The sequence below is a fragment of the Diospyros lotus genome, chromosome 8, assembly GCF_014633365.1.
Source record: "Diospyros lotus cultivar Yz01 chromosome 8, ASM1463336v1, whole genome shotgun sequence".
Taxonomy (NCBI): Eukaryota; Viridiplantae; Streptophyta; class Magnoliopsida; order Ericales; family Ebenaceae; genus Diospyros; species Diospyros lotus.
Window position 1 is genome coordinate 15,361,413 of NC_068345.1, and position 144,179 is coordinate 15,505,591.

The 144,179-nt window shown below is 38.8% G+C and overlaps 1 protein-coding gene across 1 annotated transcript; it reads right to left on the minus strand.

Moving 5' to 3' along the window:
• Positions 1-36,124: 36,124 nt before the first annotated feature.
• On the minus strand, positions 36,125-99,841 carry LOC127808204 (DEAD-box ATP-dependent RNA helicase FANCM). Its single transcript, XM_052346628.1, is given in 24 exon segments — positions 36,125-37,013; positions 42,256-42,405; positions 42,493-42,544; positions 42,709-42,949; positions 42,952-43,187; positions 43,308-43,967; positions 45,541-45,607; positions 45,688-46,023; positions 46,119-46,246; positions 46,418-46,583; positions 46,669-46,718; positions 47,075-47,145; positions 47,716-47,776; positions 72,163-72,293; positions 73,117-73,310; positions 83,139-83,252; positions 83,334-83,455; positions 83,542-83,596; positions 83,737-83,828; positions 97,882-97,996; positions 98,114-98,196; positions 98,713-98,856; positions 99,309-99,606; positions 99,706-99,841. Coding segments are annotated over 24 exon segments (4,203 nt in total). The 5' UTR covers positions 99,790-99,841; the 3' UTR covers positions 36,125-36,460.
• Between the last annotated feature and the right edge of the window lie 44,338 nt (positions 99,842-144,179).

Here is a 144,179-nt window from a genome sequence, read left to right on the forward strand (position 1 = left end):
CCCCAGTCCTCGGACAATGTAAGATCTTCGGGTATTTTGGAACACTTGATCGAGTTTAGGTGTTAGACCTAACTCCTTGGCTGATATTCTACTCTTTAATTTTGTCTAAAGAAAAAATAGTAGATGCATTCTCTGTCTATCTCCCAAAGAAGAAGAGTGTAATATATCTACTGAGTTTACAGTAAAAGTCAGATGAATCCCTAAAGCAATACATCGAGCGGTTTAGAGCCGCGACGCAAGAAGTAAGGGATCTCTCAGTCGGATTGGCAGCATCGGCCCTGCTAAACAGAACTACATACGCCCCTCTTAGAAGATCCTTAGCCTTTTCCGAGCTAAATTTTGTGACTAAGTTGTTCGATCAAGCAGAATAGCATTGTGGCCAGCAAGAGCTGGCCGCAAGGGACGTTGGCTGTGAGGACCAGCTGCCTTACTGTTAGTGTAGGTGCTCTAGACCCAATCAGATTGGGCATGTTGTACACTAACAATTGTAATCATGTTATTATTGTAATAATCGAATGAAACTAGATAGAAGTCCATATGATGTATACTGTTAATAATCTATAAAGATGTGAGATGATGCATCACAGTTTCTAGACATCATTAAACGTCCCAAGTCGTAGCAATGTCAAGAATGGACATTGACAATTGCGGTAAGACTTGTATGTGCTATGTTTTTGCTATGTGATAGCAATGGGGGTCTCACACCCATAGGCATGGGGATGCCTAGACAAGTACATAGGTGACCAATGTTGGAGAACGTGTCACTGGACATGACTCGTCGTGAGAATCCATTTTGGTTATATGTTGATGGTATTCTCATACAAGATGGGTGTAACTAATCCTTGGACCTGAGGTTGTCACGGTCATCTCATAAGAAGACCGATATGCTTTGACATCGTTTCGATGGGCCTAGACAAAGGCTGCACGTGGGCGATCGTTGGGCATATCGTGAGGCTTATGGAGATGGGTGTATAACCAAGATGGGACTCGTCTATCCCTTGATAGAGGATGATGTATCTAAGGCGCTTCCGGTGGATATTCACTCTAAATCCATGGCCATGGTAAAAGAGATCAATAAGGAGTTATTGATTTACTTTCTATTAAGTGAAGATATCCAGAAGACCAAAGAAAACTCATGTGATCGTTATCAAGCAACACATCACCATACTTGAGATCACATAAGATACATTGACGAGAGGATCGAATTACACAGTAACCATGCTCGTGAAAGGTTATTTGCGGATTATGAATCCTTCTGAATAATTGGGTAGGCATGATGCCTTGCTAGAGGCCAATCTTATCTTATGTGTTTGTACCGACACATTGCCAACATATTCGGAAGCCTAATGAGTCATACGCAATAGGCACGGTCCCTGGCTTAAACCAGGAGAGTGGATGTATGATTAAGTGGGACACTTCAGCAAGAAGTTGTGCCGTCGTAGGTTCTCACGAAAAAGGAACTAATAGACATAATGACATCGATATGGCGAGGGATCGTCATAATGGAAAGAGTTTCCTAAAATGGCAATTGATTAAATTAGGAAGGAGTTTCTAATTTAATAATTTTCTATTTGTTGGAATGGCAAATAGGAAATAAAATGTTTTTGGGCTTAAGTTAATATTTGGACTAAATTAGATTTGGACCAAATATTAAATTGAATATTATATTTGGACTAAATTGCATTTGGCCCAAATATTAAAATAAATATTATATTTAGACTAAATTAGATTTGGGCAAAATATTAAATATTATATTTGGACCAAATTAGATTTGGGCCAAATATTAAATATTATATTTGGGCTTGAATTAGATTTGAGCCAAAATATTTTATTTAAACCTATAAAAGAATTTGGGCCATTTAATTATATTTCTAATTGGACTAGAATAAGCCCACTTAATATTCTAATTAAATTAGAATTATTGGGCTAAGCCCAATCCATTAAGGTTTTTGAAACCCTAGGATATTTCACTATAAAAATCCCTTTATGAGTTGCCCAAAATTTTAGTGTTTTTGGTATCATTTTTCAAGAGTTGAAAAACGTATTGCCGTTCACTCTTCCCGTTTCTTTTGGCATCGATTTGAAACGTGGGTGTTCTTTTACCGTCCATACACAAGCCGTGCAAAGGAGAAAGAGCTAGCACTCCTATTCCGCTCTCCTTGCCAACGGACGCGTGCCACGTATCACGAGTTAGAGGCCGGACGCTTGGACGGCTCGAATCCACGAACGACTCAATAATCTAAAGGTTAGATTTATTTATTTGTTTGTGAATGATTTAATTTCGACGTTGATCCAATCGCCGGGATCGGGGTAAGTTCAAAATTTTGAACTACGCTGTTTACCCCGTAGCGATCTTGCTTTACTTTCAGTGGTATCAGAGCCATCGTCGAAATATTTCAATTCCTTACGTGCGGATTCGGTTATGGCGCGCACAAGTTCGACTCGCGAGCAGCGCGCGGCCCGCGGATGCGACCCGCGACCCGCACGCGGGCGTGGCCGACCCGCGCTCCCTTGCGCGGCCCCTGTCGCCCGCACGGGCCGCGGTCGCGTGCGCCAGGCGCACCCCATGCGTGCCCAGCGTGCGCCAGGTGCGGCCCAGCCGCGCCCCATGCGGCCCTTGGCCTTTTTGGGCTATCAGCTGCCTCCCGGCCCCTCCTCCATTGGGCTTTTGTTTGACCTTTCCCCTGGGTCCACGTGAAGCACTCGGGCCAACCCTTCGATGGCCCAATGTGTTTCGTTCCCTCGGGTGAGGCCCGACCAAATTGTTTGGCTATTTTTTATTATTTTTATCCGATCCATGAGTGTATGACACTTATGGGCCATGATTAAAATTGGGCCAGGGCTGTTAATTAGATTATTTATTAATTATTGGGCTGCTAGTGTATGTTTGACATGCATTGGTTGATTCAAGACTTGTTGAGCCTTGTTAGTTAGACTAATGGATGGAGCCCAAGCCCAATACAATTAAAACAAGTTTGTTTTTCCAAAATTATACAAATTTTCAATTTATTGAAAGCGTTTCATTAAGATTGAAATAGATGCAACAATTAATTAACATAATCTAAATGAATCAATGTGATTGATTGCATGGGTTTATGGTATGGATCGAGTCGACCATTTATTTTATGTTAGGAATGAATGCTTGTAAATTTGGTTTTTGAAATAGGGCCTGCGTGTCCTACCTCTCTTATACTCTGATGTACATTCTCTTCTCATCTCACTCCCCCCGAATGTAACTCGGGGTTTCTGATTCTATGTAATGTATGTAGAATAGAATAAAGTAGTTATAGTTGTAGTTTGTATGAAGAGTAAGAGATGGAGCTAAATTGAAGACAAGATTCGAAGACAGACGAAGGCTTGGAGAATGTGCTTGAGAAGCAAGATGTGATTCTTCACCTAGGTTTGACTCGCTAGCTTCCCTTCTATGGCTTGAGGGGGCTAGCCATAGTTATCCATACCATACACTGGTTTGAGTCGTTTATTATGCATTATTAATTTGATTAATTGCATGTGATGAGACTTAAATAAATAAATAATAAATCCCTCATTAATATTAAGTCAACTTGCCTTCCATCATTATGAAGCATTAGGTTTCTAGCTGGCACTTGATTTGTTGAGTCACTCAAGGTCATATGTCACCTATGATTCTTATGATTCATGGGCCATGAGATGTCCCTGAATGATGGGTTCGACTTAACTAGAAAGGTGGGGTTTGTTGAGTCACTCAAGGCTTTACTGAGTATAGAGGCAAAGATTGGGAGTCACATATGATGTGCTTGACAAGGAGTTGTCAACCCAATGAATCTAGGAGTTGTATGGAGATGCAATTGGTAGCAAGTACCTACCTAATCAATCCTAGCACAATTTGTTGAGTCACTCAAGGTTGTGCGAGGGGAGATGGGATCCTAGCCTGTTAAGAAATCTTCCAACGGGATTTCCCGAGTTATGTCTTGAGGGTGGCAAACTAGTAGAAAATAGTGGGAGCAATCATAAAATGTTACTTCTTGCAATTTATGATTTCGTAATTTAATATGATTATAATAATATCTCTATTCAGTTGTTGATCCAGAATGTTTGGAAACATGTCGATAAGATCGATACTCGAGGGCAATAATACCTTCAATGAGACTAATTTCTATAATTGGGAGATCATCTTGAGGATAGTCCTCACATATGATAAGATTCTCTATGCGATAGAGAGCTATCTTCTTACGAAGCCACCAGTTAAGGAAATAGTAGCACATAAAGCCTGGACGATGCACGAGGGTGATATGATCATCGCTTGATATATCGTCTTGGCTACCATTACCCCAAAACATAGGTTGCAACATAAGAGTTATGATGCTTATGAGATCATGGCTAGGCTCAAGGATCATATATTGAGAAGCATGTCATGGAGATGATACGTTTTATCAATAGGTTGCTAGAGCTCAACTTGGGTATGGATGCCGAAACTTACCCTACATTTGGTGCTACAGTCCCTCCCTAACGACTATGGAAAAGACTCTTGGAGAGTGGTTGTCCATACTTAGGGAGACCAAGCCTAAAATTGATTATAAGCCAAGGGAAGTGTTCTCTTAGTTGAAGGGCCCAAGGCGCACAGGGGCAAGCCCAAGAGTGAGAAAGCCAAAAGGAAGAAAAGTTCTTCCATAGCCCAATTTGGAAGAGTCTAGAAGACAAAAACCCGAAAGGGCAAGGAGGATGCGATCTATCTCCACTGTGATAAACCGGGAAGTGTAGAGTAAGAAGAGTTCTACTCAGGACACTTCAGGTATTTATGTTATTGGAATTAATCTATTTACTTTTGATCAGTCCACATGAGTATTAGATACTGGATCTAATGCTCATATTTACACTTTCGTGTATGGGCTCAGGAGTACGAGGAGATTTATAATGGGAGAAGTGTACCTACACATGAGAAATGGATCAAGAGTTGTTCCATTAGTTGTAGGGACCTATTTATTGACATTATCCATAGGGCTTGTATTAGATTTACATAACTGTTACTACAATCCTAGTTTGACTAGGAATATAATTTCTAATTCTTGTTTGACAAGGATGGATATTCATTTTTATTTAAGAACAATAGTTGTTCATTTTATAAAAATGAGTTGTTTTATGGTAAAACAACAGTACGTAACAGTTTGTATGTCCTTCATGTTGATACTCCTATCAATAACATAAATATTAAGCGACTTAAATCAGGTGATTTAAATAGCACTTATTTATGGCATTGTCGCCTTAAGCCATATAAATGAGACTCGCACATCCAACTTGTATAGAGCTGGATATCTTAGCACATTTGATTATGAATCATATGGTGCTTGCGAATCTTGTTTACTTGGCAAAATAACTAAGTCTCTTTTTAAAGTAAAGGGAGGCTACATAAGTGCTAGGGTTTGTGCACATTGATGTGTGTGAACCCACGTCCACCCAAACTAGAGGTGGATATGTCTACTTCATAACCTTTACTGATGATAGATGGTCGGGCTGTCGAACACCAATAGATTAGATGAATAATGATTCGGATTTGCAGCAAGGGCGCAACCCAAAGTCGTCTCCCAACGAACCTCAAATGGATCTGTCAAAATAAGACTAAACGAGGGGGGGTTTTGGTGAAAAGACAGAAAACAAAATAAACACGAAGACAGTAAACCGAGATGCAACCGGTTGCAACCTTTCCTGCCTACCCGGGTATCATCATCCACCATATAAAGAACCTATTTATCTTTAATCCCCAGATCAAACAAAAATGCTTGACAATCACCGAAGACTAAATCGAAACTAATATAAAAACCACAAAAGATCTTCTTGATCAATATACAAGTTTCAATTTCTTTTAGCACACGGATCTGAAACTGACATGAACAATCGCCCACTAAGTTTATTTTATTTCTTGCAGCCAATACCCCAATCGAGCCTATTAGTCAAATCTGCCCAAGCATCATGCATGCATTCATACAATCGCATAAAATACATACACACTTGAGAAGAAGCAAAGAAACAAAACCATAAGATTAAAGATGAAAACAGATATACAAAAAAGTCCAAAGATTCAAACCAGGTAAGGAGTATGGCATGCAACCAATTACAAAATCCTTAGCCTTACATCTTGAAAAGAACAATGGAGAAAAAGGAAAATCGGCTACTGTTCACGTCCGAAAAGAATTGATCCCTAATGGCCTCTTAATGTGCTTAAATAGAGCTTAGGGAGGAAACCCTAGGTTACTGAAACTCCACGGCTGATTTCGAATAGGATAACGTGCGTTCTGGGCTTCAGCCCCTTTTTAATCACTTGATTTGGATATCAGACGCCCAAGTTATGGCTTTTTAAAGAATCAATGTCTGTGCAGCTTTCCTAATTTAACCCAGCTATCTGGTCCCGACTTTGAAGCGATGTTTGGAGGCTCAAATGAAGTCGGATTTGGACAAGCCATATCATTCCAGAAAGCCCAAGAAATCCTCTGTAATATCTCTGAAGACATCATTCATGTTCTGGGATTATAACTTGGCCAAAAATTTGAAAGAAGCACAGAAGGTCAAATCTATCAGCACATTGTCTCCAATCTCCTTGTTTCTCTTCTGCCAAAAATAAAATAAAATAGTGTGAAGCCCAATTCCTATAAAATGAAATAAAAAAAATTAAGATAAATAAAATGACGCAACTAATGTGAAAAAAGACTAAATATGAGGGATAAATAATATGAAAATATGCGCTCTATCAATAAATCATGTTTTGGTTATGTGTATCTTATGAGACACAGATCTGAGGCTTTTGAAAAGTTCAAATAATTCAGATTTGAAGTAGAGGAACAAACTGGGAAAAGTATCAAAGTACTTCGATCAGATCGAGGTGGTGAATACTTGAACAGTGAGTTTCTAGATCATCTGAAGCAGAATGTGATTCTCTCACAATGGACTCCATCTGGAACATCAAAGATGAATGGTGTGTCTAAAGAAGGAATAGGACCTTGTTGGACATGGTCTGGTCCATGATGAGTCACGCTGAACTCCCTATTTCATTTTGGGGATACGCACTCCTCACCGCGATCTTTGTTTTGAACAGGGTTCCAAGTAAATCAGTTACTCAGACTCCATATAAGATATGGAAAGGAAATAAGCCAAATTTGTCTTTCCTTAAGATTTGGGGTTGTCAAATTTATGTTAAACGTGTTGACAGTAATAAGCTACAACCCAAATCGACAAGATATCTGTTTGTGGGATATCCAAATGGATATTACTTTTACCACCCATGTGAACAAAAGGTGTTTTGTTGCCAAGCATGTGGTATTCCTTGAGAAGGAATTCTTAGATACTGTGGCTAGTGGGAGGAATGTTAAGCTCGAATAAGATTCGAGGCGAACCATAAACAAATACTCCCCTTCAGGAACCCGAGAAAGGTCAGACATAAGAAGTTGTGTCAACTCCCCAACCTTATACACAAGAACCTCATAGGTCGATGAGGGTTCGTCGCAAGCAAGAGAGATATGGATTTCTCATCTCGGCAAATGGAGATGTGCTTCTGGTTATGAACGATGAGCCTACTACCTATGATGAGGCAATGTTTGACATTGACTCTGGGTTATGACAGATGGATGACAAAATAGCTTTCCTTATAGGAAACCTGGTCGAGGATGTGTATATGACACAACCTGATGGTTTTGTTACTCATAAACATGCAAATAAGATTTACAACTTGCAAAGGTCCATTTATGGACTAAGGCAAGCATCCTGGAGTTAGAATCAATGTTTTGATGAAAAGATAAAAAAAATTGATTTTTCACAAAAGAGAAGTTGATCCTTGTGTTTACAAGAAGGTTAGTGGGAGCGTGGTGGTCCTTTTAGTCCTATATGTGGACAATATATTGCTCATAGGGAATGGTGTTCCCATGATGTAATTAGTTAAAATATGGCTTTCAAAATATTTTCTCCATGAAGAATTTGGGAGAAGCAGCCTATATTCTGGGAATACGGATCTATAGAGATAGATCCAGGAGGTTGCTAGCACTCTCCCATAGCGCGTACATTGACAAGGTGTTAAAGAGGTTTAGCATGGAAGATTCTAGGAGAAGAAGTCTTCCCATGTCACATGGAATACATCTCTCCAAGGCTATGTGTTTGAAGACACAAGATGAGAGAGATAGGATGAGTTGAGCACAATATGCCTTAGCTATTGGCTCGATCATGTATGTCATGTTATGTACGAGGCCTGATATCGCATATACTTTGAGCATATGTAGTAGATATCAAGCTGATCCAGGTTAGAAACACTGGATTGCTGTGAAACCATTCTTAAGTACTTGTGAAGCACTAAAGAGATGTTTTTTTCCATATGGAGAATGAGAGCATACCATGAAGGGGTTCACGGATGCCAGTTTCCAATTTGACCATGATGATTTTAAATCATGTACAGTCGAAATTCATATTCTGCCTATATGGCTGGGCCATGAGTTGGAAGAGTTCCAACAAGAGATAATGGCAGATTCAACAACTGAAGTCAAATACATAACAACTTTCGAAGCAACTAAGGAGGTTGTATGGATCCGTAAGTTCTCTGATGAACTTAAAGTGGTGTCCAGCATTGTTGATCCAATAACAGTTATTGGGACAACAATGGAGCCATCGCGTAAGCGAAGGAACCACAGTCTCATCAACGGACCAAATTTGTATTGCGACATCACCATATGATAATGGAGGTTATCAGCTGAGGTGACATATATAGAGAAAGTGTCAATGGATGACAACGTCATAGATCCCTTGACTAAAGCTCTATCCCAGGAGAAACATGAAAGTCATGTTCGATCATCAGGTATAAGATACATGAGTGATTGGCTCTAGTGCAAGTGGGAGAATGTTAGTGTAGGTGCTCTAGACCCAATTAGATTGGGCATGTTGTACACTGACAATTGTAATCAATTTTATTATTTGAATAAGGAGTTATTCAAATTCACAAAAAGTCATTCTATTAGTTTCTTGTTATTATTGTAATAACCGAATGAAACTAGATAGAAGTCCATATGGTGTATACTGTGATTAATCTATAAAGATGTGAGATGATGCATCACAGTTTCTAGACATCATTAAACGTCCCAAGTCGTAGCAATGTCAAGAATGAACATTGACAATTGCGGTAAGACTTGTATGTGCTATGTTTTTGCTATGTGATAGCAATGGGGGTCTCACACCCATAGGCATGGGGATGCCTAGACAAGTGCATAGGTGACCAATGTTGGAGAACGTGTCACTGGACATGACTCGCCATGAGAATCCATTTTGGTTATATGTTGATGGTATTCTCATACGAGATGGGTGTAACTAATCCTTGGACCTGAGGTTGTCACAGTCATCTCATAAGAAGACCGATATGCTTTGACATCGTTTCGATGGGCTTAGACAAAGGCTGCACGTGGGCGATCGTTGGATATATCATGAGGCTTATGGAGATGGGTGTATAACTAAGATGGGACTCGTTTATCCCTTGATAGAGGATGATGTATCTAAGGCGCCTTCGGTGGATATTCACTTTAAATCCATGGCCATGGTGAAGGAGATCAATAAGGAGTTATTGATTTACTTTCTAATTAAGTGAAGATATCCGGAAGACCGAAGAAAACTCATGTGATCGTTATCAAGCAACACATCGCCATACTTGAGATCACATAAGATACATTGATGAGAGGATCGAATTACACGGTAACCATGCTTGTGAAAGGTTATTTGCAGATTATGAATCCTTCTGAATAATTGGGTAGGCATGATGCCTTGCTAGAGGCCAATCTTGTCTTATGTGTTCGTACCAACACATTGCCAACATATTCGGAAGCCTAATGAGTCATACGCAATAGGCACGGTCCCTGGCTTAAACCAGGAGAGTGGACGTATGGTTAAGTGGGACACTTCGGCAAGAAGTTATGCCGTCGTAGGTTCTCACGGAAAAAGAACAAATAGACGTAATGACGTCGATATGGCGAGGGGTCATCATAATGGAAAGAGTTTCCTAAAATGGCAATTGATTAAATTAGGAAGAAATTTCTAATTTAATAATTTTCTATTTGTTGGAGTGGCAAATAGGAAATAAAATATATTTGGACTTAAGTTAATATTTGGACTAAATTGGATTTGGGCCAAATATTAAATTAAATATTATATTTGGACTAAATTGGATTTGGGCCAAATATTAAATTAAATATTATATTTGGACTAAATTGGATTTGGGCCAAATATTAAAATAAATATTATATTTTGACTAAATTAGATTTGGGCCAAATATTAAATATTATATTTGGACCAAATTAGATTTGGGCCAAATATTAAATAAAATATATTTGGGCTTGAATTAGTTTGGGCCATAATATTTTATTTAACCTATAAAAGGATTGGGTCATTTAATTATATTTCTAGTTGGACTAGAATAAGCCCACTTAAGATTCTAATTAAATTAGAATTAATGGGCTAGCCTAATCCATTAGGGTTTTAGAAACCCTAGGATATTTCCTTATAAATATCTCTTTATGGGTTGCCCAAAAGAAAGGGGGTTTTGGTGTCGTTTTTCAATAGTTGAAAAACACATTACCGTTCATTCTTCTCCGTTTCTTTTTGCATCGATTTGAAACGTGGGTGTTCTTTTACCGTCCATACACAAGTCGCGCAAAGGAGAAGGAGCTAGCACTCCTATTCCGCTCTCTTTGCCAACGGACGCGTGCCGCGTATCACGAGTTAGAGGCTGGACGCTTGGATGGCTTGAATCCGCGAACGACTCGATAATCTAAAGGTTAAATTTATTTATTTGTTTGTGAATGATTTAATTTCAACGTTGATCCAATCGCCGGGATCGAGGTAAGTTCAAAATTTTGAACTACGTTGTTTACCCCGTAGCGATCTTGCTTGACTTTCAGATGTATCTAAGGCGCCTTCGATGGATATTCACTTTAAATCCATGGCCATGGTAAAAGAGATCAATAAGGAGTTATTGATTTACTTTCTATTAAGTGAAGATATCCAGAAGACCGAAGAAAACTCAAGTGATCGTTATGAAGCAACACATCGCCATACTTGAGATCACATAAGATACATTGACGAGAGGATCGAATTACACAGTAACCATGCTCGTGAAAGGTTATTTGCGGATTATGAATCCTTCTAAATAATTGGGTAGCCATGATGCCTTGCTAGAGGCCAATCTTGTCTTATGTGTTTGTACCGACACATTGCCAACATATTCGGAAGCCTAATGAGTCATACGCAATAGGCACGGTCCTTGGCTTAAACCAGGAGAGTGGACGTATGGTTAAGTGGGACACTTCGGCAAGAAGTTGTGCCGTCGTAGGTTCTCACGGAAAAGGAACAAATAGACGTAATGACGTCGATATGGCGAGGGATCATCATAATGGAAAGAGTTTCTTAAAATGGCAATTGATTAAATTAGGAAGGAGTTTCTAGTTTGATAATTTTCTATTTGTTGGAGTGGAAAATGGGAAATAAAATATTTTTGGGCTTAAGTTAATATTTGGACTAAATTAGATTTGGACCAAATATTAAATTGAATATTATATTTGGACTAAATTGGATTTGGGCCAAATATTAAAATAAATATTATATTTTGACTAAATTAGATTTGGGCCAAATATTAAATATTATATTTGGATCAAATTAGATTTGGGTCAAATATTAAATATCATATTTGGTCCAAAATATTTTATTTAAACCTATAAAAGGATTTGGGCCATTTAATTATATTTTAGTTGGACTAGAATAAGCCCACTTAATATTCTAATTAAATTAGAATTATTGGGCTAAGCCCAATTCATTAGGGTTTTAGAAACCCTAGGATATTTCACTATAAATATCTCTTTATGGGTTGCCCAAAATTGTAGTGTTTTTGGTGTCGTTTTTCAAGAGTTGAGAAACATATTGCCGTTCACTCTTCCTATTTCTTTTTGGCATCGATTTGAAACGTGGGTGTTCTTTTACCGTCCATACACAAGCCGCGCGAAGGAGAAGGAGCTAGCACTCTTATTCCGCTCTCCTTGCCAATGGACGCGTGTCGTGTATCACGAGTTAGAGGCCAGACGCTTGGACGGCTCGAATCCGCAAATGACTCGATAATCTAAAGGTTAGATTTATTTATTTGTTTGTGAATGATTTAATTTCGACGTTGATCCAATCGCCGGGATCGGGGTAAGTTCAAAATTTTGAACTATGCTGTTTACCCCGTAGCGATCTTTCTTTACTTTCACTTACGACATGATTTGCAGCAGCTAGCCGATGGAGGCTCCTCTGCGGCCTTGCGGCAGGCAGCCGCAAGTGGCCTCGCGGCAGCTTCATAGCAACCTCTCTCTTTTTTTAGCTTTGATCCATTCAGTAGTCGACACGTGTCAGCACTTGCCATCCTTGAGAATCGTTCCCTATAAATACCCAACTACAGGACATTGATGGGGACTTCTAATTTTTTTGGTAAAATCTAGACACTTTAAATGCACCTTTACTGTTTTCGTGAATAGTCATTGGGATTCGAGATTGACTTTGGCATCGGAGGGTCTTCGTGGGGGAGGATTCCTGTGAGCCTTCTAACCCATTTTCTGAGCATCAATAGGGTAAAATCCTTGCGATGAGCCTAGCGGCGAAGGCAAATCCTTGTGGCAAACCTAGCAGTGAAGGAAGACCCTTGCGGTGAGACCTCGTGGCGAAGGCAAAAGCTTACGGTGAGACCTAGCAGTGAAGGAAAAACCTTGTGGCGAGATCTCGTGGCGAAGGCAAAAGCTTGCGGCTAGACCTAGCGGCGAAGGCCAAACCTTATGGCGAAACCTTGTGGCAAGAGGTAGTGGCGAGAGCTAGTGGCAAAACCTTGTGGCAAGAGCTAATGGCAAGAGCTAATGACATGAGCTAGTGGCGAGAGCTAGTGGCAAAACCTTATAGCAAGAGCTTGTGACATGAGCTAGTGGCGAGAGCTAGTGGCAAAACCTTATGGCAAGAGCTTGTGGCGAGAGCTAGTGGCGAGAGCTAGTGGCGAATCCTTGCAGCGAGCATCCTAGCGGAAAACTCCCTTAAGGCTACATCTCTTACGGCAACCTAACTTCATTTGACCCCGACCTCGAGTAGACCCCACATCACAAATTTTAATTGTTGTATTTTGGCAACAACAATACGGGTATTACATTCCACCCACCTTAAAAGAATTTCGTCCTCAAAATTCACTTTACCTTACTCGTCTGCTCAAGACAACCAGTTTCTCAGGCTATTTCCCAAATTCTCATATTCGAAAATCTCATAACTTAGCCATTGCTCACCTTTCCCTCGGGCTATCCCCACCTTGAGGTTCCGCCTTGGCTTTTAGTCCTCTGACTCTTAAGGACATTCATCAACCGATACCTCTATGGCCTGCTGCCAAATCGCACTACTGATCGTTGGTCACATCTACTGCAACGATGTCCAACACTTGATGGATTTCAACTGCCTCGAAGCATCACTTTGCAATTACTTCCCATTTCCACACCGAACCCAAACCAAACACAATAATGCCAATCAAATTCGACAACACTGCATCACAAATCAGTCCACAACGATTTTTACGCCGATTACACACGGCAACGTTTCCCTTGCCAATCACGCATGGCCACGATTTTACGCTGATCCAACACAGCAACGTCTTAGCACTGACCAACTGCAGCAGGGTCACTTCTAATGCCCATCAAGTATGTTGATGCCCTTTCCATAATGGAATTTTGTCAACAATCACTTACATCTCTAGCTTGAGTCAATCTTCACGGCTGAAAGTAAAGCAATATCGTTACGGGGCAAGCAGCGTAGTTTAAATATTTTTGAACCTTACCCCAATCCCAATAATTGTATCAACGTTGAAATCAAATCATTCACATACAAATAAAATAAATCTAACCTTTAGATTTTTTAGTTGTCCGCAGATTCGAGCCGTCCAAGCGTTCGGCCTCTAACTCGTGATGCGTGTAATACCCGGTATTACATGGTGTTGAAAATAAATAAATTTCGGTTAAATTGAAAGGACCTCAGGTGGTCCGGGAAGTCCATGGGTCAATCTCGAGAAATTAATTAATAAAAATTGTCGAATTGGCGGCAGGGAGTGCCTCGGGACTTGGATGTCCAGGGAAGAGGGCAAGAGATTGATGAGCGTCTCGAGATGAGATTAATGACGCTGGAAGCGGTCCGACCGGGAATAATTTTTGGAATAAATTATGTATAAGCCCGAGTGGGTGCCAATACCGAATAGTCAGAGGGGACCTCCTGGAAGCTGAGGGGACCCTAAGGGTGGTTCGGTTTTCAGAGTAAGGCAACCCTTAAGTGTTTTCGGGTCAAATAAAGGTCCCGTGCAGGCGCAGGGACGAAGTCAAAATTCCCGAGTAGCGGTCGACTATTAATTTTTGATAAATCGAGATGTGGTGTGGCTTGATGATAATTTAATTAAGCCTTGGAGGGTCAAAGTGTTATTATTAAAAGTCTCAAGTGTAATTTTATATTCCTTAAAGAGGAATTATGATAAAATAGGGGGATTAAAAGCTTTATATAAGTAATTATATATATAGGCATGGGTATATATATATATATATGCAGAATCGCGGGCTGCTGCCATTTCAAAAAAATTTGAAATCCAAATCAGAGAGCTTGGCAGAGAGAGAGATCGAGCGATTGAGGGAGAGATGATGAGTGAGAGCTTGCGAGAGAGAGGTGCTGGCCGAATTTGCTAACCAAAGGCAGCAACCATGGCTGCAGTTTGATGGCCGAAACAGAGAGAGTAGAGGAGAGTAAGAGCTCGTGGCCAAGGGGGAGAGCATGGCAGAGAGAGTGAGAGCATGAGAAAGAGAGAGATAGCGATCGAGAGATGGTCGGTTTGAGGCTGCGTGATGCAGCAGTGGCCATGGAAGCAGCGTCGGCTTGATGAAGCCGCGGCCATGGCCGCGGGTGCAGGAGCTCGGGGCGACGAGGGAACCAGCGAGGGCACGATGAAACTCGTGAGGGGCTGAAGTGGCCGCCTTGGTGCGTCGATGGCCGATCGAGACCCGTGGTGATGGCTGTAGCGGTGCGAGCAAGCTGCTCGAGAGAGGCAGCCATGGCTGCTCGCGATGGGAGCAACCAAGGTGGGGGATGCCGATTCGGGTGGCCACTGTGCGACGAAGCTGGCAGTGTGGGTCGGCGATGGCAGTAGGGTCGAGGACCGTGGCTGCTAGCGCGCAGCCGTGTGCAGTTGAAGAAGAAGAAGCAAGTGAGGAAGAAGATGAACAGTGTGCGTGCAGGGGAGGCGCGGGAAGAAGAGAAAAAAGGAGGAAAAAAAAAAGAAAAGAAAAAGAAATATGGAAAATCTGAAAATTTGAGGAAAAATAGGAGAAAACCCCGAAAAATTTCAGAAAAAGTGGGAAAAGTTCTGGAAATTAAATTGGGGCTTGTGGAGAGTGTCGGAAGCTCGAAAATGAGATTTTGGGCGCAAATGGCAGCTCGGGAGGCAATGCCAATGTGGATGATTAATCGATTTTCTCTTCCAGATAAATCGAGGTAAATTAATATTTCTTCCCCAAATTATTTGCATTAAACGAGTTAATGTAAAATAATTATTTGTTGGATTAAACCCTATGTCGGGGTTGTTTGTTAAATTGTTAATGGATGGTTCTGGTAGTGTGTGTGTGGCGAAGTTGAGAGCATTGGTTTAATGCCGGATGTTAATAGAGTTGGGGTTTCATGTGTTTGCCTCTAGGTTCGATCGGGAAGGCCGTGATCTTAGAGGAACTTGAGATTCAGGCTGGAATTTCGTTCCGAGGCAGAGATAAGGCTGCGAGCCAGGTAAGGGATGGCCCCATGTGGAGGTGGCCTTGCAAGTTAGTAAATATGTCTGATAATGTTTTTATGTTGCATTGGCATGTAGTGGTTATACCTTGTGTGATGCAAGACCTAGTGGACCTATGGCCATATGGAGGACTAGTGTGGTAGGGGATGATAGGTTGATGCCTCAAACCTTAGTGGGTTGTGAGGATATGTGAGCCTAGCCTCATTTGCATGCATTGGCATACATAAACATGATTATACTCATATTTACATGCATTGCACCCTTACTGAGTCTTTATGACTCATGAGGTTTTACCTCATGTGTAGATGATGCAAGTCCGGATGCAAGCAGGGATGGCGCCGGGAGGCCGTTGTGGCAACTAGCTATGTTGCCCGGTTATGTATTTTTAATATTGCTTGTATGTAGCCAGGGGGCGTGGTGTATGTATACCCTTGTGAGTAAATGTCTGTGTTTTTGAGCTTAAATGTATTCAATTGTGTAATCATCATAGTGTGATAGGTGATTGTGAGATTGCTTGTTGAATGTGGCATGGTTGGTATAGCCAAGTTTCGGACCGAGTCAAGATCAGCAAGGTATGTTCTCATAAATCCCTAATACTCAGCGAAGTGTTTGTAGGCTAGCTTTGTGCCTGGGTCACCTCTGGCTTGCTATGGGGTGAGCTGAAGAGAGGTGAAGCTCACTCAGGTTTCGGGTCTTGGTCCGCTGGATTTTTCTTAATTGAGTTGGGACCGATTCCTGAGTGGAGCGAAGGGAAGGACGAAGCCTAGTTCCCACCTAGGGCGTTTCCTGTTGAAACATAGTCCAACCCTTCAGTTGTGGTTGTCGGGTGAGTAATCTGGTCGATTATTTACCGGTGGCGCCCGTAAGTGGGAGCGGGTCGTTACAGTTGGTATCAGAGCATGACTAGCTATAAGAGTGGGGAAGGCTAGCGTGTTGGAATGCTAAGTGTGGTCGATTAAATGAGTCGATGATGTCTAGCATGATTTGAATGTAAGTCGAAATGTCTTAACTGCTGAGTTGGGGTCGAGAACAATTGATTTGAAATTTTGAGATTTCAATGTAAGGTTGGTCTGGTAACCTTGAATGTTGGACAGGTGGACTGAGGACCCTAAGGGATTGGGTCAAGTCATTGAGGCCTGCAATGGCATGTTTGGATATTCCTGTTCTTGGGATGAGAAGATACCCTAGATTGAGATGATATACCTGTGAGAGGTATACGGGTTGAGCAATGAGGAACCAAAAACCCAAGTGTGGGTGTTGGTATCAAGAAAACTCGAATGTGGCATTTCGAGGGTATGAAGTGTTTTAAGAATGGGAACTCCTTGAGATTGAAGTGTTGAGGCTCGTGTGGGGACACGAAGCCGAAGCATGACTAGTCCGGGAGGGGATTAGTGGAGCATCCCTATGTCAGGGATTCGTCGAGCTGGTTCTAGGGAATAAAGTTGTCCCTGGGAAGTGGTGCAATAAGGCTTGAGCGCTTGAGATAAAGTGAGCTATAGTGGGAGTTAGCTCGAGACTCAAGGAAATAAGTCGTCAACTGGTTATGTGACGAGCTCCTAGGAGTAAGGTTGCCTGTAGTGAGGCTCTATGGGGAGTGTGCATGTAATGCATTTGTATGTCATGGCCAGTGAAGGCATAACGTAAGTAGAATCAGGAAGGACCCCGAGGGGAGTCGGGTGTGAGTTATGCACAAGAGATGCATACGGTGCCATGTGGTTGTATCGCTATGGCGATCCCAGAGGGGATGTGCCTAGGGTATGACTGGACCCTAGTTGGCTTCTTGATGAGACGAGGTCTATCCTTGGGAATGATAGGCATGTGGCCAGTGGACCCTAGCGGGTGTTTGCACGAGATAGAAGTCCCAAGTGGGTCGAACTGGAATCCAGGGGAATCCAGATTTGGGATTAAGGAGTTGGGCATGCGTTGATGTGCGCGTGAGAGCCATTGGGTTAGAAGTCCTAGTTGTGAAGGGCCAAAAGACCGTTCAAGTGATTGATGGATGAGGGGCCAATCAAAACTCTCATTATGACGCTTGGGGTCTAGTGGGACGCCTAAGGTCAGGAGATGAGAGGTGAATAGACCCTCATTATGATGCCTGGGGTCGTGATGACGCCTAAGGTCTCGAGACCCTTGATGGGAGACGCGGAGGTCACCCAATGAAGGGTATGAGCGGTATGTGGCCTGAGGGTGATGAGTGTGTGGCAACAGGACATCCATAGGCTATGCACGCAATGGAAATGCCAACTTCGGATGCTAGTGGGCAGGGGCATGGTGAGCAATGTGGAGACCCCGAATTTTAAATTCCAAGTCATGGGAGCCTGAGTAAGGCGTGCTGGAAGGCCAAGCCGGGCATCGTGACTGAATGCACTATGGGTGTACAAGGAGAGACGAGAGGTCTCAATTTACCTGGAGGGTGATGGTAGGTGCTCGATGGTTAAGAGTACCGGAGCTTGAGATAGGCTCAGCATGTTGGTTGTTGTTTGAGAGTCTCTTAAGCGATAAGAGATGTAGAGTCTTGAGAAGCGAGACTCATGGTATGAGCTTGAGGTTATTAAGGCAAGGATAACCAAGTGAGATGGCTTGGGTAAGATGGTGACGGAACCATCGTAGCTCGGGAAGGCTATAAGTAGCCTAGATGCTAAGGGTGCAAGGCTCGATGTGACGGATCTGATACTATGGACCGTGTGGCAGAGGACTAATGAGTTGGCTCGCGTTGAGGGCAAGTGGCCCATGGGCTTGAGCAATTTAGTGAACTACAAGTGACGGTCAAATGCCAAAGATTTGGAGCAGCACCCTAGGAAATGTGGTCAGGTGAGACTGAGAATCTCCTGCTAGGGATAGGACATCTAGAGTAGTCCTAAGGAGAAAACGTGGAACGCGGTAATGATCTGATAGATTGTTGTCGAGCAGGACGCCTGGTAAGAATAGTGGCTGCAGGCGTGGCAAGGTAGTCATGTAAAGTTCGATATTAGAGGTGTGACAGAAAGGCTGAAAGTCACACTACGGGGTGCAAAACAGATCAGAGTGGGACCTGAGCCATGCTGTTGGAAACTGTTGTTGGGCCAGTGTATGGGAGCAACACGGTAATAATGATTAGGTGTTGACTCTCTGAAGCACAGGGTAACATGATAGGGAACCAGTGTTGGGCCAGTGTATGGGAGTGACACGATGATGGTGACCAGGTGTTGGCTCGCCTAAAGCACAGGGCAACACAGTGAATATGCAGATGGTCAGGGGCTAAAGATTTGTGAAATGCGGTAGGGTGACGAAAGTTGTGGCCAGTTCCACAACTCAACTGCTAGTAATTAGAGTTGTTAGGGTGTTGCACCCAAGTGGGGTTTAAGCCCTTTATCTCGTTAAAGTAGTGTCAAAGCGATTTAGCGAAGTGGTTTGGCTAATGTTTGGGTGTTGTAGCGCTTCGAGATGTTTGAGAAAGAAACCCGGGGAAAAGAAACGGGTCTAGCGTGGGAATAACGTTACAGTTGATACCTACGGTTGACGGGTCTAATGCTAAGGACCACTGGATATAGACGGTTAGTTCACGGGAGGGACTGCAGCCCTCTATGTGGAGTAACCTGTCTGTAGTGGAGACTATTAGACGCCGAAGACCTGGGGTATGCTGTAGGCTATGCCTGAGCCAGACCTAAAATTCCGTAAGGGTTGAAGTATGAAGGTAGTGCTTTAGTGTCAAGGCAGCAAGAAGGTTTGTGAATCGAGGGGGTGATGTCTCGTGGTGTGATAACAAGAGGTGTGGCAATGCTCCTTGCTAAAGGATGCTATCGCAGTTGTGGTTAATTTGATCGAAGTTGATCGGGTAAATTTGAGATGATGGACCTTGTGTGACCTTGCGGTAATGCAAGAATATGGGTCGATTGGAGGAGTCAGTAAATGACTCGAGAATGTTATGTAAGTGCCGTGGAGGGTGAGATTTACGAGTTAGAAGCCAACCATGAGATGAGAATATTGAGGCGTGCGAAAGTCTCAAGTATGGGGATCTCTAATCCTGTGATGTGAGTTGTGGTAGGCTGAACGTGTGTCTGAGGCACGGTTTGAAATTTGTGAAGGCTTGCAATTGCATGGTCTAGTATTAGTCCTGATGTGTCGATGCGAAAATGAGGAAGTATCTTCATGTGGCACTGGATGGGTTTCTAGTTGTTGACACAGGATTAGTTGTCAGGTGGTAGCACCTGATGGCAATGGTGAGAGCGTGAGGCTCGAGGACTGTTAAGTAAAGCCTTGTTGGGTGCCGTGCATGCCTTTAGTATAAAGGTTCAGCGGGTCCTGGTGTTTAGACCAGGCGAATTTTGAGAAAGAGATCCAAGGAGATAAAAGATGGTTGGTCAAGGCAAAGTTGTGCCGCTTGAAGGAGTGCTACTCCGTAACGAGAGTTGAAATGTGTCCTGGGTAGAACGTGAGAGGTTCTCCCGAGAAAGGTCGAGCATAGGGCAACAACATTAAATGGACCTCCTAAGGCACTACCACTCTAACAGGATGCATCACCCGGGGAAAGCCAGCGTGATGGCAAGTGCTTGAGTAGGAATGTGAGTCTTACGACATCTAGTGGAAGTGTGAGTTCCACAGGAGTAGTAGGGGTGATGTCCAGTGGGTGGAGTTAAATCAAAAATCATAGTCGATGAGTGCAAGTGTAGTGTCTGGAGGAAGGTTGTGTTGGTTGAGCCGGGCGATCCGACTAAAGCTAATCGAGTTGATTAGATGGAAGGTGAAGGCGAATTTAAGATGTCGTTGATGGGTAAAGAGAGCTCGAAGGAAGAGCTTATGAGACGAGATTGGTCCCTAGGAATGGTGTTTAGGTGATGAAATCACCTGATAGCTGTGAGTGCTATACAGCTAGAGGGATGCCTTGGAGTTTGGGCAATTAATGAGATTTAATCTCGTGGCTAAAGGTTAACGATTGTGAAAGGAGATCAGCTAGTGGAGCCGATTGGTGACTAGCTGAGGGTAACTGATGGTGACCAAAGGCGCCAATTGGTGATAGCAGCAGCGGCGAGCGGTGGCTAGCCATGGTCGTGTTGCGTCGTAAGGGTAGTTGGTCAGTAGCGTTAGTGGATCTGGAGTCGCGGTTGCGGCTGGATGTGGCGCTAAGCGATGGCAAGAGATCGTCTTAGCTGACGATGATGGCGTTAAGGCTAATGTGGATGCTCACTGAGTGATGTGAGCTGGTTGTAGCAAAAGTTATAAGAAACCTGGGAGAAGCCAAAGTTTCTCAGGGAATAAGCTAGCTGCTATAAGTATAGCAAAAGTGATTTGTGGAAAATGGCCTAAGGGTGGGGTCGTGTTTGTTGTGTTGACCAGTAAGATTCAAGGAGCAGTGAGTCTTTTGAGATGACGTGGTGGTGTCATCGTCGCTGTAAGAGAATTCATTGTTGTCATGGTGCTGTCCCTGCCGAGTAGGACAAAGGGAACCATTATGCATGGTTTAAATCAGGTGTTTATCGCAAATTGAGAAAGAACCTGATTTTGGGATTGCCTAAAAGTTCCATGCTTCAAGAGTAAGAGGCTTTGTTGAGAAATGTGAGATTTAAAAAGTCCTAACGAAATTGAAGCTGGGCGAGTAAATTTGGCTAGAAGACCGCTACAAGAGTAGGGGTGTAACCATAATAGCTTGTTGTGGTGCGGACCAAAGGCACGAGTCATCCTACAGGTGCGATGCATTAAGTGATTGTGCAGACGGTAATAAGCCATTCACTTGTGCCACGCACCGTGGGTGATGGCGAGGGCCGATCAATGGTTCTGCGACCTTAAGCGCAATGGTAGGATCCTTGACTCATGGTAGGGTTTAATAGCCAAGGTAAGGCCTAGCATGAGGCATGATTGTGAAGGTCGAAATGAGGTAGAAGATTGAAGAAGAGTTGCTCAGTGAAGAGTTCCCTAGTACGGGTATGAAACCCCAACTAGCATGTAATATCGGCCAGAAAGGAAGGCCAGAGTATGCTGTGTGCTTATGTGAGAAACTCCTGGTTGGGAGAAGGTTGTGGCCCGAGCATGGTTAAGCTCGAGGTGAGATGGTAATGGTGCGTGTATCGTCAAGCTCAAGTTGGACTCGGGTAATGCACGTATGGTTGAAATGTGTAATTACATGCCATGGTGTTAGGTATATCGATTTTGCGTAATCGTATCGATAAATGAGGGTCGGCTGGTCAAGGTAGTAAACCATGTATGAAATGGTCGAAGTTGGCAGGGTGGGCCCAATGGGTGCCTCCCATGTAGTGCTAGCGTGATAAGTTGATCGGTAATGAGAGATTGCCATGAGGATCAACTCAAACTCTGCATGCTTGTAATAAATGGCGGTGTGCCATGATAAACGGGTGCCTGAGTGTCTTGTGGGCACTAAAGGAAACATTGCAGCTGATGATCAGTGCTAAAACGTTGCTGGTTGGACCAGCGTAAAATCGTGGCCATGTGTGATTGGCAGTTGGAAACGTTGCCGCGTGTGATCGGCGTAAAATCGTGGTAGACTGATCAGTAATGCAATGTTAGTGAGAGTTGTTTCGGTTGATGCGAAAAAAGGGAAATGGGAAATAAACCTACAAAGCGATGCTTCGAGGCAGAGAAAGTTCATCTGGAGATGAATGTCGTTGCAGTAAACATGATCAGCGACCAGTGGTGCGGTTTAGCGAGAGGCCAAAGCGGTGTTTGGTTGATAATGTCCTCGAGAAGTGGAGGATCAAATGCTTAAGTGAAGCCTTGAGGTGGGAATAACCTGAGGTAAAAGCTGAGAAGTGGTTCGGCTACGAGATTCTCGAGCAGGGGATTCGGAGAGTAGCCGGAAAATGTGATTATCTTGGGTAAGAGATTTAGGCAAAGTGAATTTCGAGGACGAAATTCTTTAAGGAGGGTGGAATGTAATACCCGGTATTACATGGTGTTGAAAATAAATAAATTTCGGTTAAATTGAAAGGATCTCGGGTGGTCCGGGAAGTCCATGGGTCAATCTCGAGAAATTAATTAATAAAAATTGTCGAATTGGCGGCAGGGAGTGCCTCGGGACTTGGATGTCCAGGGAAGAGGGCAAGAGATTGATGAGCGTCTCGAGATGAGAATAATGACGCTGGAAGCGGTCCGACCGGAAATAATTTTTGGAATAAATTATGTATAAGCCCGAGTGGGTGCCAATACCGAATAGTCAGAGGAGACCTCCTGGAAGCTGAGGGGACCCTAGGGGTGGTTCGGTTTTCAGAGTAAGGCAACCCTTAAGTGTTTTCGGGTCAAATAAAGGTCCCGTGCAGGCGCAGGGACGAAGTCGAAATTCCCGAGTAGCGGTCGGCTATTAATTTTTGATAAATCGAGATGTGGTGTGGCTTGATGATAATTTAATTAAGCCTTGGAGGGTCAAAGTGTTATTATTAAAAGTCTCAAGTGTAATTTTATATTCCTTAAAGAGGAATTATGATAAAATAGGGGGATTAAAAGCTTTATATAAGTAATTATATATATAGGCATGGGTATATATATATATATATGCAGAATCGCGGGCTGCTGCCATTTCAAAAAAATTTGAAATCCAAATCAGAGAGCTCGGCAGAGAGAGAGATCGAGCGATTGAGGGAGAGATGATGAGTGAGAGCTTGCGAGAGAGAGGTGCTGGCCGAATTTGCTAACCAAAGGCAGCAACCATGGCTGCCGTTTGATGGCCGAAACAGAGAGAGTAGAGGAGAGTAAGAGCTCGTGGCCAAGGGGGAGAGCATGGCAGAGAGAGTGAGAGCATGAGAAAGAGACAGATAGCGATCGAGAGATGGCTGGTTAGAGGCTGCGTGATGCAGCAGTGGCCATGGAAGCAGCGTCGGCTTGATGAAGCCGCGGCCATGGCCGCGAGTGCAGGAGCTCGGGGCGACGAGGGAACCAGCGAGGGCGCGATGAAACTCGTGAGGGGCTGAAGTGGCCCCCTTGGTGCGTCGATGGCCGGTCGAGACCCGTGGTGATGGCTGTAGCGGTGCGAGCAAGCTGCTCGAGAGAGGCAGCCATGGCTGCTCGCGATGGCAGCAACCAAGGTGGGGGATGCCGATTCGGGTGGCCACTGTGCGACAAAGCTGGCAGTGTGGGTCGGCGATGGCAGTAGGGCCGAGGACCGTGGCTGCTAGCGCGCAGCCGTGTGCAGTTGAAGAAGAAGAAGCAAGTGAGGAAGAAGAATGAACAGTGTGCGTGCAGGGGAGGCGCGGGAAGAAGAGAAAAAAGGAGGAAAAAAAAAAGAAAAGAAAAAGAAATATGAAAATATGAAAATTTGAGGAAAAATAGGAGAAAACCCCGAAAAATTCCAGAAAAAGTGGGAAAAGTTCTGGAAATTAAATTGGGGCTTGTGGAGAGTGTCGGAAGCTCGAAAATGAGATTTTGGGCGCAAATGGCAGCTCGGGAGGCAATGCCAATGTGGATGATTAATCGATTTTCTCTTCCAGATAAATCGAGGTAAATTAATATTTCTTCCCCAAATTATTTGCATTAAACGAGTTAATGTAAAATAATTATTTGTTGGATTAAACCCTATGTCGGGGTTGTTTGTTAAATTGTTGATGGATGGTTCTGGTAGTGTGTGTGGCGAAGTTGAGAGCATTGGTTTAATGCCGGATGTTAATAGAGTTGGGGTTTCATGTGTTTGCCTCTAGGTTCGATCGGGAAGGCCGTGATCTTAGAGGAACTTGAGATTCAGGCTGGAATTTCGTTCCGAGGTAGAGATAAGGCTGCGAGCCAGGTAAGGGATGGCCCCATGTGGAGGTGGCCTTGCAAGTTAGTAAATATGTCTGATAATGTTTTTATGTTGCATTGGCATGTAGTGGTTATACCTTGTGTGATGCAAGACCTAGTGGACCTATGGCCATATGGAGGACTAGTGTGGTAGGGGCTGATAGGTTGATGCCTCAAACCTTAGTGGGTTGTGAGGATATGTGAGCCTAGCCTCATTTGCATGCATTGGCATACATAAACATGATTATACTCATATTTGCATGCATTGCACCCTTACTGAGTCTTTATGACTCATGAGGTTTTACCTCATGTGTAGATGATGCAAGTCCGGATGTAAGCAGGGATGACGCCGGGAGGCCGTTGTGGCAACTAGCTGTGTTGCCCGGTTATGTATTTTTAATATTGCTTATATGTAGCCAGGGGGCGTGGTGTATGTATACCTTTGTGAGTAAATGTCTGTGTTTTTTAGCTTAAATGTATTCAATTGTGTAATCATCATAGTGTGATAGGTGATTGTGAGATTGCTTGTTGAATGTGGCATGGTTGGTAAAGCCAAGTTTCAGACCGAGTCAAGATCAGCAAGGTATGTTCTCATAAATCCCTAATACTCAGCGAAGTGTTTGTAGGCTAGCTTTGTGCCTGGGTCACCTCTGGCTTGCTATGGGGTGAACTGAAGAGAGGTGAAGCTCACTCAGGTTTCGGGTCTTGGTCCGCTGGATTTTTCTTAATTGAGTTGGGACCGATTCCTGAGTGGAGCGAAGGGAAGGACGAAACCTAGTTCCCACCTAGGGCGTTTCCTGTTGAAACATAGTCCAACCCTTCAGTTGTGGTTGTCGGGTGAGTAATCTGGTCGATTATTTACCGGTGGCGCCCGTAAACCATACGTCCGCTCTCTTGCTTTAAGCCAAGGACCGTGCCTATTGCACATGACTCATTAGGCTTCCGAATATGTTGACAATGTGTCGGTACAAACACATAAGACAAGATTGGCCTCTAGCAAGGTGTTATGCCTACCCAATTATTCATAAGGATTTATAATCCACAAATAACCTTTCACGAGCATGATTACCGTGTAATTCGATCCTCTTGTCAATGTATCTTATGTGATCTCAAGTATAGCGATGTGTTGCTTGATTACGATCACATGAGTCTTTTTCGGTCATTCGGATATCTTCACTTAATAGAAAGTGAATCAATAACTCACTACAAAAAAATTGATTTTTAGCGGTGGTTTTTATGTGGCGATTTTTAAAACCGCCGCAAAAAATGGAATTTTGCAACGGTTTGTTAACTGCCGCAAAATACTATTTTAGAGGCAGTTTTTTTAATATTTTGCGGTGGTTTTCAAGAAACCGTCGCAAATTTTAGAAAATAATTAAAAAATAAAATTGAATTTAGCAGCGGTTTTTGAGAAATCGCCGCTAAATTAAAAAATAATTAAATAAATCAAAATTAAAATTAAAATACATTTTGCAGGCAGTTTTGAAAAACCGTCGCAAAATTCATGAAAGATTTAATTTAGCGGCGGTTTTCAAAAACCGCAGCTAAATTAAAAAAAAATTAAATAATTTATAATTAAATTTAAATTAACATTTGCGGCGGTTTTTAGAAACCGCCGCAAAATTCATTAAAAAATTTAATTTAGCGGCGGTTTTTCAAAATCGCCGCTAAATTAAACAAATAATTAAATAATTTATAATTAAATTTAAATTAACATTTGCGACAGTTTTTAGAAATCGCCACAAAATTCATTAAAAATTTTAATTTAGCGGCGGTTATTAACCGCCGCTAAATTTAAAAATAATTAAATAATTGAAAATTAAAATTAAATTGAATTAAATTAATAAAAAGAAATATAAAATCTTAAAAAGAAATTGAAAATTTAATTTAAATTAATTGCAAAATCTTTATATATATAAAAGTAGGATACTCTTGAAAAAACAAATTTCCTCCAAAAACTTGCATTAATTAATGATTTGCAATTAACATTTATTGTATTAATAATTTATATTTTGTAATTTGCATTAATAATTTAAAATTTTCAATTGCTTTGAAATAATAAGTAGCAATAAAATTTTCCCCCAAAACTTGCACTAATGATTTTCATTTAGTATTTATTGCATTAATAATTTACATTTTGTAATTTACATATTTATATATATAAAAATATGATAGTTTTGAAGAAAGAAATTTCCACCCAAAACTTGCATTAATGATTTGTAATTAATACTTATTGTATTAATAATTTACATTTTGTAATTCGCATTAATAATTTAAAATTTTCAATTGCTTTGAAATAATAAGTAGTATTAAAATTTTCCTCTAAAACTTGCATTTAGTATTTATTGCATTAATAATTTACATTTTGTAATTTGCATATTTATATATATAAAAGTATGATAGTTTTGAAAAAAGAAATTTCCACCCAAAACTTGCATTAATGATTTGTAATTAATACTTATTGTATTAATAATTTATATTTTGTAATTCGCATTAATAATTTAAAATTTTCAATTGCTTTGAAATAATAAATAGTAATAAATTTTTCCCCCAAAACTTGCATTAATGATTTGCATTCAGTACTTATTGCATTAATAATTTATATTTTATAATTTGCATCTTTATATATATAAAAAATGATAGTCTTGAAAAAATAAATTTTTCTCCAAATCTTGCATTAATGATTTATAATTAATACTTATTGCATTAATAATTTGCATTTTGTAATTTGCATTAATAATTTAAAATTTTCAATTGCTTTGAAATAATAAGTAGTAATAAATTTTCCCCCCAAAACTTGCATTAATGATTTGCATTTAGTATTTATTGCATTAATAATTTACATTTTGTAATTTGTATCTTATATATATAAAAGTAAAATAGTCTTGAAAAAGAAATTTTCCTCCAAAACTTGCATTAATGATTTACAATTAATACTTATTGCATTAATAATTTGCACTAAATATACGAGTTTTTCAATGCTAATTGTTTTGTATTAAATTTGCATGAGTTTTATGAGAAATATTAATAGACAACTTAAACTATTAATTAAGTCATAGAAAATTATCCATTTATTTAAAATATTATTTTTATATCTTTATTCTATATATATTTATATAATATTAAAATATGATAGTCAAATAAAGTATTTTGCCAAGTGTCAATCAATGGTGAATTTTTTCCCTCAAAAACTTGCATTAAATCAAAGATAGTGATTAATTAATTATTAATTACTTTAATAATTATATTATAGTCTTGAAAATGTGATGTCTTAACAAATTCATAAAAAAGTATTTAAGGTTGTCAAACGCTAGGGTTTTTCAATGCTAATTAATATTTAAGATATCACATTTTTAAGATTATGGAAGAAATCAAAATTAATTTTTTTAAAAATTTTGTTATTATTGAAAAAACTTATTCTTACTCATATTTAAGAGTTTAAATTTATATTTATAATTATAATATAATAAATAGAAAATAACGAACATTTTTAAGTCAAAATATTTATTTATAAATAAATATAATATAATAAAAAAAATTATAAGTATTTTCTCGAGTGACCTATTTAATATGTTAATTATTCTTTAATACATTAATTGAATGACAGTATATTGAATTAAAAGTGTTCTCCATTAGTATATTGAATAGTGAATAATTAAGTAAACTTAATTTTTTTAACATGATTAAAGATTAAAAAAAAATTATAATTATCAATTCTGTTAAAATTATTTAAAATAATAAATTTATTTTTTTATTTTTAAATTAAACTCTCCCATATATCACATGGGTTCACCACTAGTTAATTAAAAAATTAATTTAAAAAATTAAAATAAAAATAAATTTAACAAAATTTTAATAATTTTAAAAATATATAATTTTTTATTTTTAATCAATTAATTTAGTTAATTTAATTCAATTAATTTATTTTTAATTTATTCCTTTACTCTTTTAAAAAATAATAAATTAATTAATATTTTTTAATTTATATTAAAAAATATAAAATATAATTATGGAAAGTAGTGGCTGTTTTGATATATAATTTATATATGCGGTTATATAACAAAGGGGTTTGGCAGATTAGACGGTCGCGCGCACACACGTGCACAGTGGAGGTTGCAGGATCGAAACTCTAGGGGAGGGGAGGCTGGAAATTTAATTTCCAGCCTCGCCACATGGCGCGCGGACAAGCGGGTGGTCCAAACGGGCGGGTGGGCGCAAGCAAGTGGAAGAAATTAAAATTTTTAATTTTTGCGGCAGTTTCAGAAACCGCCGCTAAAATTAAAATTTTTATTTTTTTTATTTTTACGGCTGTTGAAAAACCGCTGCTAAAATTAAAAATTTTAATTTTTTTATAATTTTCACGACGGTTGAAAAACTGCCGCTATGTATTTTATAAACCGCCGCTAAATCACTAATTTTGCGACGGTTTTAAAATCGCCGCAAAAAAATGTGATTAGCGGCGGTTATTCCAGCGGTTGGTCAAAACTGTCGCTAAATGCCAATGTTTTTGTAGTGACTTCTTATTGATCTCTTTCACCATGGCCATGGATTTAAAGTGAATATCCACCGAAAATGTCTTAGATACATCATCCTCTATCAAGGGATAGACGAGTCCCATCTTAGCTATGCACCCATCTCCATAAGTCTCGCGATATGCCCAACGATCGCCCACATGCAGCCTTTATCTAGGCTCATCGAAACGATATCAAAGCATATCAATCTTCTTATGAGATGACCGTGACAACCTTAGGTCTAAGGATTAGTTACACCCATCTTGTATGAGAATACCATCAACATATAATCAAAATGGATTCTCATAGTAAGTCATGTCCAGTGACACGTTCTCCAACATTAGTCACTAATGTACTTGTCTAGGCATCCCCATGCCTATGGGTGTGAGACCCCCATTACTATCACATAGCACTTACAAGTCTTATCGTGATTGTCAATGTTCATTCTTGACATTACTATGACTTGGGACGTTTAATGATGTCTAGAAATTGTGATGCGTCATCTCACATCTTTATAGATTAATCACAGTATACATCATATGGACTTCTATCTAGTTTCATTCGGTTATTACAATAATAACAAGAAACTAATAGAATGACTTCTTGTGAATTTGAACAACTCTTTATTCAAATAATAAACATGATTACAATTGTCAGTGTACAACATGCCCAATCTGTTTAGGTCTAGAGCACCTACACTAACAACAACAACATCTCATTACTGATCGACTATAACCATGCTCGCACTATATGGGAAGCAACCATTTGGCTCCTCTTGTTGCACACGGCCATTCATCACATGGTCTGCTACCTTGACCAGCCAACCTCCACTTATCGTCGATTATGCTTAGCCCACATACCCATACCTCATCGTGGGTAGCTTCATGCTTCAGCCAAAAACATGCACTACCCGAGTCCACACCTCGAGCTTAATGATGCACGCACCATACACTCTCCCGACTAGGGATTCTTTCCACATTTAACAAAAACACTGAGGTCTTTCTTATTAGCCGATACCAGTCACCAACTGGGGTCACATACCTCAATTTTCGGCCATCATGACCCATACTAGGCCTTACTCCGGCTGTCAAACCCTATAACGAGTAAGTGATCCTACCATTTTACTTTAAGGTTGTGGAACTTTTGACCACCGCCCTTGCCAACCCCTACTGTGCATGCTATAGATCTTCGGCCCCTGCCCACCCGCATAATCACCGTGTTGTCCTATGCATTAGGCGAGCCAACACCCAGTCCTCACGACCATATTACTCCCATGCAGGCACATCAAGGCCCAACACCAATTTCCAACAGCATGGCCTAGACCTGTCATTGATTACATTGCACCCATAGTATGACTCTGAGCCTTCGAGTCTCAGCTCCATTACCTTAATCCATCATGGTTACACCACCACCCCTGTAACGGTTTTCTAGCCAAGTTTACTAGCCTATTTTCAATTCCATTCGAACATTTCTATATTCCACAATTCCTCGACATAGCCTCACCCTCACAGGGCACGAGATTACATGTCCATCCCCTAACAACTTATTTCTCAATTCGCAACTGACACCTGACCTTGAGACTCTACCATGTACAATGGTACTCTGTCTTCCTCGACAATGTCATCACCACGTCCACAACGAGATTTTTCCCAAGGTCATTACATCTTAAATTTCATAGGTCACCTCAACCACTACGACCTCAATCTTGGATTAGCCTTTTCCTCATTACCTTGCCCTTCTTGAATAGCTTACTAATCCACGAGAAACTCCGGCTTCTCCCAAATTTCGCTTGTACCTTTCACTTCTAGCGAGCTCACACCATTTGGTTAGCAGCCACATTGGATCTAATGTCACCATCATCAGCCAAGACGACCTCCTACCATTGCTTGGCGCCACATCCAATCGCAACCACAACTCCAGAGCCACGTACGCCACTGACTGACTACTCTCACGACGCCGCACGACCATGGCTAGCCACTACTCTCCATTGCTGCTATCATCGGTCGGCGCCTGCAGTCGCCACCGGCTACCCCCAGACGGTCACCAATCGGCTCCACTAACTACTTTTTTTCACACCCATTAACCTTTAACCACGAGGTTAAATTTCGTCAATTGCCCACACACCAAAGCATCCCCCTAACTGTATCACTCACAACTATCAAATGATCTCATTAGCACCGAAACCTCATTTATGAGAACTAATCCCATTCATAAACTACTCATTTGAGCTCTTTTTACCCATTGACGAACTCTCCAATTCACCCTCAACATCCATCTAATCCACTCCATTAGATTTTTCTAAGTTGCGAGGCTCGTGACTAACACACTATTCCTCTAGGCACTACTCTAGCTACAGAAACCCTCTCGAGCTTAGCAGCTCAACCATTAGCTCTGCAACTCGGCCTCCCAACAGCTCAGTAACTCAACCCTCCACCAGCTCTGCGGCTCGGCCCTCCCCTAGCTCGGCAACTTGGCCCCCTACCAGCTTGGCAGCTTGGCCTTCTGCCAGCTCGATAACTCAGCCTCCACAAGCTCGCCAACTCGGCCCTCTAGCAGCTCGACAACTTGGCCTCCACCAGCTCAGAAGCTCGGCCTTCTGCCAGCTCGACAACTTGGCCCTCGGTAGCTCGACATCGAGCCCCATGCTCCCATCATTACCATTGCAGGTGCCATCACCTGACAATCTATCATGTGTCATCAATTGGAAACCCATCTAGTGCTACATGAGGATGTCTCCTCAGTATCACATCGACACATTCAGGATTAACACTCGATTGTGCAACTACAACCCTTCACAGATTCCGCCACCATGCCATAGCCACATGTTTAGCCTATCTCAAGCCCATATCACTGGTTTAGAGATCCATGTACCTGGAACCCCAACACATTTTCGTGTTTCCATCTCATCGTTGGATTTCATCTCGTAAGTCTTGCCCTCCACGACACTTACTTCACATAACCTCCTGGGTCACTTGCCAACTCTTCCGGTCAACCCTATACTCCCACATCGCATAGGGTCACATTGGGTCCATCACCCTAATTTTACTAGATCAAACACGATCAACCCCAGGCGTAATGCGCTAAGATCCTTTAACAGGGAGCTTCATCACGAGACTTGCCACGATTCCACAAATCCTCACACAACATGGAACTTAGGCTTAGCCCGAACATAACCTACAATTTGCTCCAAGTTTTTGGCGTCTAATTGTCTCCACTATAGACTGGTTACTTTCCACAGAGGGTCGCGGTCTCTCGTCATGAGCTAACCCAATGGCCACCTGCCATCTACATCTGCATCAGTGGTCCCTAACATTAGACCCATCACTGGTAGGCATTAGCATTATTCCATGCTAAAGCCATTCCTCATTCCTTGGATTCCACTCTCTTTAGACATCTCAAGACACCACATGGTCTTAACATGCGGTGAACCATTTCATCACTACTTCACTGCCACAAAGGACTTAACCCCCACTTGGGCCTTTGTACGCTTCGCTCAACTTAACCCCCTTGCACTTACACAACTCGCAATTCTTAGCTACTCAGCTAAGCTCACCTTCGACACTAAGCGACTAATCACTACGACACACGAGACACGATTACTAATCAAGCTACCCTAGCTCCTCGGTCACCATGACCTTCACGGAAGATTTCTGGTCCTACAAAACTTAGACCCTTACTTGACAAAATTCTTATGATGCTGCTCCAACTCCTCGGCATCTGATCGTCACCTGCAGTCCACTATATTGCTCCGGCCAATGGGCCACCTGCCCTTACCACGAGCCAACTTGTTAGTCTGCTGCCACATGGTCCATAACATCATATTTGTCACTATGAGCCTTGCACCCGTTGCATTAACCCCACGTTGAAGCCTCCGCAAGGTGCGATGGATCCACCTCCATCTAACGGAAGCAACCTCATTAGGTTGTCTTTCCCTTGATAACCTCAGGCTCATCCCATGAGCCTTATTCCTCAAGACTCCATATCTCGTATAACTTAAAAGCATCACAATAATCCAACTCTTACAGCCTCACAGTCTTACCCCATAAGATCATACCTCACGACTTTTCAACCAAGATCTGAAAGACCTATATTTCCATACCAATGGATCCTGATCCATCACAAACCACTTTGTCACCAAGCTCATCCTAAAGCTTGACTACCTTAGGTTCCGACACCCATTGTTTGGAGCACATATTGTCACCCTCCAAGTGAGTCGAGACCTTGCGTCTCCCTTACATACCCTCATATGCATTAAGTCACTATGCCTAGTTCGGCCTTCCTACACGCCTTACTCAGGCTCCCATGACCTTGGAATTACAACCTGGGGCCTCTACATCACTTGCTACACCCCCACGCCACTCGAGCATTTGTAGTTGGCATTTCCTTTGAGCGCATAGCCTATGGATGTCCTGTTGCCACAACCTGGCCTATCACTGCCCTTAGACCACACAACCTGTTCACACCCCTCATCAGGTAACCTCCTCGTCACCCCAACAAGGATCTCATGACCTTAGGCGTCATTCTCAACCCCCAAGCATCACGATGAGGGTCTATACATCTCTCATCTTGCGACCTTAGGCGTCCCACCGACCCCAAGCGTCACCATGAGAGTTTGATTGGCCCTTCATCCATCAATCACATGAACGGTCTCTAGGCCCTTCACAACATGGACTTCTAATCCCATGGCTTTCACACGCATATCAACACATGCCCAACTTATTCATCCCAATCTGGATTCCCTTGAATCCCAGCTTGATCCGCTAGGGATTTTTCCATCTTCCACACACCTAACCTTCCTTAGGATAGTCATCGATTCATCCCGAAACTAGCTAGCGTCCACTCATGCCTTAGGTACATCCCCTCCGGGATCATCATAACGATATGAGCACATCGTACCATATATATCTAGCATGCATTCATCACGCACGACTCCCCTCAGAGTCCTTTCGAATGCTACTTACGTCATGCCTACCCTGCCTATGACATGCATATGCACTACATGCACGCTCCACATAGAGCCTTACTGCAAGCAACCTTACCCCCTTCTTGGAGCTCATCACTTGGCCTATTGACGACTCCCTTCTTGATCCTCGAGCTAACTCCCACCTTAGTTCACTCTATCTCAAACACCATAGCCTTATCACACCTCTTCTAAGGGAACAACTTTATTCCCTCGAACATGCTTGGCCAATCCCGACATAGGTGTAACACCCTAGACTTTGAAAGATAATTAATTAATGGGTTTATGGTGGTTTGTGTATGATTATTGATTAATTGTGAGGTTGCAATAAATTGTTTGTGATTTATTAAAGAATTAAAGTTATGGGGATATTTCAGGAAAAAGTGGGAAAAAAAGAATAAACCAAATTAATGAGTTTTGGAAATTTTTTTGGGTGTAGGTGAAATAAGGAAAATTAGGTGTCAGGGTGTGCATGTGAATTCTGGAAGTTTGAGGGGCTAAGTGTGACTTTCGGAAATGGCATTGGATTACTTTAAAATTAATGGGGGAAGTTTAATGGTTGAAGGAGCAGCCAACCCAGCTAGTTGCACGCGCGAGGGGTCCGCTGGGCGACTAAGGATCGAGTGTGAGGGGTAGCGCGCAGGAGAAAGAAAAGGGTGGAATTTTTTCCACCCATTTGGGGCGCCAAACGGAGGTATGAATGAAAACTGACCTTAAAATATGAAAATATATTTTATTATATTTACAAGAATTACATCATTAGTCACATAATTACAATTGCTAGATACCATCTAAATCTAACATTAGGGCCCTAACACTAACAACTCTGTGGTAGTTTGAAGACATTATTCAGCAGTGCTTGTCTTTACTTCTGACGAGGTCAGAACCTTCTAGTGGGGTGGTTTGTAACATCTGACACGCTCATAGGTGTCCATACTGCACCTATGAGATGTGTTGGTACGAGGGTGGCGTGTCAAGTCAAGATGTGAGTGGCTAACGGACTCAAGTGTTGGAAGGCACAGGGTTGTCATGCCAAGGTGGCAACAAGCATGCAAGAGAATGTGGGAGAACGCAAGAGAATGGGCTTCGCGAGCTGGTGCACCCACAAGTAAGTCAATGTGTGACATAGTTTTGGCGCATGGATGCGACTAGGCACGGTCACGTGTGAGCGGATAACCAAGGAATGCAGATGCCACGAGGTAGGCTGCATAGGCCGAAAAGTGCGAGACATGGAGACAAGCTAAGTAGGCCGAGATGTGCAGGACATGGGGGTAATCTGCGTGGCCTTGACAAAGTCAAGGATTGATGTCAGGAGGGATTGATGTCAGGAGGCAGTCAACAGTAGGCAGGAACAATTGCAACACCCAAGTGGGCGCGGCTTGCACACTCCCTCAAAATGTGGAGCACGTCCCCACGATATGCTCCTACAAAGGCCTTTATGCACGCACGACTGAGGTGGTTTGGACAAGTGGCAGCTTGGCAAGCCATGCAACCCATAAAGATGGTTTTTCACATGATGCATACGGCCCTATTGAGTCTGATGTGACAATTAAGTGTGATAGCAGCTTGTAAACTTGTAGCCTATATATATGTGACTAGATGGGTGATTTTGGTAGCTTAGAGAGAACATAACCCAAGCCATTTTCTTTGTGTGCGCTTCCTTTTATGTTGTGCTTAACCCCGTTGCATACTAGGTTGACCTAAATAGACGGAGTTAGGGCGATCACAAGTTCGCCAGCAAAATTCTTGAAGGCTAATCTTGTAATGTATATATTATATAACGGTGGAATGGGAGAAAGTAAGCCACTGTTGCACATGATGACCTGTTATTATAATATATATATATATATATATATGTTGGTGGAAGAAGCAAAGTCCGCCTCACATGCCTTCCGCCTTAATTTATATGTTAATATATGTATATATATATATATGTGTGTGTGTGTGTGTGGGGGGGGGGGGGGGGGGGGGGGGGGAGAAGCATAGGCCTCCGCCTTGCTACTGATGGGGCGGGGAGACTCCCGCCCGCATGGCTGCTGCCAAGAGGGGGCGGGCGAGAGACCTCTCCTGCCGTTGGGTCTTGCCCGTTTTCTTTAATGACAAGAGAAAAATGATGTAATATATTCTATTTAGAAAATACTAGTCAATATGATTTCATTTCTAAATAAAAATTCCGACAGTAACACTGAATACTTTTCGCAAGTAAGGTGCACTCTTGGCTTTTAGTTTATCAAATTCATACGATGGATGCCTGTCCTATACATGAACAAAAAAAGAGAACTGATTGCCCTGTACTAAATATACATCATCCTTAATGTACACAACTTTGCAAGTGCACAGAGCATGCTTTTACATCATCAAAACTAACTTTCTTCTGAAGGCAAGTTACCTTCAACTTAATGAGCTTTGTTGTTGTGCATGGCATGTTGCAAATCTTGACGAATCTCTTAACTGAATATTTTAAGGATAATCCTTAAAAATAAGTTATATTCCAAGATCAAATGATGGAGAACCCAGAACATCAAGCTGTGGTGTCCTAGGATCTGGGATCATCACTCTTTTGGGCGCTGAAACTTGTGAGTTATACCCAAGTAATTTTGCAGCTTGTTCCTCCACAGCATCAAGATCAAGCCCTTCGTAGAACTGATCGTCATCAAATGCATCTCCACTGGCTTCGACTTGTTGCCCTTGATCCTGCTGGCGAAATTCCTGATCTAAGCCGATTGCAGGGACAGACCTAACTTGGGGAAAACTCAATTTTCTTTTCCGACTGCAAATGTTCTCATTTTCTATAGCATTACCATTTTTTGTGGATGGCATGGCTTGATAAGAGATCCTCTCAGGTTCCAACTGAATGAATGGTGAGCTCCTCCCAGAGAACTCCAAGCCAGTTTGATGCGAACTGAAATAATCGTTTACGGTCCCTGCCAAGCTCCCTGATTCACCAGTCCTGGTTCGGGGACCAACAGAGTCGGGACTAAACTCTTGGGAGCAGTAAGACAGTCTCTTTATTGGTGATTGACTTAGTAAAGAGCGCCTGTCAATAGAAAAAGACAAATCAGTTTCCACTAAATATAGCAAAATGCAGCACGGACAAAGGCAAGGCTGCCTAGAGATGAGCCCGCCCAACTCTTGAAAGCGGGGAGCATCATGCACTAGGGATGCCCTTTTTTAATTGCAAAATGCAGCGCTGTCAATCATATAAAATATAGCATGTGAAAACTACTTAGTTTAGCACAGGAGTTAATAACAACCAGTAAGGGGTAGTAGAAGGACAAATTGTGTTCTTCGGGGTGGGCTCATACGAAAAAAGGAAAGAAAAGAAAGGGGATAAGCTAGCAAGCATTCTGGCTGATGCGTCCACACTTGCTGAAATGAGAGCTTGTGATTTGTCAGCTAAAAGAGTACGTAATGTATATGGCTGTCTCCACTTGAATGAGAAAATTCCAATATGTAAGAAGGGAAAACAATATGCATATAGCTGATTGCCATGCTGGCCAGTGAAAGGAGAAATAGGAATATATGCACATGAACCTAGCTGAAGGGGTGCATGGCATTGAGAGAATATATATATAGGCAAAGGCTAAGTTGCCTGCATATAAGGGATTAGTTGTGGCTGCTACAGCCTGAGGAAGGTTGGGAAGTGTTGAGAAAGAGGATATGCAACCCAAATGTATATCCTGGAAACCTGGGGCAGCCAATGGGATGCTCCACTCTTCACCTGCCTTCTCACACTTCTGGCCTATATAAAGTTGCTTGAGCTGGAAGGAGTGTGAGATGAGATATGGTCTTGTTACATTGGCATTGCTTAAGCGGGTATGTGATCTTACTAGTCTTTAATACCTCATTCTTGCATATTTTATCATTTTTACAGATGGCTCAACTGCTAAAGACCAAGCGTGAGTAGGTAGAGGCTCACACTGGCTTTGTTTTGTGATGAGACTGTCGAATTATTTTGATATTAACATCATGGTTATCGATGGGGAGGGAGGGAACTAAAGAATCAGACTTGTTTATGTTCTGTGGTTAATGTATTTAACGCCTATAATGCAGGGCTCAATTTTGTGTCATGTATTATGATCCCGGTGTGAGGATGTATGGCTCTATTTTGTGATGGCCAATGACTGGATTTGGGGGGGGGAGGTGTAGTGATGTGACAAGGATATTGAAAGAGAGGTGGTAATATGGACAAGTGCAAGTAACAAGGAGTAAAGCCTAAGTCAAGAGAAAAAAAACATGTATAAGAGGCCAAGAGATGAATATGGGAAGTGAGATTAACCTAGAGACTAAATTAGATCAGTAGTGGAAAGAGGACAGTTGAGGGTTATAACTGGCCGTCATGTGCAAGAATTGACTGTGAGATTGTTGATTGTGGACTTTGGGAAGTGATTAAGTGTCTAAGGGTTATGGGAATATCATGTGTACAGGTGACCGTGCTACTGAGAGGTCACTGGTGGGTCAACTGAAGCAGAACATAGAAGGTGAAAGTGGTATTAAAATGAGGAGTAATGATGGGGTAAAGCCTTCTAAGATCTGATCCAACTCATTGAGTTAAAAGCAATAATCCCAAACCCTCTGACTGAGTAAGATGATCACCAGTCTGTTCTTGTCCTGAGTACACACAAATGGTCAAACGGAGACTGGAGGTCCCCAACTACATTTTTTGTTGTGCCATCAGCCATGGAGGGTGATATCCAGCTAACACATTAGTGTCTGAACAAAGGTCATAGGGAGGATAATGGGTATCCAAGTACTGACCAGGAAATAACTTAAAGAAAAGATTTTTACCCTGTGGATTAATTAAGATGAATTAAGTTGGGAAAAATAAAGTTGATGCATTAATGAAAGATGTTTGCCATCTGACTCATGCCAATGATATGGATCATAGTACTGCTAGAGTTGCTACGGTGCTACCACCATTGTTTTATGTATATACATATTATCCTTTTTCTATAAATCCTCCAAGGGATCTGTGCTGGCCATTGCCCCCGAAGCTGGGTCCGTGACATTAATAATCTGTATATAAGCAAGTCAGACATTTTTTTTTTTCTTCTACAACCCTCAAAAGACCATACATATTAACAAAAACTGCATATCTAAAACGTGGTCACACCAGGCACATAAACATCATGAGCTGACAATTATTTACTTGTGGGAACATATATTATTAAGAACATGTGAAAAATTAGGAATTCCAGGTATCATGAAAAGACAAGAACAGACCTTGACATTCTAGAATACCATCTGTTGGCCTCAGCCTATCTTTACAATCTGACATCCGGCTAGTCAACAGGTGTAAATTATTTTCACAAGAGTAAATTACACTAACCACCCCTGAGGTTTGGCATTAAGTACAGAGACCACCCCTCTAGTTTGAGAAGTTACAGATACTTCCCTTAAGATTTAAAACTTGTTCCAGCAAATACCCCTACCATTAAAAATGACAGTTAATTTTTCTAAAATGTCAATATACCCTCCTATTTAAATATCTCTCCCTCTCCTCCACCCTCTCTCCATCTCTCTCTTTCCCTGGTGGCCAAGTGGCGGAGGCAGCTCTCTTTGTGAATTGAACCCCAGACAAATTGGGGTTTGAACCCAAGTCATCTGGGGTTCATGATCAGCCACCAGAAGTGTTTCTTTTAAAAAAATATATATTCAATTTCACAGAGGAGAAAAAATTTAGAGAGACGAGAGAGATAATTATAGGGATAAATAATCATTTTACATCAATTTTTAACGGTAGGGGAGGTCTCTGTAATTTCTCAAACTAGTGGGGTGGTCTTTATAATTACATATCCAACCTTTATCCCATTATATGGGGTTGACTACATGAATTCTAGACTTCTATGTATTTCTGTCTTTTGTCATATCTTCATTTAGATCCATACACTTCATATCAAATTTTAGTGTCTCTCCTAAAATCTTACGGAGTCTGCCTCTACCTCTTTTTTTGACTAATTGTTCCATTTCATCAACTCTCTTCACAGGAACGTCTCTTGGTCTCCTTCTCACATGACCAAACTATCTTAGTCTAATCTCTCTCATCTTCCCCTCGATTGACACTACTCCTACCTTATTACGAATAACCTCATTTCTAATTTTATCTTGTATAGCCGCACATCTATCTTAGCATTCTCATCTCCGCTACGCTCGTCTTTTACTCATACTGATATTTGACTGCCCAACATTCTGAGCCATATAACAAGACTGGTCTTATAGCTATCCTATAGAATTTTTCTTTCAATTTTAATGGGATTTTACCATCACATAACACTCCCGATGCATTTCTCCATTTTAGCCAACCTGCATTAATTCTATGCGTGACATCCTCGTGAATTTCTTTATCTTTTTGAATCAATGATCCCAAATATCGAAAATGATTTTTTCTTTGTAAGATTTGGTCTTCCAATTTTATTACAATATCTTCCACTCTTGCATTCTTACTAAATTTACATTCCATATATTATATTTTCCTTCTACTTAATTTAAATCCCTTAGATTCTAAATTGTTTCTCCACAACTCAAGCTTAGTGTTCACTCCCTCTTTTGTTTCATCCACCAACACTATGTCATCTGCAAATAGCATACACCATGGCACCTCTGTCTAAATGTGTTTAGTGAGTTCATCAATTACTAAAGCAAATAAGTATGGACTTAGTACAGAACCTTGGTGCAGTCCCATTATAATTTTAAACGGTTTAGTATCCCCTCCGCATGTTCTGACCCTTGTCTCTACACTGTGATACATGTCCTTAAGGGCTTGTATATAGTCTATTCAAACTCATTTCTTCTCTAAAACCCTCCATAATACTTCTCTAAGGACTTTATCATAGGCATTTTCTAGATCTATAAACACCATATGCAGGTCCTTCTGCTGATTCCAATACCTTTCCATTGGGCGTCTCAGTAGGTATATAGCTTCCATTGTTGACCTATCAAGCATGAAACCAAACTAATTTTTCGAGACATCTGTTTCTTTTCTAAGCCTCTACTCTATTACTCTCCCCCAAAGTTTCATGGTATGTCCCATTAACTTAATTCCTCTATAATTTTCACAGTTTTGAACATCTCCTTTGTTCTTGTATATAGGAACCAAAGTACTATTCCTCCACTCATCTGGCATCTTTTTTGATTTAAGGATTGCGTTATATAATTTTCTTAGCCAAGAGATGCCCTCTTCTCCCATGCATTTCCATGCTTCTATTGGTATATTATCCGGTTCCACCGTCTTATGATTTTTCATCTTTTTTAATGCTTGTCTTATTTCATTTGGACTTATGCGTCGATAAAATGTATAGCTCACGTTCCCTTCGGAGTTACTAAGATGTCCCCACCTAACTCTTGTGTCCTCACCATCATTGAATAATTTTGTGAAATACTCCTTCCATCTCTCCTTAATTGCTCTCTCATTCACTAATACATTTTGGTTTTCATCTTTTATGCATTTCACTTGGTTTAGATCCCTTGTTTTTCTTTCTCTTGCTTTAGTTAATTTATATATATCCCTTTCTCCATCTTTTGAATCAAGTCGTTTATATAGATTCTCATATGCTTTTGACCTTACTTCACTAACAGCTCTTTTTGCTGCCTTTTTTGTTTCTTTATAATTTTTTAGGTTTTCTTCATTGTTACACTGATATACAGCCTTATAGCAAGTTTTCTTATTTCTAATTTTCAATTGTATCTTTTCATTCCACCACCAAGACTCCTTAAAGTTTGGAGCTTTACCATTTGTCTCTCAAAGGACTACCTTTGTCGTGCTTCTCAGGGCAGTAGCCATTTCCCTCCACATTTAGTTTGATTGTCCTTCTCTATTCCATTCCCTTCTACCTCTTAATTTTTCTTTGAAAATTAATTGTTTCTCCCCTTTTAAATCCCACCACCTAATTCTTGGATTTTGTTTTATGTGATTTTTTCTCTTCCAATTTCTTACTTGGACGTCAAGTACTAAAAGTCTATGTTGAGTAGTCAAACACTCCCCCGGTATCACCTTACAATTCCTACAACATAACCGATCCTCTTGTCTCATGAGGAAATAATCTATTTGAGTGCTTGATGTGACATTTTTATATGTGATTAAGTGTTCGTCCTTCTTTTTGAACCTAGTATTAGTTATGATGAGCCCATATGCCATGCAAAAATCTAGAATAGACTTACCCTCATTATTAATTTCCCCGAATCCATACCCTCCATGTACCTCTCTATAGCCGCTTCCGTCTCTACTCACGTGACCATGGATAAAAATGGAAGAAGAAAGAGGTAAAAACTGAAAAAAAAACCTGTAAATTGCCATCATGTCACTTCTACTGTTTTCTGCTTGAGTATTTGCTGCAGTGGGATTTATCCTGTCATCAATAAAGCTATTATCACAAGAGTAATTATCCTGCTCCTCTTCCTCGTCATCCGATACCTCAACCTCTGAAGATACCCTGTGTATAAAAAAATCAAGAAATCAGGACTTTTTACACTGAACTAACTCTAAATTTTGATGGCTAGCAGTTTAAGCAAAGACTTACTCAGCCTCCTCCTCGATGAAAGCTCTGGCGTCATTTACTGGCTTCCTCTTTCCTAAATGTAACAACAGATTGTGATTAAACAATGAATAAGTGGACGGAGCAGAGATACTATATCCAACAGAGATTTTTTTTTGGATGGTGGTGGTGGTGTGGGGGTGTTCAAGGAACCAGATTATGGACATTTACAGTGTGCATCATGCATAAGTTCCATTTTACCTCTGTCATTCTTAACATAGACAGGATCTGGCCTTGGATGAGCACTGGCTGACTTTGTCTTTCGGTATATATTTCCTTCTGTGCCTTCTGGAGGCCTTGATTTGCTGTGATCTCCATACTTACGCAACCTTTTATACTTCTTTTCCTGTTGAACAGTTGCTGACTTACCTCCAGAATTCAAGCACCAGTCTTCACTGCAACTGTTGTTTTTGGAATTTACCAAAGGGGTTTGGGCTTCCTCAATTACTGGAAAGCAGAGACCATCTCTTTTACGGCACTATATTTGGCATTGAGGACGGGAGTCTGAGTTTCTACAACAACAGAAGCTGAAACATCTCTTCCACATGCACCACCGTTCATAATTGGCTTCTCTTTCTTCTCAGGAATTGGAGACTCCAGGAACACTTGGGTATTTGATTTAGCAGGTGAATCAAGGATTGGGACTGTTAACTTGCCTTCACTTTTACCTTTTGGTATCCCTGTAAAAGTTGAGATGTTTTGGCATTTCAATTTCTACAGCATAATGCAGATGTAATCAACTTTTAGGTTTTTGACTGTCAACATGCACAAAGCATCACATTTTAGGGAGAAATACCAACCAGCACAATCAATAGGAGACTCTGGAACAACACCACTGTTGATAAAATTAGTTAGTCGAGGACTAAGCTCAGCATCTCTTAATTCATTGTTTGAATTATCAGCTAGCAGTTCAACTGTGCGGTTTTCATTAGGTGCCTCAATGTTGTTTTCTCCTTCATTGGACAAACTCATCTTGGAAACACGGGTCTGAAGAGATGTCTCAACTCCATCCAGTTTGTTCTCTTGCTGGGTAACTGAGTTGCATGAACCAGATGTCCACATGTTCTCGTTTTCTTCTTTGCATCTTGTCTGCAAAGCTGTTTGGTTGGACGTTTCTTTTACCCTTGAACTCATTTCTTTATATCCTCCTTGGGAAGCCTTTGAATCGGAACAATCTTGCTCTGAACAGTTTAGCAAGATTGCATTTCTCCCACTCATACATTTAGAATGCAAATGATCTGTTAAAGGAAGTAGAGGTATAGATAAAACCAGGACATTTCCAGAAGAGTCAACAGATACAAAATTTGAGCCAAATAGGTAGGAGTGCACGGGATTATTTTGGACACGAGAATCTGGGAGATAATACTTCTCTGTTGCCATGGTCTCCATGAGCAATGGATCAGAATCTGTTACTTTCCTGTGTAAATGCTCTCCAGGGGAACCATGAGAATGCTGTACATCTGAAATATGCTTCAGCAAGGTAATATACTAGAAGAAACTGAAAATCCATGGCATAACATAGCTTTGGATGTATAATATTGCAACCCTAACTTTGGTATGTTACATGGTGACACTCCAGATTATCATAACAGATCAGTGCTTCACTAAATATATACTAAACAATCAATGTATGATACAAAATAAAAAAATTTAGACACAATAACTTAAGCATGTAATCTAAACATATAACGATAAAGTATATATTAACAAGTTCTAAGTGCTTTAAAAACACTTATAAGGATGTAAATATCATAAATAAATAATGCTAATGCTTACATTTACACCTACCATAATGTTTCCCAAAATACTTGCTTTTATGCACTTCATCAAAATGGTTACAACTCCATTCATTTTGAGCCTTCAGAAGAGATAATGGTTTCCAATAATACAGTGCAATCCTGATGGTGCCAACTCCAAATACTTGGGATAGTGAATAGGTTGTTTTCTTCTTAAGTGAGGGTCAAATTGGTGAACATGTGTACATGCTCAAAATGGATTAGAAGGCCAACTTTAGCTGCCTAGATACCTGATTATAAAATTTTCAGGAAAATAAAAATTTATTTTGCTTAAATAAAATTAGAAATGAGGTTATTCGTAATAAGGTAGGAGTAGTGCCAATCAAGGAGAAGATGAGATACTAGACTAAGATGGTTTGGTCATGTGAGAAGAAGACCAAAACATGCTCCTGTGAACAGAGTTGATGAAATAGAACAATTAGTCAAAAAAAGAGGTAAAGGTAGACCTAAGAAGATTTTGGGAGAAACATTAAAGTTTGATATGAAGTGTATGGGCCTAAATGAAGATATGACAAAATACAAAAATACATAGAAGTCTAGAATTTATGTAGTCGACCCCACATAGTGGGATAAAGGCTGGATATGTTGTTGTTGTTGTAAAACTTCATTTTGCTTCTTCTTTCTTTATTCTATTCTAGATCAAGACAGTCATACAGAAAGACATCAAAAACTGATTGAATAAAAAAATATAAGTTCACTAAAGATTATCCTAAATCTTGGAAATATAATCTTATATAATATTTTAAAAACTAATTAGGAAATAAATGAACCAAATATTCTAAAACAAATAATAAAACATATTAATAATATCTTCTAAAATACTTCATATCTTGTCCTCCATCATTTTTGAACAATTACAAATAGAAATGATCATATTCCAAAAACCAAGAACTTCTATAAGAACATATATATCACTCATGATACCAAATACTCATTCAAAACAAAATGAACAAGGAACCTAAAATATTCCAAAGCTCCCGTGAAATCTATCAGCATGACAAAGGAAACTACTGGTGGAGGAGATGGGAGCAAGAGAATAGAACAACTCTACTAACTTACCTAGGAGGAAAAGAAACAGCTCTGCCAGTCAAATATTTCACGGCACAAAAATGTTTCTACTTTCATAGTGGCAGAAGGCAAAAGAGAAATCAAAAACCCACACTGAAGGACTGCACAAAACTTTAAGAACAAGAATCTTTTGTCTGCAAGCTTTTTGATCTGTGGATGATGGAATTACCTTTCATGCCTTTCTCAAACTGATCAACAATTTCAACTCCTAAGCCCACATTTGATAGGGATTCATCCTGAACATTGGCATATGCCATATTAGTAAAAAAAATATATAACAGAATAAGCCAAATCCAACACAGAATAAGGAGTCAACCTCAGCAAATAAGGTTTTGCTGTCTCTAGTATATGATAAGCCTTGCAAGCATTGCATAGCATCAATTAACATCGATGTTCTGAATGAGTGCATTACTTTTTGCACTCTGGAGGGAAATGCCTGGAAATGAGGAAAGGCAAGGAGTGATGGTCTCCAAGTACATTTTTTGGCAGGATGGAAGTACTTAGCAAGTAAATCAGTCTCAGCATCAGTAAGTCTAGCCTTGAAAATATTGCTCTCAATAGGATGATCATCTTTCACTTTTCTTCCACGGGGAATGAATTGCTCAATTGATAGCTCGACAAATTGAACCTCTGGTTTGAAAATATGGGGAATCTACAAATAAAACAAAATGTGAAATAAGAGTTTAAGAAGGTGATAACTGAAAAATCAAAGGGAGACACTAAGTAACCTCAATTGGAAAGATTTACCATCCTTGGGCTAGAATGAAAATTGAAGCTATTCATTCCCCCATTTCGCATGTGTTTCTTGACAGTATTGCTGCTTGCTTGCTTTCGCATATAACCCTTCAACTCTGACCCTTCACAAGCTAAAACAAGTAAAGGTTGTTAAGGAGCTTTTGTGAAACAAATCTAAAGATTTCCAGGCTAATATCTATTTTAATAAATTCAAAACCAGAGAAACATCACATATGAAATTTAGTACTATGAAATTGAATACAGTATTCAGGAAATCAACACAATGAAGTAGCTAGACAGAAAAAGGATATCCACTCGTCCATCATGCTTCCTTCCAGTCCTTCCCATGCGCTGAATCATCCGCAAAGGAGAGATATTAGCATCAAAACAAATGACAAGGTCAACCTCCATTATATCTAGACCTTCTTCGCCAATTGATGTTGCAACAATTACATTGTATCCACCAGACCTGAATTTCTGTAAGGAAATGAAGTAAGCCAAAGAAAAGAGTGCAGAAGAAACTACTTAGAAATAAAAAAAACACAATAACCAAAAGATTTACCTCCAGAACTGACTGTTGAACTTTTTGTGATTGCCCCTTTAATGATTTTCCTGTATAATACAATTATATAGAAGCACTTCATGTACTAAGACCATTAGTTAATTTTATACTAATTGTGACGACCTGTTGAGTAATCGTTGAATTTTATTTTTATTTTCATTTATCTCAACTCACTGTGAATGTTGAATTTTTTTTTTTTTTTTTTTATTACCAAACGGCACCCGCACGGGCATTTGGGTTGACCGAACCCGATTTTTCCTTGGATCCCATGGTCCTCCAGGTTAGGGTTTGGGGCCATTGCCCTTCGTAAATAAAAGAAAAAGTTGTAATACTCTGAAAAAAAAGAAATAAAATTCAACAGGATTACAGCCTAACAAAGAAAAAGAAAAGGTGTCAACATGCATACCTGAGCTTTGCCCAACAAACTGGGTAGCCTTAACCAACTCTGAGATGTTTGCTAATGCATCCATTATGTCCCTGAAGTAGATGTGATATTTTGAGACGAAATAGAGAAGGGAAAATTATCAATCTACCTTTGAAATTGCTTAAAAATCAATGTTGTCCTCCAACTTTCAATTATTCTATTTATGCCCTCAAGCTCTAGAAATAAGTCATCATGGTCCAATCATTAACAATGTCTCTAGGGGAGATCTTTGAATGGGAAAAGCAAACCAATTGACTGTTGTAAGTAAAGTTCAATTTCAGTTTGTGATGGAGCGTGTGCAAGACAATTGGTTGATTTGTTCATATAACTCTCCTTAATTTAAGATATCTTAAGTGTAAAGGCTGCTTGATTAATATTTCTGAATTTCTGCTTGATTAAAATGGATTAATTTCTTCATTTTAGAATTTTCTTATTACTTAACAAGTAGGAACACGTAGATGATTTTATAAAATTCAAGAGCTCAAATAGCAAAACAGAAGTTTGAGGATGACAATACATAATGAAGCAAAATTTGAGGGACAAAATGATATTTTACTTTTAAAAAGCAAAACCCAAAGCAATAACAAAAGAACTCCAATGCAGTGTGATGAAATCATCTTCACCTGACACTTCCTCTGAAGTTTGAGAATATGATAACTCTCGAGTTTTTTGGATCCTTCATTTCTGCACCACCATATTAATGTCAGACTCCATAAACAATGAGCGAGCTTTCTTTTTGCTATGGTCTACATACAAAAATTGGACTAAGGATTTAAAACAACACATTCTATTTAGTTATAAATCTCCAATTTATATATATACATATATATATAAATAAACTTTGAATTCACAAAATGACGAAAAGGGGGCAAACCCTATATAAAAGACACCAAAAGACTTGTAACAACTTAAAAATGAAACCTCATCCAAGACATTAAAAGAAAAGAAAAAAAAAAAAAGACAAGAATGGTTTCCTTAACATTATCTTTCTCAACATACCCTCAAAAGCTCTACAATTATGTTGCATTCAAGTGAAGCATAAAATACAAACTAGAAGAATGGTAATATAGGCGTGCCTACCTCATGCACAAAGTAGACTGAAAAATCAAAGAGGGCATCACCCACTAGAATGTAGAATCCAGAAAAAGAAGAGAGAGAGAGAGACAAATATCCTAAGATCTTGTACAATGCAAGAAGAGATAAACAATGCAAGACAAGATAATCAAGAAGAGATAAACAATGAATATAGCATGCATATACCTGTATTCAGATAGTGTTCTAAAACGCACTAGGCACTAGTCGGGCGCCAAACGAGGGCCTAGCGCCTAAGGCGCCTAGGAAAAATGTTTTTTTTTTTTAATTTAAACCTTTTTTATGTAATTTGATGTTATTTTCAGATAAATCAAAGTTGCAAAGACAAGTAAAATAATTAAATTAAACCTGAGAAAACAAACTGTTAGATTAGTTCTAGGTTCAAGAAGGCAGAATTAGCAATAATACAACATAAATCATATTCGAAGAATCTAACTATCTAATTGGACTTCTTCCTCTCCATATTCATCTAACACACGATCTTCATCGGACTCAAAATCAAATTCATTGATTTCTTGCTCAGCTTTTTCTTCTTCTGATTGAAAATCATCTTCATGAAACTCTCTCACCCTAAACTTCTTCGAGGTTGAAGCATCTCGTCTGCTTCAAATGCTTCACCAACCACTTCCCAAGTGAGCCCCGTACTAGGCTCAACTTCTTCATCAACGATCCATCATTGTGCATTACTAGCATCACTAGCAAGTAGCACATCAACATTCCTTTCCTTCTCCCTTTTGTGCTTGTTCATCAATTTTGCATTAAATTGGACATAGACTAGATTGTTCAATCGATTCACGTCCAGTTTATTTCTTTCTTCGTATGTATCTACACAAATAAGATAATTCATAGAGATAATGAAATTAAAATATTAAAAACGTTTTAAAATATACACTAATCCCTTCAAAAGTGCTCCAATTTCGTTATAAGTTTGGAGTTTGATTTTCATAAATCATCCACCATGTAACTACATAGGTCAAACAAGTATAAAGTAAACAAATTTATACACTAATATACAATAGAAAGGATTAAAGGAATTTTATACTTGGATTATAACTGTCATCATTTTTCGCACACTCTTGAGCTGCCTACGATTTTCCAAAACTCCCTCTTTACTAGTATACTTTGGCAACTCAACATTTATAACATGGCCTTGCAATTCACCATCATAAAACATCTCCACACAGTTAAAAAACCCATCCATCACTTCATTATCAAGTTGTATATCCATATCCTTGAAAGGTAGTAGGGATTCAAAAAATAAGCTGCAAAATACAGTGGACTATTTAGCCTATCTTTCACCCTTGCTTCAATAATCTCCATAACGGTATGATAATTCTTCTCAAGATTATTTAGGGCCTCCTTAATATCTTCCTTTGCCTGCTTAATCTCTCCACATAAAAAACCCATAAAAGGCTTTCTATCTGCATCAATAATTTGAAGCACCTTCACCAAAGGTGCAAAAACCTTAAGGCATATAGTCACGCCATTCCAAAAGGCAATGCTTATCACAGTAGCATAGGCTGCTTTTCCTTTAACAGTCTTTGACCATTTGTACTCCTCCCATTCGGAGCTAGTAAACATTATCCTAATTTGAGCCTTTTCTTTCCATCAAACTTTGCAAAGTAAGGAAAGAAGAAGCGAATCTAGTGACTTCCGGTCTCACTATATCCCTCTTCTTCATAAATGACCTTATTAAGAACAAGGTCTTATGGTGTGCATAAATGAAGATTGCCAAACTCTTGGCCTAATCAATGACTTTCTTATACCTCGACAATTTTTCAATACTTTCAAGCATCAAATGAATGGTGTGAGTAGCACATGAGGTCCAAAAGATATTTGGCCTCTTCACCTTCAACAATTTTGCCGATCTTATGTTGGCAGCATTGTCGGTTACTACTTGAATGACATTTTGTGGCCCAACTTGCTCAATGCACTTGTCCACATACTCAAAGATGAGTTCACTTGTATGTGTTTCATCTAAAGACTCTCTAGAAGAAAGAAAAGCAGTACCCGCATTAGAATTAACACACAGGTTCATGATGCTCCTCCTTTTTCTATTTGTCCACGCATCTGTCATAATGGAGCTCCTTCTTTATGTCATTCCCACACTCAAACAAGTTTCAGGGCTGATGGAGCTCGCAAACTTATCCATAGGGCCAAGAGTACAGGGCGTTTTTCTGCTCGCTAACTCTTGTAATTCATCTTCATCATCCCCTTCCCCCCTTTCAAAGATATTAATAGAGGATCTCATCAAATCTTCCTCCTACTTATTCTTCTTTTTACTCTTTGTCTCGACAATAACATTCTTGCATTTGGCTTGATCATCTGGAGTAGATTTTGGACATGCAAAAACATTTCCAAAAATATGGCCAATATGTTCTTTTACTCTGTAAACACCTCTAGACATAATTTTACCACAACTTGCATTTAACTTTATCCATATTCTTCGAATCAATTAACATTCTATACTTCCATCCAACATCATTTAACTTCCTTTTAAGAACTGAGGAGACCTCAGACGATGTTCCCGTATTCCCAATCCCATCCAACATCATTTGACATTTTTTTTTCTTTTTTTTTTCCTGAGTATTGAGTAATTGACATTGAATTAAAATAGACAAGTAAGAAAGATGAACAAGCAACAACAACAATAATTTGTGAAATTACACTAGTATATAACTTTATAAGTTATAACAGTGTAACTTGCAACTTGCTACTTGTAGCAAGCAACGAGGAAGATGGCTTGCTTCTAGCAAGGAGCAAGGACGAAGATGATGCAGCAAGCAACAAGGAGCAAGGACGAAGATGGTCATACGTACAGGAGGAAGAAGAGTGATAGCAGGGAGAGAATAGCCCGATCGACGGGAAGAAAGAGAGAGAGTGAACAGGAAAGCGAGAGAGAATGAGAAAGCAGTGAGAGAGAGAAAGGGAAAGATAATCGGCCTAGGCCACGTGCGACCCAGGTGGCTCTACACCGCCTGGGCCATCTAGGCAGCGATCGGACCCAATTAATCGGCCTCAGCGCCTAGGGGTGTCGATTTGGCCTTAATCGTGACGGCCAAGGGCTACCTAGCACCTAGGAGTTGCCTAGGCCACGTTTTAGAACACTGTATTAAGATAACATTGAATCTAGTCAAGCGTATATTACACGTATTTAGTTGCCAATGAATCTAGTAAGTAGTGTTTTGGACATCTTAATTATATGTACTAGTATAGACATGAATGGTTGTTAAATAATTAGTAACCACTCAAGTGACTATTCAAATAATTAACTAACTTGGTCACTATTCATGAAAGGATTACAAATATTCATGCAAGGTTTAATTATATTGGTTGACTATATTCTAATAGTCGAGCCTTTTCATTAAAAGATATGAGGGTTGGCAATTAACTACTCAAGGTAGTTATGATTGTGGCTATTTAGGAAAGTCATAACATTTTAGAAAAGGTACGAACAACTCTATAAATAGAGTTTTCATTTGGCTTGAAAAACCTTATGGGTGAATAATTTTTGTGTATTTATTATTGATACTTCTGAGTCAACTATATACAAAAAGTAACCATGCAGTATGAGTGTACTAATGTAATACAAGTATAGAGTACAATATATACATACACTATTCTAACACTCCCCCTCAAGCTAGGGCATATAGGTCATATGCACCAAACTTGTTACAAATGAAAACCAATGCGAGGAACCTCTTCGGCAAGTTGGTCACCTGAGTTGACAAAACTGATAGCAATACATCCAGACAAAATTTTCTCCATATAAAGTGACAATTGATTTCAATGTGTTGGTCCTCTCATGAAAGACTGGATTAGAGGCGATATGCAACGCTGCTTGATTTTCACAAATTAACTTCATTTGAACCACCTCTCCAAACTATAATTCTTGAAGTAATTGCCTTAACCATATAAGTTCACACGTTGCCAGAGCCATAGCACGATATTCAACTTCTGCACTTGACCTGATAACATCATCTCGCTTCTTACTTTACCAGAATACTAGATTGCCACCAATGAGAATACAGTACCCTGAAGTAAAGCATCTATCTAAAGGAGACCCTACCCAGTTTGCATCAGAATAACCAATCACCTGAGTATGCCCCTTATCCTTATACAACAATCCTTGGCCTAGTGCTTTTTTGATATATTTAAGGATGCAAATCATAGCATCCCAATGACTATCACACAAAGATTGTTAACTTTACTTACAACAAAAGAAATGTCTAGCCGAGTGATAGTGAGATAGTTTAGCTTTCCAACAAGTCTTCAATATCTTTCAGGATCTACTAAGGGCTCCCCCTGTCCATGTAAGAGTTTTAACATTCAGGTCCATAGGCGTATCAATAGGTCTGCAATCTAACATGCTAGTTTCTTCAAGAATATCTAAGGCATATTTTCTCTACAAGATGACAACACCATTATTAGATTGAGCTACCTCAATACCAAAAAAATACTTAATGCCCAAATCTTTAGTCAATAAATGATTAAAGAGATGCTACTTTAATTGCAGAATTCCATCCTAATCACTTCTAGCAATGACAATATCATCTACAAACACAACAAGATAGATGCATTTGCCAAGTGATGAATGACGAAGGAAAACAGAATGGTCTGCCTCACTACAAGTCATGCCAAACTCCTGATCAACAACACTAAATTGCCCAAACCAAACTCGTGGAGATTGTTTTAGCCCATAAAGTAAGCGGCCGAGCCAACATACCAAACTTGACTCCCCATGAACAACAAAGCCTGGCGGTTGCTCCATAAAGACCTCATCTTAAAGATCGCTATAAAGAAAACCATTTTTAATGTCCAACTGATAGAGAGGCCAATGACACATAGCATCCATAGAAAGAAACAATCGAACAGAAGTAATCTTGGCCACAATCCAATCCATAAATCTAAATATAGCCCTTTGCAACTAAACGAGCTTTAAGGCGATCAATTTATCCGTCAGGACCAACTTTCACAGTATAAATTCAACAACAACCAACAATAGACTTGCTAAGAGGTAAGGGAACCAATTCCTAACTGCCACTAGAATGTAAAGCAGTCATTTCAACAACCATTGCTTGGCACTATTCAGGATCTGAAAGTGTTTCACAAGTTGTTTTAGGAATAGACACAGAGGATAAAGAAGACACAAATGCATAAAAGGGTGAAACCAAACGATGATAACTAAGGAAAGTGTAAATGGGATGAGGATTATGTGTAGAACAATTACCTTTCCGAACAGAATCAAGCTGAGGGTTATGTAGTGGCAGGGCCGTGGTAGGTGAAGATGTTGGAGCAAGATGTGAGTCATCGAGAACATCCACAATACCTGCATGAGGGTTAGGATGCGGACGACGATGATAGACCTATTAGGGATGACCAAGATAAGAGATAGGGAGAACCCAAAAAATGGTAGTTCCCTCAGTAATAGGGAAGGCAAAGAAGAGAGAAGACTCGAAGAATGTAACGTCAGCGGAGATGAAGTAACGCCGATTGTCGGGAGAATAACACCTCTACCCTTTCTGAAGGCAAGAGCAACCTAAGAAGATGCACTTAATGGGCTTGGTGGAAAGCTTGTCTCGCCTAGGAGTGAAATCATGAACGAAACAAGTGCAACCAAAGACATGAAGGGGAAGAAGATAGGTGTTTTGAGCAGGGAATAAAAGGGAATGTGGAGCTTTGTGCTCCAAGATAGATGAAGGCATACAGTTAATCAAATAACAAGCAATAAGAACTAGCCCAAAAACGAGAAGGGACATTATTATGGAGCAAAAGAGTGTGGGAGGTTTCAATGAGATTGCGATTTTTACGCTCTGCAACTCCATTTTGTTGAGGTGTGTGAGTGCAAGAAGACTGATGAAGAATACCCTGAGAAGACATAAATGTAGTGAAAGGAGCAGAAAAATATTCACGGGCATTATCACTGCACAACACACGTATAGAAGCTTTAAATTGGGTCTAAACTTCAGCACAAAAAGATTGAAAAATAGAGAATAACTCAGAACGATTTTTCATTAAAAATAACCAAGTGTATCAAGAATAGTCATCAATGAAGGTTACAAAATATTGAAATCCGAAAATAGAAAGGAAATGACTAAGACCCCAAACATCGGTATGAACCAATTCAAAGAGGGACGCAGCTCGATTATTAACTCACTCGGGAAACAAAGTACGACAATGTTTACCAAGCTGACATATGCACAATCTAAAGAAAGCAAACTAGAAAGACCTGGAACCATCTTTTATAGTTTGGAAAGGGTCTTTTATAGTTTGGAAAGGCTATGATACCCCAAGCGATTGTGGATAAGGGATGGAGACCTAATAAAAGTGCATGCAACTGATGATGGAGGCATGGAAAGATGGTAAAGTCCCTTTAACTCAAGCACTCTATACCAATCATCCGTCCCATACCCCAGTCTTGCACAAGAATAGAATTATCAACAAAGGTAACAGAATCATTAAGAGCACAGGTTAGTTCACTAATAGAGACAAGGTTAAAAGGACATCTAGGAACATAAAGAATAGAATCCAAAGTTAATGAAGGAAGGGGTTGAGCTTGACCAATGCTCTTGGCAACTACTTTAGAGCCATTGGCAAGAGTGACACAAGGAAGACATGTGGAATGATTGAGATGGGAGAAAAGACATTGATTACAAGAGATATGGTCAAATGCACTAGAATCGAGAACCCAAGGGCCAAGTGAGGAAGACTGAGCGAGGCAAGCAACAAAATTACTAGTATGAGTTACCAAAGCAACAAAAGAAGTGGACTGCTTAGTGGCTTGATACCGAAGGTATTCTTCATAACCAGCTCCAGTCAGGAGAAGAGACGACGATAATTTAACCCTCTAACACGTCAAACTGAGGGTCAGGATTAACAACCTAAACCACATTAGCAGCATAAGGAGGTTGACCGTGTAATTTATGGCAATTCTCTCTGGTGTGACCCCACTGGTGAAAATAATTACATTGGGGAAAGTTTCCTCTATTTGAATTACCAGTCAGTCCTCCTCCTTGCCCTCCACTAGCACTAATATGAGAAGCCAAAACTGAAGAGTCTACGAAAGGGCTCTCGGGCACTGTGATTGAAGAAGAGATGCAAAGCAATCGAGCAAAAACATTCTCTAGAGAGGGAACGATGGGACTGGCTAGGATCTAATCTCGAACTGGAGAGAGTTCAAGTCTAAGGCTAATCAACACCAATATCATAAAAAACTTGTCTCTCTATTGCAGTTGTTCCTCAACATTAACCTCCTCCTTAGTCCCAATAGGCATGAGAGAATTAAACTCAGACATGTTGAGATCGTGCTGCTTCAAGTGAACCATGTTAAAAACAACTGTTAGGATTTGCATTAGTTAGCATTCAAATCATCGAGAGAGGGTTTTAAATGTAGTTAGAAATAATTTTGTCTTTTATATTTTATGAGTTAAAAATGTAACAGAACTAACTCTTTTAAAGTTAGTTCCAGTAGTCCCTATTACTTCTTTAATTGCATTTTAAGTCCCTATTGTAACTGCCTCTATCTCTTATAAATAGAGACGGATAGGTTCTCTGTTAGACATTCAGCATTCATTTCTTTCTATTTAATCTTGCACGAGCTCTAGAGAGAATTGAGAGAGAGCTTCGCTCGGTCCTTGTATTCTCGAGAGGGAAGGCTATTGTTCATAGCCAAGTGTGTGCGAGAGAAAGTACTATATTCGATCACTTTCTAGTGGATTTTGTCAAGGTCATCAGTAGTCTAGATGTAGGGCAATTTATGCCTGAACCAAGATAAGTTTCTTGCCTCTTTTACTTTCTATTAATGTTTTGATTTCCTCTAATATATGTTAGTCTATTTCGGTTTCTAGTGATTGTGAATTGGCTGTGAGAAGTGAGGTTTTTGGTCTGATAAATCGGTCCAATAGTCAACAACAACATTATAAAACCGTTGGATATCATTAGTGTAAAGAGTCTTAGCCTTGGTCCATAACTAATAACAAGTCCTATAAGCTTTATAAATAACATAAAGTTTAGGGTCAATAGGTTGCCATAGTAAATTGCAAAGGAGAGCATCAACTTTCCTCCAAGTAGCTCATTTAGCTGTAGGAATATCATGTACCTTTTTCGTGAAATGGTCCTCATATCCTCGACCCCAAAACCACAATTCAACAAATGCAGCCCAAGACATATAGTTAGCACTACTAATCAACTTTTCAAAGGTAATGACTGGAGAAGGAGTGATAATTGGAGAGAAAATACCATATTTGGAGCCCAAATCAATAGAGGAACTGGTGCTGGACATGATTTGGATGGAAGGAAACTCTAAGAATTCTAGAGCAGCAAAGGACTTTAAAGCAATGATCGTAGCAACGTCACTGATGAATAGTCGCCAGAGCAACCTCTCAATCTGGATCAGCGACGCCAGAAAGGGGAGGTCAAAAATCGACGGAAGAGGGCTGCTAATGCCAGATCTAGAGAAGGTTGCGACAGATGAGGGATGACGACGCTGGATCTGATGAATGCGTCAGATCTGGGGCTAGTGGTGTGGTCAGTGTCCTGACAAGACCATCGAAAAGCAAGATTGGAGTTCAGTGTGCTAGATTCGGGGTTGGATGATGCGACGCCAGCAACAGAGGCGGCGGCGTGTGGTGGTGATTCCGACGACAAGCTTCCAAGGTTAGGTCAATCAGACCTTGTTGACTAGATTGGCGTGGTTGGATTTCTCAAACGACACCGAGTACTAGGTGAACGAGCTTGAACAAGTGCGGGAAGAGAGAGAAAATCGAGTATGGACACCGCTGGAGAGAGAAACACAGCAAGACTAGGGTTTTGGCTCTGATACCATGAAAAACCTTATGGGTGAATGATTTTTGTATATCTATTATTGATACTTGTTGGTGGAAGAAGATAAAGCTAAGGCTAGCTCGTGCTAAGGAATAAATCCGAGAGATACCAGATAATCTCATCCATATCTTCTTATCTCTTGTTGATAATAATCTGTTTCAATTTGTAGTTAATTATCTGTTTATGTTTGATTATTTAATTTGCTTATGTTGTAATCTAGAGCTGTAAATTAGGAGATATTTTAGGAGTTAGAGTTGAAGTTGAATTAGTAATGAGCTAAGTTGTGTATTTATACTCAAGCAATAATCTGAAATCGATGAGGTAGAATTCATTCAATCTACCTAATTTTATCATGGTATCAAAGCCTTGCTCGTGGAATATCTGATTAACAAGAGTTCTTCTTGTAAGGGAACTCTGATACAATGGCGGAAAAACCTCAAACCAGCGAGGTCTCCGCATCAAGTCCTCCTCCGGCACCCAGTAGCTGAGTTCCAGCAGCAAGGAATATTCAAGCTCCAACGGCAATGACAGGCTTTGATGGATCCTCCTTACAAATTACTCTTCATAAGTTGAATGGAACCAACTTTCGCGAGTGGTTCCAATCGGTTATGCTTGTGATAAAAGGCAAAGGCAAGGTTGGATATTTGACTGGTGAAACAATGCGGCCCAGTACAGAATCTGCAGAGTATGGATTATGGGAAGCTGAGAATGCCATTGTCATGGCACGGCTTGTGAATTCTATGGAACCAAAGGTTGGACGAACATATCACTTTTATAAGACTGCTAGTGAAATTTGGAGTGTTGTCCAAGAGATCTATTCAGATCTTGCAAATATTGCTCAGTGTTTCCAAGTTAGATCCACTATTCAATCCACCAAGCAAGGTAACAATTTTGTAACTGAGTATTACAATATCTTGATTGAGTTATGGCAAGAGATGGATCTCTTCCATGAGATCACATGGGAATGCTCAATTGATGGGAGAAATTATGATAAAATGGTAGAGAAAGAACGAATATTTGACTTCCTACATGGTCTAAATCCGAATTTAGACAAGGTAAGAGGAAGATTGCTTGGAACCAAGCCTTTTCCCTCTATGAGAGAGGTATTTGCTGAGGTTAGAAGAGAGGAGAGTAGAAAGAAAGTAATGTTGTCCAATCATTCAACCAGTGAAGGATTATTACAGAATTCTGCCTTGAATACAACTCGAGGAATGATGTCTACTCCAACTAAAGGCGACAACCAACGAGAAAAACAATGGTGTGACTATTGTAACAAGCCATACCATACAAAAGAGACTTGCTGGAAGCTGCATGGAAAACCTCTTAATTGGAAACCTAAGAATCAAAGGAAAAGTGGACAATCAACTGCCTACATGATGGAATCTGACAAGGGAACTCCAGCACCGGTTTCTTTAACTCAAGAACAACTGGAAGTCCTTCACCAGTTGTTGACTCAAACCAAGATACAAAAGCCAGTCGAAAGTTCAAACAGCAATAACAATTCTGTGGTATCTTTGGCCAAGCAAGGTAAAATTAGTCATTCTCTATTCTCCAAAAGATTGTCAACTGTTGTTTGGATCATAGATACTGGAGCTTCAGACTGTTAGAAATTGGGAACACTGGCAGCCTTTAAATCACCCAAGAAACCACTCAAATACCTCATAACACACTCACAGCTCACCCGGCCAACATACCACAACACAACCATATACTAAAGAACAGAAATTTAAAGCAAGAACAGAACAAGAAATGAAAACATCAAACCACACAAGGAGACAAAGATTATCCTGGTTCAGGCCGACTTGAATCAGCCCTACATCCAGCCTTCAAACTCGAGCACAGCCTCTTTATTTGATAGATGATCAGTACAGCAACTCCACTCTTTCTCTCTCACGATACAAGCCTCTCCCCAAGAATGTACAAAGACTACTTACACACACATATAGCCTTCCACTCTCAAAGCTCTCATGAAAAACAAAAAGAGAACATGCGGCTCTTAACCCCTAGCCCTCACTGCCTTATTTATAGACAACAGTGAAATTTCCTAGGCACATAATTGATATTTACAATTTGACCCCCAAACTTTGAACTAATTACACTTGAAGCCCAACGCCTATCAACTAACCATTTAACCGCATATAAACAACTGCACAAAATCCTATCACTAACTCGAGACAATCTTCAACACATACCATATGACAGGTGATATTGATACATTATTAGATTATAAGCCATGTAATCAAAATATTACAGTTTTTATGGCTGATGGTACTAGGACTTTTGTTCAAGGAACAGGGACAGCACATGTTGCAGGATTAAGCCTAAAATCAGTCCTTTATGTACCTAATTTAAGATGTAATCTTCTGTCAGTAAGTAGGATTATAGAAGAAAAAAACTGTTCAGTAATATTTTCTCTCATTGTGTTTTTCAGGGCATACCTTTGGGGAGGAGGATTGGCAAAGCCGAAGAAAAGGATGGTCTATATCAAATATCAAGGCTTGATCACCAAGAAGAATTTAGGTCCCTAGTTCACTCCTCTCTGATTACTCTTTATGGAAATAACTTGATGCTATGCCATCAAAGACTAGGACACCCCAGTTTAGATTATCTTCGAGTCTTATACCCTTCAATTTCTATCAATAAAATTCAAGGCTTCTCTTGTGAACATTGCATTATGGCAAAACAAACTAGAAGTACTCACTCCAAACATACCTATAAACCTTCACAGTCATTTCACTTGGTGCATAGTGATATCTGGGGTCTAGCTAGAATTCCTAACCTAATCAATACTCGGTGGTTCATAACCTTCATTGATGATCACACAAGAGTATGTTGGGTATTCCTATTGAAGGAAAAATCTGAAACTTATTTGATATTCAAGAAGTTTCATCAAATGGTCAAGAATGTCTTCCAATCTTGTATTCATATCTTAAGAACCGACAATGGCTGAGAATACTTCTCAAACCAATTTGATGATTATCTAAATGAGCATGGTATTGTCCACCAAAGTTCTTGTCCATATAACCCCCAACAGAATGGTATAGCCGAGAGAAAGAACCGGCACCTACTTGAGACAACTCGAGCACTTATGTTCACTCAATCAATTCCAAATTCATATTGGGGAGAGGCGGTACTTACAGCAGCTTATCTAATCAATGGCCTTCCCTCAAAGCCCCTTCAATTCAAAACACCTTTGAGTGTATTTCTAGAGTCTTTTCCTCATTATACCAGAGCCTTAAATCCACTTCCTCCTAAAGTATTTGGGTGTGCCTCTTTTGTACATCACAACCTACTAAACCAGTCCAAACTTGATCCAAAGGCACTTAAGTGTGTATTTGTTGGCTATTCCCCAACTCAACAAGGATATAAATGTTATTGTAGAAGAAATCAATCTAATTCTTCATATATAAAATTGATACAAGGGCTTTCTTATAGACATACACTCTTGGACCCTAAAGACTTCTACTTCAATACTACTCCCTAATATCTCTCCTAATTTGTAGGAAGAGATCAAATTACAAAAAATAATAAAATAGAAAATAAGAAACTAATAATACATATGGATAAATACTAAGAAAAGATAGAGATAAAAGCCTCCCTTTGATAGGACTCTCAAGAACCTGCTATCGCCAACACTCCCCCTCAAGCTGGGGAATGTATATCACTCATCCCTAGCTTGGATACTAGGTCTTCAAACTATGCGGTAGGCAATCCTTTTGTTAGAATATCAGCCACTTGACACCTTGATGGCACATATGAGATATTGAGGAGACTTGAATCAAGCTTTTCTTTGAGGAAATGACGATCAATCTCAATATGTTTTGTCTGATCATGTTGGACCGGATTATGAACTATACTGATCGCTGACTGGTTATCACATAGCAACTCAATGGGTCTCTGTACTGGAATTTTTAGATCTTCTAGTACTATTTGCAACCATAGAAGTTCGCATACTCCTAGAACCATAGCTCGAAACTTAGCTTCTGCACTTGATCTTGCTATAACTCCTTGCTTCTTGCTTCTCCAAGATACCAGATTACCCCCTAAGAACACACAATACCCAGTTGTGGATCTCCTATCGACTAGAGACCCCACATAGTTAGCATCCACATATCCTTGAATCTTTAAAACATCCCTTAGGGTAAATAAGATTCCCTTACCTGGTGTAGCTTTAAGATAATTCAAAATCCTCCTTACTGCTTGCATATGTTCCGAGGAGGGATTATGCATAAATTGACTTACAAGGCTCACTGCAAATGCTATATCAGGTCTAGTATGTGAGAGATAAATCAGCCCACTGTTGTTAGAATCGTGCGATTCGCGATGCGAATCACACGATTCGGCTCGATTCAATGAGAAATCGAGTCGAATCTATAGGGTGAATCGATATTCCCCTAGAATCGACCATGAATCGGAAGAATCGGAAAAGAATCGAACGAATCGGAAGAATCGAGTGAATCGGACGAATCACAAGACTGTTTGTAATGACCTAACTATCCAAACTAAATTCATTATACAAACCTTCCGACTATATGGCTTCCTTGATTGCATAACAAAGATAAGCTGTGAAACATTAAAACCTGAAACGTCGGGAGCTGAAAACCAAACAGAGAAGGATAAAACGTTGTTGCTGCATATGAGCATGATGCCATTAGCTGAAACGTCAGAAGAAGCAAAGACAAGAGCAACGACTGCGAGACTTCAAGCTCTGTAACTTTTGTTCAAGCCTTAAGGTGTGTTCACTGCGTTGCTTTCTTCTTCTGCTGCTTCTTCTTCTTCTTTCTTCTTCTTCTTCTTTGCTTTATCCGAGATCACACGACTATACGAGTCTTACTTAAACAGAAGATTGCGTTGCTTAAAAGTTAAAACCAGCTGAGACTCAAGTGTAGGCGTTGCTTAGCAGCTTTTGTTGACTTTGGGTTGTCACTGCCACTAGTTAAAAATAAAAGCAAGCTCACTACCAAGCTACCAGCTGGCAGTTGCTTTTGTTGACTGTAGAGACCAGAAGCAAGCTTACTACTTGCCAGCTGCTTTTGTTTTGTTGACTAATCTTTGTCAATCTATTGTATTTTTTATTATTTTTTTTTTTTCCTTTGCTCTACAGTGATTGCTACTGCTACGTCTCTTATCTTATTTCCTTTGATTTTTTTGGGTCTGTTTTTAACTTTCTAACTTTCTATTATGTTTTGTTTTGATTTCCTAATCCAATTTCTCTTCAAATTTTTTCTGTTTCTTTTAATTTTCAACTAATTTATATTATTTTCAATGTTATTTCTTTTTATATAGTGAAACTTTTAATTTTCAACTAGTTTATAACTTTATATTATTTTTATTTTTTTTATAGTATTCTACTATTTTCTATTTCAAAAGTTTGACCTTATGTTGTTTTTCAATGTTAGAAGAAGAATATTACTTTCTTTCTCATGGCGTCAAGATCAAAAAAGGGATCTACAACAACAAAGAATAATGATTCTATTTGGGAATATTGCTCTCAGATTAATGGAAATAGAATGAACTTAAAGTGCAATTATTGTGGAATTGAAAGATGGGGAGGGATAAATCGAATGAAACACCATTTTGCGGCTCATGATAATGTGGCTCCTTGTACACAATGTCCGGATAATGTGAGGGAACTTTGTATTCAGATCTTAGGAGAATTAGAAAGACAAAAAATGAATGAAAAAGAATGTTTCCAAGAAGAAGAGAAAGAAGTTCAAATGGTAGGAGGAAAAAGAAAAATAGCAAACTTTAAATGCAATGGTTAAGAAAAGGGAGCCCGTTGTTCATAGCATTTGTAGATTTTTGTATGGACATGCATTGCCTTTTATTTTGGTCAAAAGTCCCCTTTTTGCTTCAATGATGGAAGCCGTTGGTGAATATGGCAAGGGTTTAAAACTTCCTAGTTATCATGAGGCTAGAGTTACATTTTTGAATAAGGAAGTTGACAATGTAAACTCAATGCTAGAGAAGTATAAAAAGGAGTGGAAAAGGACCGGTTGTACTTTGATGTCGGATGGGTGGACGGATAGGAAAAGTAGGTCTCTTACAAACTTTTTGGTGAACAGTCCAAGTGGAACAGTTTTTCTTAAATCTATTGACACTTCAGATGTTATAAAATATGCACAAAAGTTATTTAAGTTGCTTGATTCATTGGTGGAGGAAATTGGAGAGGAAAATGTTGTTCAAGTGGTGACTGATAGTGCTTCGACCTACGTAGCTGCGGGTGACTTGTTGATGGAGAAAAGAAAAAAATTATTTTGGTCTCTTTGTGCAGCACATTGCATTGATTTGATCTTGCATGATATAGGTGGGTTGCCTATTTTCACAGATACAATAAAGAAGGTTAAAGAAGTTTGTGTATATCTGCCACTGCCCTTGTCAGTTCCTCTGATACTGACAATTGGTATCAGAGCCGACAATCAAACCCTGGCAAGCATGGCAGAAGGCACCCGCATGAAGCAACTAGAATCTTGATTGGAGGTTATAGAAGTCGAGTTGAGAAAGAGCCATGAACAAGTTGACGAAAGGTTGGAAATGGTCGAAGTGGGGGTCAAAAACACTCAGGAAGATGTAAGCCGTATCCAAGCAAACGTGTTGGAGGTGGAAAGAAACTTGAGGGAGGATTTCTCACATCTACACGAGGAATTCTCAGGCCTGAGCTACCAGTTGAGTGCTGCGTTGGCCATATTTTCTAGGCAGCCCAATGCTAGCTTGCCAATGGATTTTCCACCACGAGCAGTTGCAACTCCGATCATCCCTAGAGCTAAGGGAAGACCAGAGAGGGAAGAACGAACGGAAATGGAAGCAAAAGCCACACTAAGAGGAACTAATACACCCATCCCTAAGCTAGAGATACCTGTGTTCAAAGGGGAGAAGCCCAGGTGGTGGATCAGAAGATGCGAACGCTTCTTCTATCACTACCGGGTGGCAGGGGAGAATAAGGTTAATATGGCGATTGCATACTTGAATGATTTAGCAGACTCCTAGTTCCAGAATTGGAGTGGATAAAGGAATGAATGGAGGTGGTCAGAATTCGTAAAGGAGTTTTGTGCTCGTTTTGGTGAAAGTAGTTTAATGGATGTAGTGGAGCAATTCAATAAGCTAAAATAGGAAGGAATGGCGGAGGAATATCAAGCTCAATTTGAGGAGCTGAAGTCCATACTCAGTCATGCCCATCCAACACTGGATGAACACTACTTTGTATCTAGCTTCCTCAGCAGATTGAATGACAAACTCAGACCGATGGTGAAAATGTTGCAACCAACTACGGTGAGGCAGGCAACAGAGAAGGCCCGCTTACACGAGCTTTCCCTTAAAGCCTTTGTGAGGAAGCATAAGATCTCCTCAAAAGGATCAGGAGAGGGGTAGCAAAGCTCAATGGGAGGGGGCTATAAGGGTAGCACCTCCCAGATGAATAGGGGAAGCTACTCACCTCGTGCACCAATCCAGGCTGCCCCATTGAGATCTCTTACACTGGACTAGAAAAGGCAGATGAGATTGTGCTTCAAGTGTGGAGAGAAGTATGCTCATGAACATCAATGCCAGAAGCAATTGATGCAGATGGAAGGACAAGAAGACGAGGACGAAGAAGAAACGGAGGTAGAAGCAAAGGAGATCAAAGTAGGAGGTAATGCTGAAGAAAGAGAGAGGGGTGGACAGATTTCCCTCCATGCCTTGGAAGGCCACCCTCGAAGAAGGTGATCAAAATTAAAGGGGTTGTAGGGAAGAAGAAGTTGATAAGCACACATAGTTTCTTGGATGAGAATACAGCCAAGGAACTCTTATGCGTGCTACAAAGCACTATTCCCTTTTTAGTAACCGTTGCCAACGGCCACAAGATGATCAATCGGTATAAATGTCAAGGGTTTACGTGGAGAATGTAAGGATATGAGTTCTCAATAGACTTAAGGATCCTACAACTATGGGGATGTCAAATTGTGCTCGGAGTTGATTGGATAAGGACAGTGAGTCCCCTGATATTCGATTTCAACACCCTAAAGGTAACTTTTGAGAAGGGAGGAAGAAGGTTGACATTAACAGGGTGTGGGGAAGGAAAGGAATGTAGGGCTATATTAGGGAGACATTACTCAACTACATTCGGTGTACACCATTGAAGTAGAGCAAAAGTACACAGAGGATGACAAGGTTGGGGTAGAGGAGCACCAATGGCTCAAGTTGGAGGCCCTCACTTGCTCCGTGAGCAAGGTAACCCTTAATGACTCTTTACACTCTTTATTGGTTGAATTTGAGGACTTATTCTTAGAACCATTTTCCTTGCTTCCCAATCGCTTCCTAGAGCACACAATCCACCTTAAACCTAACATAGAACCCATAAACGTCCGCTCATACCGATACTCTCCTTTTCAAAAGGCAGAGATTAAACGCTTAGTTAAGGAGATGCTTTCCAAAAATATAATCCAACCCAACCAAAGCCCCTTTGCATCCCATGTTCTTGTTAAGAAGAAAGATGGAAGCTGGAGGTTCTGTGTTGATTATAGGCAACTAAACTCCCACACCATTAAAAACAAATTCCCCATCCCCATTATAAATGACTTATTGGACGAATTAGCAGGGGAAACTACCTTCTCAAAGCTTGATCTCAAATCTAGTTACCATCAGATCCGGATAAGCTATTCAAAAATACCCAAGATAGCCTTCCACACCCACCAAGGATTGTATGAATTCCTAGTTATGCCCTTTGGCCTAATTAATGTACCTACCACCTTCCAGGCACTTACGAACCACATTTTTTGTCCTTCCTCAGAAAATTGATCCTTGTTTTCTTCAATGATATCTTAGTATATAGCCCTACCATGAAGCAAACTTGATCCATCTCAAAACCATTTTCCAAGTCCTCAGATCTAACCGGTTGTTTGTAAAGAAGTCTAAATTACCTTTGCAAAGGGAAAGGTGAAGTACCTAGGGCACATTATCACTGGAGAAGGAGTGACTACTAACCCTAAGAAAATCACTGCCATGGTAGAGTGGCCAACTCCCAAGACCATTAAGGAGTTAAGTGGATTTCTTAGGCTAACAGGCTACTACAAAAAATTCATTAGGGGCTATGGGATGATCAGATCAGCAAGCCCTTGACAGAGCAGCTTAAGAAGAATGGGTTTGAATGTGATGACAAGGCAGAGGCAACTTTCAATTCCCTAAAGAGAGCTATGACCCAAGCTCCTATATTAGCCTTGCTAGATTTCACCAAACCTTTCATCCTAGAAACGGATGCTTGTAACATAGGGGTGGGGGCTCTGTTGGTTCAAAAGGGCAAGCTTATAGCATTCCTTGGTCAACCCTTAGCCCCTAAACACTTGGGACTAAGTATCTATGACAAGGAGCTTATAGCAATACTCATGCCAGTTGAGAAATGGAGGTATTATTTGGAAGGAAATCCATTTGTTATCAAGACAGAACACAAGAGCCTTAAGTTCTTAGGGGAACAGAGGTTGCACATGCAGCTACAGAGGAAGGGAGTAACCAAGCTGTTTGGATTGGATTACACCATCCAATACCGAAAGGGTAAGGAAAATACAATGGCCGATGCACTGTCGAGAAGGGAGGAAATGCGAGAGTGCCAAGCAATTTTAGTGGTGGTTCCAGATTGGATCAAGGAAGTGTCTAATAGCTATGAACAAACATCGTGGGCTAGGGATCCTATGACCTAGTTGGCAGCTGGACCATAGGAGCATAAAGGGTAAACCTTGAAGGCAGGGTTACTGAGATACAAAGGAATGCTAGTAATTGGGGATGACACTTAGCTCAGAACAAGAATACTACAAGCCTTGCACGCCTCACCAATTGGGGGACACTCGGATTTGAATGTCACTTACAATAAGGTGAGGCAGCTATTTTATTAGCCAGGGACGAAAAAAAAGGTGACTGCCTTCGTGTTAGAGCACCCTATTTTCCAAAAATGCAAACATGAGAAGGTCCCTTACTCAAGATTACTTCAACCCCTCGAGATACTTGAACAGGCATGGCAACAGATCTCTATGAACTTTGTGGAAGGGCTCCCATGGTCTGAAGGGAAGAACACTATCATGGCAGTGGTGGATATGTTGACTAAGTTCAACTATTTCCTAAGCCTAGCCCACCCATTTACCAGTATCCCATCACTTCAGATAGGGATAAGGTGTTCACCAGCAATTTTTGGAGGGAATTATTCAAGCAGCTGGGGGTTGGCTTGCAGATGTCCACAGCCTATCACCTTGAAACAGATGGGCAAATCGAACGAGTGAACCAATGTCTAGAGGTCTATCTAAGGTGTGTATGCTTCTCCAAACCCAAGAGCTGGAATCAGTGACTACCATTTGCTCGGTGGTGCCACAATTCTAACTACCATAGCTCCCTAAAAAGGTCCCCCTTTGAGGCACTCTTTGGCTACAAACCCCCATTGATACCCTCAATGATGCACTATTCCAATGTGGAGACAGCAGTAGATCAAAATTTAAGGCAGAGGCAAGAAGCCCTTCAAGTGATAAGAAAAGAATTAACAGTGGCACGGAATAGAATGAAACAATTGGCCAATCAACGAAGAACTGAAAGAAGTGTTGAAGAGGGAGATATGGTGTATCTAAAGGTAAGGAGATTTCAGCAACAACTATTTACTGGACAGCCCTCATCCAAACTAGGCCCTAAGTATTTTGGGCCTTTCCAAGTGATAGCCAAGGTGGGGAAGACCGCTTATAGGTTGCAACTACCAAAAAGAGTGGGAATACATCCGGTCTTCCACGTGTCCCTACTCAAGAAGTCAGTAGGGCCTCAAGACAGATCTTCCAAAGGTGACAGAGCCCTTAGCCATAACAGACAAAAGGGTCATCTATCAGAATTCCCTACCCTTAACCCAGATGCTGGTGCAATGGACCAACCACCATCCAGATCACACCACATGGGAATATCTACTAGAGAACCAGACTACTGTGATTTCTTGCGGACAAAAAATATTTTTAAAGGGAGGGGTATTGTCATGTTCCCAAGGGTAGATAGGTCCATCCATAATTTTGTACGCTTAAACTAGATGTACCTTAGCCATTATAGGCTATGCTATAGTAGGGGTACCTTCTAGAAGGACCCCATAACCACTTATATATATGTAATGGAGCCCAACTCCAAGACAATCAATCAGAATACTCTGATTGTCTCTTCTCTTTGCTTTCCGTTATCTTTCTTTCTCTCTATTCTCTCTCTCTCTCTCTCTCTCTCTCTCTCTCTCTCCTTCTCTATTCTCTTTCTCCCCAGTAGAAGCAGAATTCTGCCACTACCCCTGTTAGTTCCCTAGTACTAATAAATTTTCTTCTTTTTCTCAAACCAATGTGGACCTCTCCATGCCTCCATTTTAGCTCCAAAGCCAAGTTTATCTAGCTTTTTGCCTAAAGAGAATACACTTCAGCTCTTCCTAGAAAGGCAAAATCTCTCTTTTTAGCTTTTCTCTTATGTTCCCCTCCTTAATAGTTTACATACATCCATTATAGGTACATTATAGCCATGACTTCAAGACTTAAAAAGGGCATTATTATGATCACATTTAGCCATCTATGAAAAATTCTTTAAATCCAACACTTAATGAATTCACCTCTCACCCAAATAAGTAAAAATGGCTACATTACTTAACTAATATGTTGTTGTATCCTGTCCATAATAGAACTCTTATTGTTGCTTGAATAATTGACTATGTTGAGAGTAAAAATAAAATATAAACCTTCTATCCACCAACTTAAGCTTTTAGATGAGATGAAATGGTCAATACTCATGATTCAAGTAGTGGTTCTACACATCCATTGCCTCCAAAATCTAAGGCTAAAGCTATGTAGAAAAAAAAAAAAACCTAGGCAACTATCTGAAGTATGGGATCATTTTACAAAAAATGAGAATGACCCTTCTAACCCTAGAACTATGTGCAACTATTGTGGTAAAGATTATGCAAGTGATAGTAGGAAAAATGGGACAAGTACTCTTTGAAACCATGTAAATAATCAATGTAAGAAGAATCCTCATAGATTAGAAGATAAGAAGCAGAAGATTTTACGTTTTCAAAAGAATGGTGACAATGGGGATGAATGTGTTGTAGGTAGTAATCTTCTAGCTGTGGGATTTAGTCAGGTAGCTTGTAGGATTGCATGTGCCAAAATGATTGTCAATGATAAATTGCCATTTAGATTTGTGGAGCAAGAGAGTTTTAAATTATTTTCTAGTACTGCATGGCCTATGTTTGATCCTCCTTCATGCACTACAATTGCTAGGGATATAATTAGTCTTTACAATGATGAAAAGAAAAAGTTGAAGTCAAAGAATTAACAAAGAGTCTCCCTTACCACTGATACATGGACTTCAATTCAAAATGTCAATTATATGGTGCTTACAGCTCATTTTATAGATTCTGGATGGAAAACGCAAAACATAATCTTAAACTTTTGTAAAATTCCAAATCATAAGGGAGAGACAATTGGTAAAACAATTGAGGCATGTTTGAAACAATGGGGTATTGAGAAGGTTTTCACAATCACAGTTGACAATGATGTTTCTAACAATGGGGCTACCACACACATTAAGAAAAGATTGCAGATTTGGAAGAGTGTTGTTTGTGATGGAGAATTCTTACACGTGAGGTGTTCGGCACATATTCTAAACTTGGTAGCGAGTGATGGCTTAAAGGAATTGGACTTCTCTATTATGGTTGTACGTAATGCAGTTAGATATATTAGAGCTTCTCCTTTAAGATTGGCAAGATTCAAAAGTTGTGTGAAGAACACTTGTAAAGAAGAAAAGGCTCTTGTGTGCTCGGATGTGCCAACAAAGTGGAACACCACTTATTTAATGTTGGAGCATGCACTGAGATTTGTTGATGCTTTTAAATTGTTGGAAGATGAGGATTTGCTCTATTCACAATATTTTTGTGAAGAGGATAAGAATGGAAAAAGGCCTATTGGGCAACCAAATTCTAAAGACTGGGAAAATTGTGCAACATTTTGTAAGTTTTTGAAGACTTTTTATGATGCTACACTCAAGTTTAGTGCTTCTTTGAATGTTACTGCAAATAATTATTTTCATAAAATTTGTAATGTGCTTGAGAGACTAATCAAATGGAGTTCATCTTACGAATCAATCTTGAAAGATATGGCTTCTAGCATGAAGATAAAATTTGACAAGTATTGGGGCAACATTGAAAAACAGAATATGCTTCTTTATGTGGTGGTTGTGCTTGATCCTAGGTATAAGATAAAATATATGGCATTTTGTTTGCGCAAACTCTATTCTGAAGATGAAGTTAAAACCATAATGAATTCTATCAAGAGCACTCTAGGGAAGTTGGTGAATTTTTATGCAGCAAATGACTCAACTAGACAATCACCAGAAGATAAACAGGGTGGACAACTTCTAAACAAAAGTTTCCAATTGTGGATTCTGATGATGATGATGTTAACAAGTTTGAATATGATTTTGAGAAAGAATGTTTTGAAGATAATGCTTTTTAAATGAAAAATGAGCTTGAAAGGTACCTAGCTGAGCCTAACAAAGACATAAAAAATAAGACTTTTGATATATTGGCATGGTGGAAGGCAACTTCATCAAAGTACCATATCCTATCAAAGATTGCTCAAGATGTTCTTACCATCCAAGTGTCAACAATAGCTTCTGAGTCAGCTTTTAGCATTGGAGGTAGGGTGCTTGATTGCTTTCGAAGTTCATTGAGTCCATCTATGGTAGAAGTGTTGATTTGTTGCCAAAATTGGTTGAAAGCCATGTCTTTACCATTGGATATGACCTCAATATTAGAAGAGCATAATACTTATGAATCAATTTAATCTGATAATTTTTTATTTACTCATCAAATATGTTTATTATTTTATTTGTACTAACTACATTTTAATTTTCTAACTTTATTGTTCCCCTTAATATTGCATATAAGTCCATTATGACAATAGATATTGTAAACCTTGATTAGTGATGAAGTTGAAGCTGAAGCATGCTTGCTTGACCATGAATTATGTGGTGAACTTTTAATGCTATTTTTATGTTATGGACAAATGGTTGTGTTGTAAACTTTGAACTTTTAAGTTTATATTTTATTTGGATTGTAATTTATTTTACTTTGAACTCCATTACTTTAAATAATTAGTTATGATTGGTGTTTGGATAGTTATGGCATGTTGATGTTTTGGACTTTAAATAATTGGTTATGATTAGTGGTTGAATAGTTATTGTTGAACAATTTATTGCCAAAGAAGCTAGAACTAGTAGAATTTTTAGTTTGCAATGTGCCACAGTAAATGCCAGGCATAGTAGAGTATGCAACAAGAGGATAGGGTGAATATGAGTTGCCAAAAAAGGATGTAAGACATTCAATGTTTGGATGTTATTATCCGAACCGTGCCAAACCGCGAAAACCAAACCGCACCAAGCCGCAAATGCAATGCGGTTCGGTGCGGTTTCCGCTCACCAAACCAGACTGTGCCGTTTGATTTTATAGGAAAACTGCATATGCGGTTCGGCGTATTAAAAATGTCAAAAACCGGCCAAACCGAACCGTACACCCCTAACACATATGTGGTGAGAACAAGAGGAAAGAAAATAAGACAAAATTGGAAACAAAACAAAGACATTAAACAACATATTCAGTTTTATTTTCTACAGTGAAAATGAAACTGAGCACAAACAAATGAAAATTGGAAAACAAAACTAAAACTAAAAACAGAACTGAAAGCTTTGTCACATGGTGCATGGTCAATCACTGAACCTATCATATTGTGCATGGTCAATCATTATGGTTTGACTAAAAAGCTAAGCCAAATGATGGTCAATTTTGAAAGACTTCTTTTTCAATCCATCAGTCACCTGTGGAAATTTACAGCTGGCAGAAAATCTGGAAATATGCACGGTATTAACTATTGTTGTGAAAGATAAGAGTAAAAGCTTCATAGATCCATGTGAACATGAAGTGCAATGAATAGCCAGCAATTAAGAATTGAGTCCCTCAAGCTGGTTACAAATACTGAAAGTTTAAAGCGCCATTCCTCTAGTCAAAATGGAAGCAAAATATTCCAATTCAATTTATGCGCAGCCTACAAATTACCAGCATGAAGCTGAGACAAAGTGAAATCTGGCCATTTATATGAGAAGGATTAAATGAGAAAAAGTAAGATTAGTCAACATACTGAAATGATCAATCAGTACTTCTAACATTTTCGACAACTTGGGACTAGGAGCTCCATGTGACAAGCTTTTCTGCATTAGATGCTTTGCTTTGCACAAAACATCATTCCTACTCATAAGTCGTGCAAAAGACCTGCAAGAATTGAACCTCAATTACATTAAAGATGTTGAACACTTTTAGGAGCATTTCCAAAAAACAAATACCTTGGGAAAATTTCATCTAACTGTTATAAAAGGTGTGGGATCAACTTATACCTACTGTAAGTGTAAGAAGTTTTAACACCCCGTAAATTTTTGCTGATTGATAGGTCATAAAATTGATCCTTGGATTTGATATTCTTCCCATGTCCATTATAAGCCAAATCTCATGATAAAAAACTTCTGTTTCTCTATTTAATGTAACTCTTATTTGGACCACTATCAAAATAAGGAATCTCACAAACTCTGATTAACTTGAAATTTGGCATGGATTGTACACATCAAATCCAATAATTAGTTCAACAAATTTGAAAATGTCAAAGAGTAATTATGAACAAGTGGCTTATAGTTGCCCTGCATGGGAACAGGAATGTAGAAATTGTTATTTTTACTGGAAACTAGTTGTTCAACTAAGAAACCAGTCATCAAAACTTAATTATGCTTGCATGTTAGTCAATAATGGGACATGAACAGAAACAGAAAATTCTTTTGTACATGCCACGTCACACCAACAAAAACTCAAAAATGGCATACTGTTTCTCTTGTTGCCAATTTACTTGTAACATTCAGGCCATACATCAAGACTATTGGAAGGTTAGTGTGAATTGCAAATCTCTATGCCCAAGCCAAAGTTGGATATTAAATATATTTTCACCAAATAATTAAGCCTTGAAAATCTAGAATAATAGATATAGATTAAATGAAGGGAATTTAAATTCAATTAACCATGGTCACATTCAACATGAACTAGGACATACCCTTGCTGCAACTTCTCTTCAAGCATCTCATATGCTGGCCTTATTCCATGGCTTGATAGTAATTTGCGTATATGGTAAAGGGTAATCAGAACACCAAAATATCCTTCCACTTCTCCATGCTTCACTGTGGGAAGGTCTAGAGGTGGTGCTTGACGAAATTTATCCCTTGAGTTTAGCAAATCACACGGACTTAACTGTCAAGTGTGAAAAACTAGTTTAAATAGAAGATTATTGATCCACAAACACAACCAAACATGCAAAATCCCATAAATGTTGGAACATGAAGGCCTAGTCACATATGTAGTCGAGGATAGGTGAAGAAATGAAAACTGGAACTGTGAATTATTGACACAAAAATAAAGTGTCACAGAAATACCAAAAAATGAAGTCCTTGTAATTAGGGTTTCAGATGTGGAATGAAGAAGCTGAAATTACTGAAGGAGAAAACGAGAAAGAGAAGTTCTGAAAAATACCTCGATCAATGAATTAATTAAATGAAATAAGGCATAGCTGAACTATTTATATCCAGCTATCCTTTTAACAGTTAACAGACTAACCAACTTAGCTATTTAAACTAATACATCACTAAATACAACAGTTAACGATTCTAATCAGCATCAATCTCTCCAACATTCCCCCTCAAATTAGACTTACTGGCAGAGTTAGAACAGATAGTCTTTGTTTTGTCCAATGCTGCTGGTACATGAGAGTATATTGGAGATAATCTGAGTCCAAGTTTGTTACACAAGAATGACAACATGTCCCTGGATAGTCCTTTGGTAAAGATGTCTTCCACTTGATGTAGAGTAGGAACACACCGAATTTCAACCTCTCCATTTTCCACCTTTTCCCAAATAAAGTGCACATCTATTTCAATATGCTTTGTACGTGAATGAAACACTAGATTTTCTGCTATACTCTTTGTTGCTAGATTATCAAACCATAAGATTGGAACATGAGCTAATGGATAACCCAATCCAGAGAATAAAGATTTCAACCACATGATCTCAGTCACTCCTAGTGCAACTGCACGATACTCTGCCTCTCCCACAAAACGTGCCACCACGGATTGTTTTCTAGAACTCCAAACCAACAGATTCTAGCCAAGAAATACACATAAGCCACTAGTGGATCTCCTGGTTACTCTGCAACTAGTATGATCCACATCAGTGTAAACTGTTAGGGACAATTCATTAGGGGTAGGTGCAAACAGCAAACCCAAACCTATTGTTCCCTTGAGATATTGAAGTAGCCGTTTACAAGCCATCCAATGTAGCACCTTGGGAGAAGACATAAACTAGCTAAATTTATTAACCACAAATGCTATATCAGGTTAGGTATAGGTCAAGTATTGAAGAGAACCAATGATAGTTCTATAGAGTGAGGGATCAGAAAAATTATCTCCTTCATCTGTTAATGAAATGCCAAGATTCACTGGTGTCTCACAAGGCTTATAGTCTTGCATCCCCACCTTTTTCAACAAATCCAATGTGTATTTGGATTGAGTAAGATATATGCCACTAGCATCTTTATGAGCCTCAAAACCAAGGAAATAATTGACTGAACCTAAGGTTTTGAGGGCAAAATAAGTATCCAAATCATTAATGCATGCCTTAAGAACAATAGGATCAGACCTCGTGACAAGAATATCATCAACATACACCAATATGAACAATAAGGCTTTAGTGGTTCTCTTGATAAACAGAGAAGCATCTAAAACAGATCAGACAAAACCCCAATTTTGCAAAGTTGTTCTTAATTTGGTGTACCAAGCTCTAGGTGCTTGTTTGAGACCATAGAGTGACTTTTCCAATTTACAAACATAGGATGGAAATCTAGAATCAACAAAGCCTTCAGGCTGTGACATGTATACATTCTCAGTTAGGTCTCCATTTAGAAATGCATTATTAACATCCACTTGTTAAATATCCCAACCAAAAGAGACCGCCAAGGAGAATAAAACTCTAATGGTGAGAGCCTTAACAACAGGACAAAAAGTCTCGGCATAGTCTATTCCAGGGTTTTGAAGAAAACCTTTAGCTACCAAACAAGCCTTATGCTTTAGAATTGAACCATCAGATTTATACTTGACCCGAAACACCCATTTGCAACCAATAAGATTCATATCAAATGAAAAAAGAACTAAATCTCATGTAAGATTATGCTATAAGGCAGAAAACTCCTCCTTCATAGCCATGATCCAATGAGGATCTAAGAGAGCTTCATGGACTAAATTAGGTTCTAAGGTACTCATTAAAACATGAGAAGAGGTAGCAACAAGCTGTTTGGACTTAGATTGAGTTATCATAGGATGAATAGAAGGTGCTGGAGCACGATTATGTTTAGAAATGTGAGGTTGAATAGGCAGACAAGATTGTTGATCTGATAAAGGATTTGAAGACCTAATAGGAGAGGAAACAAAATCAGTAATATCAAAAAGGGCAAGGAAGGAACTAAAGACTGTGCTACTTGAGGAACATCGAAAGATAAAGAGGGAAGAAAATGAAAAATAGAAATTGAAGTACCATGAGATTGAACTACAGATGAGGAACAAACTGAGGGTATAAACAAGCTAGGATATGGATACTCATTTGGATTAAATTTAACATATCGAGAGACATATAATCTTCCTGAAGGATGTAAACATTTATAACCCGCGTGAACATGCCTATAACCAAGATGAGGAACAAACTAAGTCAACCATGTAAGCTTTATTAGATTCATTAGGACTGGCTAGAAAAACATGTGAATCTGACTGAGACTGAGCACCACCTCCACCTCTATCAAAATTTCCAAAACTTTGATTCTAACCAGAATTTCTTTGAAAATTCCGATCAAATAGATGGTAACATTTGTCAACAAAATGTTCAGGTTTACCACATAGTTGGCAATATATTCGCCTACCTCCAAATCGACCTCGACTCCTGCCTCCTCTATTCATATAACCACCCCCACGGGATACGAAACCACCTCTGCTATTAAAATAGCTACTGCAAGATCTAGATCCATAAGAGGCAACATTCACATTCATGGATGAGTGCAGTAGCAGGATCAAAATTAGCAGAAGAAAAATCAGATGAATTCTTAGTGGCTAATCTTTGTTCATACATTAACAAGAGATATTGAACTTTCTCTAAGTTTATCTCATCCGTCTGATATGTAATAAGGCTCACCACAGTTTCATAATCATGATCAAGACCATTCAAAATTGCAAACATATCCTTGTCACCTAGGGGTTCACTAATAGTAGCTAAAGCATGTGCTATAGTTTTGATTCTCAGAATGTAATCATTAACAGAAAGAGAGTTCTTCTTAACTAACCGAATGTTGTTTTAATTGGAACGACTTAGCAAATGTCTGTTGTGAGTAGAGAGTCTCAAGAGAAGTCCATACCTCCTCAAGAGTTTCGCAATGTATCACTTGTGCTAGGACCTCCTTGTCCATAGTAGAAAAGAGCCATCCGAGAAGAACTTGATCAGATCGAATCCAGGTCGTGTATGCTGGATTTACCATCGTTGAATCAGATCCTTCTACTTTCGTAGTTGGAACATATTTAGGCGGAGGCGGAGATTTGTTAACAAATTGAATCAAGTTGAAGGCTCTAATAGCTAAGATTTGTGCCTTCCAAAATAGGTAATTACCGGTATCAAGTTTGATAGGAACAAAATTGAATGATTTTGCAATTGACGGAAAGTCAAGTTGCGAGTAGTCAGAAGATAAAGCATAATTCAATCAAGGTAATGAGGAGCCACTACAATCTTGATTAGACACCATGGACGTAGGTCGTTGACTCTAATACCATGTAATTAGGGTTTCAAATGTGGAATGAAAAAGCTGAAATTACTGAAGGAGAAAACAAGAAAGAGAAGTTTTGAAAAATACCTCGATCCATGAATTAATTAAATGAAATAAGGGATAGCTAAACTATTTATATCCAGCTATCCTTTAACAGTTAACAGACTAACTGACTTAGCTATTTAAACTAATACATCACTAAATACAACAACCAGCATGACAAACAATATAACTAATTACAACAGTTAATGATTCTAATCAGCATCAATCTCTCCAACAATCCTGAAAGCATCATAAATCATATTGTGAAGAAGCTCATGCCAATCCCAAATTTTTATATTTCCACGTCGGCAACATCTTGGACATGCAACTAACACAAGTTACAATCAAGAAAAGGAAAAGGAGTTGAGCATACCTGAAGGTAGTGAATAAGAATAATGCACTAGATCTAGTAGAGAAAAATAAGCATGCTCGGGTAGTGAATAACAATGCACTAGTGGGTAGAGGACATTAGCCAAGGTGGGAAGCAGGACTTCCAGCTCAAGAATGAAATGTGAGGAACAAAGGTAGAGTGTGTGTCCTAATAGGGCATATTTGAGGAAGATGATCCTGTCAAGAAGAAGGCAACATACCAATCTTATTCATTCTAATGAATTCCAGCCACATATATACATGCCTATCATTGGTATAGGCATCAGTTTCCTAAGTCTAATTAGGAAGTTTCCTAATTATATAGCTTTCTAAACTAGTTTAGGAAATATGTACAAAAAAGGGAATTGCACAAAAAAGAAAACTACAGCTACTAAATACAATCAAATCAGACAAAGAAATAAAGCATATAAAGCACTACACGATACAAATAATATTAGGAAACTGCATATAAGGAAAGCTGCATATAGGAAATCAGTCGTCTTCTAACACTCCCCCTCAAGATGGTGAGTGTATATTATGCATTCCCATCTTGCTCAAGATCTTGTGATACACATGACCCGGTAGACCTTTAGTTAAGACATCTGCCAGCTGCTCTCCTGTGGGAACAAAGGGCGTGCAAATCAAGCCACTCTCTAATTTTTCTTTAATGAAATGCCTATCAACTTCAACATTCTTGGTCATATCATGTTGAACTAGGTTATGAGCAATGTTGATTGCTGACTTATTATCACAATAAAGCCTCATAAGGGCTGACCAGTTGATGTTTAAATCCTCCAAAATAATTTTCAGCCATAGTAACTCATATACCTAGGGCCATAGATCTGAATTTGGCTTCAGCACTGGATCTAGGCACCACATTTTGTGTTTTATTTCTCCAAGTGACAAGATTTCCACCTAGGAATGTACAATATCCTAAAATAGACCTCCTATCAACAAGAGATCCTGCACAATCAGCTTCAATGTATGCTTCCAAAGTCACTTCTCCTCATTTTTTAAACAAGATACCCTTACTGAGAGTCCCCTTAAGGTAATGAAGAATCTTGTGCACAGCCATTAGATGGCTTTCCTTAGAGCTATGCATGAATTGGCTGGCCACACTCACTACATAAGCAATGTCTGGCTGTGTATTACATAAATAAATGAGTCTTCCTACTAGCCTCTGATGAAATTCTTTATCAACAGCACCTTCTTCAGAATTAACACCAATTCTGTGATTTTGTTCAATGGATGTATCAAGGGCCTTGCTACCAAGCATACCAATATCTGTCAAAAGATCCAGCACATATTTGTGTTGGGAAATGAATATTCCTTCCTTAGACCAAGCTACTTCTATTCCCAGAAAATATTTTAACTTTCCTAACTCCTTTATCTCAAATTCTTTAATCAAACATCCCTTTAAGAGCTCCATTCCTTCCTTGTCATCCTCGGTAACAATTATATCATCAACATAAACTAACAATGTAGTCAATTTCCTTGTTACTGAATGATGTATAAAAAGAGTGTGATTCCCTTAACTTTGCTCGTATCCCAAACCAAGCATCACCCTTGTAAACCTCCCAAACCAAGCTCTTGGTGACTGTTTCAGTCCATAGAGAGCCTTTTTTAAACGGCATACCACATTCTCCCCTTTATTTTGCAACCCAAACCCAGGAGGAACTTCCATAAAAATCTCTTCTTCTAAATCCCCATGTAAAAAGGCATTTTTTTTACATCAAATTGATATAGGGGCCAATCAAACATAGCTACTAATGGCAGTAATATCCTAACAGTGTTCATATTTGCTACAGGTGCAAAGATCTCAAGATAGTCCACTCTATACATTTGGATATAACCCTTAGCAACCAACCTAGCTTTATATCTTTCTAAGGATCCATTAGACTTGTACTTCACTGTAAACACCCATTTACACCCTACAGGCTGCTTCCCCTTGGACAGCTTAACCAATTCCCAAGTTTGATTCTTCTCAAGGGCTGCCATCTCAACCCTCATGACATCCTTCCAACTTTCATTACTTAATGCTTTAGACAAAGTCCTTGGGATAGGGATAGAATTAATGTTGCTTAGGAAGGCATTGTGTGCAGGAGACAAATTTGAATAGGTTAGGAACAGATGCAGGGGATGTTTAGTATAGGCCCGGGTTCCCTTTCTGAGGGCAATTGGAATGTCAAGGTCATCAAGATCAAGTTCAGGCTATTGATGGGTACTAGAAACAAGTTCTGATGTAGCTGGATCAAGACAACTCATAGGCTGGATGGGGTCTGAAATAGGTTCAGAATATGGATTGTAAGGTTCTGGACTTGGTTTAGATAATTCAACATGCTTAGGTTGATGATCTGGGACCTTTCTCCTTGAATATAACTTTAGTGAACTAGAAGTAGGCTGGACATTTTCCTTAGGTATCATATTTAGAGAATCTGGTGGAATATCCTTTGAATGAGGCAAAGAGTGATGAGAGGAAGAAGAAGAAGGAAGAGTAGGAAGAAACAATTCCCTATCTCTTCCTTCCAAGAATTCAGTCTCCCCCTGAGGATAGGAATTACTGAAATAAGAGCTTTACTCCACAAAACTCACATCAGCTAAGACAAAGAACTTTTTGGATGGAGGATGGAAGCATTTATAACCCTTTTGAGTGGAGGAGTACCCAACAAAAATACATTTGAGGGCTCTAATCCAATTTCCCTCTATTAGGAGAATGATTGTGAACAAAAACTAGGCAACCAAACACTCTAGGACAAAGAGCATTAGGAGGCATGAACTATGGAAAAGCCTTATAAAGAAGCTAAATTGGACTATTGGAGTCAAGGCTTCTAGAAGGTAACCTATTAATAAGATAGGTAGTTGTCAAGATAGCTTCTCCCCGATAATATTTAGGGATATTATTGTGGAACAGCAAGACTCTTGTAACAACTAACAAATGGCCATTTTTCCTCTCATCCACCCCATTTTGTTGAGTATAGACACAAGAAGATTCATGGATTATACCCTTCTCTTAGAAAAAATTGGATAAGGTTTGGTTGAAAAAATCTTTGGCATTATCTGTTCGAACTCTTTTAATTTCAACTCCAAACTAATTTTTTATCATAGCGTAGAAGTTTGGAAAGATGGTGCATACTTCTGATTTGGCTTTTAATAGATATAACCACACCACTCGTATGCAGTCATCTACAAACAACACAAACCACCGTGCACCTGAGAGATTAAGAACAGGAGAAGGACCCCATATATCAATATGAATTAAAGTAAAGGGAAGAGAACTTCTGTTATTATTGAGGGGGAATGAAACCCTTCTATATTTAGCAAATTAACAAACATCACATTGGAAATCCCTAATGTCTAATCCCTTGAACAAAGAGGGAAACATAAATTGAAGAACTCTGAAAGATGGATGTCCTAGGCGAAAATGATGAAGCCAAAGTACATCTTTATTGGATTTAACTAAAAAAAATGATACAAGGGAAATCTGTCTCTTAGCAATCTGTCCACTAAGGTCTTCAAGATGATAAAGTGTCCCTCCTTTACCCTAGCATGCCCAATCATCTTCCTCGAGTCCTTTTCCTAAAATTCACAAAAGGAAGGATAGAAGATGACACAACAATTAGCATCATGGGTTAGTTTTTTAATGGAAACAAGGTTGGTGAAAAGCTTAGGGACATGAAGGGCATCCTTCAAGGTTAGGTTGTTGTTTATAAGTATATCCCCAATTCCAGCTACAGTAGTTAGGGAACCATTTACCAAAACAATTTTCTTTGTGCTAGGACATGGTTTGTAGGATAAAAATCTGTGTGAGGAAGGGGTCATATGGTCTGTGGCTTCGGAGTCAAGAATCCAAGTATTTTTAAGGGTTAAATCTAAAGCATGTAAGTTAAGAGAAGTGGAAGTAATACCTATGAAGGCTAGGTTAGAAGTACCTACCCCGGCCCTTTTTCAAGAGTTCCCAATAGGTTCCTCAGCTTCTCTATTTCCTCCCGATTGAGCTCCATTAATTCAGCCTATTCTGGAGCTTTCCCTTTTGTAACCTGCTGGCTATTGGCCACATGGGCCTATCCCTTTGGTTGTCCTCCTTTGGCTGGCTTCCTATAAAGCTTCCAGCATTTTTCAATGGTATGCCTAGGCTTCTTGCAATATGTACACCATAAATTATCTTTGTTTGTGGTTTTACTTGAATCTACAACCTTCCTATTTTCTCTAGCCCATCTCTCCAGACTAAGACCCTTTAGGGTTAAAAGGGCTGAATTCTCCATATGATTACTCTCTAGCATCACCCCTCTTCTACCTTCCTCCGCACACACTATGGATATTGCCTCATTTAAGGAAGGCAAATCTGTCTTGCCAAGAATCTAGACCCTAACTGCATCATACTCCACATTTAGTCCAACTAAAAAAGCATAGGTTCTCTCCTTCTCCACAAACCTTTTTTGAATGGCAGTATCTTCACTACACTTCATTTGGATACAATGATAGTGATTCAATTCTTGCCACAAGGTCTACAGCAAGTTGGCATACTCGATTATGGACCAAGTTCCTTGCTTAGTGACTGCTACCTTGGTTTTAATCTAATATATTTGTGCAACATCATTTACCTTTGAATAGGTGATCTTCACTGCTTCCCAGATCTCCCTTGCTGTTGTAAGGAACATCACGGTGTCACTGATTTTTGGAATCATGGAGCTTCAAAGCCAGGACATGACTAGTGAGTCCTCTTCATCCCATATAGCATACGTGGGATCACTCTCCTTGGGCGCAGTTCCAAGCAGGTGACTCAACTTTCCCTTGCCTTTCAGAAACGTCCTAATCAATTGGGACCACTTGAGGTAGTTTTTTCCATTCAGCCGACAGGCTACTTAGATGTTTTGTAATTCTCCACCGGTGATCGCACTATGGCTGGAACTGCCCGTAAAAGGCACTTCAGTTGTGCTACAAGATTCTATGGAGTCCGTCATAATTCTAGGATTCTGAAATAAGATTGGATCAAGAAGGTTTCGGCTACAAATAATCAAGGAAGGCCTTACTTCAAGGGTAGAACCTAGGGGTCTGATACCATGTCAAGAAGAAGAAGGCAACAGACCAATCTTATTCATTCTAATGAATTCCAGCCACATATATACACGCCTATCATTCGTATAGGCATCAGTTTCCTAAGTCCAATTAGGAAGCTTCCTAATTAGATAGCTTCCTAAACTAGTTTAGGAAATATGTACCGAAAAGGGAATTGTACAGAAAAGGAAACTACAGCTACTAAATACTATTAAATCAGACAAAGAAATAAAGCACATAAAGCACTACACAATACAAACAATATTAGGAATCTGCATATAAGGAAAGCTGCATATAGGAAATTTGTAGCCTTCTAACAGATCCTAAGGCACACATGGCTAAGTGTGCAGTTCATCCTAGCAAAACCAAAATCTGTAGAGACATGAGAGAGGTCTACTAGTGTAGTGGCCAGGGATGAAGAAAAGCATTATTGAACATGTAGCTCAATGTATAGTGTGCCGGTGTGTTAAAGCAGAACATTATAGAGCAGCAGGGTTGTTCCAGCCATTAGATATGCCCAAATGGAAATAGAAGCATGTGATGATAGATTTTGTTATAGGGCCGCAGAGGACCCCAGGTGGTAATGATATTATATAGGGTATTTGTGGACTGTTTAACTAAGTAAGTACATTTTCTTAATATAAGTAGATATATTTTCTAAAACCCCAAGGAAGAGCCCGGGAAAGCAGGGTATCACAGCAAAACTATTAGTGAAGCCCAAAAAATAAATTACTAAGATCACAGATTAGAAGAGAACATACAGTTTGGAAGTCTCTATTCTGGAGCACTCCAATTGCACATAGTCTAGCAACAAAGGGGCGTATTACTTCCAAAAGCAATTTATTTACTTCAACAGCGTCTTGGCCCATAGCAACCTAGCACCAACCAGCACCAAAGTCAGACCCCTAAGTTTTTTTGTGAACAATTAACACTAGCATAAACAAAGTATTACATACTTCCAATAGTTCAATCTTTCTGTCATGCACATAGGGCCTCACGTCATGATCACTTTCACTACGATATTCAAGTGTTGAGATTTGCAAGTTATCAATTATAAGTTGGATTGTCTGCTGCTTTGCTGAATAATCACATTTAACACAATGACATAAAATATAGCTCTACAATAAACTTTCAGAAAGCCAAATGAGATGACAATTAACATACATCCTGGAGTTGCCGTTAAAGCTAATATTCTGAGCTGGACATGTACAGCCATCAACTACAAAATCAGAACACCAATTAGTTTTTAAAAAAAAAAAAGTAAATAAAGAAAGCATGTAACAGCACACCAACTAATTGCATATGGCAGAGTGAAAAGGCATTATCATAAGAATTACTAGAAGAAATAGGTTTGCAAACCTCTCGGACCGCCACACAGTAGGAATAATTGCCCAATGCTCGATGAGCCTCATCAATCACCAAACACACAAGGTGTTCCACCAAACAGATACCTATAACATATTGCTTTTTAAGGAAACGCCAGAAAGAAACAGACAAGAAAAGAAAATTGCACAAGCTATAGAGATTTATAAGAAGTTTCTATCACCAATATTATTGTAGTTATAGCTTACAACAACAAATTTTGCTATTTCTATAAGCTATAAAGTACACTTCTGGAATTATCTGAGCATATACAGGAGATTTTTACTATAGTTTTGTAAATAACAAAGTACCGATCAATAAATAAAAAAACTGATTGTTTGTTTAATTACCCCTTGAACATATTTTTTTAATTAGTCTATCCCCTTAAAATATATACATTTATCCATGCATCACTTGAAGTTTTTGTACAAATTGACATTATGTGTTTATGTGACAGTGAATTCATAATTGATAATAAACATTAAATAAGCATGCTTCCTTTCACCACTTGGAACACCCCTTGAAGTTGATTTATGATACTGAGAAAGAAATGATCCACTAGTCAGTGAATTCTCTAATACCACATCAGGAAAAAAATTAAACAAGAGTCCAATTAAAGGTAAATCAATCAAGAAAATGAATACCAAAAAAGGAGCCAAAAATATCAGAAAAGAAGTTAAAGTTAAGAATAAAGGAGAATCACCGCCTTAACTGGTGGTGAATTTTGTTAACAACAATTCTACCAAAAGAAGAATTGTTAAAAAGGACCTACCTATTGTGACAGAGAAGGCAAGGACAAGTATGATAGGAATCTAACTAATTGGGCAAAGACCAAATCTAAAGAAAAAATAGAATTAAAAGAAAAAGGGTGCAATTGAAAAAGTACTGCTTTACAAAGGTTTGTTTTGGCATCTTTTCCTAGAAGCTCTTTGCAAAAACATTAGCATGTTGCTCACTTTCCTAAATACAGCAATTTTACCCCCTCAAAATCCCTTTAGAATCAAGTTTAGCTCCCACAAGTGTTCTGGCCATTGGGAATGAATTGAAAATAAGATCAAGAAACAGGACACTACATCAATATGGGAGTGAACCTAATATGGAGGTAGCAGAGTTTCAATTCCAATTGGCAGCTATAGAACCATTCATATTATGGTAGAAGACATGGAAGAGTATTTTCAAAGTTATTCAATAAATATGGATGAAATTATTTGACAGAAAGCATGACTTTCATTATTCAAATCTAAAAAATATATGAGTTACAGCATAGAAACTGCTCCTATGGAGTCGGATAAGTCATGAAAAACTGTCACCTACGAACAAAACTGTTCACTTAAAAAATACAAAATTGTATAATTACATAGTTTTCTACACTTCCCCTCAAGTTGGGCTGTAAATTTTAAGTAAGTCCAGCTTGGATCTCATATCCACAAACTTGATCTTTGGTAGAGCCTTGGTCAAAATGTCTGCAACCTGTAGAGCAGTAGGAATGTAGGAAATATTGACAATTCCACCTTTATTTTTTCTTTTAGGAAGTGCCTATCTATCTCCACATGTTTAGTTTGATCATGATGAATTGGGTTCTTAACTAAGCTTATAGCAACTTGATTATCACACAACATATTAATTGGATCATCTACTTCAATTTTGAGTTCAAGAAGTAACCACTTTAACCACATTCCTTCACATATTCCATAAGCCATCACTCGGAATCCAGCTTCAACGCTACTCTGGGACACAACTGTCAGCTTCTTACTGTGCCAAATAACCAAGTTCCCCCACACATAAGTACAATATCCATAAGTTGATTTGCAAATAGTAATAGAGCCAGCCTAGTCTGCATTAGTGAAAACCTCAATGTTCCTCTTCTTAGTCTTCTTAAAGTATAAACCTTCCCCAAGAATTTTCTTTAGGTAACTCAAAATGTGATACAATCGATCCATGTGCCCTTCAGTGGGATTGTTAATAAATTAACTAGCTACACTTACTGCAAAGCTAATATTAGGTCTTGTGTGTGAGAGGTAGATAAGTCTTCCAACCAGTCTTTGATATCTTCCTTTGTTAGTAGGAGCACTTTTTCCTTCTCTATCTGTAATACCCCAAGAGCCCAGAGAAGAGTAGTATAATGTAATACCCCAAGAGCCCAGAGAATGGTAGTATATATCAAGGATAATAAAAAAGGAAACAATACCAACTGGATACATTTTGGGCTGAATATAGGCAAAGAACTCCGGGGTTAACAGTGCTTAAGTTGGGGAAGCTCAAGGATGGGTGACCCCCTAGGAAGTTCGCGTAGGCCCATCAGGGTAAGTTGTTCCGGTCCTTTATATCGCTCGATGCAAGATGTTACACTATCTCTATTGACAATCTCCATTGGAGTATTTGTAGGCTTGCATCCAAGAATACTGGCTTCTTTAAGCAAATCAAGAACATACTTGCGTTGAGAAACCATAATGCTTGATTTAGATCTTGCAATTTTCATCCCAAGAAAATATTTCAAATTCCCCAAGTCTCTGACTTCAAATTCATGTGCAAGAAACCTCTTGAGTTTTCCAATCTCCTCCTTATGATTTCCTATTAGGATTATATCATCCACATATACAATAATAATAGATATCCTTCCACCAGGAGAATTTTTTATAAACAAAGTATGATCAGACTGACATTGTGAGTAACCAAACTTCTTTATTGCCTTAGTGAACCTATCAAACCAAGCTCTAGGAGACTGTTTAAGACCATAAAGAGATTTCTTCAACTTACAAACTTTGTTTGGGTTTGTCTAATTCTCAAGACCTATAGGAATCTCCATGTACACCTCCTCTTCTAGATCCCCATTGAGAAAGGCATTTTTGATATCAAGTTGATGTAATTTCCAGTCATGATTCACTACAAAGAGATAAAGTACCCAAATCATGTTTAATTTGGCAACATTGAAAGAATGGTAAACCCTAGGGTAGAAGAATTAAGAACCAAGGCTAAGAGAATAGCGAAACTAGAAACTGATTCGATTAGAATAAAAGCCACACATAATACATCGTGAGCTGCCTTTATATAGGCAGCTCATAACTAACTAAAGGAGGCATAACCGCCTTATGACAACTGAAACTAACAGCACACGGAAAATAACAAACAACACACTAAGTACACGGAAATTATAAACCAGCACACAAGCACATAACATAAAGACAAGATCTCAATGCCTCATTATCTTCAACACTCCCCTTCAAATCAAGGAAGGCATTATCTCAATGCCTCATTATCTTCAACACTCCCTTTCAAATCAAGCTCTGGTAACTTCTTGACTGCTGTAACACCATCAGTACATATAGGAGTACGAATTAACCCAAGCTTACTGCACAACAGCTTGAATCTATCTCTAGGCAGACTCTTGGTAAGAATATCAGCCACTTGAGCTGATGTAGGAACATACCGAATTTCTACTTCTCCATTTTCAACCTTCTCTCGAACAAAATGAACATCAACACCTACACGTTTTGTTCAAGAATGAAAAACTGGATTTTCTGCCATACTTTTCGCAGCCAAGTTATCACACCAAACAATAGGAATTGCACCAACCGGATAGCCCAATTCTCCAAACAAAGACTTGAGCCATAGCAATTCTATTACTCCCAAAGCCACAGCCCGATATTCAGCCTCTCCCATGGAGCAAGCAACCACTGATTGCTTTTTAGAACCCCAAACAATGAGATTACTACCCAAATATACACAGAAACTGCTGGTACTCCTTCTAGTAACCTTACAACCAGCATGATCTGCATCAATAAAAACAGCCAAAGACAAATCACCAAGAGATGAAGAGAAAAAGAGACCCATATCGACTGTACCCTTAATATATCGTAGCAATCTTTTACAAGCAATCCAATGCTGAGATTTAGGGCAAGCTGAAAACTGATTCAGCTTATTAACAGCAAAAGCAATATATGGCCTTGAATAGGTCAAATATTGTAGTGAGCCTATGAGGGTTCTATATATAGCTAGACAAGCAAACACTTCTCCTTCATCAGTTACTGACACACCAACGGGCATTGGAGTCTCACACGGTTTACAATCTGCCAAACCAGCCTTTTTCAGCAAATCAAGAGCATACTTAGAATGTGTAAGATATAGCCCACTACTATTCCTATGAGCCTCAAAACCAAGAAAGTAATTAACAGCTCCTAGGGTTTTAAGAGCAAACTGCTTATCCAAGTCATGAATACAAGCTTGTAAAGCAACAGGATTAGATCCTGTAAGAAGAATATCATCAACGTAAACTAATACAAAAAGCACATAAGCATCGGTCCTTTTAATAAACAGAGAGGCATCTAAGACAGATCGAACAAAACCCCAACCAAGCAAAGCTATCTTTAACTTGTTGTACCATGCCCTAGGAGCCTGCTTTAAGCCATAGAGAGACTTCCTTAATCTGCATACATGAGTAGGAGCAACAATACTTACAAACCCTTCTGGTTGTGCCATAAGCAGATCCTCAGCCAAATCACCATTCAAAAAGGCGTTATTAACATCTACTTGCTGTATTTCCCAGCCAAAAGCAACAGCTAGAGAAAACAACACTCGAATTGTGGGTGCTTTCACAACTGGGCTAAAAGTCTCTGTCCACACCCGGATTTTGTAAAAATCCTTTAGCAATCAATCGAGCTTTATACTTTTGAATGGATCCATCAGGTTTAAACTTAACCCTGAAAACCCATTTACAACCAATGAGGTTCATATCCTTTGAATAAGGAACCAACTCCCATGTATGATTTCGGTGAAGAGCATTGTACTCTTCCATAGCTTGAACCCATCATGAGTCTAATAGAGCCTCACTAACAGAACTGGATTCGAGTGAGCTTAACAGGGCATGAGGAGAGGTAGAAAAGGAAGGATGTTTGGCTTTAAGGGTAACCATGGGATGAATTGAAGGAGCAGGAGGAAGCTTATACTTTGGAATTCTAGGTTGAGAAGCTGATAAGGAGAAATTTGAAACAACTGGGTTGAAGGATGGACTAGCGAATGTGGCAGCTGATGTAGTGGTGTTAGAAGGACAAAGCACTGATGCAGGAGAGGATTGAACTACTCGAGGACACCTACAATGAGAAGATGAAGAAGAAATAGGCAACAAGAAATCTGAAGATAGATTATTTTGTGCCATGCCAGAAGGCACATGAACTGAAGCATTAGCTGAAGGAAAAATATTAGAATAAGGAAATTCATGCACATTAAAATGAACATGTCGAGACGCATAAACTCGACCAGATGGATGAAGACGTTTATAACTAGCTTGTGTGGAGCTATATCCTAGAAAAACACACTTGGTAGAATGAAAATCAAGCTTATGCCTATTATAAGGACGAAGAAAGGGAAAACATGCACAGCCAAACGGTTGAAGAAAATGATAGTTGGATGGTTTGTGATACAACCTTTCAAAAGGTGTATTAAACTGAATTGAAGACGAAGGTAGAATGTTAATCAAATGAGCAGCAGTAGAAAAAGCTTCCACCCAAAATTTCAAAGGCATGTTAGCATGTGACAAAAGAGTTAAGCCCATTTCAGTGATATACCGATGTTTTCTTTCTGCAATACCATTTTGCTGATGAGTATGAGGACAAGTAAACCGTAGCTGAATGCATACAGACTAAAAGCAAGGCTTGTGGCTAAAGGCTATTCTCAACAATATGGGGTTAATTTCTAGAAACCTTTGACCAGTAGCAAGGCTTGACCAGCCTGAAGGTTTTACAGTAAAAGGAAGTGAAGAAAAGGTCTATCTGCTCAAGAAGGCTTTGTATGGCCTGAAGCAGGCTCCTAGAGCCTGGTACAGTAGAATAGAAGAGTATCTTTGGTTTCAACAGGTCTAAGTGAACCAACACTGTAGGTAAAGAATGCCAATGGTGGTGATTTGCTGGTTGTTTCACTGTATGTTGATGATTTGCTAGTGACAGGAAGTAGTTCAACATTGCTGAAAAAATTCAAGGATCAAATGCTGAAAGTCTTTGAAATGACAGATTTGGAAGAAATGTCACTCTTTCTTGGCTTGGAGATTTCTTAATCTCCACAAGGAATCTTTAATTAGGCAGAAAAAAAATGCCAATGAAGTACTTAAAAATTCAGCACGGAAAATTGCAAATAGCACACCACTAGTTCAAAATGAGAAGGTCAGCATAGAAGATGGTTAAAAAAAACTGATGAAAGAATTTGAATTTACAGAAGTTTGGTTGGTTGTATGATGTATCTGACAGCAACAAGACCAGACATTATGTATGCTGTCACTCTTCTTTCCAGATTCATGCACGCTCCAAGTGAAATTCATTTCAGGGCAGCAAAGAGAGTGCTGAGATATGTCAAAGGTACAAATGATCATGGTCTTTTGTTTCAAAAGACAGAAGAGCTGAAGTTGCTAGGATTTACAGACAGTAATTGGACAGGATGTTGCGATGATATGAAGAGTACTTCAGGTCATTTATTTACTCTCAGCTCAGGCATATTTGCATGGAACTCGAAGAAGCAGGAAACTGTTGCTCAGTGAGGCTGAGTACATAGCAGAGCTGCTGCTGTGAATCAAGCCATTTGGCTGAGAAAACTACTAATAGATTAGAATATATTGTCATAACCCAAGGAACAATAAAAGAGCATCATAGTAATATGGTTGCAATAGTTTGTCACGAGACTAGGGAGACTATAATTTTGCAGCCAAGTTTTGTATCGGCTTGGATATTACTTACTTGTATTGCCTTAGTATTTCATTCTCTTGTTTGTATTTCATTTCCAGCTGGTTAGTTTGTTATGGCAGAATCTGACAGGTGTCCATGTGTTAGAATAGAACAAATCAGTTAGTTAGAGTGGGTGTGATATGCTGTGGCAGCACCCACGGTTCAAGCTATATAAGCTTGGTCCTTCTTCTGTAAAAGACATGCTGATTTTGATATTGAATTCTCAATTCCCTTCCAAGATTTCTCCCTAATCTCTCTCTCATTTTCTGCCATTCTCCCTCCATTCTTTCTAATTTCTTCCCCATTCTTTGTCAATCTCCCCTCTATACATTCTGTTCTTGACTTTAAATGAATCGGATCCTTCCGATTTCCATTCTAGTCCTAGGCTAAACCCTAGGACCATGACATATATGACTCGAGATAATACAACTGAGATCAGATGTGACCATCAATCAGCTAATGCCATTGCAAAAAAATCCAATTTTTCATGGAAGAATTAAGCATTTCAAGATTAAGAATCACTTCATCGGGGAGGCTCAAAAAGAGAAGGAAGTTTTGTTTGTACATTGCAGCTCTGAAGACCAGTTTGCTGATATTGTAACAAAAGCTCTACGAAGTCCAGATTTGAGAAACTGAAGATTAACACATTGGGGCTTGCAGCAAAAGAATCAAGGAGGAGTATTGTGAGATATAATTCTCCTGCTTATTTTTTATTCATTCTGTCAGTTGCTGATAATCTGATTTTATTTGAATTGTTTCCATTTTAGTTATTTGCTGATAAGTTTAGTCAGTTATGTTTTGTTTTCATTACAGCATGATTTTAGGAGAAAAATGTGGGATTAGATGAACAAAAACAAATAAAACCTAAGCGTAACAGCCTTAGGTATGGAAGGAGGATGGAATCAATCAAACTCACAGTTCGTATTGAATAAAGTCCTATATATACAGGTGAAGTCTACGGCCTTTAACTCCTAATCCTATGAGATATAGACAAAGTTTGAATAAGTTACAGATAAACTAGAACATAAAAGACTTAATCTTCAAATCAGACTTATCTTTCTTTATCAGCTTCCGATTTATTAGGCATCTTGATCGGCTGCTTCATCCTTCTTTTATTTAAACACCAACACTCCTAATCCAACTCGGATCTCCAACAATATTAATTAGAACAGACTTTGGTTTGTATGAATTCATATATATATATATATATATATATGTTCAATATAACGATAGGCAGTGTAGGCGTAACTATACAAGAGCCTAACATATGCAAAATAAGCAAAATATGAGCATAATCAGTGTTGTTAAAGGCCCAAGACGCACTAAGGCGCAAAGGGTCTTGGAGCCTGAGGCGCAAGGCGAGGCGCGTGCCTGGCAGGTGCAAGGCGCATGCTAATTAAGAAGTAAGAAAAATATACTTCTTAATTGAATAATAAGTCATAAAATAGATCCTAATCACATATCAACATTTATGTTATCAAAAAATTCAAGAATTCAACATATATTAAATAAATCACAACATAAACATACTTCATGACATACCTATAAATGTCAGCAAATTAAATCCCACCATATTTCAACAAATCAGAAAAAGGAATCAACATTTAAACACCACAAATAAAAAACAAAATTAGTATTTGACATATATAATTAAAAGCCAACAAAATAGTACTAAAAATGTCATTAAACTTTAGCAAAACCCACCAAAAAATGTTAGTTTTAAGACTTTAAGTCAACAATCAACTTAAAAAGAAAAGTTAAATGATCAACCTTAAACCATTAATAGGTCCTAAATGGTTAAATTTTAATTAGGATTAACTAGATATACATAATAACTAGAAATCATCCTCATCATCAAGATCAAATGTATCCATATTTTCATCATCAGAACTATCATCTCCAATATCTTCTACATCATCTCCCTCTCCATCTTCTTCTTCCTCATCAAGATCCATTGGAGCATTTGAAGTTGATGCCCTTGTCCCCCTCCCCCTTATCAAATTTGAAGTTGAAGTCGCTTTTGATCTAGTTGAATGATTAGCTTCTTCAACATCAGATGCCATAGCAACATCAGCCCATATCAAATCATGATCTTCATGTACCAGCTCATCATCTAACTCTCCAAATTTATCAATTGCCCCAAGCAACCACTCATTACTTTCATCAACTTCATCTAAAGAAATTGAATCAATTGATTTACGCAAACTGAAACGACGTCTCAAAGCTCTATTATACTTGACAAATACCAAATCATTGAGACGTTGTTGCTCCAATCGATTTCTCTTTTTGTTATGAAGCTGTCATAATTAAATTAGAATCAGTAAGTTAAAGAAATAAGAAATTATACACCTTTAGTGGTGAATATTAAGAATAAGAAAAAACACCCTTACATGCTCAAAGACACTCCAATTCCTTTCATAACCTGAAGAGCTACAAGTGAGGCTACATATCTTGATGGCAAACTTTTGCAAATTAGGGGTTGCAGTACCAAATTGAGACCACCATTCAACTAGGAAAAAATATACCATAATGACATAATCAGTAATTGAAAATCGCTAGTTGTAGACTAATGATTAGACTTACTTAGATTATTAATTAAAAAACCATATTACCTGGTGCTAATTGATTCCTTCCTCTTATGCATATTTGTTTTCCAAATACCCCTTCAGCATTTTTATACAAGCTTAGCTCTTTAGAAATTTTGTCTTGCACTTCTGCAGTGGGAACCAACCTCTCTATGGTTTGATACAACCTATCAATAATCTCTTAATCTTCTCCAATGCTTGCATTTGAATAAAAAAATTCTGGATTCAAGTAATATCCGGTTGCATGTAGAGGACGATGTAATTGAATATTCCACCTCCCATCAATAATTTCAAATATTTGCTTGTATTTCCTTTCATCATCAAAAGATTTTGCAATGGCTTCTTTTGCCCTATCCATAGCCTCATAAATATAAGGCATAGCAGGTTTATCCTCATTGTCTACCACTCTAAGCACCTTGACAAGTGGCCTTGACACCTTGAGAGCATAAAGAACATTTTTCCAAAATGAATCTTGTAACACTGTTTGAGATGCAAGCTTACCCCGTGCTTCTCTTGCAAATTTAGAGTTAGTCCACTCTTCTGAAGTGAACATCTTCCTCAAGTTGGCTTTTTGTTTATGAAGTCTTGAAAGGGTGAGGAAAGCCATGGCAAATATTGTTTTCCCAGGACTTAACATCTCTCTCTTTTTTGTGAATATTCTCATCATATTCAACACTTGTGTAGAGCTATACAAGAATCCATTTACTACACATGCTTTTTGAAAAGTCTTCTTCAATATTGGAAGTTTAAAAATATCTTCTAACATTAGGTCTAAGCAATGGGCAGCACATGGTGTCCAATATAAGTGCTTTCGCTTAGCCATTAAGAATTCTCCTATAAGACAAGTTAAAAATCTGTCATTAAACTAACAACATCAACATCATTCAAAGGTAAAAGTTAAAAAATAGCAAACTTACCAGCTAAAACATTAGCCGAGGCATTATCAGTCACAACTTGAACCACATTTGCTTCACCTACTTCCTCTACAAACTGGTCAAGTAATTTAAATATTTTAACAGCATCCTTGGCATATGAGGAAGTATCAATGGATTTAATGAACATGCTTCCCTTTGGACAATTTACCAAAAAGTTAAGCAAAGATCTCTCTCTCTTATCCTTCCAACCATCACACATAAGGGAACATCCATATTTAGGCCAATCCTCCTTATGACTCTTCATAATTTCATTTGTGCGTACCAACTCCTTCTTAAGATAAGGAACTCTCACCTCATGATAACTAGGAGGTTTCATGCCTGGACCAGCTCGACCAATAGCCTCAATCATTGGCTTAAAACTTGGATACTTGACTGCATTGAAAGACAAGCCGGCTTCATACATCCATCTAGAAAACCAAACGCAAGCATTCTCCCTCAGTTCTTTATTGACATGGGTCTCCATTGTTGTTTGCTTCCCAGTGCTCACTTTAAGTTTCGGAGGCAAAAGCAAATCCAAAGGCCCTTTCATCCTTTGCTTTTTTTGTTGCATTGTTAAACCTTGATTTGAACTTGAAGACATAGGCCATTTAACACCTCTTTCAAAAACCACTTCATCATCATCATCAATCTCCAAGGGTATCAATGTCGTCAAAATCTGGTATAACATCACTATTGTTCTTCTCTTCTAGCTTTTTCGACATATACTCTCTAATTTCTTCTTTAACATGTGAAGGACATTTTGAACAAACTTTGGCATTCCAATACCCTCCAACAAGGTGTTGTTTAGCTCGGTAAACCCCTCCTTTCATTATTTTTCCACAAAAATTACATTTTAAACAGTTTATGTCCTTTGGATCTGGCAGTGTGTTATATTTTCATGCTGGATCTTTTCTACCACTGCCAAAGGAGCCACTAGGAGCATTTGAATCAGATGCCATTAGGATTAGGATATCTGCCATAATCATCATAAGCTAGTCATAAATTTGAAAAAACATTGTAAAAAAATTCTGAAAAGAAGCATGGATCAATAAGTGGCTGAATTTCAACCAAGGAAGGGAGGGATTGAAAAAGAATTCTAATTAGCGGTGGGATTTTTTGGAATGGAGAACTGATGCAGGACAATAAGAAGATTGGAGGAGAAGAGAAAAAATTTCAGGGAGGGGAAAGAAGAAATCCAGGGAAGTAGTAGAGATCAAACTTCTATTCTATTTCTAATCAAGCATAGGATCCGATTAAGGATTAAAACTTCTATTCTATTTCTAAATGCTGCAGTTGCAGCAGTTTTATATGAGTATACTTGAAAATTTGTAAAGACTAAGGCTAAATTATGCCAAAAAATGTTAAAAGAAAAACGAAAAAGAAGAAACAGCAGTAGGCATCAACAAATAAAGATTAAACAAAAAAATAACTGAAGAAGAAGAAGCAGCAGCAGCAGCGTAAAAAAGAAGAAGAAGAAGCAAAGGAAGAGAAGAAGAAGAAGTAGCAGCAACAGCGTAAAAAAGAAGAAGAAGAAGCAGAATAAGAAGAAGAAGAAGAAAAAGAAGCAGGCTAGCAATAGCAGTAGCGTAAGAAGAAGATGAAGAAGAAGTAGTAGCAGCGTAAGAAGAAGATGAAGAAGAAGTAGTAGCAGCGTAAGAAAGAAGAAGAAGAAAAAGAAGCAGGCTAGCAGTAGCAGTAGCATAAGAAGAAGAAGAAGGATAGCAGGAGAAGAAGGAGAAGGAGGATAACAGCAACGTAAGAAGCAACCGTGTAAGAAGAAGAAGAAGAAGGAGGAGGATAGCAGCAAAGCAACGTAAGATTAAGAAGCAGCCGCGTAATAAGAAGAAGAAGAAAAAGAAGAAGAAGCAACAAGGATTGCCGAAGAAGAAGCAAGCTAGCAACTGCCAGCAGCGTAAGAAGAAGAAGAAGAAGAAGAAGAAGAAAGGATTGTCGATATGTTACCTTGGCCTAGAGAAGCAGAAGCAGCTCAATCAGAACTGGAGAAGAACTTGAGGAGTTGCAGTTGCTGTGTTGCGGAGAGAAAATAATGCTGCGTAAGAGAGTTTTGGAGCCTTGGAGGTGTAGTCTCTTGGCCTTCTAGAAATCAAATGAGCTGGAACATCATATTTTTGAGTTTTGTTGACTTTTTAATATTATATTTTATTATTTTCTCTCTTTAAGTTTTAACAGAAATGTTTAGAAAATAAAACATGATTTTTCAGCTGGGCATGTGCGCCTAAGGGAGGCACGCCTGAAGGGCCTAGGCGCGCCTGGCTGGATCTCGCCTCGCCTGGACATGGCAAGGCGAGATGGCTGCGCCTTGAGGGGCCTTGCACCTAGGCGCGCGCCTAGGCACACCTGTAACAACACTGAGCATAATTAAGATGACAATGTTACAATGGAGGCGTAACTATACAAGAGAAGACAAAATTAAAAATGAGATCATCCATACCAAGGATGGAGTGACACCAATCAAAAATCAGATTCACGAGAAGTTTCTAGCAAAAAAGGTAGAGGAAGAGCAAAGAAAACTTCTAAAGAATTCCTCAAATATGACACGAGATATAATGTTTGTGATGTTGTTATTGCATTTTGTCTGAAACTTGGCTGCCAAAATTTAAAAGAAAAAGAAAAATGAAAGAGATTAAGGAAGACTTAACCTAACATATTCTAGTAGTTCTAAGGATGTTCAACATAATTTTGTGTTAGGTGTGTTAGGATTTAGATCATTTTAAATTCTAATGCACTCTGTTAATCTATGCCTTATATGGGTACAAAGCACCTCTATCCCCCATGTGGCGTAGCTTTCTTTTTATATATATATATATAGAAAGGCAGAGATTTATTCATAAGAAGAAAAGCTACAGGAAAACATAAATACAGATCCCTGAAACAAAACATCCATCCCAATACAGAACATCCCCAGAAGATAGAAAAATACAATCAAAACAAAAGTGTGCTTGGGGAATTAACAGAGGAAGAAAAAGGAATAATCTAACCGAAACCTGGGGGTCACGGTTTGGAGGCTGAAGTAAATAGCTTCATCAAGGTTCTTCCCTATCCCCTCAAATAGAGAAGGGAGCACAACTTGATCAATCAACAAGAGAAAAGTTAGCAGAAGACCAAAAATAAAACTCTATAAGGCTCTTGGTGCTATCAAGTGGAGTGCTGACCAACCTCCCTAAAACTTTTGGGCCTGCAGCTCAACCAACCTAGGCAAGGGGGGCTTGACAAGTGTATTTTCAGGTCAAATCTCCATTCAAACGTTAATGGCAAGAATAGGTGAGTCATTTCCCAATGTCCAATACCCAATAACATATAATAAGGGGCCTTACCCCTACTTCATTGCAAGGATTTAGATTCTCCAGCCTTTATAACCTTCCAAGAAATGGAAGCACTCTCCTCAACCTTTCTGTCTCTCATGAGTGCATTGACTCTCTCCATTCATATCTCAAACAATCCAATGGTAATATGGGTTCTAACTTCCTAGAGGCCCCAAGCATACAGGGTCACTCTAACCATTCCAGATCATACTTTTCTTGCCTAGAAAGGTAAATCAATTTACCCATTAACTGAAAGTATTCCAGAAGTCAGAATTTTAAGATTGTATTGCCATCCACATCCATATCCACATTTGATTTACCCATTAACACATTGTATTCCACAAGTCAGAATTTTAATTATGTACTGCCATCCATAACCACTTTGACAATGTATCAGCAAAACTCAACACAGTTTGGATAACCTTCTCCATACATTATGAATGTTCCATTAAAATTCAGTAGCTGTTTCATTAGTTGATGTCTTGGAATCAGTAATATGTCCACATAAATATGAATTCCACTTGCAAACTTTTGAAGTCAACGATGATAAAACCATTTCAAGATACATTCTAGTATATTCCAAGTCGTGCCAGAGGGACAGTAAAAGATTCACCAGATTGAATATCTTTCTCCAGTACTTGTGGAGTAACAAAAAAGACACGTTTAGCTTTCCACAAGCATGCTCTTCTCGATGGAATAGTTTGACCTGTCATATCAATTGTCCATTCCTGCAATCAGTTTGACACCACTTTCTCAAAATGTGTAGAAGATTCTCATATGTGAACTGTCTAATTAAAAGACAATATTAGGAAGCAAGCTCGTGGAAAATAAAAATGGCTCCGTACTTGTGATATCCCCACGATATTATGGCATGCTTCTATTTGTTGCATAACAAGTGGTCGAGAAGGAGCAGCAAAAACAATTTTCCCTGGCAAGGAAACACAAGATGCATGTCAGGCTTCTAAACAAACCCTAAATAAGTTAAATTAAATATGAGCATTGTCAATAATGTAAAGTCAAGGCTTTGTCTATAATGAAAATTAACATATTCATACACTTCTCAAAATGAAGAGGTGGGGCTTTAACAAACACTAATCAAACAAACTAAACATGGCCAAATTCACAATACATTTAACGCTTCAAAAAATAGAGTACATTGAGCCATCATCATTGTCACTTGCCTTAATCCCACTAAGTGAGGTCAGGAACATCAATTTTAGTTCTCCAAGGGTGTTACAGGGTCATTTTTTTGTAACATCAGTACATGAATAATAATAACTATAAGTATCAACCGCAAAGAAGTGAATGGTTCATCTGACAAATGGAATAGAACAAATGCAAAAGTAACCGAGTAACCAATTCAAAGTAATATGATACATAAAGGGAAAATATATAACTCAAAACCATTTGGTTGGAATGTGATGTAGTATAGAATACTGAATACCTTCTGGAAACCATCTGAAGTAATTATACATCACAACAGCAGCAATAAGAGTTTTACCAAGTCCCGTTGGCAATGCCACCAATGTATTAGAAAACAGCGCCGTCCTGGTTATGGATAGTTGATAATCCCGCAGAGGAACATTTACTGCCAGGAAAGAAGCAAGATAATTAGCTTATTATGCTGAAGTAAAGTCTTCCATCAAGATATATCTCCTAGCCCATCAGTCAATGTGAATGCCTAGACGTGCAACATGTATCCGTACAAGCCATAGAATTTTTTTCTCAGAGTATCAGGTTAAACTACTGCTCACGAATAACAGCAATGTGAAGGATGAACAATTAAATTTGCTTAGTAAAACCAGCTAATCCACTTCCCAAATACAAAAGTAGAAGGGAATCATCTACAGCGGAGAAAACAAAATACAAATAAATCCAATCAACGTATAGTGGCTAATGCATGTCAAAAAAGAACCCATGTGAGGATAAATCGTTCAATCTCTCAGAGAAACCCATGTTGATCAAATTACCCCAAAACCCAGAAAACCCACTACTTGGATACAAAGAAAGGGAAATGAACGGAAGAATAGGGAATAAAACCTGGGTAAATCCATGTCTTGGCAACCTCGGGATCAATCTTAATGCAGCTGACAGCCCCACTACCCTCAAACTTGCCTTGATTCTCCGACGGATAATTATTGCCCGCCTTGCCAATGAATTTATCGAGCGTGGATTGCCTAGAAGCCGAAGATTTCCTGTGGGAATTGCCAGAGTCAGAGTGTACAGGTGGGTTAGTAGTGGGGACTTGATGGAGAGGATCAATTGGGCGTGAAGGAGATGGGTCTGTGGCCTGGCAAGCATGGTCAACCTCTCTAACAGCTGCTTCCCAGTCGAATTGCTTCAGAGAGAAACAAGCATTCGTGAGATAAAAAGAAACCTACACATATATAAATATGTATATATGTATAGAGAGAGAGAGGGAGAGAGATGGAATTACGTCGTCGTCGATGAAGTTGTGGGTAACGGCAGAAGCCATTCTTTGTGGACTGGAACCCGAAAGGCTTCCTCGAAACGCCGGCATCCCCACGGAGAGAGAAAAGAGAGCGGCGCGGAAATTTCAAATCGGCCTGCGCTAAAACTAGCTCCTGCTAGTACTCTTACTTTATTTGTACGGATAAATCACACTAAATGTCATTTTTAATCCCTTTCTATTCTCCACTAAATTTTAATTCTTTGTCATTAATTTTTGAAAATTTTTATAACGTAGTCACATTTAAAAAATTTTTACAAATCCCCTCTCAAAATTAGTGACGTGGCATTGATATGGCAAACAAAAAAACCCACATACTAATTATGTAATAAAAACTAATAAATCTTTCCCCCCCTCCTCTCTCTCTCTCTTTCTGTGTGTTTCCCCTTCAACCCATGCAACCTATCCTCTCATTCTCTTCGACAAAGACCGTCACTACTATCGTCGTTGCAGCCATCGTCGTTGCTACCATCAACACTCCATCCCCGTTTGCCTTCGGTCACGATCACCCACTAAATCACCGCCACCTCCAATTGCTTCGCCTCCACCTTCGATCACCCACTGCTTCATCGTCGTCTCTGACTACTTCACCTCAGTAAACGCCCATTCCCTATCTTCTTTCCTTTTCTTATATTCTTCTCTTCCACCAAGACTGTTATTGTTGTTACTGCCACAGCCATCAAACCCTCCATCTTCTCGATTCCTTCATCGTGTCAACTATCTCCGCTACTTGTCTCGTTCTCCTTCGATCACTATTGCTTCACCCACTGCTTCCGACTACCATTGCTTTGCCCGTTCGCCTCATGTCACCTCTATTGCAAACAAGGAGGTACCCTTGATAATATTTGCTTATTGTTTAGGCTCTGTTAATTTTTTGTTATGTAAAATATCATTACTAGTATCATTTTTTGGTTTAAGCTAATCAAACCCAAAAGCTAAGGTTTACATTGAAACAAATTGCAAATCAAAATATGGTACAGAAGAAAGCAACTACTGCAACATTAGCGATGGATCCAAGGGGAGTGGAACCAAAATGTGGTAAACTTAAATTTTTGTTTCCTTCTTCATGGTTTGAAATTGTTTTATATATATGAAATTGTTTGTTGAGTGGTTGATATAGTTAGATACACATAATAAAGGACAATAACTAGAAAGTGTATAAAGTGATTGAATATGTTATTTAATCAACCTAAGTAATGTGATTTTTTTAGTTAATACTTGTATTGTTAGTTTTGTAATTTGAGTGAAATTTGACCTATTTGATTTTTTTACATCATAGATACATACTCAGAGTACTTCATAATTGAAAGCATGTCACCATGGGGTATAAAGGGGGGAAAGTTGATTTTTTTTTTTTACTTTTGTTGTGCTAATAAACTATCAATCTTAGAAATTCAAAGAATGGTTAAGGAGAGTGGTATCATTAGGGAAGCATAAACCTTTTGGCAAAAGTCAAATAGCATATACAGTGAGGGTTTGTGTAAATTAGCATCTAATAACGACTATTTCGATATGGGATTAAGTGTGGATTGTTTGAAAAAGATGCATGTGAATGTCAGAAGCATTGATGACATGGCTGAGGCTTGCAACAATGGTAGCATAAGGAATGTGAATGTGAGAGAATTGAAAGGAAGAAAATATAATTTATGAAGAAGAAACGGAACATGAGGATGAGGGAGAAAATGGTAGTGATAGAAATGAAGAGAATCATCCATAAATGATGTTGAATGATAGTGATTATGACATATATATATATAATTATATGAGATATTAATATATATTATACATATATTTTAATAGAAGAAGGCAGCTAACAAGAAGTGGGCTGGGCACACAAGAGCCCTCTCTATCTCTTCCTTACATGTTGTAGTGCAGTGTGCTCTATGCGTGCGCCACTGTGCATTTTTCTTCCGATTTCCAATGTCTCTCTGTCCGTCTCCTTCCTTCTTCTTCTGTTCTACCAGTCAAATTGTCCACTGCATATATATGTATAAGATACATATATTTACAATAGCAGGTGCACGGACTCTTCTCTCTCTCAACTTAATATATATTGGATATATATTTGAAGGAGGAAGTAGTGCGTCGGTGGCAGATTGGAGTGGTGTCTAGCCTTCTTCTTGGTTGATTGGATCTTTTAGTGTGGAAAGGAAAATCGATTGCAAGGAGTTGCAGTTGTTGGGCACTCCAAGGACGGACATAAGCTCATGGTTGGAAATATAAATAGTCTGGCAAATGGATAGCAACGTGCGGATCCGGTAAAGGTGTTCGTCGTGGTCATTGCAAAAGACCAACGTGGGCAGTCGAATACAACATCTCAGGCATAGCAAGAGTTTTTGGCAACCGTGAGTGGGTAGTTGCTCCCGACTTGCAATAGTCATGGTTCATTCTCTGGCTTTTGTGATAGCAAGAGTTGTCGTCGGTACAACAGTTGGGGTTTTCGATGAGCTTCTAGTAAGAGTTGTTGGTGTTGGATTTACATGGCCCCCCTTTGTGATATCCCGCTTAAGGTCCCTTGGATGGATAACTCTTTTGGAGGAACGGTCTTAGCTCTTTTGGAGGAACGGTCTCAACTCTTTTTCACCTTCGTTGAGATGGTCCTAGCACGGGTCCAGCAGAGAGTTCTAGGTGAAAGTTAAGCAAGATCGCTACGGGGTAAACAACGTAGTTCAAAATTTTTGAACTTACCCCGATCCCGGCGATTGGATTAACGTCGAAATTAAATCATTCACAAACAAATAAATAAATCTAACCTTTAGATTATCGAGTCGTTCGCGGATTCGAGCCGTCCAAGCGTCCGGCCTTTAACTCGTGATACGCGGCACGCGTCCGTTGGCAAGGAGAGCAGAATAGGAGTGCTAGCTCCTTCTCCTTTGCGCGGCTTGTGTATGGACAGTAAAAGAACGCCCTTGTTTCGTATTGATGCCAAAAGAAAAGGGGAAGAGTGAACAGCAATGCGTTTTTCAATTCTTGAAAAATGACACCAAAAACCCCTTGATTTTGGGCAACCCATAAAGGGATATTTATAGTGAAATATCCCAGGGTTTCTAAAACCTTAATGGATTGGGCCAGTCCATTAATTCTAATTTAATTAGAATATTAAGTGGACTTATTCTAGTCCAACTAGAAATATAATTAAATTGCCCAAATCCTTTTATAGGTTTAAATAAAATATTTTGGCCCAAATCTAATTTGGTCCAAATATAATATTTAATATTTGGCCCAAATCTAATTTAGTCCAAATATAATATTTATTTTAATATTTGGCCCAAATCCAATTTAGTCCAAATATAATATTCAATTTAATATTTGGTCCAAATCCAATTTAGTCCAAATATAATATTCAATTTAATATTTGGTCCAAATCTATTTTAGTCCAAATATTAACTTAAGCCCAAAAACATTTTATTTCCTATTTGCCACTCTAATAAATAGAAAATTATTAAATTAGAAACTCGTTCCTAATTTAATCAATTACCGTTTTAGGAAACTCTTTCTATTATAACGACTCCTCGTCATATTGACATCATTACGTCTATTTGTTCTTTTTCTATGAGAACCTACGACGGCACATCTTCTTGCCGAAGTGTCCCACTTAACCATACGTCTACTCTCCTGGTTTAAGCTAGGGACCGTGCCTATTGCGTATTACTCATTAGGCTTCCGAATATGTTGGCAATGTGTTGGTACAAACACATAAGACAAGATTGGCCTCTAGCAAGGCATCATGCCTACCCAATTATTCAGAAGGATTCATAATCCGCAAATAACCTTTCACGAGCATGGTTACCGTGTAATTCGATCCTCTCGTCAATGTATCTTATGTGATCTCAAGTATGGCGATGTGTTGCTTGATAACGATCACATGAGTTTTCTTCGATCTTCCGGATATCTTCACTTAATTAGAAAGTAAATCAATAACTCCTTATTGATCTCTTTTACCATGGCCATGGATTTAAAGTGAATATCCACCGAAGGCGCCTTAGATACATCATCCTCTATCAAGGGATAGACGAGTCCCATCTTGGTTATACACCCATCTCCATAAGCCTCACGATATACCCAACGATCGCCCACGTGCAGCCTTTGTCTGGGCCCATTGAAATGATGTCAAAGCATATCGATCTTCTTATGAGATGACCGTGACAACCTCAAGTCCAAGGATTAGTTACACCCATCTCGTATGAGAATACCATCAACATGTAACCAAAATGGATTCTCATGGCGAGTCATGTCCAGTGACACGTTCTCCAACATTGGTCACCTATGTACTTGTCTAGGCATCCCCATGCCTATGGGTGTGAGAGCCCCATTGCTATCACATAGCAAAAACATAGCACATACAAGTCTTACCGCAATTATCAATGTCCATTCTTGACATTGCTACGACTTGGGACGTTTAATGATGTCTAGAAACTGTGATGCATCATCTCACATCTTTATAGATTAATCACAGTATACATCATATGAACTTCTATCTAGTTTCATTTGGTTATTACAATAATAACAAGAAACTAATAGAATGAATTCTTGTGAATTTGAACAACTCCTTATTCAAATAATAAACATGATTACAATTGTCGATGTACAACATGCCCAATCTGATTGGGTCTAGAGCACCTACACTAACACTAGGGCGATCTACAGGTGGACTGACTTGGTCTCATACACTTGTAAGGGTGGCTTGGTCAGCCAAGAACGGGTACCGAAGCAAATGAGGAGCTGGTTCGAGAAGTAAGTTGGTGAGTTAGTACACGATGGGATCGCGGGAGCTCAATCGAGAGACCAAAGAGTTTGGGTCAGACAAACAACAGAAGCAACCAACATGTTATTTGAGGCTGCGATATCATTTACTGTTTACCACATTTCCATATTGTATGATTATGTTTTATATACATATGGATGCTATCGCTATGTCATGGAAGAAGCAATCAGCTTCCGTTGTTTGTTTATTTGGTTTTTTGAAAATTTTAAAAAATAAGTTGTCTTCTTGCATTTGTCGCTAAGCATTTGCACGCACCCCCAATGGCATCCTTTCAGTGCTATCAGAGCCTAAGCTTAGTGATTTCAGCCTATGTGGGTGTTTGTATAACGGTTTACTTGTTTCGATCATGGATGTTGTGAAAGGGGATGTTGCTGACAAGTGGAGGTATGTGCTAAAGCCAAGCGATAGATGCAAGAAGACAAACTAGTATTTAAAACTTTTTGAAAAACCATATAAACAAACAGAGAAAGTGGATCGCTTCTTGCATGACACTATGATAATAGGCACATGCATATAAAACATAACCATACAATATGGAAATACGATACACGATAAATGATACCTCAGGCTTAAAGACCATGCCAGTTGCTTCTGTTGCCCATTTAACCTGAACTTTTCAGTCTCCTAGTTGAGCTCCCACGATCCCATCATTTACTGGCCCACCAACCTACTTCCCGAACTAACTCTTCATCTACTCCAGTACTTATCATTCACTGAACAAGCCACCCTCACAAGTGTAAGGGATCAAGTCAATCCACCCATAAGCTATCCTAGAACCCTTCCCTCCGTTGGACTAGTGCTAGGATCGTCTCAATAAAGGTGAATAAGAGTTTGGACCATTCCTCCAAAAGAAAATGTCAATCAAATGGACCTTAAGCGGGATATCACAAAGGGGCTGTGGCTGTAAATCCACCACCATCAACTTTTGCCGGACAGCTTTCAGGAGCTCATAAAAAACCCCAACCATTGTACCAATGACAACTTTTGCTGTCATAACTGTCGGGATTGTCAGAGAACGAACCACAACCACCACAAGCCGCCTGCAACTACCCACTCATGGTTGTCGACATCTCTTGCCATGAAAAAGATGTTGTATTTGCTCACCCGCATTGGTCTCTTGTAACGAACATGACGAATGCCTTCATCGGATCCACATGTTGTTGTCCATTCTCCCAACTATTAATATTTTCGGCTATGAGCTTTTATTCGTCCTTGAAGTGTCCGACGACTTCAACTCCTTGCACTCGATATTCTTCTCCACACTGAAAGCATCTCAAAAGATCCCTAAAGCGTCTCGAAAGATCAGGAGTATCCTTTAGCTAGGACTCAAGACCATCCTAATGGCATTAAAGTCAAAGTTTCTTATAAATCTATTAGGGCTCTCAATTATTGTGTACTATAGTCCTTTCATTGACTAACATCTTAACTGAGTGAGAACCATGGACTGATTAAACTCACATAACTTGATAACTATTCTAGATCTAGTCTAAGGTGATTGAGATTACATATAGGAACTCCTTCAACATAAAAAACTCTTTTTCGATCGTATGTACCTTGGCCAAGGATTTCTACAATCACTTGTTAGTGATAGTGTTCTAGATGCTAGATTTACATTACATGGGATGTATATGAATGTCATTGTTGATTATTCTTGATATTAATAAAAAGTCATATCTTCATTTATATCTCTCCCTCTCATCTTATGAATGAGTCTCTAGACTTCTTGGTAGACTTCTTACTCTCAAGTTGTTGAGACTGTGCGACTTGGATTTCTAGTCTAGGATTTCTTAAAGGTATTCTTAGTCCTTAGATTTGTCAAAGGGGGATTATGATTAGTTGATTAATAGACTGACACATGGGTTGTTACCATTGTTTAGCATGGAGATGTTAATGACATGGGGTGGTGAGTCACACATCACAATGCATGGGATGCATATAATAGACATGTGAGTGGGTGTTGGAAGAACATCCACTGAATGTGACGCCTACGATAGAACATGTGGTTTGAGGATTAATGACCTGTCGTTGGCTCTCGATTGTGTATTTTGTCCTTTGATTAGAGACGACATAGTGTCTTGTGCACTGGTGTCAGTGATTTGTCATTGAGCGAAACCATCTAGTGTAAGAGGTGGGAATGCTGTAATGACCCGTTAGTGGGTCCAGAGTTTTATTTAAATTATAATTTATTATGTGTAATAAATTAGCACCGAGAATTAAGTGCTAGAAATATTGTGATTAATGAGTCAATAAATGAATTGAATTATATGTTAAGAAATTAAGTATGGGCTTTAGCAATGAATTGAAGAGTCCTAAGTAGTGGGCTAAATTAGGTTTGGGCCAAGGGTTGAAAGTTAAAAGAATTGGGTTGGAGTCAAGTCGAAGAGTTAACTCATTGGGCCTAAAAAAAATAAGTTGGCTATTGATTTGGACTTGAGCCCATGTGTGTAAAATGAGGTGTTTTAATTAAATGAAAATGAAATGGTGGAATTACTAATGAGGGTTTGTCTTATATGTTGAGTGTGATAAAGCTAAGGGTAAAATGGGAGTTTCATAAATGGGTATTTATTATAAATAAATTTGTGTGTATTATTGAGTAAAAAGAAAAATGGGAAATAAAAGAAAAAGAGGCAAATGACCAAAATGGGTTTAATGAGGGTATTGTGTGTGTGTTAAAGAGAATGGAAAAATGGTAATTAGCCAAGGGGATGGTTGGAGAGCTGATGATAGCCCATTCCTCCCCCATGCCTTCTCTTTTTCTTGTCTTTTCTTGCTTTCTCTCTTCCTTTCTCTCCCAATCGACCATATCTTTCTTTTCTTCCTCTTATTCGTTTCTTTCTTCCATTTCTTCTTGGCTTAAAGTGTGGATTTCTAGTTTTGGAGTAGCAAGTCCCTTTTGGTTTCATCAAAAGACAAGTTCTTATCCCTCTCTTATATAGCAAGACTTCTTTTTCTATGATTCTTGTAAAAACTAGAGTATTACTTCTTCCTCAAATTTTGTATAGCCTTATCCTTCTCTTGCCATGGTATCTTGTGGTTGTTCGCTTTTGATCTTGAACTTTAAATTTTACCTCGTTCTAAAAAAGGCTTGTAACCAGTGGGTTGTACTTCGTATGGATTTTCTTAAAATCTTAGAAAAACGTTTTAAATGCCCAAATGGAGTCTTGGTTCACTCCATGTTCTTAAGGAATGGTGAGTTGTTGTTAAAGTTTAGTGGTGTGCAAGAATTTGGACTTCTTTCACGTATTTTTGCTTCAATCTTAGCATTTTCGTAGTAATCTATTGACTAATTTGGCTATATCTATCGACTGCTCAAGAAATTATATTTTGTCGGTTGACATATTCATTTCATCTATCGACAGATCCCTATTTCGCATTCTGTCTGTTGACAAACTTCTCTTATTTGTCGATCAATCTTGGTTGTGTATTATATCGGTTCATTGATACTTCTCATCTTTCGACCGATGTCTGAATTTGATTCTATCAGTTGACAATTTGAGGGTCATATGTTGACCGATGGTTTGTATTAGATTCTAGCTGTCGACAGATCCCTCTCATTTGTCGACCAATTGATACCATTGGTGGTTTATTCTTTCTTTTGATGCTTCGATTTCCCTCTAGTTCTCCATGTGAATCTTTAATAAGGTGATTCATCAGCACATGATCTTAATTTCTATACTTGGAGGGTTTGAAAAATCTATTATGTGGGATTGTTAGAGTTTAGGTTATAAATGATTTCTAAATGTGAATGGTTAAATTGTGCATTCATAATGAGTAATCCCAATAATGATAATGAATGTTTATTTCGGTATTAACCAACACTTATGGCTAGTGATGTATAGCATATGCATGACATTTTATATATGTGAGAAGGTAGCGCACTTATTAGTTTGCACAGCGGTTACAACCGTAGTTGAGGGAATGGATATCCTAGCAAGTTGGTAAACATTTGCCTACTGTGGGATCTTCGGCTCACAAGGCGCACCTAGTATAAGACTAGAGTGTGGGTGGACAATGGTCCATAACATAGTGGAATGATACTATTAAGCATTGCGTTTACATCTAGTAGGGGTGAATGCAAGGCATGATGAAATAATATGTATGCACGGAGAATGTATGAATTATTATGATAAAGCTTAATTCCATTCTATAGTAATTATCCATGCCTCAATTCATTTTCATTCATTGCTTACTATATATTGTATACTTATTGAGATTTGTGGCTCACCCTTTGCTTCTTTGTCATCATTCCAGATAAAGACAAGGCCAAAGAAGGGGCTAGTCTGAGAGGGGCGTGATAATAGGAGTGTACAAGGCTCTCCCAACCAAAAGGTCTTGGGGTATTTTAAGAGCAAAGATAGATTAGCTTGTGATGTAATTTTTTCCATTCTTGCCCTTTATTTTGTAATGTATGGGCGCTTCATCCCTATGGAGATTTTAAAAGAATGTTGAATTTCAAATGAATGTATATAATCTTTTGTGGCTAAGTTATTTTTAAATTTCTAAGTGGATATTTTATTTGAGACTTGTCTGTACCTCTACCTTTAGGGGGTGTTTGGTATGAGACAAGTTTTTAGATTCTTGAGATTTATGATTCTTGAGAATGCTCTTGGGAATCAAATCAGGATTTATGCAATTCTATGTTTGGTTAGCTTTAAACATTCTTAGGAATGTTGGATATTCTTTTATAGGAATTTTACATTTCTATGTTTGGTTTAAATGCAACATTCCTAGGAATCCATGTTATTTTTCCAAAATTATCCTTATTTGATTTTTTTGTTTAAGAATGATAAATTCCTTTTAATATATAAAATATTAGGATCCACAACCTCTAAGTCACTTAAAAAAAAACCTCTTTAGGAAGTTAAAAAAGTCATTTTTTTTACCCATTATGTATAATATATATACATAATATATATGTTTGTATGAATATCTACTTTAATTGTTTCTAAAGAATTTTATATACAAAATATTCAATTACTGTTGCTTATAGAGCTTAGGACATAAGAAGGTCAATATATGTGAAAATGTAAGTAGTGGGTATAATTGAAATAACGAAAGCTACATGACTGTCTACTTCTATGTCACTACTTTGGCGATTCTTTCTATTCTAAAACATAGTATTGTTTGTATACAAAGAAGTAAATGTTGCATTACATAGATTGTTGGTTCAACTATTGTCAGTACATTAATAATATAATAATCTTGAAGCTTCCTACACTAGGAAGCCAAATGGAGAATGCCAAGTGTAATTTGAGCTACTATTGGCAATAACACCTCCTGAAACAATATATGTACATACTAAATAACAATAGTTGGACATTACCAAGAATAAAAATAATTAAAGACACAAAATTTTATAAAATGTCTAACAAGAACCCAAACAAGTTCATAAGGAAAATTTTAAAGAACTATCATGACATGACAAAATAAAAACCAAACTACTTTAGCATTCACAAGTGTTAATATCAATTTAAAGTTTGCTACATAGGTAGTCACATAAATCCACAAACCAAAATAAAATCCAAATACTAGAGTCTTTACATCAATTTAAAGTCTAGGATTTTTAGCCAATATCTTTGCCACCGACATCTCTTTGTGTTTAGGATCCACCTGTATAAAAAAGTCAGTTATATTGTTGTCCTTATATATAATCATACCAACTCGAACCCTCTTTTGAGTAGTCAATCCTTTAATCTTCATAAGCTCTTCAAAAATTGACATCCTTTTATTACTTCCCTTAGATTCATGCTTAAAATAGGAAGTCAGTTCCTTAATATTCTCATTAGTGCTCTCATAAACATGATCAAGCCTCTCCATAGTTTCAGATACCACTTCAATCGTTGAATCATCATGCCTCTATCTCTTTTTACCTTTTTTAGCAAAATTTAACCCACTAGCATGTCACCTAACCACTTTAGCACTATTGTCATTAGTGCATATTTGTTGGGTTTCTTTAACAAAGTTTGAAAGTCCATCTTCTCCATACTCAGTTTCAGTAACATTAGCTTCTTTGTCCATTGCTTCCATAACATCTAATGGATCCTCCACATCAGCTCCATTAGCTACATCCTTACCAAAAATTAGACCCAATACATTAAGGTAAGGGAAGGGCTTATTATAAAGCCCTTTAGTAGAAAGATGGGTCTGCAAAATAGAATTATTAGACAAATAAATCTATATTCATGAAAAAAAAGGAAAAAAGAAATAAGTACAAATCTATTGCTATATTTTACCTTTATCCATCCTTTGTATATTTCTTTCTCAACCACAATCAATTTGTCTTTATCATTCCAACCAAATCCACTAGGCCCCCTCATTTCACAAATTGCATTATAGTGTTTCTTTAATTACTTAATCCTCGACCCAATATGAGAGTTAGCTTTCAAGGTACAACCAGACATTTTCTCAAGCATCATTTTTTCCAAATGAGTAGCAAATCTAGGCTTGAATCCATTGTCGCCCTTCCAAGATAGCCCAATTTCAACTAGACACTCAACAAGTATTGCATCATCATCTGATGTCCACTGATGGTTAGTACATTTTACTGTACATTAACTATTATTTTCCATCTAGTGAAGGAAAAAAAAGTTAAATATATATAAAGAGAAAGGCATCGACAAAAAGACAACAACTAGATAACATAGGCAAAACAAACCAAATCACAAAAAAAAAAAAAAAAAAAAAATTGTGAATACATATTATTACATCATAATGAAAATAAAAGATGGAATTGTCACCATTACAACAAAATTAAGAAACCACTTAGAATTGTCAATTATTACAAATTAACATAAATGAAACATGGAATTATGAATATTTCAAACATGTTTCCTCCAAGTGTTAAACATTTGCTGTGCAAGCTCATCCCTCCAACGTGTCCAAGCATCAGATGTCTCTATATGAAGTATCCTATCAGCTTCCAGAATATCTTCATTTTCGTCCATGTCAAATATACGATTTTTTAAAGGGTCAACTGCCATCTCTCTTCTGATATGATTATGAAGCAAGCAACATGCAGTTAAAATCTTGCATTGTGTTCTAATAGGATAGAATGATTTAGCTCTTAAAATTCTCCAATGTCCCTTCAACATCCCAAAACATCTTTCTATGACATTCCTAGCAGATGAGTGTTTCATATTAAATTTTTTTTGTAGTGTTGTAGGTTGTGCCCCATGTCTCCATTCATTATAAGGTGCAGATGATATCTTTGCCTTCTATAAGGTGCAAGGAACCTTTCTCCATTCATGTAACTAGCATCACATAAGTAGTAGTAACCTAAAAAATAGTGACGTTAAAAACCATATAAACAATTAAAAAAATTTAACCAAAACAAACTTGGGGTTACCACAAACAAATTGAAGTACCTTTTGGAATCATTAATCCATTCCTACGAGATATAGCATCTTTGAGTACCCTAGAATCAATGGTTGATCCCCCCCAACCAAGCAAGATGTAAATAAATTGTAAATCTTGAGAACAAACTCCTAACACATTTGTTGCTATATCACCCTTCCTTGTCTGATATCTAGGTTTATCATCTTTTAGGACATTTAACTTGATGTATGTTCCATCTAGAGCTCCTAGACAATTTTGTTAATTCCATAAAAAAAAAAAATCACATAATCATTAGTTTTTATTTCTTGATTATTAAATTAACATTACCTAAACTTATATTTATTTTTAATGTTACCTTGAACCCTTTTCATTGGTCATCAATTGAATTTTCATGGACTACCTCAGGTTGTTTGAGTAAAACTGTATGACTTCGTAACACTGCATGCAAAACTTTGTTGAACCGTCTACTTATTGTTTCACTAGACCTCATGAAGTGTCTTTTAATTACTCTATTTTTAACATCATGAGCCAAAATATGCAGAAAAATTTCAACAAACTCTTCTACAAACATGTGCCTAGTTGGTTCAAACCTCCCAACAGTTTTAAGTAACTCACACAATGCATAAAAAGATCTCATATCCATCCTTGTATTTTCAATACAAGATGTATCATATTAAAATTGACATTCCTTATCATAGCCCTACTATGACAATCCCATGTTACCCTCCTCCTAGTTCTCCTCCTTGCAAAATCAGCTAATAACAAAGCACATATATTCATCAAGAATAGAGTCAATTGATTCAAACACTCCAAATGCATAATAAGTACAATGATGAGCCTGTGCTTCCTTTTATGGTGTAACGTTGCCATAATCTAACATAAAAAAAAAAATGTACATTTAGAAATTTTCAATTCATTCAGTATATAAATAATTATCAAATATACCAATCCAGAGCCAATCTAATTTGCACCCTAGATATTATCAAATATACTCCAAGTGATAGAAGAATTATAGTAATCATTAGGTGAAAAACAATGTGCCATAACCAATTTAGAATAGTTTATGAATTTCAAAACAGGATCACCAAAAAAAAAAACAGAGAGATGTGAATACAAAATTTGTAGATATTTATTAATATTAAAATTACTTAATCCTACAGACTACACTATAAAACCACAAAATTAAATAACCTATGAAGCATTTTGTGATAGTTTAGCAACTCTCAATTTTTTCATTGCACAATGCACATCATTGGATAAACAAATGTGAATATTTATTTGATACAACATATAGTAAGGAATAAATAAAATATAGAATATGTAGAAGGTATGGCCTTGAAACAACCTCCCCCCTCAAATCAAAATTCCAAACAACAAACATTACCATCATCATCAATAAACATTGTTCTTAAATATAAATAAAAATACTAAGTTATAAGACAAAACATTACGTATGTACATGCATAATATGTAAATAAATATATATATAACAGAACATTACAGGTGCTCAATCTAATATATGTCCATGTAATAGCCAATTAATTGATGCAACAGTACCATAAATCTAAGAAAATTGAACAAATAATTTAATGGATAAGACAGAACATATCTATTGAATATATCAAATACAAGTTGCAATAGTAACAAAGCTAAGATGAAAGAATATATTATATACATGTAATGGCCAACTCTCACTTACAGGGTTCGATTCTTTGACTCACTCAAGATGAACAAATGAAAGAAGAATAAATGGTCGAAACAAGATTGCAGGGCAGGTTGAGACGAAAAAAGGGAAGGCAGATTGTAGGGGGAACGCCAACGTCGCAGCGCCGTAGCTAGGGGAATGCCGATTACAAATAGTGGCCGATTAGGGTTTGCACTTTGTAGCAAAACAAGAACAAAAATTGGGACAAACAGCATATATATATATGTCTGTGTGTGTGTGTGTGGGGGGGGGGGGGGTTATAAGAGGGTGGGTGTCTTAGTCTTTTTACTTGTTAAAAACTTTCCCTAGTCCATGGGAATCCAAGATTTCCACCCCCCCAATGGAAATCTTTTTGTGGGAAAGTTGATTAAAAATAATTCTTAGGAATGCTATTTTTTCAGGATTCTTTTTTAAAAAAATTATACAAAACATGGGAATGTAGATTCCCAATCTAACATTCCCAGGAATCTAAAAATTTCTCTCGCACCAAACAACAAACACCCCCTTAATGACCTCATTTCGGATTTCCTATGTTAGTAGAACGAGAATGGGTAATTACAGTTTTTGGTATCAGAGCAAGGTTGGGATGAGAGGAGCCCTTGTACACATAGGAATGCCGAATAGAATTAGGAATACAGTTTGTAGTCCAAAATGATGAAAGTAAAGCTAGATCACTACGGGGTAAACAGCGTAGTTCAAAATTTTGAACTTACCCCGATCCCAGCAATTGGATCAACGTCGAAATTAAATCATTCACAAACAAATAAATAAATCTAACCTTTAGATTATCGAGTCGTTCGCGGATTCGAGCCGTCCAAGCGTCTGACCTCTAACTCGTGATACGCGGCATGCGTTCGTTGGCAAGGAGAGTGGAATAGGAGTGCTAGCTTCTTCTCCTTTGCGCGGCTTGTGTATGGACGGTAAAAGAACACCCACGTTTCAAATCGATGCCAAAAGAAACGGGAAGAGTGAACGGCAATACATTTTTCAACTCTTGAAAAATGACACCAAAAACACTACAATTTTGGGCAACCCATAAAGGGATATTTATAGTGAAATATCCTAGGGTTTCTAAAACCCTAATGGATTGGGCTTAGCCCAATAATTCTAATTTAATTAGAATATTAAGTGGGCTTATTCTAGTCCAACTAGAAATATAATTAAATGGCCCAAATCCTTTTATTGGTTTAAATAAAATATTTTGGCCCAAATCTAATTCAAGCCCAAATATAATATTTAATATTTGGCCCAAATATAATATTTAATATTTGGCCCAAACCTAATTTGGTCCAAATATAATATTTAATATTTGGCCCAAATCTAATTTAGTCCAAATATAATATTTATTTTAATATTTGGCCCAAATCCAATTTAGTCCAAATATAATATTCAATTTAATATTTGGTCCAAATCTATTTTAGTCCAAATATTAACTTAAGCCCAAAAACATTTTATTTCCTATTTGCCACTCCAACAAATAGAAAATTATTAAATTAGAAACTCGTTCCTAATTTAATCAATTGCCGTTTGAGGAAACTCTTTCTATTATAACGACTTCTCGTCATATTGACGTCATTACGTCTATTTGTTTTTTTTCCGTGAGAACCTACGACGGCACATCTTCTTGCCGAAGTGTCCCACTTAACCATACGTCTACTCTCCTGGTTTAAGCTAGGGACCGTGCCTATTGCGTATGATTCATTAGGCTTCCGAATATGTTGGCAATGTGTCGGTACAAACACATAAGACAAGATTGGCCTCTAGCAAGGCATCATGCCTACCCAATTATTCAGAAAGATTCATAATCTGCAAATAACCTTTCACGAGCATGGTTATCGTGTAATTCGATCCTCTCGTCAATGTATCTTATGTGATCTCAAGTATGGCGATGTGTTGCTTGATAACGATCACATGAGTTTTCTTCGGTCTTTCGGATATCTTCACTTAATTAGAAAGTAAATCAATAACTCCTTATTGATCTCTTTTACCATGGCCATGGATTTAAAGTGAATATCCACCGAAGGCGCCTTAGATACATCATCCTCTATCAAGTGATAGACGAGTCCCATCTTGGCTATGCACCCATCTCCATAAGCCTCACGATATACCCAACGATCGCTCATGTGTAGACTTTGTCTAGGCCCATCGAAATGATGTCAAAGCATATCGGTCTTCTTATGAGATGACCGTGACAACCTCAGGTCCAAGGATTAGTTACACCCATCTCGTATGAAAATTCCATCAACATATAACCAAAATGGATTCTCATGGCGAGTCATGTCCAGTGACACGTTCTCCAACATTGGTCACCTATGTACTTGTCAGGCATCCCCATGCCTATGGGTGTGAGACCCCCATTGCTATCACATAGCAAAAACATAGCACATACAAGTCTTACCGCAATTGTCAATGTCCATTCTTGACATTGCTACGACTTGGGACGTTTAATGATGTCTAGAAACTGTGATGCATCATCTCACATCTTTATAGATTAATCACAGTATATATCATATGGACTTCTATCTAGTTTCATTCGGTTATTACAATAATAACAAGAAACTAATAGAATGACTTCTTGTGAAATTGAATAACTCCTTATTCAATAATAAATATGATTACAGTTGTCAGTGTACAACATGCCCAATCTGATTGGGTCTAGAGCACCTACACTAACAATTGAAACTAAGTAAGAGCTGTATTCTAAAGTGCTTTAATTGTGCATGAAATGAGTACTCGTAGGGGTAGACTGCCTACTCGAAGTCAAGGTCGTGGTCGTGGTCGGGCCACTCCAGTCCCTACACCTGACACTTAGGATGAGCTTACTAGAGATTGGTGCCAGGAAATGAATGAGAAGCGAGGTACTCTAGTGGGTATAATGAGGGCGGTGGATACCCTTGTTGCCAATCAAATAAGGCAAGGTCAAGCACGGTAAGAGGCGAGAAAGTGATCAAAATGACTGTAATGATGTACAGACTACGACTCCTATGGCACAAGGAGTGGGTAACAGTATAGGGAGCCAACTTCTGAAGGATTTTATGGCTCTTCGGCCTGCAGAGTTCAGTGAAGGGGTTGATATCTCGGTCGTTGAAAATTGGATGCTATATATGAAAAGTATCTACAAACTATAGAATGCACTGACGCACAGAGGGTACAGTTAGCCACCTTCTTATTGAGAGGCGACACAGAGAGATGGTAAGAGGTGGTCAGGCAAAGATTCATCGATGGTGAGCTATCTTGGGAGGAGTTTTAGGAGATATTTAATGAGAAATATTTTCTCGATTAAATCAAGGAACAAAAGACATATGAGTTTATTGAATTAGCACAGGGTAATAAATCAGTGGCTCAATACGAGGCAGAGTTTACTTATTTAGCCAGATTTTCTCCAGAATTAGTATCTACTAAGGCTAAGAAAGTTGCCAAATTTTAGAGGGGACTGTGGGCAGAGATTCGACATGCATTGGTTAGTGCCAGGATCACCGATTATTCCACTATTATGTAATGAGCCTATGCCATTAAGAGAGACAGGCAGGAGTTAAGGGTTGGGCAAGGATCATGTAAAGGAGCTTGATCTTCCCAGGGTTAGGGCAATGACAAAAAGAAAAGATGGGAAGCAGGCTCAGTAAGGAGTATCATAGAGATTTTGCCCTGCCAAACTTATGGAAAGAGACATAGAGACCTTTGTCGCTTTGCCAAAGGAAGAGTTTATTTTGTGTGGTCAGGCAAGACACCTTCAGAGGGATTGCCCCCAGAGTCTTGATGTGACTTCAGCTAGAGACATGGTATGTTTCTGGTGTGGCCGAAGGGGCCACATGGCTAGCACTTGTACTATGTCATCCCAGCCATATTATGTAGGATTAAGGCGAGGAGGTCAGGGGCAGAGGCCTATGCACCTTGAGTTTAGGGAGCAGTTCCCCTACTAGCATTACCTCAAACCTAACAACCGATCGTTACTGACTAACCCTATGTCAAGGAGAGGGTATTTGCAATGACTGCAGCGGACGCAGAGAGGGGGAATGACACCGTGCAAGGTATTCTCTCCCTATATGGTACTAATGTATGTGTGCTCTTTGACACAGATTCCACCCACTTGTTTATTACACCATGAGAAGTATGCCATGTGCCTATTATTCGAATTACATTGCCATATTACTTGATTGTGACCACGCTTGGGGACTTGGTACTAGTGGGTAGTGAGGTATTTAAAGACTATAAAATTGGGGTCCATGATAGGGAATTACTGGGGGACTTAATAGTGCTTGACATTAAGGATTTTGATCTTATTTTGGGCATGGACTGATTATCTTGGCATTATGCCAAGGTTGATTATCGCCATAAGGTAATCTATTTTGAGTTTCCCAGTAGCCAATTATTGTGTATCGGGGTATTAAGTCGATGAGCTCCACTCCCATTATTTCAGTAATGAAATCAGAAGGGTTGATATGGCAGGGTTATGAGGCATACCTTTCCTTTGTTACCACAGGCACAAAAAACAAGCTGGAGTTATCAGAGATAACAGTGGTATGGGATTTTTTGGATGTGTTCCCGAAAGAGCTACAGGTATACCGCCCCCGAGGGAAGTGCAATTTTCAATTGAATTGATGTCGGGAACTCAGCTTATTTCTAAGGTTCCTTATAGGATGGGCCCTAATGAATTGAAAGAGTTAAAAATCCAATTGCAAGAATCAATTGATAAAGGGTTTATACGTCAATTGATGCATGAGTAAAGTTAACTTTCTTAAAATGGTCGACCGTGTGCCTCATGCTGTCGACCATTTATGCCATTAAATGTGACAAAACTTTTAGCATCAAGCATTCAATGCTCTGATGTAAATGATGAAATATGGTATGGGATTGGGAGTGGGTGAACGACAATTACAAAGAGGGGAGAGGGAATGGAAGGGAGTTGGCAAATTAAAGGAGGCACCTGATGTGCTAATATTTCCTACATATTTTCTATACCATTCTTATTTAATTTTAAGCTTAATTCTCATGCTTTTATATATTTTTTATATTAAGTTTAGGTAATCTTTCATTTTGATAGGATTTGAAGGAAAAGTGAGAAAGAAGAGTAAAAATTATAAATTTTTGTTACTCAAGGGGTCTAATTGAAAATAAAATTTGTACCAATTGGAATGTCAAACAATTCTAAAAAAAATATATGTGAGAGCTCTATATATCTACTTTTCAATGCTTCAAACAGTACATAAATCCAATTTTTTTACAGAAAGTTATGGCTATTGGAGTGATAGAAGGTCAAAGTTGCCTAAAAATCGGCAATACCTACGAATTTATCTTCCATTTTCTCCAAGTTGGGCTGAATTGTAGATGAATTAAGAGGCTTTTCCAAGGGTTATTAGAGCTATATATTTCATGAACATTTAGGCCCAATTGGACCTGAGAAGCCTAGCCTAAAAGTCTAATCAAATTAAGCCCATATCTTACAAAAATCCCTAAATTATAATTCTTGATATTTTGAGGAACTATTTTGTATTGAGTATGGGACCTAAAATTTTGAGTGGACATGGTTGGCATAAAACATGGAGAGAAAAACATGGAGGAGGAAATTAAGGAGTAAAACATGGTGGAGGAATTTATGGAGGTAGGGCATGGTTTAACCCATGTTTTAAGGAGAAAATTAAGAAAAAATAAGAAATTGATGAATATAAATTGAGAAGGAAGGTTGGAAAAAAAGGGAGTTGGAGAGGAGAAAGTTTGAAGGATTGGAGAATTGGAGCATTCTTGGTGGAAGATTTCTTGTATTTTCTTCAAGAATTAGTGACAATATTTTTGGAAAAGGAAATCCTACACATCAAAAGAGTTTTATTCTCTTATTCCATTTCCTTTAAATTCTATATTTATGTTCATTTGTTTTGGGGTTAATTACATCAATAATAACTTAACTTTGCATTCTATTATTATTTGATCGCTAAACTTTGAAATGTTACCTGTTAGTCACTAATATTTCAAAACGGTTACTGCTTAGTTACTGAAATTTGAAATGTTACCTGTTAGTCACTGATATTTTAAAACTGTTACTGCTTAGTTACTGAACTTTAAAATGTTATCTATTAGTCACTGATATTTCAAAACTGTTACACTGAACTTTAAAATATTACCTGTTAGTCACTAATATTTCAAAATTGTTCCTCATTCGTCACTCGTGAACTTAAAGTTCAGTGACTATTAAGTGACGGGTGAAAAATGATTTTAAAATATCAATGACTAGCAGGTAATATTTTAAAGTTCAGTGACTAAGCAGTAATAGTTTTGAAATATTAGTGACTAATAGGTAACATTTTAAAGTTCAGTAAGAAAATAGTAACAATTTTGAAATATCAGTGACTAACAGGTAATATTTCAAAGTTCAATGACTAAGTAGTAACCGTTTTGAAATATCAGTGACTAACAGGTAACATTTCAAAGTTCAGTGACCAAATAGTAATAGAATGCAAAGTTGAGTTATTATTGGTGTAATTAACCCTTTGTTTTGTTATGAATTTTATCATTTGTAATATGAACTAAACTCTATAACTAGGGTGTTTTGATGTAGTCTAATTATGATAATTTGATTTCATGGATTGATCTTCTTTATTCATATAAGTGTTTATTATTATGTTTAACACTATCAAATACTTTACTAATATTTGATTGATATCTTGATATAAATTTAGACCAGAAGGAAAAATCTTATAACTGGATCTAGATAATAAACACCACAAGAATAAAATTGGAAAGGAAGTAAAAATTTCACTTGTGTGGTTAATTATCATTGCATGAATAATTAAATTATATTATTAACCATTTAAATTAAATTGGATTAACTAGGTGAAATCGAAATACCCTATTGCTCTCCAAATCTTGAAACTCTCCATATTTACTTTGTGTTATTATTTTGTTTTCTTAAATTAATTCCCATTAATGAATTGTTTAAATAACAGTTGGGTTAATATAATTTTGGTAATTATCACCCAATTGTTGTGGGAACGATATTCTACTCACTATCCTATTACTTGTGCGATCTGTACACTTGCGAAAAATCACCATCAACACCTGATGTGTGCAAGTTCTCTCCATCTTTCTTGTTCTTCTTCTTCTTTTGTTCTGCTCCTATCTTCTTCCTCTAGAGCTATGGCTTCTTCTTGTTCTTATCCAAGACAAGCCAGTGTAGCACCCCTTTATCATTTTCTTCCTATAGAGTGGCTATTGGACAACCAAAAGGCAACCAAAGTCGAGATCGTGCATAGCTCCGGATCACCTCCATCAAGAGGGTCCTAGCATGGCTCCGTTGAAGGGTTTCGTGGTAGCTCGGGCGTGGACCGACTAGGTCCTCTACGTTTGTGGATGAGGGTTGGTCACCCAAGTGCTTCTAGGGATGATGAAGCTAGTTGGATAGAAACTAAAGAGAATATCGCATAAGCAACCAGCACCGAACTTCATCCGAAAGGTATACCGAAACACCCCCTATGACATGGGCTATTTTTGTTTTGCATGAGGGTGATAGAAATTGAGTCTTGCAAGGTTGATTTTTGTTTCCAATGTGTACGTTTTATGCTTCTTCTATGCTATTTTTCTGTTGAAAAATGCTTTGAAAATAAAACCCTTGCATAGATTTACATTGGGTTAGTTTTTTTGGCGCTCCTTTAGCCGCTGCCTTTCATCACCGACCGATTGAGGATGCATAGGATTTTCACCCCCATCCAATAGAGGATAATGGATCCCATCAATGAGCATCTGCCTCCATACACCATTGCATAGAGACCACACAGAGAGCATCCCTACCTCTTACATCGGATGGTTTCGCTCAACGGCAAATCTCTGACACCAATGCACAAGACAACTCTATCGCTTTTGGTCAAAGGACCAAATACAGAATCAAGAACTAGCAACAGATCATTAATCCTCCAACTGCGATGACCCGCTCCCATCTACGGGTGCCACCAGTGAATAATTGATCGGATTACTCACACACCAAGCCAATAACTGAAGAGATGGAGTATGTTTGAACAAGAAACGCCTTAAGTGAGGACTAAACTTCATCCTTCTCTCCACTTGTTGTAACACCCCCTCTCCTAGAATTGATCGAGAAGAGGTGTTACTGGGGATAATAAGATAAACTAACTGATAATCTGAAATCTGATACCATGACTGAACATCTCAATCAATTGGAATAAAAACTCTTAGTCAATACAAACTGAAATGCATAAACTCTTACTGAGGGACAATCCCTCAACTGAAATATAAAATAGATCTAATCTAAGAAACTCTATAGAACTCAACAAACTCCCAGACATCTTTTATCTTGAGCGGCTCCACGTACACACACTATAAACCACTGCTGCTAGGCCCCACATTTGGTACTCCCCTGCTAGAACCTGGAGGGGTGAAGAGTACAAGGTGAGCTACAAAAGCTCAGCAAGTAATAAGCTGGAAAGAATACTGAAGCTGAATCGAAGAATATCAATACTGATAAATAACTGACTAAACTTGTACTGTATAATCACTGTCTGATTGCATTCATAAAAATGTAATGCACATAAACTGTAAACTAAATGCAGGTATGCAACTTTGGCTCATAGGCCCACATAATCTGATAATACATACCTGTCTGATCTGAAACCTGCATACATAAAAACTGTAAGCACATACTGTGGGCAAAGCCCCTAGCCCCCTGGTTGCCACCAGGCGAGCAACTCATAAACTGAGCTGAAACTGAAACTGATGGGATCCCCGCGGACAAGCCGCCTAGCGCGCATAATGCAATGCAATGCTCACATAAATGCTGGCACACGATATGTAGTGCTCCATATAAAGTCATGCTCAATGCTCATACCAAAATGTATGCACATAATCTCACAAAATAATGCTGATCATGTCAAAATAAAATAATGCTGAACATGATATGGTCTTCATCTATATATTGGAATACAAAGATTCTATGAATTATGATTTATGGTATGGGTATGATTAACTTGTCATGTTCTGGCTTTATGAATTCAATGTTGGAAGGTATTGAATACATTGATTGAATTAAACTTGAATTAAGACTCACTGGAAGCTAAATTAGATTTCTGGAAAAGTCATCCGGATATCAGAAAGGATATCAGGATAAGAAGAAAGACATCCAGATATGAAGAAGGCTCATCCGGATACACTGATATTCAAAGAAGAAGCTATTCGAATATGCTGGGAAGTATTCGGATATGAACTAGGACATCCGGATATCTCACTGATGCATTCAGATATAACTGGGGACTATTCGAATGAAAAATTCAACTTTTGAGGGAGGCATCCGGATATCAGGCGAGACATCTGGATATTATCTTGACCTTTTCGGATGTATAAACAAACCATTCGGATATCATACTTGAAGAACTTTAGATACATCCGGATACGATACAAGGTATCCGGATATTAGAACTTAGAGTAATAGAACTTGTAATCCAAAATGGATAAGGATTAATAGAACTTGCAATCCAAAATGGATAAGGATTACTGCAACTTGCAATCCAAAATGGATGAGGATTAATAGAACTTGCAATCCAAAATGGATTAGGATTATTGGAACTTGCAATCCAAAATGGATAAGGATTAATGAAACTTGCAATCCAAAATGGATAAGGATTACTGGAACTTGCAATCCAAGATGGATAAGGATTAATAGAACTTGCAATCCAAAATGGATAAGGATTAATAGAACTTGCAATCCAAAATGGATAAGGATTAATGAAACTTGCAATCCAAAATTGATAAGGATTAATAGAACTTGCAATCCAAAATGGATAAGGATTAATAGAACTGGCTCATAACTTCACTGTTATACGCATATATATATATATATACGTCTCTGCTTACTGATATAAAATCTGAGAACTCAATGAAGAACTGGAATAATCTGAAAAACTGATATGAACCTGTAATGGAAGGGATTACAGGAAGAATACTTGCCTGATAGAACTCTCTGATCGAACCCTGGAGCAATCCTGAAGACTCTAGTAAGCCTCTTCTATCTCTTGGCCTTTCTGTTCTTCACATAATGTGAAGAAAAGCTAAGCTATGGGCTCTATATATAGACATAAAGTCTTAGATCCCTTTCCTTTTATAACTTGGAATCCCTCTCCCAATTGAACTTTGAGACTCTCAAAACCTTCTCCTATTGGGACTAGGAGACTCTTAATCCAATTCCATCTCATACATGGATTCTCATTCTTCTTTAAATACATAGTCCCACTTAATTAATAATAATACAAAAATTATTATTAAAACTCTCAAATAATAATAAAACTCCAAAATTACCTTCATGCCCTTGCATTTAATTTCTACAAAATAAATGTCATTTAAATACTATTTAAATACTATTCTCTCAATTAAGAATCTAAATTGCCACCTTGGCAAATTCCTTTAACTCCAACATTAAAAAGAAATAAATGCTATTCTTTTCCTTTAAAATCTCTAAATTGCCACATTAAATAATTAATTGGCAAAATCTCTTAATCAATGCTTCAATAATTAATTAAATAATTCCTGAATAAATACTGGGCCCTCTAATGGGTCGTTACACTTGTAATACTCGGTATTACATGGTATTGAAAATAAATAATTTTCGATTATTTTGAAGGGATCTTGGGTGGTCCGGGAAGCCCAAGGGTCAATTTTGAGAAATTAATAAATAAAATTGTCGTATTGGCGGCAAGGAGTGCCTCAGGACTTGGATGTCCAGGGAAGAGGGCAAGAGATTGGTGAGCGTCTCGAGACGAGGTTAATGACGTTGGAAGCAGTCCGATCGGGAATAATTTTTGGAATAAATTTTGTATAAGCCCGAATGAGTGTTAGTACCGAATGGTTGCAGGGGACTTTCGGGAAGTTGAAGGGACCCTAGGGGTGGTCCGATTTTGAGAATAAGGTGACCCTTAAGTATTTTCGGATGGAATAAATGTCTCGTGTAGGCGCATGAGCGAAATCAGTATTTTCGAGTAAATGCCGGTAATTAGTTTCGGGAAAATTAAGTATCTAAGTGGCTTAATTAAAAATTAATTTAAGCATTGGGAGGGCCTAAGTGCTATTATAAAAATCCTAAAGTGCAATTAATAGTCCCCAAGTGGAAATAGTGATATTAAATGGGGTTAATGTGTTATTATGTAAACATATATATATATAGAGGCGCTCATGTGTAAGGAAGCTTCCTAGCCCCTGTATTTTGAAATGGCAATGAGAGAGCAGGGTCGAGGCATCGCGAGATCGGCCGAGAGAGATCGAGCGATTGAGAGAGAGATCGCGAGAGTGTAAGAGAGTAATACGCAAGAGATTGAGAGAGGGGGGTCGCTCGGCCATGGCAATAGTTGCCATGGCTGATGATGAGGCAGCGATGCAGGGAAAGCAGCAACGGCGAACTAGTAATGGGAGGTGGCTGGAGGGGTCGTGGTGGGGCCATCTTGGGCTAGCACCAGCGACCGAAAGCGAGCTGGTGGCTCGCGGTGGCTGAAGGCTGAAGCGGCGGATGGCCATGGCAGCACGCATGGGAGGTCCAGCCATGGCAGTTCGCGCCGATAGCAGCCATGGTCAGGGGTTGCGCATTGAGAAGTAGCCGCTGGAGGTCGGAGGCGAGTTGGTGGCAGCGACGGTCGGCGTGCGCAGCCGAGCTGCTGTGCGCGGGTGTGTGGGAAGAAAGAAGAAGAAGGTGAACAGTGGACGCGCATGGGATGGAGAAGGAAGAAGAATAATAGAAAAAAAATAAAATAAAAAGAAAAGAAAAAGAAAATAAAGGGAAAATGGAGAAAATGTGTGAAAAATAGCCAAAAATTCTAGAAAAGTTTTGGAAATTATTTTAAGGCTTGTGAAGCATGCCAGAGGCTTGAAATCAAATATTTGGGCATGAGATGTCAGTTAAGGAGGCAACGCCAACGTGGGCGATTAGCCGATTTTCTCTTCCCTATTTAACTGAGGTAAGTAAATTAATTCTTTTCAGAATATTTCCTTTATGTGAGATATTGAATTGTGTAGTGTTGTTGGATTGAACCCTTAGGTCAGGGTTGTTTGGAAATTATTGACGGCTGGTGTATGCCGTGGTTGGTGTTGTTTGGAGATAGTGTTAATGGGTGATTTTGCGGTGTAAGCAAAAGCGAAGGTGTTGGTTAATATTTGATATTGTGGGGTTTTTGTGTGTATTTGCATCTAGGTTCGACCAAGAAGGTAGTGATCCTAGAAGAACTTGAAGTTCGGGCTGGCGTTCTTGCCGAGGCAGAGATGAGGCTTCGACCCAGATAAGGGACGGCCCCATGTGGAGGTGGCCTTGCAAGTTGGTAAATGTGTTTGATAATATTTTTATATTGCATTTGCATGTAGTGGTTAACACTTGCGTGATGCGAGATCTAGTGGACTTGTGGCCATAAGGAGGACTAGTTTTGTGAGGGCTGATAGGTTAATGCCTCAAACCTTGGAGGGTTGTGAGGATGAGTGGGCCTAGCCTCATTTCCATGCATTGGCATACATAAGCATGGTTATATTCATATTTACAGGCATTGCACCCTTACTGAGTCTTTATGACTCATGAGGTTTACCTCATGTGTAGATATTGCAAGTCCAGATTCAAGCAGGGATGGTGCCGGGAGGTTGTTGTGGCAACTAGCGGTGTTGCTCGAGTTGTGTATTTTATTATCTCTTGTAAATATCCATGTGGTGTTATGTATGTATACCCTTGTGTGTAAATGTAAGCATTGTTGAGAGTTAGTTGTATCTAATTGTTGTAATCATCGTTGTGTGATAAATGATTGTGAGATTGTTCATTGTATATGTGGCTTGAGTTGTTGAAGCCAAGTTCGGATCGAGTAAAGATCAGCGAGGTATGTTCTCATAAATTCCCAATACTCAACGAAGTGTTTGTTATGCTAGCTTTGTGCCTGGGTCACCTCTGGCTTGCTATGAGACGAGCTGAAGAGAGGTGAAGCTCACTCGGGTTTCGGGTCTCGGTCAGTTGAGTTTTTCTTATTTGAGTTGAGACCGATTCCTGAGTGGAGCGAAGGGAAGGATGAAGCCCAGTTCCCACCTAGGGCGTTTCTTGTTGAAACATAGTCCAACCCTTCAGTTGTGGTTCGTTGGGTGAGTAATCCGGTCGATTATTTAACGGTGGCGCCCGTAAGTGGGAGTGAGTCGTTACACCACTCCACTCGAGGAATTGGTCCCAAAACAATTAAAGAAATTATAGCAAAACGAAACCCGAAACCCGAGTGAGATTCACCTTTCTGTAGCTCACCTCACAATAAGCTAAAGGTGACCCAGGCACAAAATAACATATTACAAATCTACTGAGTATTGGGGATTTATGAGAAATCTCATATCGAACCTTACACAATCCGAAAACTAGCCTCCACCAATCTAAAGCCACTTACAACATGAAAACTCACAATCAAATACTACACTATGCTGATTACAACCAACTAGATATAACATATATATTCAATACACATGAATACATATAGGAATATATACAACATACAAAACTTGGGCAACAACGTTAGTCGTCGCTTCATCCTCTTGACATCATCACTGCTTGCATCTTGACTTGCAACATCTACAACACGAGGTAAAACCTTATGAGTCATAATGACTCAGTAAGGGTGAAAATTAATTTAAACAAGATAGTATATGAGATATAATGACAAGTAATTATGCATGAATGGCGAGGCATCACTGCCATTTGAACCCACCTATTCGAGGCATTAACCTCCCATATTACCCCTAGCATGCATCTAGTCTCTTCCATGGCCATAGGACTCCACTAGAGCATCTATAGAACATGCACAACATGCAACTACACATAACATATATTCTTCCAAATTTACCAAACATTCGCAAGGCCGCCCACCCTTGGGGCCATCCCTTATTTGGCTCGAAGCCTTTCTTTGCCATGAGCGAGAATGCCTGCCTGAACTTCGAGCTCTTCTAGGATCACTATCTCCCTAGTCGAATCCAGACGCAATCACACAGAAACCCACAATATTAGAAATTAACTAGGGCCAATGTTTTTTCCATACCTCGCAAAAACCTGCCCATCGATAATTTCAAACAACCCCAACTAAGGATTTGATCCAACCAACACTTTACACATTATCCTACGTAATGCAATTAACTCAAATTAATTAATTAATTTACCTTAACCCAATATGAAGGAGAAATCTAGCAAACCCCTACACCGACATTGCCTCATTAACTGCCACCTTGCTCCCAAATTCCATTTTCGAGCCTCTAGCATGCTTCTCAAACCCAAAATTAATTTTTAGGATTTTCTCTTTTTTTTTTTGAATTTTCTACATGTTTCCCCAATTTTTTTCCTCATTTTTTCAGATTTTTCTCTAATTTTATTTATTTATTTTTTCTTTTCTTTTCTTTTTTCTCTTCTTGCCATCTTCTTTTTCCTCCAATGCACTCCTACGTACTAGCCACCCGCCACTCACCGCCTGGCCCCCCCTCCTATCGCCGCTACCTGCTAGTTTGCCCTCGACCGCCGTGTAACCATTCGCCAACTGCCACCGTCGCGAGCCACCGCGACCCAGTCTCCCTGTGCGTTGTAGCTCCAGCGCGTTCGGCCACCGATGCCGCTCCGCTGTTACTCACCTAGACCACGACGGGCAGCCTTCACGTGAGCCATCGTAGCCCGCGCCTCTGGCCACCACTAGCTCGCTCGCACCCTGCCGTCGCCGCTCCTACTCTGCTTCAGCCATCTTCGTTAGCCATTGCTTCAGCCCATCACCGCCGTCGGTGGCTGCTTCTGGTAGCTTCTTGCCATCGCTGTTGGTCGGCCGCTACCGGCCACTCCACAATTGGCCAGCCATCGGTCTCCATCTCCTTGGTCTCTCTCAAACTCTTGGCCCTTGTCTGCAAATGGGAGAAACCCATTTCAGATTTTAATTAAATCCACTATTGCAAACTTGGCCAGCAATCCACGAATACATATATATATTACACATTTAACCCTCAATTATTTATTAATTCCACTTGAGTAGTTTGGTAATTGCACTTAGACCTTCAAAGGCCTTAATTTAATTACTATTATGCCACAAAATCTTTTTTTTTTTGAAAATTAATAATTGACATTTACTCGGAAAGACCGATTTAGTCCATGCATCTGCACAGGACCTTTATTCCACCTAAAAACACTTCAGGGTTGCGTCACTCACAAAATCGGATCACCCTCAAGGTCCCATTGACTTCCCGGATGTCCTTTACAACCATTCGATACTATAAACAATTCGGGCTTATACATAAATTATTTCAAAAACTATTCTCGGTCTAATTGCTTTTAGCGTCATTAGCCTCGCCTCAAGATGCTCGCCAATCTCATGCCCTCTTTTCTGGACATCTAAGTCTCGGGGCATTCCCTATCATCAATTCGATAATTTTATTAATTAATTTCTCGAACCCAACCTTTTGGGCTCTCCAGACCACTCAAGTTCCTTTAAAAATAATTGGAATCTTATTTTTTCTAATACCATGTTGTAACGGCCGCCTCTTGGAGCTCCCGCTAGCAAGGGAGATCCGTGAGGGAGTAGTTAAAGGTTAGGTACATAACGGCCCCGTTCGTTACAGCTTAATTAAAGAAATTATAGCTTCTAGCTTCTTAGATTATAGCTTCTAAAACTTAGAATAAATTGTGAACCTGTTTGCTGCAGCTTCTTAAAAGTTGTAGTTAAGTAGTTGTGGTGTTTGATACCATAAGCTGTAAAATAACTTATTTTTGTATAATTGTCCATAATACCCTTAGTAGTTATAGAATGATAATTTAAAAATTAATTAGTGTATATGTATAAGTTTCAAGTGTTATAAAAAAATTAATTAAAGTATAAAGAGGGAGGAAGATGGCGAGAGAGAGGAAGAGATCTGAAAATGGAGATGGTGGTGGAGAAGAAAAACCCATGATTGCATAGACAAGAGGGTAATTCTTTGTTAAAAATAAGGGCAAAATTGTCATAAAAATGTAATCATTTAAGTAGAAGTTGCAAAAGCTGGGGTACCCCAGCTTTGAAAAAGCCAGCTTTTACCCCTTCTAAAAGCTAGTAGAAGCTATAAGTTAGAATTCTATATGCTAAAACAAACACTACATCCCAACTTTTTTGAAGCTAGAAGCTAAAAGTTGCAACTTTTAAGCTGCAACAAACAGGCCTAACATATTCCAATAAGAGCCAACCACAAAACAATACAAAAGTCATAAAACTTCACTGTAACGCCCTGCTCCCACTTACGGGTGTTACTCGTGAACAATCACCCGAATTGTCCACCTGCCCGGCCTTAGGTGAAGGGTGGACCATGTTTCAAGATGAAACGCCCTAGGTGCGAACTAGGCTCGTCCTTCCCTTCCCTGAACCCCAGGATTCACTAGCAGAATTGGGCTTTAACCACACCGCAAAGGCTATAAAGAAAATCTCCTTCAGACGCCTAATTGCCATTTCTCATTTTTATTTAATTCTTTTCCAACCAAGAATTTTACCGGGCTCCATAAATCACCATTTAAATCCATCCATTGATTGATTACCAATTTTGGAGGAAAAACTCAATTTTTCAAATTTTCAAATTTTCGACATTTTCTCCAAAAATGCCCGAAAAATCCATTTATTTTGAAAATTCCTCCGGGGCCCAAAATCAATTAAGAAATGGCCCAAAACCCCCCAAAAGTCCAAATTTTAAAAAAAAATTGGACGGCGGGGCCCACTGGCACGCCCGGGGCCTCACGGTGCGCGTGCAGCACGGGCCACGCGCGCCTGCCGAACTCCCGGGCGTACCTGCCGCACGCCCACGTGGGGCCGCACGCGCTGGCGCACGCACGCGCCCGCGTGCGCCCCCGCGCGCCCCAGTGCGCATCTGCGCGCCTTCCAGCGTGCCCGCGCGCGCCACCAGCTCACCCCCGCTCGCGCCCAGCAGCCTGCTACTGCCTTCTGTTGCCCTTTTTTTTTCACCTCTTTCCTTTTCTTTTTTTTTTTTTGCTTTTCTTGGGCATTTAAACCCCAAATTTCCAGAAATTAAAAATAATAAAAATACTTCACATGCTTTCAATTTTAGCCTATTATTCTCCATAATTAAGGCTTAAACAATATTCTTGATGCTTCCACAACATACATCAAACACCCACTAATTTTTCCTACAAAAAAATCATTTACTTACATCTTGGTTGCTTCCCACAACATACCCAACAATGAGGCTTTTACCCAACCTAGGCTTCAACATGCCTTAAGCCAATGCCTAATTTCAACTAAAATCAAACATTGCAAAAATGAAGTACATTACATCTCATAAATCAAATACATCAACATAGGCTTCCATAAGCCATAACATACACTTGAATCTTCTTTCCATGCTTCCACATGCCATTCCACCATTTCCTTTACTTTACCATGCTTTCACAAGCTACATGTGAGGGTAAAAACCTCATGAGCTATTAAGCTCAATAAGGGTGCAATGCCAAATAAATATGAACATAACAAGTTATATGATGCCAAATGCATGCAAATGTAGCTAGGTTTCTTTGCCCTCACAACCCTCCAAGGTTAGAGGCATCAACCCACCATTTCAACCATGTTCTCAAACTAACCTATGGCCATAAGTCTCATGAACACAAAGAACATGCCAAATGCAACATATACATTTATGAAACATATTTAAAACCCATTGCAAGGCCACCCTCCCATGGGGCCATCCCTTACCTCTTCTTGAATAATTAAATCTTCACTTCAAGAGAGCTTCCAACATCACTTTCTCCCACCTAAAATGGCATTTCAACAAGCCGCTTAATTTTTGCATACAAGCACACCAAAAATAAAGAGAAGAAAGAATACTTGCCTTGATTTTCTTCATCATCTTCTTTCTTTCTTCACTTTTCCCTCCATGGAGACTTCTTTCTCTTTCTTTCTTTTCTTCCTTCTTCATTCCTACAAATGGCCAAAAGGGAGACAAGTCTCCCACACTTGCCTTTTTATACTAGATTTCCCATATTTCAAGAATGCATCCTAGCCATTCACTAAAGGCACAATCCATGTGCTTAAGGGAGAATTAAATCTCCACCATCCATTTTAATAACCAAGACTTCTCTCTTGGAGAAAACACAAGAAGCACAATCCATGTGCTCCTTTCTTGATTAATCTCATCCATTGGATCACTTTCCCAATTCAAGAATTAATCTCATCCTTTGAATTATCATTTCTTTCCCATTTAAATTAATGAGACTATTTTCCACCATCACATGAGAGACCACTTGAAAGACATAAAAGCTTTTCTTCTCATTTAAATAAATCCCACAATTTTCCAAGCATTAATGGGTGACCATTTTCCTATTTTTTTTATTAGATTTATTTAATTCTCATATTTTCCAAGGCATTAATGGTGACCATTTACCATTTTCTTTTGGATTTACTTTAATCCATATAATTATGCCTCTCATTAAATGCTTGAAAGACCAATTAACATTTCTTTTGCATTTAATTAATTCACCCAATTATACTTGAACCACAAAATGCCAAGTGTCACAACAAAACACTAACCTTGGCTTCCAAGTTTAATCTCATCTCTCCAAGTGGCATTACCATATTAATTCACAACTTAGGGAAAATATAATTATTCTCCTCAAATAATTTAATATCCACCATTTTCCCTATTTCCAAAATTAAATTTCCTTTATGGAATTAAATTCCAAAATTCCCAAATACTCTTTGTGAATTTATTAATCCCATATATCTCCACATAAACACCAAATTGGGATTTTATTCACTTACATACCTAATTCCACATAGGAATTATTTCCAATTTACCAAAATACCCTTTATATTGGATTTCACTATCCAAATTACCAAAATACCCCTCTCATAGGGCACCCTCAATCTCAAGGATCCAACACCTTCTCAAGGGCATTTTTGAAATTTTCTCACTTTCTGTCTCATTCTTTTAACACCTGTAACACCGGGTGTTACATTCACTTATGCACATTTACATCTCCAGGTTAATACTATATTATATTCAGGCCCATCTGCCCATACGTTACAAAATATGAAAAGGGCTAAAGGAAAGTACAAAGTAGAACTCGGCTCCCTACCCTCAATGCAACCCCCAAGGATCTACAAGTTGGGAAGACATCTGTACACATGTATTACAAGACTCACTAGCAGCTATACCCACCACCATCCTAGCTTTTTCTTCAACTTTACCTAGAATGGCGCAAGAAACAACATGAGCCACAAGGCTCAGTAAGTCTATGAAATAAACATGGATCATAACAAAGTAGGGCCATAACTCATAGCGGCCAATAGCAAGTACAAGTCACAGGAGTAAAAATAGCATGAACGTATGTCATCTACAAGATCGTCTCACCAAGATGGAACAATAGTGCGAATAACACGGGTAAGATAGTGTTAAGGGTTCTCTACCATAAGAGGTAATATCAACGGACACACAGCTATAGTGTCAATGGACTCACCGTCATAGTATCAGCGGACACACCGCTATAGTGTCAATGGACTCACCGTCATAGTATTAGCGCACACACCGCCATAGTGTCAACGGACTCACCGTCATAGTATCAGCGGACTCATCGCCATAGTGTGAAAGCTCGGATGCACCGCCTTGGAATTCCATGGCACACCGCCATTATATAACTTGCACACACACATCAATGCATGAAATATGTATTCTTATTTCTATCATAACATGCAACTAGGCATTCTCAAAATATTGGTGATCACTGTCCCATTCAAGGATGCTTTTATGAGATATTCTTTATCTAACATATTTATTACTATGCATTTAATGCACCCAAGTTCCCCACGCGCAAACACGCTAATAGTTGTATATCAATTGCCCAAGAACATCTAGATATATTTTGGAAATAATAGAAGGCCACTCGAAACTTGTCCAAATAGCTTAAAATATGAACCAAATCGAATCCTATCGAGTCTAGTTTATAACGCAACAAATGGTTCCTAAATTCGATATTTCTATAAGAAGTTATGGCTAAAATCATGGAGCATGTGTAGGCTGTTAGGCCAAAAACGGTCGACCGACAGAGGCTTTTCACCCAAACTGTCGACCGTTTAAGGCAACGGTCGATCGACAGAACCCTCTACACCCATGTGTCGACCGATTAAGGGAAAACGATCGATCGACAGTACCCGAAAAGCCACAAACAACCCACATAACACCCAAAATACATGTAAGCAACACCAAATTCTTGCATACAACTACACCCTAGCAATAACACGCCTTCCTTTTAGAAATATGGGGTGAATCAAGTCCCCGTTTAGATGCTAAGCACGGTTTATCAAAAATACAAGAAAAATGACACGAATCGCAACCAACCAGGTTTGTACAAAACCTCATTCCAACGAAGGGTTTTCTGGAAAATTAACCCAAGAACGGTTAACTCAAGAATCACGAAGGAAGAAGAGGGTCACACACACATCAACAAGATTCTAAAAGAAGAACTTGTCATGGAAAAGAGATGAAATAGGAACTTGCCATGAAAAAAGATCAGATAGGAACTTGCCTCAATGGTGAGATGAATCCGAAGAAGAAGACAAGCCAAGAACCAAGCTCACGAAACCAACTTCTACTTCATCAACCAATCTCTTCTTTAGAATCAACAAGATGGGGATGAAGGGAGAGAGTCGGTGGAGAAAAAGAAGAATAATCGAGAGAAAAGAGGAGAAATGGAGAAGAATTGGCCAAGCTTCCTTATATATATACTTCTCCCCTTTCCCAATTTGCACTTGCTCTTACAAGAATTCACAAAGTGGCCACTCCCTATTTTCTCCTTCTTTAAATTAAGTAGAGATAACTATATATATATATATACATCCACACACACACCCAGCCGAGAGACCCATTTCTCCTCAATTCTAAAGGCCTTATTTTGACTTTTCCACAACTTCTCACTCCCTTTGACTTCGAACATTCAACCCACATGTATTCCATTTCATTTTTTTTTCAATTTTCACAACACTTAGAATATTTTTAACCTTCTAAATCAACTTACCAAAATATAGCACACACCACCAAGGCCAACATACTCTAGACCCTATGTCGGCTCTTTACAGATTTTCCCCCCCTTAAAAGAATTTCGTCCCTAAAATTCACGCTTGACTCAACACATCTTATTTTCTTCTCAAACTCCCAGGTAGCTTTATTCATCACTGAGCCTCTTATACCTATTAGGAGCGAGTCCTTAATATCTTTTTTTTTTTCTTAACTTGCAAATCATCTTTTCATTTGAACCACGGCATTACTGTTGGCATCCATATGCCTTTTAGTTCTTTACATGACATGATAACCACTACGTCCCATATTGTAAAAGCCAATACAGTCAACTTCACATGACTACGAAGATCACCATCCTCTCACTCACTAGGCTTACACCAGGCGACATCAAGGGTCATAACCTTACAAGCACCGATTACCTTGGGTGAACATTGACCACATGGACTAGATCACTCTAGGCAAGCATCATAATCAATATCTCGCATGCACTGACCATCCCAGGCGAGTATCACAAGCCATATCTCACACGTACCGGTCACTTTAGCCAAGTATCACATGCACTAGGTTTCACTAGGTAAGTATCACATGCACTCAGGCAAGCATCAAGTCTCACATGCAATGAATACTATCAGGCAAGCATCACATGCACTAGATATCACCAGGAAAGTATTTAGGTACGTAACCATAACTCACCACATCTTTGCTAGTTAACTAGAATATCTAAACTCATAAAGGCATACTCTTACACAACATGCAACATCATGCATACTTTGCGATCAAAGTTCATTACCCCTTTTATATGCATTACCCCATCTATTTAATTTTACAATATTACACACACACAAATAAATGTATATATATATATCCTTTCCCCAATTATTTCACATAGAAGATGTCGAGCCCAGCATGAAAAACCGACAAATGGAAGGAGAACGGTTGAAAGTTTGCGACCGGTCAACAACCCCCCTTACACATAGTCGACCATCTGCTGTGCCTCACCACTGCTTCCTTTTATCGATACCTATATTCATGCAAACATACATATCCATTGATAATATTAGTTGCATACATTAACAACAATACCCTGCATCACACTCACCCACACATGGTCACATGCCCTACCATTTGAGGGAAATGTTTATACTTAGCCATATATTATTCTTATCATTATGTTCGTTAACACCTATCACACACTTATGATTTCTCTTATATTAACAACTTTATCATATCATTATAAGGACTCACGTCCTACCACGCCGGAATCACCTCGGGCGAGCATCATGAGCTGATGCCCCACATGAACTTTCCCACTAGCATCTTGTCAAACTAGATACCAAGATATGCGGTAGCACCACCGTATGAGATACACGGACAAACCATCGTATAAGGTATGCAGATTCATCGCCAACGAACAAACTGCCATAGAAGATTCTCATATACGTGGACACATCGCCCTTGGGTGCTCATGCACCTGCCCATGAACGACATTACATACTTTGGGTCAAATGAAAATCCTTTACGCCCACACTACCCAAATTACTCAATAATTCTCATTCGTAACCTCAACCTTGCAATTCTTATATATCTCATCACTTATCATCACCCTATTCCTCGACATGTTCACACCCAGACAGTGTAGCAATAAAACTCATGGAACATGAGCACATCACACCGCTCGAGGCATAATGAAGGAGTGGTAGAACATGTACCAAACAATACACACACATCGAGCCATAGTGAAAGAAAATACCTTAAACTATGTCATCTCCTTGCTCAATCTCTGCGGCTATCAAAGAAATCACTCTCTCCTGGGCTTGGGGTTCATCAGTAGGAGCTGAATGCTGGCCCTGAGATAAAGCTAGATGTCCACCTGATCTCAGTTCACCCCATTGAGGAGGAAAAGTACATATGTGGGCTTTGTGGCCCCTTCGACCACACTAGTAGCAAATCGGATCCCTAGCTGAAGTCATCGCTGCACCCTATAGGCAATCTTTTCGAACATGCCCATCCTGTCCACACAACAAAGATACTCCCCCTTTTGCAAAGCGACAAGGGTCTCGGTGTCTTTTTCCATAAATTTTACATGCCAGGATTTTTGGGGAATCCCTCATCATCCCTGTGTCCCATCTTTCTTTTCTGTCATCATTGTGCCCCTGTGACGATCTTGCCTCTTCTGACGATGATAGCCCTACTCCCATTTCAAGCCTATCCCGTTCAATAGAATATGCTCTTTTCATGATAGTGGGATAGCCCATAATCCGAGCACCTGCTAAAGCATGCTGAATCTCAACACGTAAACCCTATTGAAACTTTGCTGCTTGGTTGGCTTTAGAAGACACCAACTCTGGAGCAAATCTAGCCAAAGAAGTGAACTTTGCTTCATATTCGGCTACAGTTTTGTTACCTTGCTTCAGTTTAATGAACTCATATGCTTTCTACTCTCGCATCCATCCAAGAAAATAATTATCATTAAATGCCTTTTGGAACTCGGCCTATGTCGGTTCTCTACCTGTAAATCTCTATCTGACCAACTCCCACCATCTCTCAGCCTCTCCTGTTAAAAGAAAGGTGGCTAACTGAACCCTTTAGGTATCAGTATAACCCGCGGCCCGAAGATGTTTCTCAATAGTTTTCATCAAATTTTCTGCAACTAATGCTTCAATCCCTCCACTGAACTCCAGGGGTCGAAGAGCCATAAAATGCTTCAATAGTTGACTTCTTGTACGATTTACCACCTCTTGTGTCACTCTAAGGGGCATAAGATTAGCAGTTCGTCCATCTCTATTTCCTTCTGAATTTGGAACATTCCTTACCTCATGTTGTATCGGGTTTTTCCCCCTTTAATCAGTAGTAAGCTCTTCTATTGCTCTCATCATCTTCGCTAAGGTTCCCCGTACCTTATATATTTCCTGGCTCCACTTCCCTCCAGGCTCCCTTGGAGATCCAGATACATCCATAGGCACTAGTTGACCACGGCCTTGACTTCGAGTCAACGACCTTTCTCTACCCGCACACATTGTCCTGCACCACGAGACAACTTTAGAATTTAATCCATACTTAACCTCACTGTGGACTACTGAACATAGCCCTAACTCTACTCGACTTCCCTATGTGTACAGAGTCTTATCTCATCCCAACCTTGGCTTTGATACCAAATTGTAACGGCCGCCTCCCGGAGCTCCCGCTATCAAGGGAGATCCGTGAGGGAGTCGTTAAAAGTTAGGTACATAACATATTCCAATAAGAGGCAACCACAAAAATAATAAAAAAATCATAAAACTTCAATTATGCACATATACATCTCCAGGTTAATACTGTGTTATATTCGGGTCCATCTGCCCATACGTTACAAAATATGAAAAAGGCTAAAGGAAAGTACAAAGTAGAACTTGGATCTCTACCCTTAATACTGAAAGTAAAGCATGATCGCTACGGAGCAAACAACGTAGTTCAAAATTTTTGAACTTACCCCGATCCCGGTGATTGGATCAACGTTGAAATCAAATCATTCACATACAAATAAATAAATCTAACCTTTAGATTATCGAGTCGTTCGCGGATTCGAGCCGTCCAAGCGTCCGGCCTCTAACTCGTGATAAGCGGCACGCGTCCGTTGGCAAGGAGAGCGGAATAGGAGTGCTAGCTCATTCTCCTTTGCGCGGCTTGTGTATGGACGGTGAAAGAACACCCACGTTTCAAATTGATGCCAAAAAGAAACGGGAAGAGTGAACGGCAATACGTTTTTCAACTCTTGAAAAACGACACCAGAAAACACTTCTATTTTGGGCAACCCATAAAGGGATATTTATAGTGAAATATCCTAGGGTTTCTAAAACCCTAATGGATTGAGCTAGCCCATTAATTCTAATTTAATTACAATCTTAAGTGGGCTTATTCTAGTCCAACTAGAAATATAATTAAATGGCCCAAATCCTTTTATAGGTTAAATAAAATATTATGGCCCAAATCTAATTCAAGCCCAAATATATTTTATTTAATATTTGGCCCAAATCTAATTTGGTCCAAATATAATATTTAATATTTGGCCTAAATCTAATTTAGTCCAAATATAATATTTATTTTAATATTTGACCCAAATATAATTTAGTCCAAATATAATATTTAATTTAATATTTGTCTCAAATCCAATTTAGTCCAAATATTAACTTAAGCCCAAATATATTTTATTTCCTATTTGCCACTCCAATAAATAGAAAATTATTAAATTAGAAACTCCTTCCTAATTTAATTAATTTCCATTTTAGGAAACTCTTTCCGTTATGACGACTCCTCGTCATATCGACATCATTACGTCTATTTGTTCTTTTTTCGTGAGAACTTACGATGGTACAACTTCTTGTCGAAGTGTCCCACTTAACCATACGTTCACTCTCCTGGTTTAAGCCAGGGACCGTGCTTATTGTGTATGACTCATTAGGCTTCCGAATATGTTGGCAATGTGTCGGTACGAACACATAAGACAAGATTGGCCTCTAGCAAGGCATCATGCCTACCCAATTATTCAGAAGGATTCATAATCCGCAAATAACCTTTCACGAGCATGGTTACCATGTAATTCGATCATCTCCTCAATGTATCCTATGTGATCTCAAGTATGGCGATGTGTTGCTTGATTACGATCACATGAGTTTTTCTTCGGTCATCTGGATATCTTCACTTAATAAAAAGTGAATCAATAACTCCTTATTGATCTCTTTCACCATAGCCATGGATTTAAGTGAATATCCACCAAAGGCGCCTTAGATACATCATCCTCTATCAAGGGATAGACGAGTCTCATCTTGGTTATGCACCCATCTCCATAAGCCTCATGATATACCCAACGATCGCCCACGTGCAGCCTTTGTCTAGGCCCATCGAAACGATGTCAAAGCATACTGGTATTCTTATGAGATGATCGTGACAACCTCAGGTCCAAGCATTAGTTACACCCATCTCGTATGAGAATGCCATCAACATATAACCAAAATTGATTCTCATGGCGAGTCATGTCCAGTGACACGTTCTCTAACATTGGTCACCTATGTACTTGTCTAGGCATCCCCATGCCTATGGGTGTGAGACCCCCATTGCTATCACATAGCAAAAACATAGCACATACAAGTCTTACCGCAATTGTCAATGTCCATTCTTGATATTGTTGCGACTTGGGACGTTTAATGATGTCTAGAAACTGTGATGCATCATCTCACATCTTTATAGATTAATCACAGTATACATCATATGCACTTCTATCTAGTTTCATTCGGTTATTACGATAATAACAAGAACCAATAGAATGACTTCTTGTGAATTTGAACAACTCCTTGTTCAAATAATAAACATGATTACAATTGTTAGTGTACAATATGCCCAATCTGATTGGGTCTAGAGCACCTACACTAACACCGCCATAGTGTCAATGGACTCACTTTCATAGTATCAATAGACTCACCGCCATAGTGTGAAAGTGCAGACGCATCGCCTTGGAATTCCATGGCACACCACATTTATATAACTTTCACACACACATCAATGCATGAAATATGTATTCTTATTTCTATCATAACATGCAACTAGGCATTCTCAAAGTATTGGTGATCAGTGTCCCATTCAAGGATGCTTTTATGAGATATTCTTTATCTAACATGTTTATTACTATGCATTTAATGCACCCAAGTCCCCCACGCGTAAACACGTTAATAGTTGTATATTAATTGCCTAAGAACATCGAGATATATTTTGGAAATAATACTATGCCCCTCAAAACTTATCCAAATAGCTTAAAATATAAACCAAATCGAAGACTATCGAGTCTAGTTTATAACACAACAAATGGTTCATAAATATGATATTTCTACAAGAAGTTATGGCCAAAACTGTGGAGCATGCATAGGCTGTCAGGCCAAAAATGGTCGACCGATGGGAAGGAAACGGTCGATCGATAGAGGCTTTTCACCCAAACTATTGACCGTTTAAGGAAACGATCAATCTACAGAACCCTCTACACCCATTTATCGACCGATTAAGGGAAAATAGTTGATCGATAGTACCCGAAAAGCCACAAACAACCCACATAACACCCAAAATACATGTAAGTAACACCAAATTCTTGCATGCAACTACACCCTAGCAATAACACGCCATTCCTTTTAGAAATATGAGGTGAATCAAGTCCCATTTGGATGCTAGACACGGTTTGTCAAAAATACAAAAAAAATGACACGAATAACAACCAACCAGGTTTGTACAAAACCGCCTTCCAACGAAGGGTTTTATGGGAACTTAACCCAAAAGCAGTTAACTCAAGAATCACAAAGGAAGAAAAGGGTCATGCACATATTAATAAGATTCCAAAAGAAGAACTTGTCATGGAAAAGAGATGAAATAGGAACTTTCCATGAAAAAGGATGAGACAGGAACTTGCCTCAATGGTTAGATGAATCCGAAGAAGAAGACAAGCCACGAACCAAGCTCACGAAACCAACTTCTACTTCATCGACCAATCTCTTCTTTAGCATTAACAAGATGGAGATGAAGGGAGAGAGTCGGTGGAGAAAAAGAAGAAGAATCGAGAGAAGAGAGGAGAAATGAAGAAGAATTGGCCAAGCTTCTTTATATATATACTTCTCTCCTTTCCCAATTTACCCTTGCTCTTACAGGAATTCACAAAGTGGCCACTCCCTCTTTTCTCCTTCTTTAAATTAAGTAGAGATAACTATCTATATATACATCCACACACACACCTAGTCGAGAGCCCCATTTCTCCTCAATTCTAAAGGCCTTATTTTGACTTTTCCATAACTTCTCACTCCCTTTGACTTGGAACATTTAATCCACATGTATTCCATTTCATTTTTTTTTCAGTTTTCACAACACTTAGAATATTTTTAACCTTCTAAATCAACTTACCAAAAGATAACACACACTACTATGGCCAACATACTCTAATCCCCATGTCAGGTCGTTACACATGTAATACCGGGTATTACACCAACCCATGTGATCTGTCACATACGTCACTTCAATGGATGTTCTATCAACACTCACCCACATGTGTACTATATGCATCTTGTGCAATGTGGTGTGTGACTCGCCACCCAATTCCCATTAGTATCCCATGCTAACAATGGTAATAGCCCATGTTCTGGTCCACTAATCGATAAATCATATTCCTCTTTTGATAAATCTAAGGATCGAGAATACCTTTAAGAAATCCTGAACTAGAGATCCACGCCACACAATCTTAACTCTTTAAGAATAGGACATCTACCAAGAAATCTAGAGACTCATTCATATTTAAATGGAGAGCTATGAATGAAGATATGACCATGCAAGATGATATCATTAGGCCTATCACTCACATTTGACGACATCTAAATCTAGCATTAGGGCACTAAAACTAACAAACTCCCACTCGCACTAATGCTAACTTACATGACACTATTGAAAATCTGTATTGTTCCTACTTAACCTGTAATACCCCTTATTTTCGTGAAGTTGCAATGTATTTTAAGTAAGTTTAAAATACTGAAAAATATGCTTGAAATGGCAACAATTGACCGAATCGGTCGCAGGGAGTGCCCTGGAGCTTAGATACCTAGGGACAAAGGTATATCTTTGAGGAGTATCCCAAGGTGTGATTTATAATGCTGAAAGAAATAAAATAAGAGACGATTTTTGATTAGGCTAGGTTGTAGCCTAAAAAGACCGAATGATGGTAAGGGCTTCCCAAAAATCGTACATATCGAGTAATTTTGAGTTATTAATTTTGAGATTTTAAGTATCTCAATAAATTTGATGTTTAAGGGTGTAATTGTAATTATAGAATTATCCAAATGAAATAAGGATGAAATTATAAGCTCTTGTGGTAAAATATTAAAGTTGAGAACTTGAAATAAGGGCCAAAATGTCATTTGGAAGAAGTTTGGGGTATTAGCTTGGATTCAAAATTTAAATTCATTCTAGTTTTGGATTTGAAAAGCCATTCAATTATAGGTTTGAGTCTTTGTAGTCCATGGCTAAGCTTGTGACAAATGGCATAATATGATTGGTTCAAGTAATCTATAAATAGGCACCATGGGTTGTTCTGAAATCATTCAAGAGAGTTTTGAGGAGTGAGGCACTCTAAGTGGAGAAGCTTTCTCTAGAGAGAGGGGAGGAATTTCTGCAAGAAGGCGGAAAGAAAGAGGCGGAGAATGAGCCTTGTCGGAGTTGCAGGTCTTCATAGGAATTCACCAAAATTAGTCAGAAAAAAAGTGAGGTAAGTCCATTTTTTTTGATAATCCTGTAGAGGGGGAACATAGGGTTGCGTAGGCTCAAACGTGGATTGAATTGGAGTTAAAATGAGGAAGTTATGGCCGAAATACCAAACCGAGGCTAAGTTGTCCGAATCTGGTAGGAAGCGTGAGATACATGCGTCGAAAAGTGCTGCATGTGAAGGAGCGTGGCCCACCTTCCCGGGGCATGTGAGATGTCATTTTTCCGTGAAATTTTCTAGTTATGCCCCTACTTTAATGCCCCTCAACCCTATATAAAAATATTTGAGGTTAAGTTTACCGAAATGTGTGTTTTCTGCAGAAACCTAGGCCATTTGCAGTGAAACTATACCGTCCAAGAGATAAACCAACAAGGTGAGACTCCTATACTCCAAACCCTATTTTTTATTCTCTTATGAGAGACTTCTATTGCATGAGACGTGTTTCGTAAAGTTCTTATACGTAAACTCTTGTTATTCTCTTACGTGAAATCATGTTGCATATATGAAATGTATTTTTCTGAAAAGTACATGCCATTGGATTTTTAACTGTTGTATTTATAAAATTTGTGTGGCCATACTGTTTCACCTATTTGTTGTTGGCGAGGGTAAAAGTCAGATATCTCCCGAGAGGCGCTATGCATGTGCCATCGAGAAAGCTATTATGGGGAAGACCGTGAGTCTAAAAGGAACAACGGATGTGGTGCTTACATGAGTTCTATAAGGTCGGGCCTAAGTGACATGGTTAGGGACCTCCCGAGAGGCGCTATGAGTGTGCCATTGAGAAAGCTCTCATTGGAGGAGGCTAACGTGTTCACGAGGCACTTCGGAGTAGTTCTCGTTGTCTTCTCATACATTTTATACCTGATCATGCATTGTTATAAACTGTTTTTGGAGTTTCTCACTAGAAGATTCATTTTCTAATTAAACTATGTCCTTGGAATATTCAAATGCTCCAGGTTCGATGAGCGGCTCTAAGGGAAATGAGGTAGCTAAAGAATAAGCTTAAATTACTGCCTGTAGCATGTTTAGCATATCTATGTTTATGTGCGAACCTATGTATGATTTGGATATGTTTAAGACGTTAAGTTATCACTTGTGAGAGATGATGTCCATGTAATACATTTTGTAGACATTTTGAACGATTTTATTTATGATAAATAAAGCATTATAGTTGTGAACCATATCAGGTTCGATCTAGCTTCTGCATTTGAAATTTTAACACTTGTCTTAACTATTCGATTATTGGGTTTGTTAAGCTGAGAAGGTGAAAATTAGGGCTTTTGGGATATTGTGTGATATATGTCAGCGATTGTGATATGAAAAATTTTATATTCCCGAAAATCCTAAGTTGTAACATGCTCGAGAAATTT